The sequence below is a fragment of the Daphnia magna genome, linkage group LG1 (assembly GCF_020631705.1).
Source record: "Daphnia magna isolate NIES linkage group LG1, ASM2063170v1.1, whole genome shotgun sequence".
Lineage (NCBI taxonomy): Eukaryota > Metazoa > Arthropoda > Branchiopoda > Diplostraca > Daphniidae > Daphnia > Daphnia magna.
Window position 1 is genome coordinate 7642929 of NC_059182.1, and position 110767 is coordinate 7753695.

General features: G+C 40.4%; 13 protein-coding genes, 3 long non-coding RNA genes and 1 pseudogene across 25 annotated transcripts; 8 read left to right on the top strand and 9 right to left on the bottom strand.

The window, feature by feature from the left end:
- The first annotated feature begins 1939 nt into the window (after window positions 1–1939).
- LOC123469434 (serine/threonine-protein kinase prpf4B-like) lies at window positions 1940–2793 on the top strand. Its single transcript, XM_045168408.1, has one exon. The coding sequence runs from the start codon at window positions 1999–2001 to the stop codon at window positions 2791–2793; it is 795 nt and encodes a 264-aa protein (XP_045024343.1). The 5' UTR covers window positions 1940–1998.
- Window positions 2794–4321: 1528 nt separating this feature from the next.
- Window positions 4322–7806, top strand: LOC116922675 (retrovirus-related Pol polyprotein from transposon TNT 1-94). Its single transcript, XM_045174697.1, has 4 exons — window positions 4322–7124; window positions 7184–7257; window positions 7321–7401; window positions 7460–7806. Exon 1 carries the CDS (start codon window positions 4738–4740, stop codon window positions 5980–5982), a length of 1245 nt encoding a protein of 414 aa, XP_045030632.1. The 5' UTR covers window positions 4322–4737; the 3' UTR covers window positions 5983–7124; window positions 7184–7257; window positions 7321–7401; window positions 7460–7806.
- An 809-nt stretch (window positions 7807–8615) lies between these two features.
- Window positions 8616–11789, top strand: LOC116922682. The gene is made up of 3 exons (XM_045168409.1): window positions 8616–9601; window positions 9763–11682; window positions 11768–11789. Exons 1-3 carry the CDS (start codon window positions 8616–8618, stop codon window positions 11787–11789), a joined length of 2928 nt encoding a protein of 975 aa, XP_045024344.1.
- A 520-nt stretch (window positions 11790–12309) lies between these two features.
- Window positions 12310–12597, bottom strand: LOC116926527. The gene is made up of 2 exons (XR_004396138.2): window positions 12491–12597; window positions 12310–12417 (listed from the first exon to the last, which is right to left on the bottom strand). It is a non-coding gene; the product is annotated as an uncharacterized LOC116926527 (long non-coding RNA).
- A 2154-nt stretch (window positions 12598–14751) lies between these two features.
- Window positions 14752–15127, bottom strand: LOC123472634. The gene is made up of 2 exons (XR_006647103.1): window positions 15021–15127; window positions 14752–14958 (listed from the first exon to the last, which is right to left on the bottom strand). It is a non-coding gene; the product is annotated as an uncharacterized LOC123472634 (long non-coding RNA).
- A 78-nt stretch (window positions 15128–15205) lies between these two features.
- Window positions 15206–17514, bottom strand: LOC123469437. Its single transcript, XM_045168410.1, has 4 exons — window positions 17362–17514; window positions 16695–17186; window positions 15308–16630; window positions 15206–15227 (listed from the first exon to the last, which is right to left on the bottom strand). Exons 2-4 carry the CDS (start codon window positions 16868–16870, stop codon window positions 15206–15208), a joined length of 1521 nt encoding a protein of 506 aa, XP_045024345.1. The 5' UTR covers window positions 16871–17186; window positions 17362–17514.
- Window positions 17515–17615: 101 nt separating this feature from the next.
- Window positions 17616–19129, bottom strand: LOC123472629 (solute carrier family 22 member 4-like). The gene is made up of 6 exons (XM_045174499.1): window positions 18882–19129; window positions 18521–18761; window positions 18345–18448; window positions 18118–18272; window positions 17885–18053; window positions 17616–17814 (listed from the first exon to the last, which is right to left on the bottom strand). Exons 1-6 carry the CDS (start codon window positions 18986–18988, stop codon window positions 17631–17633), a joined length of 960 nt encoding a protein of 319 aa, XP_045030434.1. The 5' UTR covers window positions 18989–19129; the 3' UTR covers window positions 17616–17630.
- A 443-nt stretch (window positions 19130–19572) lies between these two features.
- On the bottom strand, window positions 19573–20087 carry LOC123472632. The gene is made up of 3 exons (XR_006647102.1): window positions 19923–20087; window positions 19716–19753; window positions 19573–19619 (listed from the first exon to the last, which is right to left on the bottom strand). It is a non-coding gene; the product is annotated as an uncharacterized LOC123472632 (long non-coding RNA).
- Window positions 20088–21352: 1265 nt separating this feature from the next.
- Window positions 21353–22850, top strand: LOC116922301. The gene is made up of 3 exons (XM_045174510.1): window positions 21353–22147; window positions 22211–22382; window positions 22560–22850. Exons 1-3 carry the CDS (start codon window positions 21665–21667, stop codon window positions 22790–22792), a joined length of 888 nt encoding a protein of 295 aa, XP_045030445.1. The 5' UTR covers window positions 21353–21664; the 3' UTR covers window positions 22793–22850.
- A 9568-nt stretch (window positions 22851–32418) lies between these two features.
- On the top strand, window positions 32419–33515 carry LOC116922695 (annotated as a pseudogene).
- Window positions 33516–36934: 3419 nt separating this feature from the next.
- LOC116922700 (band 4.1-like protein 5) lies at window positions 36935–41612 on the top strand. 2 transcript variants are annotated; one of them, XM_045180334.1, is made up of 14 exons: window positions 36944–37374; window positions 37433–37580; window positions 37639–37717; window positions 37778–37875; window positions 37937–38057; window positions 38129–38216; window positions 38321–38409; window positions 38474–38575; window positions 38686–38823; window positions 38890–39554; window positions 39638–39716; window positions 39790–39886; window positions 40200–40601; window positions 40745–41612. In XM_045180334.1, exons 1-14 carry the CDS (start codon window positions 37213–37215, stop codon window positions 40904–40906), a joined length of 2430 nt encoding a protein of 809 aa, XP_045036269.1. In that variant the 5' UTR covers window positions 36944–37212; the 3' UTR covers window positions 40907–41612. The 2 variants fall into 2 exon arrangements, with proteins under 2 accessions (XP_045036271.1, XP_045036269.1); XM_045180336.1 differs by lacking the exon at window positions 40200–40601 and having other exon boundaries at window positions 36935–37374.
- A 3603-nt stretch (window positions 41613–45215) lies between these two features.
- LOC116917502 (zinc finger C2HC domain-containing protein 1A) lies at window positions 45216–54911 on the top strand. Of its 4 annotated transcripts, none has more exons than XM_032923028.2 (7): window positions 52508–52727; window positions 53216–53386; window positions 53543–53989; window positions 54060–54129; window positions 54202–54270; window positions 54363–54393; window positions 54518–54911. In XM_032923028.2, exons 1-7 carry the CDS (start codon window positions 52650–52652, stop codon window positions 54597–54599), a joined length of 948 nt encoding a protein of 315 aa, XP_032778919.2. In that variant the 5' UTR covers window positions 52508–52649; the 3' UTR covers window positions 54600–54911. The 4 variants fall into 4 exon arrangements, with proteins under 4 accessions (XP_045036312.1, XP_045036318.1, XP_032778919.2 ...); XM_045180394.1 differs by lacking the exon at window positions 52508–52727 and adding an exon at window positions 53096–53141; XM_045180377.1 differs by lacking the exons at window positions 53543–53989; window positions 54060–54129; window positions 54202–54270; window positions 54363–54393; window positions 54518–54911 and adding exons at window positions 45216–45512; window positions 47223–47313; window positions 51447–51707; window positions 51834–52351 and having other exon boundaries at window positions 52420–52727; window positions 53216–53350.
- LOC116917917 (thymidylate kinase) lies at window positions 54832–56189 on the bottom strand. The gene is made up of 7 exons (XM_032923572.2): window positions 55963–56189; window positions 55840–55894; window positions 55745–55762; window positions 55584–55674; window positions 55437–55527; window positions 55176–55364; window positions 54832–55119 (listed from the first exon to the last, which is right to left on the bottom strand). Exons 1-7 carry the CDS (start codon window positions 56038–56040, stop codon window positions 55006–55008), a joined length of 636 nt encoding a protein of 211 aa, XP_032779463.2. The 5' UTR covers window positions 56041–56189; the 3' UTR covers window positions 54832–55005.
- A 329-nt stretch (window positions 56190–56518) lies between these two features.
- Window positions 56519–68399, bottom strand: LOC116917585 (inositol-trisphosphate 3-kinase C). 4 transcript variants are annotated; one of them, XM_045180351.1, is made up of 10 exons: window positions 68078–68399; window positions 67024–67279; window positions 65636–65971; window positions 63902–64742; window positions 58293–58395; window positions 58044–58190; window positions 57849–57976; window positions 57523–57774; window positions 57337–57408; window positions 56519–57253 (listed from the first exon to the last, which is right to left on the bottom strand). In XM_045180351.1, exons 3-10 carry the CDS (start codon window positions 65941–65943, stop codon window positions 57026–57028), a joined length of 2079 nt encoding a protein of 692 aa, XP_045036286.1. In that variant the 5' UTR covers window positions 65944–65971; window positions 67024–67279; window positions 68078–68399; the 3' UTR covers window positions 56519–57025. The 4 variants fall into 4 exon arrangements, with proteins under 4 accessions (XP_045036286.1, XP_045036278.1, XP_032779101.2 ...); XM_045180343.1 differs by having other exon boundaries at window positions 67024–67282; XM_032923210.2 differs by lacking the exon at window positions 67024–67279.
- A 477-nt stretch (window positions 68400–68876) lies between these two features.
- LOC116917760 (protein farnesyltransferase subunit beta) lies at window positions 68877–70985 on the bottom strand. The gene is made up of 10 exons (XM_032923383.2): window positions 70824–70985; window positions 70563–70706; window positions 70392–70504; window positions 70175–70300; window positions 69885–70111; window positions 69755–69828; window positions 69540–69672; window positions 69308–69425; window positions 69095–69209; window positions 68877–69027 (listed from the first exon to the last, which is right to left on the bottom strand). Exons 1-10 carry the CDS (start codon window positions 70935–70937, stop codon window positions 68941–68943), a joined length of 1251 nt encoding a protein of 416 aa, XP_032779274.1. The 5' UTR covers window positions 70938–70985; the 3' UTR covers window positions 68877–68940.
- A 1255-nt stretch (window positions 70986–72240) lies between these two features.
- LOC116917845 lies at window positions 72241–74012 on the top strand. The gene has a single exon (XM_032923475.2). It carries the CDS (start codon window positions 72514–72516, stop codon window positions 73549–73551), a length of 1038 nt encoding a protein of 345 aa, XP_032779366.2. The 5' UTR covers window positions 72241–72513; the 3' UTR covers window positions 73552–74012.
- A 1628-nt stretch (window positions 74013–75640) lies between these two features.
- LOC116917999 (muscle M-line assembly protein unc-89) lies at window positions 75641–100392 on the bottom strand. Of its 3 annotated transcripts, none has more exons than XM_045180417.1 (17): window positions 100070–100392; window positions 99962–100009; window positions 99471–99691; window positions 97963–98095; window positions 97604–97812; window positions 93606–93716; window positions 93177–93386; window positions 89776–89927; window positions 88079–88223; window positions 87170–87300; window positions 86716–86884; window positions 86410–86486; window positions 86086–86302; window positions 83372–83773; window positions 78646–78885; window positions 78261–78541; window positions 75641–76074 (listed from the first exon to the last, which is right to left on the bottom strand). In XM_045180417.1, exons 3-17 carry the CDS (start codon window positions 99586–99588, stop codon window positions 76018–76020), a joined length of 2652 nt encoding a protein of 883 aa, XP_045036352.1. In that variant the 5' UTR covers window positions 99589–99691; window positions 99962–100009; window positions 100070–100392; the 3' UTR covers window positions 75641–76017. The 3 variants fall into 3 exon arrangements, with proteins under 3 accessions (XP_045036352.1, XP_045036342.1, XP_045036346.1); XM_045180407.1 differs by having other exon boundaries at window positions 78261–78544; XM_045180411.1 differs by lacking the exon at window positions 99962–100009 and having other exon boundaries at window positions 78261–78544.
- Between the last annotated feature and the right edge of the window lie 10375 nt (window positions 100393–110767).

Genomic DNA, 110767 nt, shown 5'->3' on the forward strand with positions numbered 1-110767 from the left:
GGTTCTTGTTTTACGTTGAAATTCTGACGGAATGTAAATTTTAATACCCACAAGGTAAATGGACAACTTAGCTTTATTGACAAGACTCAATCTAGTACGGTCGAGTTTTCCAGAAATAAACGTCCGAGTAATTTTTTTTCTCTACTCCGAGACAGACCAGATGCATGTAATCAAGCTTTTATCATGTTTTTTACAAAATTCATTTTTAGCCTCTCAATATCAGATCTTTCTACTTTTAAGTTGTGGTGATCAGAAAGTAAACGAGAACGAAACGATTGGTCATCTCTTAATACTGCATTCAATCCGGGAAAAGTGACTCTACCACCCTGTTTCCCTACAACTGGGAATGAATAAACACCTTTTGTTACGCACTTGTGAAAGTCGTGATAGGCATTATGTCCCTTAACACTAGTGACGAATGCTCTAGCAGGAGAGTCACAAATCAGGGCATGGACGAATACAGGGATGACGTTATTTTTAAACATCAAACCTTCGCTTTCTAATACAATCATTTCAACAATGAAATCTTTAAGAAAATCGTTGATAGAATCTGGCTTCTTAAATCCGTGATAAATTCCAATAACGAACACCAAATCAGTGCCATAAACAGAACAAAGAATCCGCCAAAATTGGCTGCCGCTACTTTTGGTAAGAGGAATTCCATCAATGTTTATAACAAGCATAAATTTGTTTGGTATTTCCCTTTTTGGCAACTTTGACAAGAAAGACAATACATATTTTGCTATGCCAAAATGAAAATATTTACCGGGAAACACTGTTCTTAGATTAATCTTTGCCCGCATGGTGTTCATCAACGTTCTAGCAGTTAATGGCAGATAAGAAAGACCAGCATCTCGATTTAATAATTTCAGAAGAGTTGTCGGAAATTTCCGACCCTCTATTTTCTAAGTATTGTTTTCATATTTTTATTCGCAGTAATTCACCAAGGTCTTCCGCGTATCAGTGTTTTGCATCTTTTCAAAAAGATGAGATAAGATAAGATTGTTGGAGATTGCAAACTGATAATATATATATATGTGTGTGGCAACGCTGTCCTCTCCTCCTCCCCTTGGCAAATGCAAAAGGGGTCTCTCTCCCTGTTCGTCTGCTAGTCTGACGGCGTGTTGATTGCTCTCTGCATGTATTTCCCTGTGATCCGACTCTACGGTTAATTATCTGGTTTGAATAGACTTTGTTCCACTTGATTTTGTCTACTTAGAAGAGTAAGGTATAGTTTCCAACAGGTTATGGGCCCAGAAACGTAACTTAAAATTTACTTTGGCAAATATTTTTTCTATGTACAGAGGAGTGAGATGGCAGGGCAAGATGGCCGCCCCCACTACACAGGGATAAGATTTGATGGCACGAATTTTGATTCTTGGCAATTTGGAGTCAGACTGGTTCTACAAAGTGAGGAGCTCTGGACCATTGTTAAAGGGAATGAGATGAAACCTCAGCCGGTGAGTCATTTAAAAAAAAAAACTAAAATTATGAGTGTATGTGTCTTGAGCTGCAATTGTTGATAACTCTAGCCTTATGTCTGGACTAGTAAGTCGGAATAGAGTTTCGAAACCTTATATTCTATCTATAATCTGCAAATTTTTTCGACATGGATATTACTTAATACTCATGTGACTCAGCCTCACGAAACACAATTTAGTTCGCCATATTCACACTAGGTGGCACCACCTGAACACAACGATTTGACAGTTGACACTCTAGGTAGATGGCCTAACAGATGAAGACAATTAATGTTTGTTTCCGCATGTAGCTCATGTGAGGTATGATTTTAAAAAGGTTTTCCACGTGTAGGCCACGTGAGTAGAGATAGATTTCCATATGTTAGTCATATGAGAGAAGAAGAGTGTACCACACGAGAGTGTGAGATAATGTATCCCAACTCAAGAATATTTCTCAATATCCTTTCAGATCATAAATGAAGAACGAGTTACCAATACAGCAGCAATCAGCGCCTGGGACAAGAAGAATATATCTGCGATGTGGATTATTTACTCATCAATTCAGGAGGAAAAATCAAGAGCTCTAATGTCATGCGACCTGGCTCAAGAAATGTGGAGCCGAATGGAGACTGCGTACTCGGAAACTTCTGACGAGATTGCCCCGGTATTGTGGAGGAAGTTCTATGGATCCAAAATCCAACAAGGGCAAAGTGTCATGGAGTTCATGACGGAAATGGAGCAAATAGTGTCTCGCCTGAGGGCGATTAATGGGGTAGCCCTTGAAGACGGCCAGATCATTACGCAAATACTAATGTCTCTTCCACCTAGCCTGAAGCTGAATTTTGTAGTAGCGTGGGACAGTACCCCAGCACAGGAGAAGACCCTGAAAAACTTGACAACCCGTCTTGTTAAATTAGAGAAAAACGTCAAGCAGAGTGAAGAGGAAAACTCGTCTAATGCTCTGGTGAGCATGAGAGTATCTGAAAACAAAAACTCAGGAGAATCTGAAGAGAAGGCATTTCCGGTCCGGGACAACAAGTTGAAAAGAGGAAATGAAGATAAGCGAAAGTGCTGGGAATGTGGAGATGACTCTCACGTCAGAGCCAAGTGTAGAATCTTTAAGCGCCGCCTAGAAAGAGAAGAAGACGATCGAAATTACAAAAGAAGAAGGTACGAGCCATCAAACCGAGAAAACAACCGACATCACGACAGAAACTCTGAGAGCAGAGACAAGCGGCATGATAACAGAAACCGGAGAGACGAAAACAGGGGTCGAAGAGAACATAGTTACTCGGCAATGCAATCAAGAGATAACAACAACAACAAACAGTAAGAGAACAACAACAAAAAGAGAGGTGCCCTTTTATTGTTTTTATTTTATATAAAGATCAACAGGATGGTACGCAGACTCCGGCGCAACCCAACATATGACGGACGATAGAGGATTGCTTGGCAATTTCTTCCCAGTTGAACATGACAAGTGGACCGTCTCCGGGATTGGAGAGGCAAAACTCTTAGTAGCAGGACAAGGAGATGTAAATCTACATGCCACAGTTAACGGGAGAAATCTTAGCGGAACCATGAGAGGAGTGTTATACGTCCCAGGCCTGGGGATCAACCTTTACTCCATTGGAACAGCCACTGATGCTGGAATTGATGTGCTCTTTAGCAACAATACTGTTTCCTTCTCAAGAGATGGAACAGTCATTATGCAAGGGAGAAGGTCCGAAAAAGAGGGTCTCTACTATCTGGATATCCGTGCAGAGGAACACAACATCAGAACTGAGAGAGCCTTGGTGGTCACTCACGTGGAGCCTCTTTCCCTCTGGCATCAACGATTGGGACATCTCAACTATAAGAAGGTTCTCAAGATGGCTTCCCTTGGCAGTGTAAAAGGACTTGCGCTTTTCAATGATTTCTGTCCATCCAACCACTGTTACGGCTGTCTACAAGGGAAGATGTGTCGAACCCCATTCTCATCTACACGTACCAAAACAACCCAGATTGGCCAAGTGATACACTCGGACGTCTGTGGACCTATGGAAAGAGCTACACAAGATGGAGAACGCTACTATGTCATCTTCAAAGACGGGTACTCGGGATGGTGTGAAATTCAGCAGCTCAAACAAAGGTCTGAGGTACCCAAAGCCTTCAAGATCTTCTCATCAAAGATGGAAGCTGACACCAACAAGAAGATCAAGGTTCTACGCTCAGATGGTGGAGGGGAGTACTGCAGTAAGGACTTTCGAGATTGGCTGGCCAACTCTGGAATTATTCATCGGATAACACCACCCTACACCCCACAACACAATGGAGTGGCAGAAAGGTCCAACCGGACGATTGTCGAATCAGCTCGGAGCCAGATGTATAGCAAGAAGGTTCCGCTTGAACTCTGGGGCCTAGCAGTTCAGTGTGCAGTCTATGTCCAGAACAGAACAACGTCCTGTACTAACAGTAAAACCCCCTTTGAACATTGGTACAAGAAGAAACCAGACATTTCTCATCTTAAAGTCTTCGGGTGCCGTGTCTTTGTTCATGTGCCTGACGAGAAAAGAAGAAAACTGGACCCCAAAGCAACAGAGGGCATGATGATGGGATACTTGGACGAATCTAAAAGTTGCTACAAGATCTGGGACCCTATCACTAGAAAACTCTTGATCAGTAGAGATGTCATCTTTGAAGAGGAATCCATGATGAAGTTTGAAGGCTTAGATGGCACAAAGGAGGAAGATTATTATTCGATTTTTCCAATCATCGACAAAGAAGTGGTAATGTTCCTTTGTTAATAAGTCATGGATAGATATATATTTTTTTTTGTTTCCTCTCTCTCCATATATTATTACTATAGCCTGCTGGAATAAATGAGAATGTACCTGTGGATCAAGTAGAGCAGGGTGAAGTGGTAGCCCAAGATCAGGCCCAGAACGAACTCGATGCTCACTTACCAGATGAACCAATCGGCCATGAACAAGAGGACGATCAACTGGTCAACCAACCTAGACCTGATGGTGCTGATGAGGATATCGAAGAATTCTTTCATGAATGGGAAAATCCACCTCCTAATCCACCAGCTGCACAACTTCGTCGTTCACTGAGGACTCCGAAACCGACTGAAAAGTATCGCCTATTCAGAGGATACCCATCATCTCTACCTGAACTGCTTGACAAATCGGAGACTGATGTAGCTACCTGTTTATCAACGAAGATATTTGGAAAGCAGAATCTTACTTTTCAAGAAGCCCTGTCGTCAAAAGAAGGGGAGCTCTGGAGGATAGCTATGGACGATGAGTATGCATCTCTCATGAAAAATAATACTTGGAACCTTGTCCCACTACCCCCTGGCCGCACATCAATCAAATGCCGTTGGGTCTATGACATCAAGCCAGGCTACGAGGGAGTTCCGGAACGTTATAAGGCTCGACTTGTCGCTCTAGGATGCTCCCAAAAACCTGGACTCGATTTCAACCAAACGTATGCTCCAGTAGTAAAGCTGTCAACACTTCGACTTATTCTCGCTCTGATTGCTGTCCACGACTTGGAGGTTCTACAACTTGATGTTAAAACGGCCTTTTTACATGGACGAATCGATGAAGAAATCTACATGCGCCAGCCAGAAGGGTATGTGGCTCAAGGTCGTGAGAAATATGTGTGTCGTCTGGTCAAAAGCCTTTACGGGCTAAAGCAAGCACCTCGGGCGTGGAACATTGAACTCAATGATGCCATCGTTAGATACGGCCTTATTCGCTCCGACGAAGATCAGTGTGTCTATCATCTTGTCGAAGAAGGAAGTTGGATCCTAGCTATTTTTTTCGTTGATGATGGACTCATCTGCGGTACCAACGAGAAAACCCTAGAAAAATTTGTGGATCACCTTAAAACGAAGTTCGAGTTACGTACTCTCCCCGCAGGACGGTTTTTGGGAATCACAATTGACCGGAACAGGGAGAGAAGACATCTAAGCATATCACAGCCTGACGCTGTTGACACTATCCTGAAGAAATTCAAGATGGGAGACTGCAACAGTGTGTCTACTCCAGCTGAACCAGGCCTGAAGCTGTCCTTGAATATGTCCCCACAAACTGATAAAGAAGTAGAAGAGATGAAGCAAATCCCATATAAGGAAGCAGTCGGAGCACTTCTCTACCTCTCCACTACGACAAGACCAGACATCTCGTACGCAGTTGGGCAAGTAGCGAAATTCAACCACAATCCAGGAGTCCAACACTGGAAAGCGGTGAAGCGCATCTTCCGCTACCTGGCTGGAACTCGAGAGTATGGAATCCTTTTCTCACCTAATCCTTCTGGTAAAGAAGAGGAGATAGTGGGCTTTACTGACGCTGATCATGCCGGAGATCCGGACGACCGATCATCTACATCTGGATGTGTCTTCATCTGCCACGGAGGATCCTTTTCCTGGTTCAGTCGGAAACAAGGTTGTACATCCCTGTCAACAACTGAAGCTGAGTTTTGTAGCAGGCGGAGAAGCAGCGAAAGAAGCCACATGGATAAGAGCCTTCCTTAAAGAGATTGGTAAAAGAAATTTAGAAGCCATTCCTCTCTTCTGTGACAACCAAGGGGCCATTCGTGTAGCAAATAATCCGGAGCTACACAGACGGATGAAACATGTTGAACTCCGATTTCGTTTTGTACAGCAGGCACAAAAGACTGGAGTAATTGATGCTTGCTTTGTCGACTCTCGGAACCAGGTGGCGGATATCTTCACGAAGGCGTTACCTACCCCAAGTTATCAGTATCTCAGACAGAAGCTCGGTGTAATGGACTGTAGAAAGAATAAGGAATAATAATCTCAACAATGTTTGGAGTCTTGACCTTCTCTATATCACTCAATAGTTTGATTTAAAGTGTTTTTGTTGACAAGTGGTATATGTGTCCAATGCTCAGTATCCTCGTTGTTTATCCTAACCCTATATGAAAATTTGCTTCAAGAGGAGGTATGGGAGACTCAGTTTGAGAGGAGGTGTTGGAGATTGCAAACTGATAATATATATATATGTGTATGGCAACGCTGTCCTCTCCTCCTCCCCTTGGCAAATGCAAAAGGGGTCTCTCTCCCTGTTCGTCTGCTAGTCTGACGGCGTGTTGATTGCTCTCTGCATGTATTTCCCTGTGATCCGACTCTACGGTTAATTATCTGGTTTGAATAGACTTTGTTCCACTTGATTTTGTCTACTTATACTTAGAAGAGTAAGGTATAGTTTCCAACAAAGATAAGATAAGATAATTTTGATATCTTTTGATATCTTATATCTTTAAAATTTTTTGTAATATCTTTATCTTATCTTATCGGTTTTTTAAAAGATATTTTAAAAGATGATTTTGTCACGTGATTATTTTTTCGTGCATGATTCCCTCTGTTGTCTAATAGCGTTATTATAATGTTAGACTCAATCTGCAACGTCAGTGGATCTCCGAAACCTAATAATCATTAATCTGGCAACCCTGAGCCATTGTTCCGCTTTCTTTATTGCCTTCCCCCTCTTTAGCCCTCTCCCTCTCTCTGACGTTCTCGTCTGCGATATAGCGTGGCAGACCTGTCAGAGTCAAGAACGTCACACTTTCATGTTTCTACTTTCTTCTTCATTCTCAGAGTTAAATCCTTCAGATCGTTGAAAGTTATTGTCCCCTCTTCATACATTACCCCAGGTATATAATATTATAAGTTGTATTCTGTGTACCCGTGCTAAATACTGATTTGTGTCCAGTCGCCATCTCGGCTCCGGAATTTATCTGCCTTTCTCGGCCCCCCTTTGATATTTGTCTATCATTACTGATTCGGGTAATATTTGCTTGTATTTATTATACATAAATTTGGTCCTAATCTGTGCGTCCCTTCCCTCAGGTCTGATTGTCCTCTAGTGTTGTCCAGTTACTGTACGAGTCACACTCTCTTCACATTTTGTGTGTGTGTCTGCAACCCCAGGTATTACCCGTTGTACAACTTATTATGCAACACAAACTGATTCCCTCTATCTTTCTAGAAACCGCACATTTATCTCCCACACCTGGTTTCTCCAGATCCAGTTCAGTGGGTAGCAGTAAAGCTCTTGAGGAGCTGGAAATTTACCTGAACGAGCCAACCCTACCTATGGAAGATGTAAGACCTTTGGAATTTTGGCAGCTGAATAGCCACCGCTTTCCAGTTTTATCTCCAATAGCAAGAGACATATTTGGAATACCTGCATCATCCGGGAGTGTTGAACGAGTTTTTAGCACTGCTACTGATATTCTATCAGCCAAACGGAACCGCATTAAACCTTGTTTATTTCAGTCTCTTTTATTCATTAAAAAAAATTACAAGTGGGCAAAATAAATATGAGGAAAAGTATTTGTTTTGGTGTTTGGTACTGTTATTGACTTATTGTAATGGTGTATAACATATATTATATAAAAATTTAAGAAAGAAAACGAATGCGTAAGAATAAGAGTAATTTGCTAAGGGGAAGGACACTTTTTGCAATGTATCAGTATTTATTTTTAAAAATCGATTTTATCGCCGTTTTAATGATCGATTGATTAATCGATTTATCTTTTATCTTATCTTTATCTTTAGCGTTTTTCTGTATTATCTTATCTTATCTTATCTTTGGAATCAGCAAATTATCTTATCTTATCTAGATAATGAAAAAAAAAAGATGCAAAACACTGCCGCGTATCATCAATCTATTTTCTAAGTATTGTTTTCATATTTTTATTCGCAGTAATTCACCAAGGTCTTTCGCGTATCATCAAGGATGATGCGCCGGTTTTCCCCAATTTTCCCCAATTTCCCCCAAACGTTTCATCTCTTTTTTCATTTCTTTTTTCATGTTTGAAACAACTTGCTTCAGATTCTTTTTTATCGTCAATGACTACGGTCATATCTTGTCACTCTCTTAATACAAAGTGTGAATTGTATCAAAAGTTTCTCAATCACTTGTCGCACACTTGCGACAATATTACTCTTTCTTTTACACTAGTGTCGGAAACACTATTTTCGACATTTTTGGTGCCGTGACCAGGATAAAAGCAGATTCGGGTTCATAACTGCCACACAACGTGTGGCGACTCAACGCAGGCTGTTCAACACATCAGTCATTGCATCTTTAAATTCATCAAAAATCAACACAACGTAGGGTAGCTAACTGTTTTATTGAAATGGCCAACAGAGCACATCTTGTAGCGCTTCGTGGAGCCAGTAGAGGTCAAGCTACGACGCTCGTCCGACGACTCGAAGCTGTTTTTGGTAATGAAGAACTCGATGCACTCCATAAACTTCACGAGCTAGAAACTCAACATCAAGCGCTGTACGAACGATATCAAACAATCGAGGAATTGGATCAGCAAATATATGCTTTGACTCAAGCGGACGTATTGGAAGTCGACGCTGCGGCGGTGGACATTGTCAACACTGCATATCAAGACGCGATTAGTCTTTATCAACACCGGATCAACACCAAGAGGCGCGCAATCGAAGCAGCAGATCCAGATCGTCGTCGAAATGATGTAGCAGCACCAGGTCAGCAATTCATTGCGCCGGCAAGAGCCACGAGTAGACCGAAAATTACGCTTCCGCGTTTCAATGGAGAGATTCTCCAATGGCGACCGTTTTGGCAGGCTTTCCAAGCGGAGATCCATTCTGATGACACTCTGGCCAACATTAATAAATTTAATTACCTTGTGGGTCAATTGGAGACCAACGTACTCGGCACGGTTGCGGGTCTCAAACCGTCTAATGAAAATTATCCCGTGCTAGTAAATTTGCTTACAGAGCGCTTCGGCAATATTCCCAAGATTACGGCGGCTTACATGCGAGCTCTTTACACTCTTTCGAAACCGGAAGGACATCTCAAAAGCCTTCGTTTATTCTACGATTCTTTGGAATCATACGTTCGTGGTTTGGAAGCTTTGGGCAAAGCCCCCGACCCCTATGGCGATCTACTTGTTTGTATTCTCATGGACAAGCTTCCCATTGAAATACGGAAAAATGTGGCTCGTCAACACGATCAAGATGAATGGACATTGGAGCAGTTGCGAAAAGCTTTAAGGGGAGAAATCCGCGTGATGGAAGCAGGCCAGTCATCTTTTCTTCCTCATCAACAACAACCATCCAGCAGAAATCAACAGCAGTATCACGGCGGAAAGTAGACTGTTAATTTATTCAGTGGTAATACGAGACCAATCAAAAGATACCCGTGCGTTTTCTGCAGTGGAGATCATGCTGCGACTCAATGTGAACAAGTGACGTCAGTTGAAGAGAGGAAAAAGATTGTTGAAATAAAAAGATATGTTCCAATTGTTTTAGCCCTAAACATCAAAGCAAAGAATGTCAGTCGACTTTATCCTGTCGAAGTTGTGGAGCTCGTCATCATTCCAGTCTCCATTCCAGTCCTGCAAAGTCCAGCAATCCTTCAACGTTGCCGACGACAGCAAGCGGGAACCATTGTCAAACGACAGCTTTAAGTTCCAGTGTGTATGACATCTATCCATTTGTCTTCCTGAAAACGGCTATCATCAAAGCTCAATCACAACAGCATGAAGAGAAAGTCAATGCACTCTTTGACGAAGGAGCTCAACGCTCATGGATGACGAGAGACGCAGCCAAACGGTTAGGCCTTCGTGCAAAGAGTAGAGAATTGTTGATCTTATCGGGATTTGCCAATTTTCCCACTGCGCCAAAATATTACGATCTGGTTGAGCTCGTTGTAGTCACAATTGAAAATCAACCGATCGTCGTTCGAGCCATAGTCATCGATTTTCTGGTTAATCCATTGAAAGACGGATATCGAAAGAATCTCCAAGATCTCGCACATCTCAAAGATTTGCATCTCGCTCATCCCTTTACTGGACAAGAGACTTTCCATGTGGACATCCTGATAGGAGCTCATTTTTATTGGCAATTCATCGGAGATGAAGCCCCGATTCGTGGTCAAGGAGCAACAGCAATCAACTCAAAATTAGGCTATCTCGTATCAGGACCACTAGACAGTGTTCGTGTCTCAAAACCGAAACAGTCAATCAATCTCCACATTCAAGCAGTAGATTGCGACGACTTATCTTTCCTCTGGTCCCTTGAAAAATTGGGAATTTTTCCTCATCAAGAGAATGTTAAAGAAGCCGCGGAATATGCTGACAAATGCATCAAATTCGAAGATGGCCAATATACGGCCCGTTTCCCATGGAAATCAGAATATCAAGAGCTTCCTGCTAACTTTAATATGGTGCAGAACATGACTCGAGCCATTATTAAACGTTTAACGAAAGAACCAGAAATGTTAACCGTGTTTTCCCGTCTAATTGAAGAGCAACTCAAACGCAACTTTATTGAAAATGTTCCTGCATCAGAGCTCGCGAAAAATTGCCATTACATCCCTTATCATTATGTAAAAAGGGAATCAGCTACTACTCCGATCCGCATTGTTTACAATTGTTCTTGTAAAGGATGGAATGGGGTCAGTTTTAACGACTGTGTCGAAGCTGGTGCACCATTGCATAACGATCAAACTAAAATCTTAATCAACTTCCGAACTCATGCCATCGGCATCGTCGCCGACGTGGAAAAGGCATTTCATCATATTAATCTGCACAAGTCCGATCGAGATTTTCTTCGTTGGTTTTGGTTAGAAGATCCAACCAACCCTGAGTCTCCACTAGCAGTCTACAGGTTCAGAGTGGTGCCGTTTGGAGCTAAGTCATCACCTTTCATCCTCAATGCGGTGATGATGCATCATCTCAAGAAGTCGACCTCTGAAATCGCTGCTGATATGCTGCAAAGTGTAATCGTCGACAACATCATAACTGGATGTGAGAATACCAGTGCTGATTTTAATTATTTCACTGAAGCTAATCGCATCATGGATCAAGCTCATCTTCCCCTGCAAGCTTGGGGATTCAGTGATGGTGCTGTTGAAAAAAGTTTGGCGGAGGGAGGGTCAACGGACCCATCGCGTCTATCAAAAACTCTTGGTTTAATTTGGAATCGGGAGAAGGATACGTTAAACGTTCAACCGCCTCATCTCTCAGCAGCCGAAGTCGTGACAAAAAGAGACGTCCTTAAAGGAAATGGAGCCTTCTATGATCCCCTTGGTTTTTACGCACCATTTGGCACTTCATCGAAAATTCTTATTCAAGATATTTGCATAGCAGACCTCAAAATAGACGACGAGTTGTCTGCCGATCACCTGAAACGTTGGAAGGAGATCGTGGAAAAAAGGATGATGCGCCGGTTTTCCCCAATTTTCCCCAATTTCCCCCAAACGTTTCATCTCTTTTTTCATTTCTTTTTTCATGTTTGAAACAACTATCTTCAGATTCTTTTTTTATCGTCAATGACTACGGTCATCTCTTGTCACTCTCTTAATACAAAGTGTGAATTGTATCAAAAGTTTCTCAATCACTTGTCGCACACTTGCGCCAATTTTACTCTTTCTTTTACACTAGTGTCGGAAACACTATTTTCGACAAGAGTATCGATGTGAACAAAGGGGATGCCGCTTTCTTCGGACCAAGTTTGCAGTTTAGAGGTGACAATTTGCTCATTCGTTGGAATACTTTCTTCTTCCAAAACGTCCAAGTCGAAAGATTCTACGCAATCGCTATCCTCCGAAAGATAACCACCAGCATGAGACTCGTTGTCAGAATCGAAGAAGTCAAATTCTTCTTCGATATTCTCAGTAATGTACAAACTAGAATCATCCATGTCTACTTCTTCAAAAATTTGAAGGTCACTGAACTGTTTTGAGTGAGATTCTTCATCCTCGAGAGGCTGTTCTTGAATTGTAGACAACAGCAAGAACTGAAATGCCAGATTCACACGGTTTCTTTGTTGTCTTTCTTTGACAATTGCTTTTGGCTTTCGGCAAAATCTTGCCATTCTTTTTTCATTCATTTCTGTTATGATAAAACAGCTTCCTGATGTGTTGTTTGTAATGGCTATGGACAATACACTATCCTGTATATCCTGTAACATAGCAAATTGGGAGTAAGTTTTTGAAATAACTTGTCTTTATCACTATTATTAATATATCACTTACCAATAGTCAACTCCTTATAGTACACGTATCCAGGTGTGTAAAGTCTGTTTGTGTTGATTAGATTGGTCACGGACACAACACGTGTTGTGAAGAATGGCAATGGACACAACACTATCCTGTAACATAGGAAAGAGGGAATAAGTTTTAAAATACCTTGTCTTTATCACTATCAATATATCACTTACCAATAGTCAACTCCATATAGTACACGTATCAAGATGTGTAAAAATTAAATTGAATCCAATAAAATTTCCAATTGAAGTACGATTAGAATTTACGACCGACAGACGAATATTAGGGTTCCATTAGTCTGTGTAGTCTGGTTTGTGTAATTGCCCCTAAACACATTTCAATAATTATTTTGTTATGCAACTTCCATTTAAAATATTGATCTGACAAATAATAGGTATAACTTGAATAGAAATAAATTTTTTGAAATCTTATTATCATTCAGGAATGATAATAAGATATTCATACAAGTAACTATATTGTAGGACTACAATATAGTTACTTCTATGGAATTACCAAATTAGTCACAATGTAAAAAATTTTGTGGGTAATAAACAGAATTGGGTGCGCTGTAATCTTGAAAGCATTGGTTTCCGTAGATACAGGTCCAGGCGCGCTTCATTTTCGACTGTCTCTGTCTTCTCTATTCAGTTTTATCTAGAGTGTTTTTACATTTCACTTCTTGATTATTAAGTATTTTTACTTATTTTTCGTTTAAACAAATCTCCTTAACTTGGCTTTCAAAATGGCATCACACAATGTGTTTTTAACTAGAAGTACTGTTTTACTTAATGGATTTTAGAGAAACGAGCCACGTGTTTGCAACTAATTTCTTTATGAAGGACAAGGGAATGTTTTTATCGGGAATCTTCACACAAACACTGGTATATATGTCGCTGTGATACCTGATTTTTGGCTTGAAAAAGAAGGAATTCTGTGTGTATACCCCAGGTCAAGGAGGGAGTTCAGCGTTCAAGGAAGGAAGCAACGGGTTGAAGAGAAATGGTTCAATTACTCTTGCACCAAACGAGCTGAATTTGGTTTGTTTAAATTTATGTAACCATTTTAATGTTCAGTGATTTAATTTTGATTGTTTTATGTTAGAATCTTACAAGGATGCCAAGACATGGATTCCCCATGCTCAGAAACACAGCGACTTCAACAGTGAATCAGAACAGGAACCATTAGGAAAGGGGAAAAGACACAAACGTCAAAGAACTGGTTATTCACCTAGCCCTGACCTCATTGGAAGCAGTGAAGAGGAAGGCTTCTTTCAACAGGGTTCAAGTCACGTAAAAACTCCTATTGTACAGTATCCTCCACAAAAAAGAGGCACCCCCCCGGTAGCCCAAAATATAAAAATTCCTTATAAGCGCTAGATGGCATAGTTTTTAATTGCAAAATACAAACAAAAAAAAGCATGCAATTTTTTTTTTTTTTTTGACTGCAAAAGCAAGACGGTTGCCATGATTTCAGTATTTTTCCTGCGAGAAAAATTTGGGAAACGGAGAATTTGTGAAAAAATCATTTGGGGAAAGGCTAACCTCTGAATTGTTACCTTTCCCCCACCCCGACTTTTTTCTCAAGTTTTCCGTTTTCCATATTTTCTCGCAACATGAAAACTTATTCGTTCCACACGACTTTAAAAGACGGATAAAATTATAGCATTTAGAAAATAAATCTAAGAAAACATTAAAAAAAACCTTTTTTTAAAGAGGATTTATTTTATTTAAACAAACTGAAAAATGAAATATGTTTAATATTTCTTCTACCACCCGTTAGCTTCAAAGCATAATTGAAGTCTTTTTGTCATTTGCTAATTTTTTACGATAAGCGTCTTTTTCAGTAAGATTTTGCCAAGCGGTCTGTGCATGGGCAAAATCTTCTTCTTTGTGGTGTTCTCCGATCTCGTACTACTTTATTCTCGTACCATATATCTCGTACCGGTACGAGATCATCGGTACGAGATTGGAGCTTCTAAGCAGTCGGTACGAGATCATCGGCTCTTGACAGAAGATATTTTAAAAAATTTCTTCGTCGTAGAAGAGCCACTACTCTAACCAACCGCCCGGCATTTCTCCAAGCCGCTTAATGAAATTTGAGGGAAATTGGGCCGCCTTATATACGGTCGCAGGGGGTGAGCGCTGCGCCACCAAGCGGGGTTCATTCCCTTTGGGTACGAGATTGTCAGTACGAGATTGCCGGTACGAGATACTTAAGTAAGAACGATTTTGTTTTATTAGAAACAATAGTTCTGAAAAAAAAACTTGCTTTATTGTAGTTATATCTGTATTTTGGCAAGAAGCAACTGAATTTAAAAATCAAAATACACTATTGGAACATTTATACGACTTGACTGACGATTGTATAGATTCTCAATTCGTTTTCAAGAAAAGCAGTTGAACTCATCTAACAAGTAAAGACGAGATGCTTCCAGTGCTGCAGATGACGAAGAAAGCCTTCTAATAAAATAAATGATTATTTAAATGGATGTTTAGACTTTATCAAATTTGTAAATTACCTTAATCAGATTGGTCATATTCACAGGGCATGCGATAAGTCTTGGAGCAGTACTTCAGAAGGTCATCTACGGTATATTCCTTGGTGTGTTGATATTTCTCCCAAATATTTTTAATCCTCTCGTTGGTCCTCATATACACTTTGTTCTGACTCCTGAAGTCTTTACCCTGTAACAACAATCTTTTATTAATCAAATTCATCTGAGTTTCTTTATAGAGAAGTTCAATTAGATGATATAGGTTCAAATCGCCCTTCTTAGGAGCATGCATGTTTATCCGGTAATGCCACCCTTCGGCATCATTATTCGTCCACACTTCTTGAAAAAAGACGCTCCAAGTATCTGGAGACCAAACACGACTCGTAATCCACTGTTTCTCGACATAGTCAAAGAACGTTCTCAGATCTGTAATACGTAATGGTGGAAGATTATCGTCGGTTCTTTCTTCGTTTAATGCAATCAAATCATCAACTAATTGGACTGATCGATCCTTCAGTTTTTTTAAACAACCTTGAATTTCTTGATATGGAACGAATGGCAAAGCTAATGTTTCCCGCACTAACTCTTTGATTTTTGAATCTGTCCTGTAAGCTACTGAAAATCCAAGTCTTTTTAGATTACGATACACACTTTGCGTCCAATGAAAATTGCAACCAAAAATCTTCGTATCAGGGAAAACATCTTCAAATGCTCTTTTGGTCGCTGTTTCGAAATCCAAGACCACGTCTTCTAAGCAAGGTTCATACTCGGGATCAAAAAGAGATTTTAATTTTTCAAGGACCGCGACATAATCGCTTAGCTCGCGACCGGACATCAACACATAGAGCAATGGAATCTGTTTTGACTTTCCATTCTTCGTGACAAACCCGTGGATGGTGAACAACTGGCTAAATGGAAGTTTAGCCACATGAAAAGTCCCGTCAACATACCATCTACGCATATTTTGCAAATCCCTTAACTGCTCTTTACTGGCGAACAAAATGTGCCGTCTATCCCCTACAGTGATGTCACCAACAAAAAAATCCTTCGGCAGAGCATGGTGTTGCAATTCAAATTGGAGGGTGGTTGGATGTAGAGGCCTGTCCTTTTGTCTGATGTAATTGCCAGCCTTAGCTAAATTATCTGGTTGCGGTAGATCTAAATCTGGATGCTGCATAGCAGCTGGGACAAGTGCTTCTTCAGCAATAGTTTTAGCAGATTCAAATTTTTTGGAGAGTGCATTTTTTTTCACTTTTTTTACTAAGGGAACTTTCAAAATCAGAGAGGGATTGGGAAGGTGACTATGACCCTTTTCACCTTCCTTAAATTCTTCTCCCTTTTGCTTTACAAACGCTGCACAGGATTGCTCACCTTTTAAACCACGCCTCGTACATAGCCAAGTGACTACTCCACTTTTAGTGGGTTTCTCGCTTTTTCTCCCATATCGATTACCTATTCCATCCAACAACTGATCCTTTCCCCTTATCGAAGCCCCAAATTCAATATAAAAGTGTTTCACCCGGATTGCTGGTGTGATTGGCTCCTCGTAAATCAGGCTTTTCTCTCTGATGGGGACCGGAGTAACGTGACGAGGCGAATGAACAGTATCTCCATTCTCTGATTCAAAGGATGATCTAAGTGATAAGACAAAATATTATTAGTTACTTCGTTTGCAATAAACATTTTTAAATTGTATACCTGCTAGCTGTGGAATTATCTTCTGGTCTAACTGGGCTTGGCGGGTGAAGTGAAGTGTCTAATCTAAAAGAAAAATCAAAAGGATTAATTGCAGAGTCATTCAGAGACATATTGGCAACTGCCATGTCAAGTAATTCCTGTGGAATATCTGGAAAGTCCATATTTATTGACGGCATTGGAGGGACAACTTCTTCAAGGACGACTGAGTGGTTAGAGGAGCTATGAATAGTAAATGTTTCATTGACAATTATGTTTGTAGTTGAAGAAGTTGGATCGATAACTGAATCCGAGAAAGGAATAACTGCTGCATTTCGCCCTTCGGAGAACTTTGGTCGTAACGAGGGTTCGGTTTTCTGTTCCGTTTAGGTCGTGATTGCTGGAGCGGAATCGAATTAGCTTCAACGGCGGCTGAGGGAATACTCTCCAGTTCACAAGAAAAACATGTAAACAAATTGTCCCGCTTTGCGATCTTGTAGCAATCCTTGTCAATCGCTGAAGTAAATTTTAAAAAATCAGTAAAAATCATAGGAAGACATCAATTTCACAAACAAGTTTTCAGCAAACAAGAAATAATGACATAGAAAATAGTCTCTTGCAATCTCATACTTTTCAAATCTTTCAGTAATAAGTAGAATACAAAACAGTTAAGAGCAAAGACTGAACTTACATGTAAAACAGCGTCGGTGAACCGATTTCTCGCACTGATTGCACTTAATTTTCTGATCTCCCTTTTTAAACGCTATCTTACACACGAGACACTCCATTCTTGGCAAAAGATGAAACACAACTGTCGTAGTTCTCCATTTTGTCTTCTTATATAAGACGTCAAAGCAAAGCAAGCCAAGGTCATTCCAGACGCAACCCTTGGTCATTCCAGACGCAACCCTTGTAACAATCCCATGGCGCTTGTTTACTCGAAGAGAATTCTGAGAGGCTTCAACTATAATCTACCGACATGTCATGTACAGCCACCGGAAAGTCAACAGTAACTTTCTTAGAAATGACCAGTAAGTAAGCAGGAATGGTTTTCTTGTTTAATTTGGCTGCATTTTCATAGATTTCCTTGGCTTCAGGATATTTCTTCTTAACTGTTAGCCAGCGAGTCGATTCAGGCAAAATGCTAATCAAGAAAATCGTCAAACAACTGGAGCTATAAATAATTAGGGTAACAAAACGTGAATAAAACTTACAAATATGTAACTACCATTGTCCCCATCGGCACAAAAAGGCAGAGCTGCAATATTATCCAATCATGGATAAAATATGCCAGTAATCCACTAATAAGATTTCCAATGGATTGAAAGCAATAGATGAGACAAATAAATTTGATTCGCATTACTGGAGCCTGTGCTTCCAATCCTTCATAAACATAAATATTACATGAAAATGTTTTCTTAGACACTCAAATTCTTTATTGGCTTACCCCAAATAATGAGGGCTTGTAAAACAGCAACACCTCCCATACCAGTAAGAAATCGAAGTCCTGCAAACGCGTCAAAATTAGGAGCGAAACACGAACCTATGCCAAAGGCCGCCATCCACGTCCCCAGTACAACAACTGACGTGCGTCGTCCTATTCTAGAAATGATTCACAATTGAGGAATAAATGTCCAAACTACGCGATGTTCCTCCGTGGAACTGCGCACTTACAAATCCGGCAAAGGCCCGAGGAAAAAAGCACCCAGCAAAACTCCCAGCATTGTGATAGACGAACCAAAGGTAATCTTCCATGATTCATCGCACACGAGAAGGTACTGGGCAAAAAATATTTAAACTAAATTAACTTGTAGAATGTATGGATATTTAAATGGGCAACTGTATCTTACGTCAGTAACGATTGTTCTTGTAAAAACAGACTTGTCGAAAATCCAGTTGTGGCAAGTGGCGTTGACCGTGTAATTTTTATATGCACATTCCGGGGTGGTAGCATTCGGTATGGTATCAAAATCCTGGTAGTTACAGCGCCATGCACGAGGAGTTGCCATAAGACTGTTGAGGGCAGTTCCGTTTAGCCAATCGGCTTTGTACTCTGGATCAATTGGATCATCGCAACCATCAACAAAACACCTGTCCGCGCATAAAATGAGCACGCATTATTCCAAGGATAAAAAAGAACAGCAGAAATATGTGCTACAAGCCATTTCCCATTTCATTTGTTATTTACATTCTTTGAATTTAAAATGTTACCTGTAAGCAGGCACAACTCCAGCAAAGACGTTAATAAGGATACACGACGTTGGAAAGAGCAGGCCATATCCGATGCAAAAAAGATACATGATTTGAAACCATCCCATTTTGCCGAAATGACCGAGGATGATGTCCGCGTTAAAAGCATCGCCAGGGTCGCCATCGTCAAAAGTGTTAGCTGCTGATCCGTCTTGATTTGGTGGCTTCTCGTTTTCAATCGGCTTCGGAGCACAAATTCATGATTTGAATTTGTGATAATTCCGATGGTACGGATACAGCTTTTAATGTACCATCCTTTTTCGGTAAGCCTACGGTGGACCTAAAAATAAATACAAATGATTACACGTACAATCCCAACTACACCATAAATTATCCATTATTGTTACCTCTTGCTCTTCGGCGCGCAACTGTTGTTCACAAATAATGTGAGCGTAAGTGCGAGATCCAACGTCTGGGGTTTTACCGCCTGCACAGAATAGCAATATAAAAAAGAAAAATGGGTTTTAATTCAAAGTAAGGAAGATCTTGTAATCAAAATTTATAGAAAAATTGGCAGTCAAGACCCAAAACTCCCTGTGAGCGACGGAAAGTAGAAACAACTCTTAAACGGTTTCTTCGCCCACAAGAAGTTACAAATACATACGTGGTTATTATTATATTTTTACTTATGTTATTTATTATGATAACGGAAGGGGAATTTGAGCAGATCAGCTCCTGGCCCACAAGTGAATAATCCACCTATAATTAAGTAGCTTGTTCTAGGTTAATATTGGCTTCTAGTATGCTTAATAGTTTCTTGTAACAATTCCTCTTTGAGAGCCTTAGATTACTCACCTCCAAGAGCTTTTAACTTAACTGGTTGCTATGGCACTCTTTTAATTTTCCATTGGGTCACGATATGAGAATATAGATAAACAAAAAGAGTTTACTTCACAATCACAGATGTTCTTCATTTTAAAATAAGATTAAATTGAATAATGTGTTCCACTATTGCATTACAACACACAATTATACAAAATGAATAACAAATATTAAATTTACCTTCAGCAAATGAATCAACACGTTCTGGGGAAATAATCAACTTCCAACGCATTGCTCTGTATTCATCTTCTCTATCAGCAATAGTTGATATCCGATGTTCAGCAAATGGGTCAAAGTCTTCTCCTGCCACATCATTGAGAATCGCAGCTGGTGCTGTGAAAGTTTGCCTGCCTCCAATTGCAACTGCTCCATCATAATCTTCTCCTTCAACTTCATCAGTTGTGGCAATTAAAGTTACATATCCATCAAATCGACTTTGAACTTCATCGTAGATTTCTGAATAAAAAAAGCCTGAAACGTCAAATCCGATGTGATCTTTTTCATATATATCTACCTTGCTCCTTAGCTGGATTTCCTGAACTTGAGCTGCAATTTCTGTAAAGCATGCTGGAAACTTGGAAAGACATATCAATATCCGCAGTCGTCTGCTTTGTTTTTATTTTACCAAGTTGAAATTATTGCTGCCGTTTATTTCTTTTTTCAATTTTTCAATAATTTAATAATTCCGAAAAATGGAATGCTATGGAATGAAAACGTTAACAGAACATTTTTATCCGTAATTAGTAATCTATAAGATTCTTTCCAGAATTAGTTCTACCGTAAGTTTATTTATTCAAAGTCTAAATCCATCTATTGGCGAATTTCGTCTCCAATCTACAGGCGAATTTCATTCGTTTCCTCCGACCCAAAATGGAAAATGCCTCGCCCTAAATCACTTCGGGAAATTAAATTTTAACAAGAAAGTAAACAATAAGCAATATTAAATTTTACAAGAGGGGACGTAGAGCTAAACCTGATATATTTATTTATTAAATCGTTCTTACTTAAGTCTCTGGTACCGACAATCTCGTACAAGCAATCTCGTACCGACAATCTCGTACCCAAAGGGGACGAACCCCGCTTGGTGCCGCAGCGCTCACCCCCTGCGACCGTATATAAGGCAGCCCAGTTTCCCTCAGATTTCATTAAGCGGCTTGGAGCAATGCCAGGCGGTTGGTTAGAGTAGTAGCTCTTCTACGACGAAGAAATTTTTTAATATATCTTCTGTCAAGAGCCGATGATCTCGTACTGACCGCTTAGAAGCTCCAATCTCGTACCGATGATCTCGTACCGGTACGAGATAGATGGTACGAGATAAAAATGGTACGAGATAGGGGTAGACCTTCTTTGTTTCGGGAATCTTTCGCGTCCATCGAAATCACACAGCTTCAAATGGTTGCCATGGTTTCCAATAAGTTTTCATGTCGCGAGAAAATATGGAAAACGGAAAACTTTAGAAAAAAGTCGGGGTGGGGAAAGGTAACAATTCAGAGGTTAGCCTTTCCCCGACTTTTTCCTCAAATTCTCCGTTTTCCAAATTTTGCTCGCAGCAAAAATACTGAAATCATGGCAACCGTCTCGTTTTTGCAGTCAAAACAAATTTTAAAAAAAGTTGCATGCTTTTTTTGTTTGTATTTTGCAATTAAAAGCTATGCCATCTAGTGCTCATAAGGAATTTTTATATTTTGGGCTACCGGGGGGTGCCTCTTTTTTGTGGAGGATACTGTACCATCAACCTTACAAGACAGTTACTTACAGTCGAGTAAGTTCATTAACTCATAGATTCATGGCTAAAAAAAGTAAATCATATTTTGTTTTTAGTGCAAACCACTGAAAGCATTCAAGTTCTGAATGGGCCGTTCTCACTGCCACACTCCAATGCTTCCCTGTCTGTTGATTCTGATTTGTTTTGTTCTTCACCTATGGTTAATTCCTCGTCTAGGCCGATCGCTGCTGTTGATTCTGGTTTTGAAAATGTTCGTTCTTCACCAAATGGACGTTCTTCTGTTCTTTCGTCTACTGATTCTGGCTTTGGTAGTTACTACACTGCTCCACGAGAAATTGCAAAAACGCCATCTTTGCTTACCTCTTCTATTGGTGTTGGTGGTGCTTTCGTCCGTTACGAACCAGCAGCTGAAAAAAACACAATGGAATTTCATCGTTCAATTTTGAAACAATTGGCAAAACTATCTCAGAACTCAGCATTGCAGGCATCCATAATTGAAGCAAGAATGAATGATATTGATGCCAAACTCAAAGCCTTTGTTGATCAGCCACACGAACGTAGAGCGGAAGTTGACGCCGCCACGACATCGGTAGTCATGCCAACACTTTCTATACCTTCCATGGAGATGCTTTTGACTTTCGAAGACATGTTAATTAACGATGACATTCGTTTTGAACTGGTAATTTCTTTTTTAGTTCGGTTTACATTAAAATAATAATATATGTGTAATGTCGTATTTCAGAGTCGGATTGTGAAAGCTGGTGGTGGAATAACTTTGGCGGACGCCGTGAAACGAGCATGGCTGAAGAGCTTGAGTCTACAAGTACGTGCTTTGTGTTATTGGTGTGGAAAACCAAGAAAAGGTATCCAGAAACACAAACTCAAAGGCTCCCGTGTGACTGGTGCTGTATTTCGTAAGATTTTGTTTTTCTAACTCATTATTACTCATATGGTTAAATATTTCATACCGATTAAATCTATATGTCCACCATTGACTCGTGTTGCTGTTCTGTGCCTATGTCTACCTTCTTTCTATTGTTCAACAGAAATGTTTCAGTTGTACCTTACTTTTCATTTATCTTTGTATTCAGGTGGAATCAGAAGCATAACACAATTTAAAAACAGCACAGATGCAGAACTAGAGCACGAGACTAAAAAGGTGTTTAAACACGGACCAGAGAGAGCTAGGAATCACAGAGCTCACGGTGACGACGACGACGACGATGATGATCGCGGTAATATTCTAGAACGTCCTGTTGCTGGAAAAAGCACCCGTCCAAGTGATCCTCGTCCCCCAAGAGCTGGTGGTTCTACTTCAATTTAGTTTCTAAATCTTCACGTCATTTTTTATTTTGTGTGTACGTGTCGTAGAAAATAAAACAAAATTAAATCGATTCAATTTGTTTTTCGTGATTGATTAACGCCTTGAACGACGTAAGTTGGAAAAGAATGGTCGGTTTCCAGTACATCCATAGAATGGCTAAATGAGGTTTATTTTAATTTAATACGACGTTCCGGGTACGTCGCTAACGAACATTTCGCTGTTCTACGAACATCCCATTGATATATAATTTATAAAGGTAGGCATGGGTCTGGTACCAACCGGGTTGTCACGGCGTTGAATGGATGTCACTCTGACAGACTTTCGATGCTACAAAATAAAAATGAATTCCTTTAAGCATCTTACTTTGGATATCCAGTGGAAGTAACGAATGGATATCCTGAAGAGCGGCAAATTGTTTTTGCACGGATGTCCTTTGGACATAAAAAACGGACAACTTCAGGATATCCATGGACGGTATGGTGTTATAAGAGAAGTGCATCGAAAATGACGGGGAAGATGAATGCACGAAGCAGGGTCGCAAATTTCAGTGTCAGAATCTAATTCAGAATCTTCTTCTTTCTCGGCAAATTCTAAAGACGGGCAAGCTTCATTAGAATGGCGGTCCAAAATTTCTCCTATATCAATGTAAACTACGTCGTCGTCGTAATAAAAACAATCTTCTAGCTTTTCAGCTTCAGCTTCAGCTATATTAGAGGAGCCTCGTGGAGGACGGCCTTCTTTTTCGTTGGATGGAAACATATTGAAAGATTCAAAAAATTTGATCCATTGTCAGTTATAGTGCAGTTTACTTTTGTAGTAATTTTGAATTCTGCGTGCATATCAGCAATTTCCCTGGCCAGCATATCGTACGTGTGCGATACATAGACACGTCGAACAACAAGGCACGCACTACGACGAATAATATCGCTTGAATCTTTGCTACCTTCGCCATGCCAATGGGCCGTCATCCCAAGAAAGCTGTGGCGATGAGAGGACCAACAGTCAGCTGTAGTTGAAATATGTTCAATCTTTTCCAATTCAGCAATTATATTTTGTTTTTTCTTGTCGTATTTCTTGCTCAGAAGCCTTGCCATGGAATGCCGACTTTTTTATGACAAGCGGACCTATCAATCCCCCTACAAGCGCTTGAAACCCCTCCTTTTCTATTTCACAAAATGGCTACAGATCAACGATAATATGATTCCAGTGTTGAAAGCGGTACTTTGAAAAAGTTCCGCGGTGGCGGTACTGCGGTAATTTTTTTCAAAAAATGCGGTAGCGATAATGGCACCGGTAAAAATACCGCAGTAGTACCGCGGTACCGGTACAATTTGCGTTACATTTGAAAAAAAATATAAATTCCTGAATCATTTTATCATTACGTTTGCCTATACCCAGACCTGCCGCAATCGCGATTGAAAAATAATCGCGATTGAAATTTCGATTAAAATTTTAATCGGCGATTAAATCATTTAAAAATAATCGAAATCGGCGATTAAATTTTAAAAAACAATTTTCGATTTCGATTATTTTTGCGATTATTTAGCGAAATCTATGAACGGAAAGTGAATGTTTGTGAATAGATTTACAAATACCTCGTGACGGTTTAAGCTAAATTCTTTAAAGAGTTGATAGTATTTTTGAATTTGGAAATTGGCAGAAAAGTTCGAGATGGCTAGTGCAGAAACGTCTGAAAGTGAAAGCGGTAGTGATCAACTTTCGAATTCCCTACATTGTATAAGGTAAATACTTAATAAATTTTTGGTTTGAAATATGTTTGATTCTGTGTTGTGTAAACTGTCCTTTTTTATATGTCATAAAAGTGGTACACAATCTACTAGAAGGCTTGCGTTACCCCCGCAATTTTTCGAGTTTCTTGGGAATGTACCAGGAAAACATGCAGGATATTATAAGTGTACATTTCCAAATTGCTGCATGAAGAAAGATAAGAATGGAAAGGACAAGCCACTAATAGTATACAATGACACAAGATCAAATGCCAAGCGTCATTTCTGTGTAAGACTCTTTTATTATTTTGATGTAGTATGCTATGAGTCATAATGGTTTCTTCTAATTTTTAGGATCACGATCCCACAAAAGAACTCAGCCATGAACAGATCTGGAAGAACTCATGTTCGCAGATGAAACAACAACCATCTGTCAAAGAGGGCAGCAATGTTTCAACTGGTATTGCTATAAGATCTGTGATGATGACCCAAACAGATTTAGATGACATGGTTTTGGTACGATATGTCTATTTTGTAAGTTAGATAGATAGTATTACAGTAACGTTGAAATTTATTTTAGAACTGGCTTATTGTTGACGTGCTCCCTCTACACTCTGTTGAGAAACCTGGTTTCAGGCAACTAATGAATCGCGTGGCTCCGAATATCAAGCTACATGGTAGAACGTATTTTACAGATCTACTGGAAAAGAAATACAATCTCCGGCGGCAGGTTTTGTGTGAAGAATTGGCAAAGTGTACTGATGCAAGCACAACCGTCGATGCTTGGACGAGCCGACGAAAAAGCTATCTTGGAGAAACCGTCCACTGGTTTGACAAAGACAGCCGACAAATAACTCTACCAGTTAATCGTCGATGTGCATGTCATTTGCTTAATCTTGTCTCCAAAGCGGATGTTGACAAAATCACAGACATCTTATTTACCGAGCTTAGATCAAACGTCGAAGACAAGCTACAAATGCTATGGAATAAGCAGTCTTCTAGTTCCAACCACTCCGACACCATCCACCGACATCTTGGCCAATTGTTTCTTTTAAAAAACGAAACGCGTTGGAATAGTTTGTATTTTGCAATAGCTTGTGTTGTTAGATTAATGCGAAAAAAGGGCAAATCTTTAAGAAAATTACTGGACGAGTTTAAAATTCCGTTTTTCACACCAAGTGAAGAGCAGTACATGAAAGAGTATACGAAGATAATGAAATCCGTCGTCGAGGCTTTGGAAATTTTGCAAGGAGATAAAAATGTTGGATTAGGGTACTTACTACCGACCATCACAGTTCTGAAATCCAATCTTTCTCTTTTTCAAGACGATTCCAGCATTTTTCATTGCCAACCTCTTATCTCTGGGATACTTGATGCTATTGATGGTAGGTAAATTCTAACTTGATAAAATATTGTTTTTCTATATACTGTAGTCTAATTCAATTGTCTCTACCCCCACCGATCCGACAGATTTCATCACATGTTTCACGATAAAGAATTATGGCTGGCTGCCATTTCAAACCCGATGTTCAAAACGTCTTGGCTAGAAGATGACGCAGATGTAAGAAAAGCTCTTTCGTTGATCCGATGTGAATTTCAGCGCCATAAGGATTACGTTAACGGTGATTCGGACATGTAAGTATTCGTTTCGGTATTTTACGGTTTTCCTGAGAGTACCCAAGATGTAATAATTTTTAATAAATAAATAGTACATAATAATTTTTGTATATAGATCGAATGGCAGCAGCGACGAAACTTCATCTTCAAAGTCAGAACATAGTCCTGCCAAACGTTCAAAACCTCCCAAAAACTTTTTTGCGAAATTCGTCAAGAGAAACCCAAAGAACAAAGTCGATGAGGTTGATATGTTCTGGAAAGATTGCTTAAGCATTGAGGAGCTGGCCAACTACCCAACAATACTCAAAATTTACAAGTAAAATTTGTATAGTTGAAATCTTTTATTTTATCAAATTCATTCTAATTTAATTATTGAAATAAACATTTTTGCAGACGTTTTAATGCGGCGCTGCCATCATCTGCTTCCGTTGAAAGACTTTTTAGCCAAGGAGGCCTCATATTTACTCCAAAACGATCTAGCTTAACTGATCCACATTTCGAAATGCTAATGTTTTTAAAAGTAAATAATCCCGCTTTTGCTGTTTGGTAATGCTTCGACTAATAATAGCAATGGGCCCTTGGGTAGCCGGTGGAATAGGACCGAAACAAAATAGGACTGGAGATGCCAGTTGCTATTATGTATTCATTCAATTTCAGAATATAATAATTAAAACCAAAATAAATGTTATATTACAGAAATCATTCGAGTACTAAAAAAATAACATGAAATTTTTTAATTTGCCGCCGCCAATGCGACGTTGCCACTATTCATAAAGGAATTTGACAGGGGGAAAACCGTTACACACCTGCGTCTGGTCGGTATTGGGAACCCGATTTTTTCGTCTGGTCTGAGTGGTTTAGGTATAACTTTTCACGCTCTTTTTTTAGTGAAAATCTTATCCCTCTTGAAATTTTGCCCAACTTGGGCATTTTCCGCCGACTTCGGGAGTCGGTACCGCCCAGGGGAACCCTCTGCGGCACGGTAGACTTGCATTTCTGCCGATAAAATACCTTAACTTAAATATTTTTGGCGGTCTGCCTTTTGTTAAAAAAATTACCCCTAACCGTCGCAGGCTCTCGGTCTAACAGGAGAAATAGGACTGAAAATTTCCAGTCCTATTTCTCCAGTCCTATTCCGTTTCGGTCCTATTTCACCGCCAATCGGCCCTTGATGACTTGCCGACATCAATTTAAATGTCGTTGATAAATACATTCATGAAATGTAATACAAATGGTTTTCTTAATGAACTATGCATTTGCGATTTGCCCTATAAATTTATTCTTTTTTGTGTGAGAAATAACTTTATTGGTTCATTTTATAGTATAATGTAATTTTCTTTACTTCATAATAATTTAAGAACATGGGTGTCGATTTATTGTGCCGCATTTGGAGCAGGTTTACTAGTAAAAGTTGTTTTTTTTTTGCTAGGTGGCGTCCAAAAATGATCGGAAAACAATCGGAGGAAAATTAATCGAAAATCAAATTTTTTCACAGAAAAATTAATCACCGATAATTTTTTTTTAACGATTATCGAGAACTTTCGATAATCGCCCGAAAAATAATCGAACGGCAAGTCTGCCTATACCCATCACTACAATTTGCTATTCACTTTAAGAAACAACATATTCTCAAAGTTGGCATCCGACAACCTATTTCTAGTTGGTCGGAAGATACTTCCGCCAACACTAAACAGACGTTCTACAGATGCCGAAGAAGGCAATGCTGCATTAAACTTCAAAAACATTTCCTTGATTGTTGGATATTTCAGGAGGGATGATGTTTTTGCAGATTGATCAGCTAAAAAGATATCAAGTTCAGACGTTGATGGGATGGAAGATGGCCGATAAAATGACTAAAAAAATTATTTTTTTTGTTTGGACTGGCGTCGCTGTCTTCGCTCACTACTCTACGACAAGAACTAAAAGAATGCAAAATTTATAAATTTATAAAACAAGACTTGAAAGATGAAAAAGAATTTTGGAACCTTGTGGTGGAGTCAGTGGAAAACGTCTCAAACGATAAATTCAGCTTTTCCAGCGTGGCAGTTCTCTCACCTTTCTTAATACAGCTTAGTTTAAATTTTGGATGCACCATTGCAGCTAAACACAGATCTTCTTCGTTGAAGCAATGTGCAAATCGAACATTCAAAGCGGAGATAATGGATGAAATGAACGCTTTGCAATTTACAATTCCAGTCTTTCTTCTAAGAGACTCCATCTTGTTCATCAAAATAGTCAGAGTTGGCAGTAAATATCCAATTAAGACTTTCTTGTCCGCCTGTAAAACGTCCAAGGCCTCGGTCAGCGGCCGCATAATTTTGACGTATTCACGAATATAGTCTTCTTCTGCAGGCCGAAAGTATGGCACATTGAAATGGGTGAACACATCCTTTAAGTCACTTTTCCTAGTGTTGATGAAAATTCGGAATCTATCGACAGCATCGAAGAAAGAGTTCCAACGAGTCTCGTTGTGAATCACAAATAGTCCGTTCAGTTTTTTTACTATTTCATCAGAAGCCTTTGTACTTCGACCTTGCTTGTTCCAGATTTGTTTTATTTTTGATTCAGTTGATTCCTTGAGATTTTTAAGTGAAGCATCAATCTGTTTATAGACATCTTTAGTTGCAATCAGATTGAGGGTGTGTGATGCACTTCTTCTTTGAGGTGGCAGGGAATATATCACATCAAAAACTCTTTTATCCAGTATAGTTGTAATCTTCAAAAAATTTTCTATTGCCTGATCTTCCATATCTCGGATTTCTTGTTCTGCTTCAGATTCTTATTGATGTTGATCTTCCTCAAACTCGCTGTCAGAGATCTCACTTTTCTGCGTTTCTCCATCTATTGGATCTTCAAGCTGTGATGAAAGAATATTTGAAGAAGTTGCGTGGCAAAAAGGCGTGGCAAAAAGGCGAAACGCCTTTACAACGTTGCTGCCACTGTCAGTTACAGTGGCAGTGATCTTGGCAGTAATATCAAATTCTTCGTGAATAGCTTCAACCAGTTTAGCTAGGACTTCATAATTACATTGACCAATAACACGACGAATTGCAAGACAAGCAGATACTCTTTCTAAGTCGTTGTTTATCCAATGCATAGTTACTCCGAGAAAGGATTTTCTTTTTGTCGACCAGCAATCTGCTGTTGTGCAGATGTAACGAACTTGCGAGAGCTGCAACAGAAATTCTCTCTTTTTGGCAATATATGCCTTTGAAATTAGATTACGATAGAACGCTCGACTTCGGACACGCAGCTTCGGACAAAGTCGGTTAATAAACTTGCAAAAAAAATTTCTTCGCGTATGATAAACAGGCAAAACAGCATCGCAAATGTTGTCCTATAAGAAATTTACAACATTAGTACCAAAGTATTTTTATATTATATGAAATGAGATACGTACTACTAGATAGGAATCAAGCAAAGCTTGTGTTAAGGCCCTTGGATATTCTTAGATGGCGATTTTTAAGGAAAAAGTACCCCTACCGCAAACCGAAAGTTTCTGCCGCGTTACTGCGGTGCGGTACTAAAAAAAAAGTAAGACCGCGGTAGAACCCGGCGGTAGTACCGCAGTACCGCAGTAATAATGCGGTATTTAAGTCACCGCGGTAGTTCCAACACTGTATGATTCTGAATAACCAAAAAAAAATCATATAAATGGATAAGTTTTTAAGCAAAAAGTGTGTCAACTAAATTAGTATCATTTCATTGACAACAGTGACAAATAGGCAGCTATATTAAACTGGAACTACTTACCAATATCGCTTCGTCAAGTTCTTCTTGAGTTCTGATTTGTTTAAATTTAAGGGAGCTTGAGTTAATGATGTGATCATCGAGTTTACTTTGTATCACTTTGTTCTTTTGTTCCTGCCAATAATGACAGCTTGGGACTCGGCATCTTTTTCTTTCCATGAAGCCATGAAATCAGAGAGATATGACGGATGTTTTTTCTGAAGTTATTAAAAGCAAAAAGGTTACTAAATATTATTACATCATTTTTAAAATGGATGCAAAGAATTAAATAAGAAACATACTGATTTATGCCTTTTGGCATTGAACACTGAGTTGTTGGTGATTGACAAATACTGGGTTTTCCATTTTTGCCATACTTGGTCTTATTCTTATGGCATAACAAACACTTGACCTTAAATCCCCTCCCACCCTTCTGGTCATGAATAAATTCAAAGAACAGGGCTGGAAGTTTAATGCTGTAAGTCAAGATGGACTGACTTGAAGAAGCACCTTTACCAGAGTTACCACAAAATTCTTCTTCATTTAACCTGAAAATGTTTTCAAAATTTATAATAACGTTATTAAAATTGAAATGCAAATCAATAATTTAAAAAGGAACTTACCCAGTTTCACAATCAGAATCGCCAGAATTTGAGTATGAGTCAATGTCAATCTCCTTTTCTAGTTCAACTCTTTCACGGGAACTACTTCCCCTACTTTTCGTTGGCTTAGGTGGCATCGTTCCACCATAGTTTCTGTTTAAAAGGCACTCAGTTTAACCTACATGATTTCTACGACACTTCCGAGGGGGCTTTTGGTGCAAGCTGTTACCTACGAGTGGAATGCGAAAAGGAAGTGGACGTAAAGTTCATATTTGCTAAGTCAAGAGATGCGCCAATAAAAGACCTTTCAATCCCGCGGTTGGAATTACAAGCAGCAGTGTTAGCAACACGAATTGCTTCGGCAATTAAAACAGAATTGAGATTGCCAATCAACTAGACTCAGTTTTGAACTGACTCGGAGGTAGTACTGAAGTGATTAAATTCCGAACATCGGCGCTACTCTCAATTCGTTCATCATAGAATTTATGAAATCACAGAAGCTTCGAAGAAGGAGGATTGGAAGTTTATACTGGGGCGTGATAATCCAGCTGACGATTGTAGCCGTGGACTATGCCCAGAGCAGTTCAATAACCAACATCGATGGCTCAACGGACCAACATTCCTGAAGTATCCAGAAGAGCTTTGGTCTAAACATGATTACCGGCGGAAACCGACATCAGACGACCTGGAGCTAATAAAAAAAAGGGTAAAATTTACAACTAAAGTCAGTCCCCAAGCGAACTGATCATCAGTTTAATCAACACAATATCAAGCTTGGAAGAACTCGTCACAGCCGTTATTGCCGTTAAAAGAAGCACCGACAAAGCGAGTATTGAGGTTCGAGAAAAAACTAACATCGTTGCAGAAAGAGACGAGTCGTTACAAACCGCCATACAGAAAATGCAAAAATCTGTTTTAAAGATGATATGAAAGCGCTGACAGCAAGTAAACCATTGAAAGGGGCATCAAGGCTGCTAAAACTAACACCTTATATGAACGATAATAACATCATACGAGTAGGTGGACGGTTGGAAAATGCATCAGAGCCATATGATACGCGGCATCCCATTGTGCTGGATCCCGATCACCATTTGACCTCTCTCATTATCACGGAAGCCCATATAAATCCGGTCCATGCAGGAGTAGAGTTAACTTTGGTGGAAGAGCGTGGGAAGTACCGGCCATTGAAAGGAAGACGAACGATAAAAAGAATAGTGAAGAAATGTGTAGAATGTAAGACACAACGAGCGCGACCAACACCACCGATCATGGCTCCATTACCGATATCCAGACTCGATCCGTTCCAGCCAGCCTTCACAAACGTTGAAGTGGATTTCTTTGGGCCCTATTCGGTCGTCATTGGTCGGAGAAGGGAAGAGAGGTGGGCATGCCTATAAACATGCCTAACGACGCGAGCACTGCATTTAGAAATGGTATACAAAATGGATACGGACTCATTTATAATGGCGTCCATTAGATTTTCGCGCTTCCGATGCATATCACCGGCTCACGTGTACAGCGATAACGGAATGGACATCACGGCGGGAGAAAAAGAACTTCGCGCCAGATTTGACAACTTAATCATATGCCAAACAATTTCACAAACTTGCGGGGTTGTCCCGAAAAAAGCTCTAAATAAACGATATCCCATACTACGGCTCCCAGTCAAATTATGGCCAGTAATATTATGGCCAAGATTCCAAAATATTTCACTCGATGTCATTACTGAAAATTAACAGGAAACGAACTGATGATAGTACGTCGTCTGCTAAGTTGTTGCCAGATGTGATAAAAAAAATGAAAAAATATTTTTTTAAATTCAACATCTCTAAAACTAAAGAAATGTAAGCGTAAGTATTTTTTTTAATAAACTTTAATTTTTAATAACGTAATACCGAAAAAAAAGTTTGTTTTTTATTAACTTGTTGTGGGTTTTGCGAAACATCAAAACATGTATACTTGCAAACTTTTGCTCGAAACTGAAAACGCAACCCATGCAAACTCGATCAGTAAGTGATAAATTGGCAAAAGTACAGCAAAAGTTTGTTCTCCAGATGAACTTACGCCTGTAAACATAGTCTTGCGCCTTAAAATTAATCCAAACTATAATTTGTGCTATTGCAAGAACAGCAAAACCCTCTTGTTTTCTACTTTTGCTTCGAGCAATCCGGCTCATGTTTTTCTCGAAAAATTGTTTCAGGAAGGTACCATTGAAGGTACTACTCAACCTAAAACTATCTACGACGCACATGAATTCTTTAAACCATTCTCGTTGGGTGTATTTCGTAATGTGTTCAACGAATTGAAAAGCTCAACTGGTCTGTTATGTAAGTATTTGGCTTGTAATTTTTTTAGTATTTGAATTACATTTATCTTAATTAATTCAGTGCGGAAGCGACAAGCTGAAGTGACTGCCTCAAATGAGTCTAGCAGCAGCAGTAGAGGTGTAACAAAAGTTGCCAAGTTAAACGAAGAAGAAGGTGCTACTGCTTTTGTCAATCTGGACTCGAGGTTTAATAATATTAATCAACCAATCGTCGTCTCTGTTTACAAAGACCATGTAACAGAGCAAGAAAAAGTCATCATCCTCTGCGTCCTCCCAAACGGCGCCGACGAAATTCGTTTTCGTTTAATTGGTTCCGGACCTGGGACAATGTTTGCGGTTATAGAATACGCTTGGCCCCCCCATAGCCTATGAAATGGAGGCGTTATTCGGAGAGGAAATAAAAAAAGCAGAGATGGCAATTTGTGATCCCAAAATTCTGGCTTTGAAAGATGATCTGAAGTTTATTCGACAGCACAAGGCTCAAGCTCCCAAAGGCTCCATCGATATCAACCTTCCCATCCCAGTCCAAACAGCAGCAAACACCATTAAGCATGAAGGAAAGACGAGGAAAGATGGCAGCCAGGCCATTCTTGTTGAATTAACTGCCTACCAATCCAGCTACACAGTAAGACCAGAAGACGAAAAAATTGTGTTCAAAACATCAGATGTTTGATTCCCTTCTTGAGTCTCTCATATTTGCAGTCTACATGTTCATTTGAACATATATGATAATAAACAACATTGACAGGTATCTCTTGTGTTAGTAATAAGTTTTACCGCAGCTCCCCGGCCATGAGAACAATTCTGAATGAACGTGCCGTATCAGACAAGGTCCTAGTGACAGTGTTCGCTGAAGTTCCAGCGTTGTTAAATGGCAGACCTCTCACACATGTGAGTACAGATCCTCACGACGCTAACCCGTTAACGCCGAACCACGTCTTGGCCCAACCTCACCAGCATTGTCCACCTGACAACGAAAATTCATTTGAGGAAAACGCACGGAAACGGTGGAGGCAAGCTCAGTTTATCGTTCAGCAGTACTGGAAACGCTGAAAGAGTATATCCCAACTTTAATGGAACGAAGAAAATGGTTCCGTGAAAATTGAAATGCTAGAGTGGGCGATCGTGTGCTAATTGTAATTGTTGACGAAAACACAAAGTGAGGAGAATGGCCAATTGGAACGATCACTAAAGTGTATCCAAATAGCGCCGGAAATGTCCGGCAAGCTAGCATTAAAACATCTATGACCGAATATAAAAGACCCGTTACCAAACTCTGCTTAATTTCAGAATCTCCAAAGGACTGATCGCAGCTGCTGGGCCTCCCGGGGCTGTTAAGTACTAGACTTCAGGCTGCAACAGGAATATGTGGCAACAACGTGAAAGCGAGGCAGAGGAAGAAAAATCAGCAAACGACAAGAGACAAGGACGATAGCAGAATCTGGATGTTCGTGACTTTTCTACGCGTGCTAATTTTTACGGCTGTTTGCTTGATCCTGTTATCTAGTGAACGTAATATACTCGTGAAGATCACTATAAACATCGCGCAGTTAATTGTCATCCTGCGGTGTGTAACACTTCGCCTTTTGATGATGATGATGCTGAAAATTTTTGCAACATTGACATTTATGGTAACTATATTTTCAAGAAATCTTTTTGATGGTGTCTAATATTGCCAAAATAAATCATTTTTTCATGATTACGTGTAGAAGAATATCCTACTCCTACTCCTTCAGCGGATAGTCTGGCCCCAATTGTCTCAGCAGCATTGCCATCTTTCCCTGTTCTTCCATCTACTGGAGTCACGGAATCCCTTATGAGACCGAGCCCTTCAGTTCCGCGACGAAAATCTCCTTTACAAGAATTTTATTTTAATGGGAAGAATGGGTAAAAATTCGATGAAAAAGTCTTGAGAAAGCCGAGAGGACCTGATGCAAATGAGGTCACTTTGGCTTTTTTTTTACAAACAGCTAGGGCTACGAAGACGCAAAAGGACTTAAATAAAAGAGCTACGTTAGTTCTACCTGTAGCCTAATTTTCAGATTTTTTTTCTTTTTATTCACCGATTTTAGAGTAGGTTAAAAAACGAAATTATGGAAATCCCCTTTTTGCGGCAATACGGCATCGGAGTTGCCGAATTCTTAGAACTGGGAGAAAAACTTAATTTTAATTATTTTATCCCTGAGAGATTTTACTTTGGTAAAGATGGAAGGCTATGCCGTGGTTTATGGGCCCCAAACTGTTTTTTGTTTCCCTGGGGGTTCCAGCCGTTCTGTGATTGGCTGAAATTGAGGGGAATTATCGCGTGTAAACTGGGGAACTTTTCGTTTTCGTTTATTTTTTATTCGATTCGCCGTATTAAACTACGTGGCTGGGCAAATTTTCAATTCTATTGGTGTTTTTCTTCATTTTATATATTTATTATTCGGTCGAAATTCAAATTTGTATGGTTCCCGCCGGTTTGTGATTGGCTGCAAATTGGGCAGAATTATCGCGGGTAAACTGGGGAACTTTTCGTTTTCATTTATTTTTTATTTGATTAGCCGTATTAAACTACGTGTCTGGGCAAATTTTCAAGTCTGTTGGTGTTTTTGTTCATTTTAAACTTTTATTTTGTGTTTGTTTACAAATGTCGTAGGCGGCGATCGTTTGTCCGGCCCACGCAGCCCCACATAATCTCGAAGGCCGACACCCAGTGGCGTTTTTTTAGATAGAGTAAATAGTTATGCTTAATGTTGATCAGCTTATAACTGTAATTAATTGTGATTTTATAAGACATATTACAAGCCATATGTATATGAATCAGTGTATCGTATTCGAAAAAAAAACGAGTATTTTTTAAAATACAAATACTATATTTTAAAATACTCGTCCTTCAAAATACATTTTTTCTCCCAAAACCTCAAATACCAAATAAAATAAAATACAAATACAAATACAAATACAAAATACTTTTTTCCTTTATGGAGCAGTTGGACATCCTACGTTGCACATTCTCCGCAAATGCGAAAATCAAATTTGTGTCCAATCTGTGGTACGCTGTCTACAGCGTCTTATGGGAAAACCAACCATTTCACTTTTAAAATATTGTTTTCTTCTCTATAACTATGTTTTACCTCCCTATATTTTAACCGTTGTTTACCGCGGCTTGGGCTCTAGAAGTCTAGATCCAATTAATGTAGCACAAACAACGTTTGTTGCACACAGACTACTTAAAACCACTACTTCAATGTCCATTGACTTTTTGACAACACCCTTGGACATTATCACGCGTTTTTTTTTCCTTCAAGTACAAAACAAGCGGTTGCGGGTGAAAAGGGAGAGTGGTTATCTCTTCGCATAGATGAGTCGCCCGCTCCTTGGACAACGCTGCAACCGTGGTGAAGAAGCTATCGGGAGAAGTCCACTAAGCAAGATATCAAGATATGCAGTCTGGAAGGGGAATAATTCACGTGACGGTATAAAACGACGAATCTGCGTTAGATGAGTCTCCATCGGGTGAACTCCCAGAGCTGGGCTCCGTTAGAGGAGTTCCCTGAGTTCCCTGGAGGTCTTCAGACGCTTCTCCAAGTCTAGGTAAATTGTTATTCCTTTTTTGGTTTTAGTTAATACATTGTTTAGTTTAAGTCATCTTTTGTTGTATTATTTCGTGTTTGTGCAAATACAACATTCGTGTGACACTATTCCAAAGTTTTGACACCGGCCTTGGTTACTATTACTGATAGTTCTTCAAGTGAATGAAGTGCTATTGCAATTACAGCACGGCATTCCCATAACATCTATAAAAAAATCGTTTAAAAAAGAAATAGAACAATGATAATTGCTGAATCGATTGACAGCGTAATCTGTGGGAAAAGTCTATCTTTGCTTTCCAGTGTGTTTTCATGTCAAATATTTGATTGAAATATTTGCTATAATAGCTTCCGGTTTTTTAGAAAGCAGGGTATAGGATTGTTAAGATTGCTGGTACATAAAGTGCTTCTACGTACGAGAAGAGAGAAGTCTCATCCCAAATCAACCATACTTGAGGCATTTTATTGTAAGAAAACGGAGAAGTGGGGAACCGACATCTCTTGTATAAATCGCTAAAATGCAGACGATGGAAAGTATACATCTTACGAGGTGTTACTAATAGTCAATTACTAGTGTTTGAGTCTCCTAGCGTTGTTTAAAAGTTTAAAGAACTTGAAATGCGATGCATTCTTTGTTTACAAGCTGAGTGTGTCCAATATTTATGGGACGACATGAAATAGGGCGTATTCCGTCAACCTTTTCGGTTTGTACATTGCGCCGCCTAGTTTCAAGAGGGTTCAACTTCTGGAACTGTTTTCTCGAAAGGGCTACAGGCGTGATTATACCTACTTCTGTTCTTTGACAGATTTTGTTTTTTATTCGTCGAATGAGTTAAATGTGTTAGAAATGCTGAGGTTTTTAAGTCGCAGAAAAAGCAAGTCGGATAAAGGATTGAGTAATTCAATCAAAAATCCATCACAGGCAACTCAACCAGTGAAACCAAATAAAAATATAATCGTTTGCAAAATCATTGTTCTTGACGGCTCTGACCTAACAATCGAGCTTCATGTAAGAGTTTGCATAATTATACTTTCTTCTACCATTATTGACTTTTGAATTTCCAAAGAAAAAAGCATATGGATCAGAATTGTATGAACAAGTATTTTATTCCCTGGATCTGATCGAGAAGGATTACTTTGGGTTGCAGTATACTGATGTCAACCATGTACAACATTGGCTGGACCCTACTAAAGCAATTAAGAAACAAGTCAGAAGTAAGCTATATTTTTTAACCATATGTTGATAATCTGATAATATATATAATTCTTTCAGTTGGACCCCCTTATACATTACGTTTGAGAGTCAAATTTTACTCATCTGAGCCAAATAGTCTGAGAGAGGAATTAACACGGTAATGTTATCCCATTGTCTGTCTTTGTTAGAAGGTTTTCTAAACCATTTTTCATTACAGTTATCAGTTTTTTCTGCAACTGAAACATGATATTCAGTCAGGCCGCTTAGAGTGCCCATTTGACACTGCAGTCCAGCTTGCTGCTTGCTCTTTACAATGTATTATATCATACATATAGCATGTATTGCTAGAACTTACATGTTTCTTTTTTATGTTCAGCTGAACTTGGAGATTATGACCCAGTGGTTCATACACCAGCATTTGTAAGTGAATTCCGATTTGTCCCTGAACAGACAGAGGACATGGAAATTAAAATAATAGAGGAATACAAAAAAATGAGGTGCTTTTTAATTAAATAGTTTTCCCTGTTAATCATAGTTTTTTTTAATTGCTTGTTGGCATGAATTAAAGGGGACAAAATCCAGCCCAGGCTGAATTAAATTATCTGAACAAAGGAAAGTGGTTGGAAATGTATGGAGTTGATATGCATACAGTTCTGGTATGTAAATTATTATTATTTATTTCTTAGTTTTTTTTATTCTTAACTTCAGTAAGTTTAATGTTTCCTAACATTTCTAAGAATTTTCGTAATGATTTATATAGGGCAAAGATAGCTGTGAATATTCATTAGGGCTTACACCGACTGGAATACTGGTGTTCGAAAATCATCAAAAAATAGGATTGTTTTTCTGGTTGGAAATTTTTTTCCATTTGTGTTTATTGCATTCTAAATGAAATAATTAAATTATGTTTCAGGCCAAAAATCACAAAACTGGATTTTAAAAAGAAAAAACTGTCGGTAATTGTTGTTGAAGATGATGACGAGGGTCGAGAACAGGAACACACATTTGTGTTTAGGTAAGTGGTTTTTTTGGTCTTTTAGGAAGTATAGTTTCATAGTGAAAACTACATAACATTAATTTTATTGTTGTATTGTATTGATTATTTTGTATAAAATGGTTTTTTAGGCTTCATAATGAGAAGGCTGCCAAGCATTTGTGGAAATGCGCTGTTGAACATCATGCGTTCTTTCGTCTTAAAGGACCAGTCAAAGCTCATAACACACGGCAAAATTTTTTTCGTATGGGTTCTCGCTTTCGTTACAGGTTTAAATGCATAAAAAAAATTCCATTTCATCTACAATTCTTTATCCTTACTTTTTCATTTTAAAGCGGGCGCACGGAATATCAAACTACCCAGACTAATCGAGCGCGAAGAAGTGTTCAGTTCGAAAGGCGTCCAAGTCAACGTTACGCCCGTCGCCAGTCACATGTGGTTCGTGAAAGGCAGCAGCGAGATCGACCTGTTGAAGAAGTTCCAGCTAAGAGCCTTCCTTCATCCGCAACAGGAACCTCGCCTATGACTGCCACAGCGTGTCAATCTGAATCAGTCTACAAACCGTTGGCAGATGTTGATCAAGACTTGATCATACTTGATAGTAGTCACGAGGAAAGCACTTTGAGTGCTAGTGCTTCAAATGGCTTAATCGTTGGACTGAGTAAGAGCCCGCAACTCCATGCTCGTTCATTACTAAAATCTCCCGAAGCAGATCATAAGCCTCGTTTCAAAGACCAAAGTCTGGGTGATGATGGTGGATCTGCTTCCGCAGAAGATTTGGAAGAAAACAGATTAGACACTTTGATGAAAATTTTAGCTAAAGAGTCAACATCTGTACAATTAGAGGAAGCGAACGAGAAGGGGAAAATGGAAATGGCCTCACATTTCAAACTTAACACCCTTCTTATAAATATTCCTAATAACCAGACCCACAAATCGAGTAATCAAGGCTCAGCTAAACCACTTGCCCCAGAGCAACTCAAGTGTAATATTTTAAAAGGTAATTTTTATTTTTATGAGTAATGATTGCGGCTATTCAGTGTTAAACGTATATATGTATTCGCATTTTTTTTTTTATCATAGCACGTGCTGATGAAGAACGGAAGAAAGCTCCGACTACGGTGAACTTGGATTTGGGCAGCAATAGCAAGCACACGGACGGGTGCGTGATATAATTCATATTCTTAATGATCTAGATGTCTCAATTTTATGTACTCATGTCTTTCCCAATTTAGAGGTGCCATCGGTTCTGAGTTGAAGCAGTCCAACAGTGGTTCAGTTGGCGGAGTGAAAAATGATTTTTGCAATAATGTCGCAACTTATGTTTCTGTGGTAGGTGTATGTTTAGTAATTTTTAAAAATCGTTGATAAAATATGTCACGGTAATCAGATGTATCTCATGTGAATAGCTTTTAAAATACTAATTTGCACTAATCTTTTAGCCGACATAGGAAAACCTTCCTCGCGTCTAACCCAATTGAAATTTTCAATATTAGTTATACTTTATTTTTGTTTGTTTGTTTTTTTTTTTTTTTTTTTTCATTATTATTTTTTGTTTTTTTTTACATTAGTGCTTTTAGTATTTCCGTTTTCCATGTAATGCCGTATTAATTTGTGATTGTCTGCTTTTTTGTCCTAACTGAAGGGAGGAGACAAATTAACTCTGCCTCTTCATGAGAGTGATAGAACTTCAGATGACTCAGCTGCTGTGATTTTAAACGTTGCAACCCCATCACCAACTTCACCGCAAGTGAATAGCGATCCTAGCCCCATCGAATCTCCTGCAATTTCTGTCACTCTGACTCATTTTCAACAGTCCATTAAAGGGGATCTTGAAAAAAAAACTGTTCCAGAGTCAAATAATCCTTTCAGAAATTCCCCTGCAAGTTCACCTAGATTGAGAACTATGTCATCCAAAAACCCCTTTGTGGTAGATGCTGTTAGCAGCAATCCTTTTTTACTGCGGTTGGCAAGTCCTGACCTCAGTAATCGTGCAGCTTCAGCAGTTGCTTGCGAATCTCCATGTCCTGAGATAACTTCCCAAACGGTAAGCTAGTTAGCTGATGTTTTGCTCCTTTTTCTCATGGACACTGCACACTCATTGTCCACTAGCACCCTTTTGTTCTCATTTTCAATTAGTGACGTAATTATCTTTTATTTACCATTCATACATTTTCTTATATTTTTTAGATGACGGAGCCGTCTGTTGTTGAGGACACACAGGCTGTTGGAGTGCATTCTGATGTAGTCAGCAGCAGTCCAACGCAACTATCCCCATGGCACGTTCCAGAATCAACTATACCCAAGCCATCTTCCATTGTAATGAAGCGAACTGTGGTTACCGAACTTTAATGTTCATGGTTGCAGTTGCTTTATTTGCCCATTGTAAATATCCCTTTCTTTATTCTCCAGATGCTTCAATAATGCCCTTGTCCGGCACGTTTTAAAATCCAAATGACCTCTTATAAGTAATGAACGTTACCGTAACCGTAAGTCTTTTACTATAGTTAACGTGTGGCATATAAGAGAGCGCTACCGTCCTATAGTTTAAACAGCAATAATAATTACCCGTCGCCGTTAGTAAAAGTTAGGCACTTCGTTTGTTCGTAGACTACCCTACGTATGTGTCCTTGGTTGAAACGGTTTGCCATCCATACCTTGTGCACTGGTTCGCCCCTTTTTTTTTTTTTTTTTTTTTTATTCTCTAAACAGTGTCTATTCCTCGTTTACGTTCTGTATGTTAAAAAATATCTTAACCAATTCCGGTTCCGTCCCCATGCTCCTTGAGAGTTTCCTCCATTAACCGTTTGCAGGTTTTTACTTTATCCGTCCAACAGAGGCAATGCGGATCGCGGTTGCTTGCCTGATTCACTTACAGTTGTGTGTGAGACTTCGTATCATACCATATCTGTCAGACAAAAGTTTAATTGTTAAATCGTAGCCTCATTATTGGGTGCATAGTGGTCTGCCATTGCTTATTTTTTTTTATCGTGTTTCATGCCTAAAGCTGGTTCCATTAGCTATTTCTTCAATAATACACTGGAGTTTCTGTATCAAAGGGTGCGTATCTTCTGTGAATGATCAAGTCCGAGGGGTCCCCGACTTTATTTCTCGAGGTTCACCCCTTGAGAAAAAGGGTAGAAATTTAGGAAATTTAGGGAAATCTCGGAAATTTAAGGAAATTACGGAAATAAAAATAAGTGTCCTTAAAACGCCCAATAAAGTTTTTTGGATGATCATTTAGTTAATTTTAACAAATTCAGGTTTATTACAGGTGAATCGCTCGTGGACTGTTGGTAATTTCGTACATATTTTTACAAAACGCCATTATTTGGAAGCATTCTTTTGTTATGTAGCTATATGGCAAGTCTGTAGTCGCTAGATAACAAATATAGACCTTTTTAAGATTGCTCGGTGTAAGCACAGCGAAAAGTCGTGCGGCTAGTCGACTAGTGCGCACCATGGCGGGGGATAGCCGTAACTAGCTGCAGACTTGGCTTGATTCTTCGAATCACCTTGTTGTTCGGCTCTATGTTACTGTAGTCTGCTAGTGTATTAAAAGATAAAAATGTCCGTTTTCAAGTTTCAGTCGTCTCAATTCAATGTCAAAAACACAAAATAGTTGCAACTTCTTCCATGTAAGTTTTTTTCTACAAGTTGCATCCAAAGTCTTCTTCTTTTTTCAATGAGAACTTTGTCACCATCAGAAAACCTATCACATTTAGTGTACTCTGGTATTTTGTAGAACTTCCGTCCTTTTCCTAATTTAGATTGTTGAGTACAAAAACATATAAGACACTTGGCATTAACCATTTCCTAACTTTTCGAGAAATCAACGCAATAGGTTTGACATACAACACAGAGTGCCAGACTACAGTAACATAGAGCCGAACAACAAGGTGATTCGAAGAATCAAGCCAAGTCTGCAGCTAGTTACGGCTATCCCCCGCCATGGTGCGCACTAGTCGACTAGCCGCACGACTTTTCGCTGTGCTTACACCGAGCAATCTTAAAAAGGTCTATAGCAGACGACGTAAAGACTTGAAAATGGCATTATGAAAAATCTAGAATTGGACGTTTTCTGTCTTTTGAGGAAGAATTGACTAAATCTGACGTTTCATATGGTCAATATCCTTAAACAATTAAGATATAACAACTAGGGATCAACCACGAGCCAATCAGGGCACTTTTTTTTCCAATCGGGGTTCACATTTCGGAACATCGGGGCGGGGCTTTCGGGGCTCAACCGGGGTACGTAATCAACGATTCAACCCCGATTGCAACCTATCGATTCATGGTAAAACCTAATCGATCGAGTATTTCGTCCCGATTGCCCCGATTACAACACCGATTATACCTTATTCTGCCCGTCTACCCCAATTTTTTTACAATAAATGGCTCTTGACATTATAAATAAAATAAATGAAATCATTTTCCTTAATTTGATTTCATTTTCTCTTGGTTTATCCGGTGGGTAATAGTAGAAATCGCGGAAATTTAGGGAAAAATACGGGAATTGCGGAAATTTACGGTATTTTGGGAAAAACTAGAAATTACGGAAATTTACGGAAATCACGGAAATAGAAAAAAAAGCAAATCGGAAAATTTCTCGAGGTTCACCCTGGAAAAGAGTCGGCGACCCCTCGACAATAACTTGATGCGCATGGTCTGCTTTAAAGTTCCAGTTTATTCATAAATTCAACTAAAGACAAGACGCCAGTCTTCTTTTGACCACTTTGGACCGTTTTACCAAAAGGAAAAGGGAACGTGAACCAGCATTTTTAAGGCATGACACAATTTTAGATGCTATGCGTCGTTCAAAGCGATGCGAAGCGAAAATTACCGACATGCCCATCGGACGTCTTAATTATTCATCTAAGATGATCTGAATAGTAATGTTAGTACAGAGCTGTGTCAAAATGGAAGAAATAAATTACGGTATTTCATGCTTTTTACCAAAGTCACCAGAAAGCTAGTTGCAGTTAGGTATTGTTGATAAACAGCATCGAATTTACAGATAATGTCTGATCCATTCTCCAGTACCGTTGATTATGGTTAAGATTTGTGTTGGTTAAAATCCAACAATTTTCATTCAGAGCTGTCAACTTTTTTTTTCAAACTCTTCCTTGTTTAAAAACCTGACGACCCAAAGTGATAATTATTTTCTTTAAGGGGCTCCTTTTTTAAAACCGAAATATCGGGTGTTTTAACGGTAAGTCCCACAAACATAGCTTCATGCGCGTTTTGGTGTACGGGAACTGTTGACAAACTTCAACAGTTCCTGTAACTTGGTTGACACGTCCCTCGATGTCAATGATTTCTAATCAACGACGATCCTCGGCTAACTCCAGTGGTGATCAATAGGTATACAAGTCTGTCTATTATTCCATGCAAAAGCTATCTTAACTGGATTTCGGATAGCACGGCGTCTTGAAAATCTGGTTATATGTCAAACCACCGGTCTATCTTCATGTTTATTCCCGTTGCTCAATCCTGAGACCAAGCAGTACAAATTTTAGGAATTCTTTTTTGTTCAGAATCTCGAACGCGCAAAATACATAAGATTGATACAGAATGAGCACAAGGGATATTTAGTTCAAACAAATTCTTCATTTTTAGTTGGTTGTTGTGTGCACGACATCCTCTAGGATAGAAAAATTTATGAAAATCTGGTTATCTCGCTACCGTTAAAAGCGGTACCCTAGAAAAAATGTATCCGTGATCTCGTTGGCGGTTGTTTCTTGCATGTCGCCACAAATAGGAATATGATGCGTACATACAGCTTGCATGCTTTCTGTGATAAGAAAAAAAAAAGCCTTTCCACGGGATGGCAATAACATCATAAGTGTGACGTCATACCACCCGCCTTATATCATTCGGATTACTCCGTCAGTTTACTCCTTTGTTTAGCCCATACAACTTTCAACCAGCACTGTGTGCATCAGCTGTTAGTTCGATAATCCCAACTTCTTTCCGTTCCGCTTTTCGAGTCCTCCAATTTTTTTGTGTTTTCTATGGCCAAAAGCAACCCCAGATTGTTTATGGGCCGCATCCTTGCCAAACATCCCACCAAACAATGGCGCACCCTCGGGCAAATCAAATGAGCCAGCTCAAAGCGTGAATCATCAAGCCTGCTCGAGGCCGTTGCAGTCAGCCTTATCTACTCACAGACTTTCGTCATTGTCGATAATCTTAAAAAAAGGAAAAGAAAAACGATAAGAGAGATTTTGGAAGCATTTGCAAGTCGCTTTTGGTATAGGTAAATAAGAAGAGCGAATGTGTGATGTAGCGAAGCGAGCGAATGCGAAATGTATTGAAAGCCCTGAGATCATCATGTCACGGACGCCTTCCAAAGGTTGAAGACATTTGAGCCTCTTAATATCGATAGAAATTCACAGGAATTTGTTCGATAAGAACTAACGTAAGAAGTGTGAAAAAAAAAAGAAAAGGAGTTCCCCATATCCCGAAAACAAATGTGTTTTCACTTGCGTGGCCTCCACCCGACATGGTGAACGTGAAGAGGGGCGACGCAGGTGCGACGCTGGCAGAGTTGAGTTTCTCACCCTCTCTTTTGAAAGGGCACTGTTCCCCTGAGTTTCATGATGCGTGATACGACAAACAAAAAAAAGGAAAAAAAAAAAAAAAAAAAAGGAAAAAGCAGGAACCGAGCGCCCGAGGACTTCAGTTTCGTTCGGTTGGCTGATGGTTGCGGACGTTACACGCGTTCTTTCCCCCTTAATCAGACAACGCACAGTCATTTTCCATCAGTCTGACTTGCCTAAATCTTTGATTAGACCTATTCCCAATTCGATGCAGAAAATATTGTGAACATCTTTCCATCACCGTTCCGGATTACTTCAGAAATTGCACTTCAGTACGTTTGGAAAGCAGAAGAAAAAGTCTCAAAACACACCATAGTGGATCAAATAAACAGCAAAAAAAAAAAAAAAGACCAGAGGTAGGTGCTGGATTCATAGTACATATTTGCTACGTTACCTTTTTATGCAATTCCTTTTGGTAAACTATGAGAGATGAATGACGCCGGCATTATATTGACTTCTTTGCTAGTCAGTACAAGCAGACTTTGTGCCCGATATTATGACTGTTTGATATGCACTGACGACAATGTCCCCAGAAAGGGTCGCTTGTGATTCACTATGCCATTGTTGGAACTCTTTTGGATTAAGAAAATTGCGTTCTCTACTTCCGGACAGAGGTGCTTGCTGATAACCATCAAGCAGCCCAAGTCTATTACTCCCCTTTTTATGACATTATTGTACCATTATATAGCATTTTTTTTTTAACCCTCTTTAAGAAATGGTTCATGAAAATAATAACAGCGTTTCCTGGGAAACGAGTGGGTCGAAACTTTTTTGGCAAGTATCATAATTCGGGGAAATGGCCTATATTATTGTTAGTAAAAAAAAAAAAAGAAGTAGCTGATGTACAGGGCCTATCGCTAATGGACAATCAGTAACGATCTGTTTGACCTTCGTGACAAACTAGGATTAACTAAACAAAAAAGGGTCGACAAGAGCAGCCACAAAAACCCGTCGAAAGGACGAGGTATCTCTAACGACTATGTATTACATTATCAAGCGAAATTCTGGTTAGAGCTTTGTTATCAATAACGAGTCTGTCGATGTCTCCGACCGCAATTTTTATTTAAAATCCCACAACAAATGCCAAGACTAGAATAACCGAGTGACAGTTGTTTCATTGAGTTCATGCAAAGTCGATATCGAAAACCACTTGAACCGCATAGTTGCGGGTCTTGTCTGCAACGGCGCACCTTGATGCCCTTATAAGCCGGTTTGTCCTTATAACAGAATTCCTTCAACAATCGACGTAAAATTAAACTAAAAACATATTAAATAAATGGAAAAAAAAATAACAATAATAATAATAATACGCAATTTCTGTTAGGGATATCAAGATCTCAGATATGCATTTTACATTTCACGTTATATCGCAGTACAGTTTCAAGTTGCATTCTTTTTGCAAATTTACTGCTACGTAGCAGGGGGAGAAAGTGGGCAAGAGGAACCAAATCGATCTCCACCCAGTTGGAGGATTTTGGCAATCTATCCAAGGTAGCGTGATGCAGAGGAATGACTCATTGGCTTTCATAGTAGTCTCTCTAGCTCTTTCGCTTTTCTTTGTGGTGACACCCAGCAGACTTTCAACCATATATGGTATGCTTTTGGCTAGCTGGCATTTTAGCTGGCATTTCCAAAAACTGACGTGGAAATAGGCGCCACAACTTCTCTCACTTGAAAACCATGCAGTCAAGGGGCCACTTTGAACTCCCATCATCAAATGTATTAGTTAGACGAAGGAAGAAACCAGGACAACAATAGGTTGCTAGGCGTTCTTAGTTTGGCCATCAGTCCCACCACGTTAGCTATATATCGACTCCGCCTTTCTTCTTTGAATATCCTCGCCTTTCCTCGGTTTTCCATGATCTCATGAGTGTCGCTCGTTTGTCGAATCGAAAAGCTCCGTAGCTTACCAATTTCACGTTTATCGACTAGCAAAAAATTGTGTAATGCCAAATTCTACGTTTTACGGGAAAAAAACACTTAAACTACAATTTGTTTGCGGTTTTTCCCTGTTACCTAATTTCTGATTTTTTATTGACTTTTTTTATTTAACGTTTGGTCGCTAGATCGGGAATTCCACTAACTCGGACAATGGCGCTCGTTGACAATTTCCTCGGCAACCAGCAGCACGGCAGTTCCCGCCTGATGATGATTCAGGTAAGCAAGTTAGCGGAAGATTAGTTCTGTTATGATACCAACAGTGATCGTGATCCGATGAAGTCAGAACCAAAACAGAGATTGGCCACACATTTTTACTGGCCAACATCGCGTAATCGCAGTTTGTTCATTTGAGACTTGAGGTCTACTAAACAGCGCCATTCGTGTTTGTTGCCAACATTCAGTCGCCCTTGCAGAACAGTTGGTCGTATTGTGGACACGGTGAAGTATTAAGGAGCAAAAAAGATATTTCCAAACGAATCCTATAGAGAAAGTGAAGCTGAAAACGGCTTCTGATACCTGGGAAAGCGTGACAAACTGCGAGAGTTCATTGACTGATCCAAATTCAATTGTCCTAAAGCGTAGACAAACATAGTAAGATGGTCAGTTGGACGAACGGGTTGTGAATATCTGCCGCAAACTGTGACGCCGCAGCAAATAAATCTTTCGCGAGCTGCAATCTGGTGAAAAGGTTGAAATAAAAAGCTAGGATTAAAAGATATGTCAAACATATGTGAATCGGTGCGTGCAACTGAAATGAACACAAATTGACTGTTTAAGATGATATTGTATTCTAGCCGATACGCCCATTGGTTTTTACGCATTCTCGAAAGGAGGAAGCAAAACATGAAAAACAAAAGAGGAAGAAACTTTTAGACCCGTGGTTGGCTTGTGTCGAGGAGAAATTGTGTAAGCGGAACAAGCAGCGGGTTATTCTCATGCCACTTGTAGTCGAGCAGGAATTTTATTTGCTTTGCGCTGCTATCCCCCTCCGATACTATCTGTCTGAACAACAACAAAAAAGAAAACTGGTTTCAACCGACGATGGCTTTTCAAGTCGTCGGCCGCGTTTATTGCGCCCTTGCCGCACATGCAACTGATAGAGGACTAGACGAAGTCACGACCAACAAAAAAAAAAAGAAAAGAAAAAGAAAAACATGGCCGTCGAATGCCACAAGGCGCTCGCCAACATCCGTTCCGAGTTGGTGGTCATCGGTGTGCCGTTCACCACTGATCCACATCACCGCCTACTGCGGCGCGTTTTTTATTTTTTATTTTTTATTGTTACCACTCGTTTCTTCAGTAACAAATTCCTGTTTAAAAGACTCGTTTTTGTCTTTCTCACTCAGCCGGTCACAGGGTCTACTGCGGAATTTGGTAACTGATCAATGGGGAAGTTCAGAATTTCGAGTTCCCAAAACAGGCATACGACGATGTTTTTTTTTTGTTTTTTGTTTTTTTTTTTTCTTGTTTTTTCTTATTTTTTATTTTAGTCTATTTCTATAGTATTCACTGTCCAGCCACTATGGCGCTTTTGTGATACTGGAACACATTGCTAAACGGTGCCGTGATCACCGATGTGTGACCGCGACGTCGGTGTACATTCGTCGTCCATTAAAATGAATGCATGGCTGCTGCTTAGCCGTTTTCCCATGATAGTTGTGTAAAGAGGTATAGGAAACGAGTGAGATACTAGGATTCAAATGGCAGAGACGTGGAGGAAAGGACCTGGCATCTCTCCCACCGCAAAACAACATTTATCGTCTCCTTGAAAGTCTTCTACTAACGCCCTTGCCGTGCACCAAGTCCACCGCAAGTCCTTCGAATTGGACTCTGCGGCGAATTGTGCAAGAAAAAAAAAGACAATTATTTGAAATGTTTGAGGAAAAATGGCGATATTTGGTTAGGTGTCCTCCCTTTGGCGAGTTTCCTCATTTTTAACCATTATCAATAAGCCCTGCGGATGTCAGCTTGTCATACTTTATCGAACCATCTTGCAGGCAGAAACAATATTTATTCTAGTAATAAGCAGAAAGAAACGAAAGAAAAAAAGGGGAATGAATTTTATTTAGCAGCAGCGGGGGGAGGTGGTGCAATAATAGTTGAGTGTACATAATTATGCCCAAATTAGAAAAGAAGAATGGGGTGTACATTTTAAGTTGACCGGCGCAACATCGAGCAAACACCTGGCGCTGTGAAGCGCAATCAGAACGGAAACAAAAGAAAGCGCCGATGCAAAGAGACGACACTCCCTCTACTACAGACGTCATCGAACCGGAAATCGTCATAGTAACAAGGACGATAAAAACAGCCATCTGAATAGGATTGTGTGGGGGAAGTGATCAATTGATTGTGAAATTATGGCAAGTTAGTTTTTCCTACATGACTCCCCACTAGTTAAATTCGAAGAAGAAAAGGAAGCAAAGGACAAGAAAATCGTGGCTAGAAACTGAAAACAACACACTTCCGATCCGAGATATGTAGGTTAGGCAGACAGCCCTTATATGTAGTTGTCGGTACGCACATTCGAAGTATAAGTATTGATGCACGCTGCAAAACGTGGGGAGTGCCGATCGATTTCCATGGTTAGAATCTTACTTGGACCTTCCTAGTCACGAAGGGATTTACGTCGTGAAGCACCAGTCGACTCGTTTGCGTTTTGAACCGAATCCTATCCATGTAATCCTATCCACGTTTCAAATTGAGCTCCTACGCCTCGAGACCTACGTCCCCAACTGTTTGTGAATGTTCGCATGTTTGCATTTTCAACAATCAACACAAACGGCGTTGGTTTGAAATTGACTAAAAACGCAAATCAAGGGCTGTTCAGCTACAACATTATTTTATGATGAATAAAACTATGTCTGACCTACTAATAGAAAATTGTGAAGAAGCGGAGTTAGGCTCAACCATCGTGATATTTCGTTTACCTTAATGTAGATACAACGGTTATCGAATTCTATTCGTTTCGTAACATCAACCAGTGATGGAAGACAACGCATCGTTAAAGGTTCAGATTTATGGAAGGCGCATGTCTTCCTTTCCTTTGAAAAATGACAGCTAGTGGTGTCAGTTGTAAAATGTTGTTATTCAAGGAATGTAAGTCGAGCACATTCCCAACTAGTAGCTAGTATACGACTACGACTATATGAGTTGTTGCCAAGGTTGATGGTTTCGTATGGCCCTGGCTCTGATGAAATATTGTAGAACGACGTAAACTTCCTCGGGATTCTGCATCAATCACCGTCCTACCATATTAGTAAGTGAAGCATTTTTTTGGCAGTAACGTATCATCACCCAAACTATTTGCGTTAATGGTCTACGCCGGGACGAGTAAATTGCGTCGAGAACGTTGGTGCCTCAACCAGTTCCCAGTGGGAGTCAGCATTTTGTTAGCTGAGAACCGAGTTTACTATATGGCCTTCTGGCTGAACCGTAAAATGCCACTACCGGGAGAAAAACTCTCACGAATTGAGTGAGAAAGACAAACGAGAACTCGTCAGACACGTTTATCTCTTGGGCTAGCGTTTCATTCCGTTTGAAATCTGGTGGACTGTCCTGCCATTTATGTAGCACTGTACGTTAAGGTGTTCTTGCGTACATGCGTACAGGCTTCTACTCGATACGTCCATGACTTATTGCGTCATAACTCGATTAGAAAGCATGCGTGTGTTTTGGTCGCGATTTAAAACTCGTAACAGACTGCGATAATCTTAAAATTTTTACTAGTTCTCACAACTAACCGCAAAAACTGTCCAACATGTGTAATAGTAAATACAATTCTTAAAAAGGGGCTCCAGCGACCGTTACGAAGACAGCAATGCGCCACGTTCCTCTCAGATGGTTTTGGAATACCAATGGCTTTCTACTGAATTGCTGATCGTGCTATCAGCACACAATAGAGCGGTACTACAGGCTCTAAAAGTCGAATACCATATAGACGTCAGCAAAGATCGATCAACAAAGAACCCACCCTAACGGTGTGCGTGCAGAGAGACATGCAAGAAGCATGCAGGCGGATGCAAGAACTGTACCTCGGTCAGTCGCGTTCTTGACTTCGTGTGCGAGGGGCTTATAGTCTCTTTTTTTTTACGTAGCCTCAATTCTTTTTTTATTCGTTTTACTCGAAACGTGCATATTTAGTGCTTCATCTTTTGGTGAACTACAAGAATAGTATTCCAGGTGCATAAAGATCAAGTCTTGATTTATTTATTTTTTTCTGTGCAAAGTAAACGAAAAACGGGCACACCGGCTGTTATACGTAACCCATTTGATTCAAATCAACATAAATATAGCTGTGTGTTGTTGTCTTTTGTTTTGTTTTTGCGTATGTGTATGCATTCGCCTACTAGGCTCGATTCCAGCAACGGCAACAGGAGGAGAAAGAGCACAAGTTGTTCGCCATGTTGGAGGAGCAGCACGACCCGGGCAGTGGAGATGTAGGAGGTGGCCTCGGTTTGATACCGGCTACCCGAACGCATAGTAACGGGAGCAATAACAGCCAACACAATAGTGCTAGTAGCAATGCTTCTCTGTCGTCGTCCATTGGTTCTTCGCTCGCCTCCTCCCTAGGATCTACTGGAAGCGGAATGACAGTTCCTGGAGGTGGAAAGGTATAACAATTCACGCAATAGCGCTGTATACTATTCGTCACATAGACTTGTCCTTCGATTGGCGATCTGGCGTTCTCGAGAAGCCATCAGTACGGTAAATTGTTCTCATGATAAATGGATTTTTAGGTGAGACAGATGTTTGAAGAACGTCGCAGTCAAATAAACGGCAGGCCACCGGTTTATGCGAAAAATGTGGAAACCCGTAAAGCCATACCTGTAACCACAAGAGGCTGGGACAGATCCCATCCTCTGGATCCTTTGCCGTCTAACGCACACGAGAGGAATCTTAAGGTGCCCACCGGTAGCCAACAGCAACAACGCAGTCGAGCGCGCGGCGTCAGCCTGGAGCGCGGAGCACACGCTTTCGATGACGGTAAATCGGACGGCATTCGCCGCAGCAAGAGCCAGTACCAAGTGGATGACGCTCCAGGAGGGATTATTCGCAGTCCCAAACGGCCGCCACCGTCCGATGGCCAACACTTGCTGAACGTTTCTGGCACGCTGAAACCGAAGAGTATGACGTCGCTATTGGACGACAATCAGAACGCCATCAACAACCATCCAAGTAGCAAAACTATTCCGAGATTCGGTTACAATCAGTCGCCCGTACGTAACCCTTCTCTCCGTTACCAGCAGGCCTCTCGGTAAAAATTTATACATCTTGTGATGATTGAGTAAATCTCTTTGCTAAATCTCTCTTTGTTAAATACAGAGACGATACTCTGGGTGGCAGCGATCAAGATCGGACGGATGGCTCGCGTAATCGAAGTAAAAGCCAACAGAACGATGAATATAGGAGAGCTGACCGGATGGACGATTCTGCCCGACTAGCTGCCAGTCAGGCAGCTGCGGTCATGGCAGCTGCGGCCGAAACGACCCGCAGATTAGAGCGCGAGAAAGCCCAAATTCAGGCTGGAAGCCAAAAGACGCGAAGAAGAGCTGATGAATACAATCAGAAAACAACAAGAGCAACTTCAGTTACTAAAGCAGGCCGCTTCTTTGGCTGAACAGAAAGCTAAGGTATGTATATATATTATTTAACCCCATTCGATTTTGCCCCACGCACGAGTTTCTTTTATACAACATGAATCAATAACAATGGAGTGAGTGATTTAACAAAAAAAAAGAAAAAAAAAAACTTCATAGTAATAAAGTAACGCTATTCCAGCTCATTCTGCGTTCTTGAAAGTTCGGTGATGATTCAAAACAGTGGACAGACAGTCATTCATCATTCACTCCTAAACACAACTTTGGGGTTACCATGACTACCTCAGGGCGACGTTAACGGCACACGATTTCCACCCCCTAGTGTTTTTCTGTTGTCATAACAACATTCAACTTCGATTGATCCATCACACCGTTTGCATTGTGTATTCTTTTTGGGGAGGGAAAAGGAAAAGCATCTAGTCCAGTGCCGACAGCATGCGATCAAAAGTTTGTTCAAATAAAACTGCGTCTTTTCAGAAATCAAATCTCATCGCGTTCTTTTATTTCGTGAAAAAATCTAGGCAGCAACTGCAGTTCCGGCCGCAGCTTCAGTTTCACGGTCTTCGCGTCCGATGAAGAACTCTTATCGACCAGCAGATGAGAGCAGTGATGATTCAAAATCAAGCGTTTCGGACGACGCGGTCCTTTCACCGCCCAGTTCTAGAGGCTGGAACCCGGCTTCTAACCCCAGGGTACTTAATTATTTTATTTTTTTTCAGAATTTTGATGGGATGTTTGCTTGTGCCTTTGTTTATTTTGTTTTTGTTTCTGTTTCCCATTTATTTATTTTCACTCGATATTGATTTGAAAAATTTGATTTTTCATCCTGTCTATCGTTCAAATGACAGAAATCTTCCACAAGCGCTACACATGAGACGAGTGCTACACCTACACCCGTAAAACCGAAATTGGCACCCAAACCGGTGGTCGAATCATCTCCAACCAAGAACGCTACGATGCCACGCAAATCAATTTTTGCCACTGGTCCATCGGCTGGTGGTAAAGATGGCCTAATTGCATGTTCTCTATGTGGCCGGAATTTCGCCTCTGACAGGATAGAGAAACACGAAGGCATTTGTGCTAAAACCAAAGCTAAGAAGCGTAAAGTTTTTGACATAACCAAGATGAGAGTTAAAGGTACTGAGGCCGAAAGCTTTGTTCTGGCCCCACCTGGTCGTAATAATCAACAGAACAACAACAGCAGCAATAAGAAGCCAATCAGCATTGGCCAGCACATTTTGCAACAGCAGCAGCAGGCGGCAAAGGTGACTGCTGCTCCCAGTGCCAAGGAATCGGTAAGACAACGACACTTGGAATTTCTTATTAGCTAAGACATGCCCAAATAAAAGGCCCTTTTCTCCTTAGGAGGATAGCAAAAAAGCTGATTGGCGCAAGAAGCACGAATCTTTCATTGAAGCCATACGAGCTGCCAAAGGTTAGCCTTCGGGAAAATAAAACACGCTGTATTGTTTTGCACGTTTAATTAATGCATTTTATTTTATCACAGCCATGCAGAAACATCTTAAAGCAGGGGGAAAATTGTCGGATTTACCACCTCCACCGCCGTCTGATACGAGTACGAAAACTTTTTTATTTGTTATTTTATTGGTTAAATACTTAAATTCCAATAACTCCATTTCGCAATACTTTTTTTGTGGCAAATTCTAGGTGACTATATCACATGTCCGTACTGCCAGAGGTTAGAAAACAACATTTTTTAATAATTACTGTTGATATAAGTTGTTGGTTTTCGAATAACCGAAAAACCCCAATACTATTTCATTATTAAAAATTTATTTAACGTACATTTTTATTTATTTTAGACGTTTTTCGCCTGGAGCGGCGGATAGGCATATCCCAAAATGTTCTACCATTCTATCCAACAAAAAAAAGATCCACAAATAACAATCGTTACAATAAAAAGCGCATAAAGCACTCATATCGCAATACCACAACAATCGCCTAATGTGCATTCCGGCCATGAAAGGAGGTGCAGCAGTTGAATTCCAAACGTGGAGAAAAACCTGAATTGGCTGGAATATTAACCGGAAACATAAAAAAGTAAAATTTGCTACAATAACCGTGAGTAACAACGTAACTGTATGTGCATTATGATTCATCGTTGGGTTTGGATGGCTTTTCACGAAGAAACGTGTATTACAATTTCTATACCATTTCATGGAAGCGTCATCAATACATTGAAAGACAGTAAACAAGTTTCCTAACTGGTCACTTACATTTATTTTGTTGTAAATTTGGTGGTTTTGGAATAAAACAACCGTTTTCCTTTGCTTCAATGCTCAACTACATTTTAAAAGCTTAACTGTTTGATTTCGGTTAATAGTGATTTGCTGCCTAATGTTTCCTTAACTAGCTGGCAAATATCACGCGTGACTTCTTCGACCGATCTGCTAGCATCTACAACCTAAAGATGTATTCTTTTGTACAAGAATATTGCAGGAAATGTTTGATTAGTTTTACCTTCCACGTTTCATCCTTAAGTTTGAGGTAGTTTGATCTAACCAGTTTCTGCATTTCTAGATTTTCGTAGCGTTCCACTCCATACTCGCCTCTACTTTGCGCCACAGTGGGATCGATATCCAAAAATATTACCAAATCAGGTTTCAATAACCCATTGTCTGATTTCTTGCACCAGGTCAAGTCCATATTCTACAAAACAAGAAGTTAAATTAAATTTACCATGAAAATTATTTCTCCTTAGAAATTCCTTGGCATATATACCGGCTTTGCAGCAGAGAAAGCAATCCCTGAATATGAGTATCGGTCCACAATGATGTTTGTTCCTTTACACAGTATTTTTTTCATATCAGGCCTAGGTTTCAAATACATGTAGTGTTTGACACAAGTTTACAAGAAAGGACAACTTACATTAGTTCCCATCTATTGGCTGAAAAGAGCAGATGGATTGCGTGGTCTTCTAATTCTGCACTACACTCCAAATATTTATTGATAAGACTTCCTGTAAAGAAGTTAAAAGTAAAATCCTAAAATATGTGAATTTTGTGGTGATACAAAGTCAGAATGTTCACCAATGGTAGTTGACCGTTCTGAAAGAGAAATATTAGGTTGAACAAAAAATATAAATTAATAACTTCATCGAAAAAATCAAATAAACAAAATATACCTGGAAATCTCATAAAATGAGACTCTATATTGCTCTGTTGTAGCCAACTCATTACCTTTTAGGAATTTATGATTTGATATGTACTGTATACTTGAAAGTAAGACTTGTTTTGTGGTTTGGTACCTTTTGGCATTGAGTGGTTTTTCCCGACCGATCACATCCTTCTAATACAATGAGAGCTCCTCGTTTCATAATTTCCATTTTAACTTTAATACGATCTAGAGTTAAGTAATTAAAAAAGCCAACAAAAGATCAGCAAGAGATAATTAAAAGACGGTAAAATGAAGCTTCTATTTTCAGCTGTCACTTGATAGTCTACTGCTTGTCTGCTATGCAGTTCCCGCTCAAATTTCTACGGTTATATTGCAGACGAATTCTACACAAAATGATCGAATATCACGAAATTCGAGCGATGTTTACGAGTCAGATTCAATTTGTTTCCTCCGTATCAGTACATTAGGAGACATTCTTTTTGCTCAATCACTGATATAACAGATTACTTGAATTTTTTTGAATTCAACAGGAAATCTGCTGTTTTCTGATTAGACGAATTGGTAAATTTTTTCTGGTTGTTACAGAGCTGTTGACTGACAGGCTATAATTTTAAGCTAGCGAAGGCGCACAGAGACCGCAGCAGAGCTTACATTGTTAAGATAACGTAAACGCTTCAAATTTAGAATCCAAGTGATGCAATGTATATTTGGAATTTGATGGTGTGTCAGAAAATAATAATAAAAACACTAAAGTTAATCATTGACATAGTTTGAATGGGGAAGTCAGGGAACAGGACAAATGTAGAAAAACAAAGATCCTGAAAAATGGCACGTGCGCTGCCCCAATCCACACACAAAGGAGAAAAAAAACAAACAAACAGATGTACAGACAGTTACGTTACGAAAGAGGCACTTGGAAATCATCAGTTGACGTAAACCGCAGTTTCATCAGAGAGATTGCACTGGAAATTTAAATCATTTCTCGTCCGATCACGATATTTAGTATGACAAAAATATATAAATATATAGCAGTCATGATATCCTGTACTTCTAACCAGTTAAACTCGGAACGTTCTTTGGGAATGACAGCTCTTGCATCATCATAAGGCAACAAGGTTCAAATTGGACCCATTGTTTACATACTACTCGAAACATTTAAATAGATACACGTGCTACCATTGTTATCAATGTATTTAGGTTGGATTGGACTGGCTTTGGTCACGATTCACCAACAGTTGCTCCAGCAGCTGAGTCAGATTGGACATACCAACCAAGTAACCGTCTTCGTGATTGCCCACACACCATGGGCTGCGATGATCGATCTGCACTCCTGCCGGCAACCGATGAGTCTTGGCGAAATCAATCATCCAAATATTAGCTTTGTTGTGGTCGTGCACAAAAAGCAATGAGGTACCGATTAACTGTTAATGGGTCCAAAAATGAATTAGCATTTGACGAAATCAGAGCAAAAGGTGATGGCAAAGCAAAAGTCACTTGATTTTACCTCATGGGTGGCGAAAAAATCGGAGCGAGACAACGTTTCCTCCAACTGATTCAATCTTGCAATGTACTGAGTCTGATAACATTAAAAAAATACAAGTACTGTATGTTAGGGGCTGATTGTGCAATTAAAACTGTTAACAACGTCTTCAATTTGGTAATTCACTTTTGGCTACCAATTGGCACTTACCAACGCGTGAGGATGATGACGCACAAAGTCTCGTAAAACCTCAACAATTTGTTGGGGAGAACCAACAGTCTTGTAGTCCTTACTGGAACTTCCGTCTTGTTTGCGGATGCCTTCGATCCGAAAACCCAAACTGGCCGTCGACGATATCGTTTCTCGCCATATCATGTACCTCGGTTTCGTCACGCCACCCATGCGAAGTTCTTCGGCGGTCGGGGCGCTCGGGTCCACTTGTAGCATTTTCTCAAACATATCCTGCAAATGAAATGAAGACACATTGTGCTAATTCTGCAATGCCTTTAAACTGGATGTATACTAGATGCAGGTACTTTTCGCAATTTAGGTTTCAGTTTGGCTTTCGCCAATTCGTCTTCGAGATAAGTGCGCACTCCCAGCTTACAGTCCATAACAGCAGGATTTCGAAAATCCCCGAGCAGATCCTCGAGAACTAGAAATTCTTTTTGTAAGCAAATACAAAACCAGTTAACGAGTTGGCGTGACAAAGAAGCATAAAAAATGATTACTTTCGCCATCGTCGGACGTCACGTTGCCCTTGTATGAGGGTATGAATGGCCGAAGAGGATCTTTCATCAACAATTGAAAGCAGCTTTCCTCTTTGGGGCATAGTTTCTTCAGGATTGTGCCGCGTTCACCTCCTAGTTTGAAATTGCCTAGAAAAAGCGAAAGAATGAAAATGAGAATGTTTCTTCCTTTTTCAGAAAATGAGATGCCGAACGCATTCAACAAGAATGAATAAAACAATTATGTCTAACCCTGATGGCCGGCCAATTGAACCCAAGGGTAGCGCTGACGCCGGAAGGTCTGGACGAATGGGGACCACTGGACGGCGCTGCGCACTTTGCGCCACGCTGAAACCTAGTAAAACCAATTTGAGAATTCGGCATATTATTGTCGGTCTTTCTATGTCTGTCTCTCTCTCTCTTTTTTAGTTATCTTCTTTCTCTGCAATCATTAACAACGAAAAACAACTTTATGGCCAAACGAGAACGAAAAACAACGTCCATAATGGCAAATTGACATGAAATAGATACAACTCATCTCGGTTTCTTTGGCGGGCGTGATTAAGCACTCCGGGTGGGGGCAAGGCCGAGAAACACCAACTATCTAAACCTTTGCACTTCATTTAAATTGTATTTTTGTCGTCTACACTAATCAACCGCGGCCTCAATTGGTGGCGTGAAAGAGACCTAGGGATATATTGCGGTAATGGCATATCCTTTCAGTTTGAGCGGAGATCCTGGATAAAGTCAGCGTATACGCCAGAACAAATGAGTAAGCGAGCCAATGGCAAAAAGGGAGAGATAGAGAGAAATACAACCACGGACAACGGTATTACGCTATAACATCCAAATCAGACGCCAGAAGAAAATCAAAATAATGAAGAAAATAAATTGAAAAAAAAGAAAAAAAGAAAAAAGAAAAAGAAAAAAGAAAAAAAGAAAAAAAGGAGGAGTAAAAAAGGAAGACAGACCAAGGCAACAACTTTCACTGGAAGCATTTCTCTATGTTTCATTTGACCCAGACATTTCTCTTTCCTTGCGCACACTTTTCATCCTCCTTCTTTTCACGCTTCTATTCGTTCTTTTGCTGTCTCTACATGCATAAATGCATTTCCCCCACTTAATGTGTGAGGTGCTGCTTTGTTTTTGTCTTACCCAGATGCCCATCGACTCTCTATCGTTCAATCTCCTTCTGGGTTGGCAGCAGAATTACATTAAATCGACAAGTCAATGTCAACATTTTGGAAACGAGGCCTCAAGAAATCGGGTTTTCTTCTTTCTTAATAAAACATCGTGGAGGTTCTGTGTTATCTGCATCCAAAATAACCCTCCTCCACCTTTTTTAGAAGCTCTAACCGTAGATGCGGGTCGGGTAATGGGGGAAGAGCGCTAGATTTTTAATTGGCGCCGATCGGTTGAATATCGACAGTCGTTAATGTGAAAAACCAAAACAAAAAAACCAAACAAAGGGAGAATGAAAAGTCGGAATGCGGGTTTGTGTATCATCAACCACCTGGAGACTTGTTTTAGGCCTGATCTTGCTACTTTTCGAGGTCGTATAGCGTAGCTGCACCAAAATATTTTTCACCAACGACCGCACCTGGTGATCGGCAGCCGACATGTCTATAGTGTAACAGACATATTCGGCTAAGAATAAAAACCGCATTACGTCTTGTGTTCAATCATTTGGTCCGGTTGGTAAGCTCTTATGCTTCTTTCGTGGCCTCGGGATAGACGACTCAGCCCTTTTTTTTTTTTTCAGAATAAGAGGTGTTCGATGTTGCAGAAGGTGGCGGCCGCTGCAGAAAATTGGACACGACTTCTTTTCAGAGAAACAAAAAAATAAGAAAAAGAAAAAAAAAATATTTTTTCTTCTTTGTCCTATAGATTCTGCATACTTTTTCGCTTTTTCTCGCTCAACATCGTCCTTATTCACGCACGTTCAATAATACGATCTATGGCTCCTTGTACGACGCTTTTACGACACACTACGCGCTGCGCGTGTGGGCTCGTCACTTACTTTCACAACTGGAGGTCGAACTTGATGGACTTGGCCGTCTGTTTCGGCCTCCCAGTCCGACCACGACGAGTCATCTCCAGAACTGGACGAAGAGTCGCCGCACGAATTTTGACGCCCTCGGACATCCATCGGTACCGACAAGCTCTGACTGTAGCCGTCGTAGCCTAGCGAAACAGCCGCCATTCGATGATCCGATTACACAATGATTTCCGCACTGGCAATCCCCGTCAAATTCTAGACGACCCCCCTTTCCAACAACAACAACAACAACAAAAAAATGCAGCCAGGAAATTCGGTACTCGTAAACGAAACGGTTCAGGCGGGCACAAAGACGCGTCACTGAATAAAGTAGCTGGTCACAATTGCAGAAGATAACGTCACATCTCGGTCGAGTTCCTTTGAAAAGGTAATAGGACTAGACGCACCGACCACCTGTTTAAATAGGCAAACAGTTCTGCGTACACCGCCTCTGACATGCGCGCCTATTTCGAGCGAGTAATATTGAATGTAGACGTCGGTGGCAGGGGGGCAGTAAAAATAAATAAATAAAAGAAAGATGTGCGAAGACTGGCAGCTGTCACAGAAAGAAACACCGCATCCACAGCTACAACAACAACAACAACAACACAAAAAAACACGCTGAGGGTTTCGGGAGAAGCCGAGCAGCCCTCCAACAGATAAACAAAATGAAGCGCAATTTGTTGTTTTATTTTTATTTTTTTCCCGCCCAACTGCGTGGTTTGACCAGAACTTGTTGCAGCACAGACCTCAGACGGCATGCGTGCGTCAAGAGGCTACTTTAGACGCCAACTGCGGTCGGATGGGAAAGTTGTCGTCACTTTATCGGCTCAGCTGTTTAGTTTTTTTTTTCTTTTTTTTCTTCTTCGCTTTTCTCCTCATGATTATTTTCTCTCTCTTTTTCTCCTCTTTTCATCCTCTCTTCTTCTTTTATGGTTGTTCCTCTTTTCCTCTTTCATTTATGTTTTATCTACGCCCGACGGACGCAGGAACCACTGCACGAGCTCTTTCTTTCCAATTTGTAGCTTTGCCTGTTGCGCTAAACATGACAGCGAATCTTTTAGGCCAGAACAAAACCAAAAAGGAAAGACTATGATTTGTGTTTAAAAGAGCCCAAAAAAAAAAAAAAAAAAAAAAAACAAAACAAAAAGAGAGCGGCAACTAGTCTGAAGCTAATTGAAGGGCAACGTTCGCCTTCACGCAGCTGGTCCCATCCTCCTCGCCCTAGCTATTTGCATTCAGCATCTTTACCGCAACAGCGGATGGCTCGTGTTCACATGAACCGGCAATTTACGTACTATTTCAAATGCAGGCAGAATGGATCTACAATACCACCTAACTCTAAGATGAAAAGAAGGAAAAAAACAAACAAAAGTTTTATGGATCAATGCAACGCAGTGGGGAAATTGACCCGATCAAGCCGATCTCAACGCATTAAATGGCCCGCCCCTGGGCACCAAGTAGGACAATTGAACGGGGATTAGTTGACGTGCACTAAAAACGCCTTCTTCATCGTTCGTCGCTAGCATTCCATCTCGTATCCTGATTTCTGATGCGCATTTAATGGTGGTCTTCCGTTACAAAGAAGGATTTCCTCCAACTTTCTTTTTTTTTTTTCTCAATCGTCTCTTTCTCTCGTTTGTCAGATTTCGGTTCCTTCTATATTGTCACGAAACAATCTGACGACATGGAAATAGAGAGAAGAGTCAAAGAGGAAAGAGAAATAGTTTCATTTTCTCCTTTCCCATCATTTAAATGGCCTGACTAAATACGGATAGCCCTAAAATCTGGAAATAACCGGCTGGATGCGGGTTGTAATTGCAGGCAGGTTTTGGAGTATGCATACTTCTTGCCCTCTTTTTCTTTAACCTTTTGCGTTAACCTTCTTTTGAGCTCGCCTGTCGCAATTTGCTGTTTTCCTTTATCTTTTTTAAAAGGGCCCGATAAGAATGAACGATCAGAAACCCAAGTCGGCATTATTCCAAATTTCTCCGAACACACTTCTTACTTCGTGCCGTAATCTCTTGCTATCTTGATGCCTGAATTGGTGGTTTTCATATTCAGAGAAATATTACAGCGACCTATGTTATTTGAAAATAGACTTGCAAAAAAAAAAAAAAAAGAGCAATGAACAAATGCATTGGTGACATCATCAAAACGTTGGTATCCGGCCAAAAACCATTGCAAACAGAACCAGACACACATACTGTAACATAAACAAAAAATCCTTACTCGATCAATGAACCAGTTGTGTCAATAAGAAGAATCGTACACCAAAGCACTATCGTACAACTGTCTGTCGAAAAATTTCTTTCTTACAGCTAATGTTATCATATAAAGCTGTATGTCGAGTAGTGGGTGTTTTCGCGGTTTGTGCAAATGAATCGAGCCATGCATATTCACGTGCCAGCTTTCCTTTTCAGTGCGGTTTGTTTGATTGTACTTTTATTTAAATGTTGTTTTTTTGTATTCTCCTTCGTCTTCATGTCTTCCTTGTAAAACGGGGCGGCGATACATTCGAAATCGGCTCGATAAAAATAAGAAGAAAAAGAAAGGTAGAAAACAAAAAATCGACCTCATTCAAGAGCTTCGGTTGGCCAGGTAGCCCCACACGGAATGGCCTTGATTGGTCTGCAGAGAACAGACACCGATCCCGCCGTTTGACAAGGTCGATTAGCGCACACCTAAAAAGGAATCGAATGTACTTGTAGAGACGAAACGAGATCGACGGTCAGTTTTTTTGTTTAGTTTTTTTCTTTTTTTTTTCTTTTTCTTTTTTGCAATTTTCCTTTTTCTTGTCGTGTCTGTTGGTGAGAAGCGAGCACCCAAAACAACCACAGCGACACAAGTGGACGAGGACTCACGCCCCGTACGGTTAGCATTTAGCACTATAGAGCATTTGATCGTGCAGGCGAGCAACTATAGGCTACTCATGCTACTACAACTACAACTACAACTTCCATTACGGCTATGACGACTAAACCAAAACTTCACAAAAGAAAAAGCGGTTTCACTAATGGCTGTGGCACGTCGGTCGTTAAGTAAAGGCCCGGTTGAAACATGACCATCTATGGGAAACAGATACACCCCGCTCATTCGTCGCTTTTTTTTTTTTAGCATCAAACAAAAATTAAAAGAAAAATAAAGGTGCATTCTAGGTCACTCGCGTCTGTATCTAATCGGTGATGCATAATGGGTCGGCTGAGAGGTGGCAGAGAAATCAAGGCACAACTGTTTCACGATGCCTAAACGAGCTTCACAAATAGCTGAAGCCAATCTGCGACGGTACGGTCTAAACTAAGCACCTCAAGAGCGGCAAACGGCTTAGTCACACAGCACGTTGAATGTTCTTGGTAGAAAACAAAGAAAGGCCACTACCCACTTGCCAACACAAACGGTGTCCGGCACTAAGCCGAATCTTGGAGATCAAAAATCGTTATGCAAATATAACGATATCGGTCACATTCATTCTCTTCGTCATGCAAAATCAAAAATGTGAGGGCTGTCTCGTGGCCCCGCCGTTTATCCGCATTCATTGTCTAAACAACGAACACAACAGACCGTATACAAGACTTCCATGCCGTTAGCAGACTAAGTCAATATGGAGATCAACGGTATAAGTTTCAGCATCACGACATGCAAATTCGATTGCGGGATTTCAGAAATAAAAAACGCCGAAAAAAAACAAAACAAAAAAAAACACCGGGAAATAAGCTTATAGAAAATACAACGCAAATAAGAGGGAAAGCACGCAGAATGCAATAAATCATCTTATTCTATGGAGTATCGTTGATTACTAAATAAAAGTAGAGCCCGCACGTACCTTTGGAGATGAAGTGTAGTCCTCGCTCGACAAGCGGGCATCCTCTTTTTTGGGCGTTTCACTCGTTTCCTCGACCCCGTCCTGAGTTAAATCGTAGCCCAATCGAAACGACTGGTCAGGATCGGTCTGAAATGACGTAGCATGAGATTGGGCGGTGCACGGGCCCGGGCAACAGGGTTCCATATCTAATGTGGCCAATGAACTGCAACTGCTGCAATCGGAGAGTCGGCGAACAGAGAGCAAGCTAGACGCCATTGTCGGGTCCTCATCTAACAAACCTTGTCCTGGAAGGATCAACAAGCCATTCGATCCGGCTCTGTGCGACGTCGCCCAGCTCCACGACGCGGCATGAGTCTCCGCCTGGTCCATTTCGTGTGCCGTGTCGTGACCAGAGCTCGAGTGCGACGAGAGGGTCGGACTGGGCAATTCGCTGAGTCGATAATATCCGTTGGCCAAAATGACTGTATCGCCATTTTCATTAGGATCGTCCGAACAGTCACTAACTACCACCGAGGGCATCCGCATGGGGCCAGTCAGCCGTCGGTTAACTGGCGAGAAAGCATCACCCAGTTCAGTTGCACATTCGTTGTAACCGCTATCCCAGGAAAGGCTTGTGCACACTCTGCTTTGCTGCTCTTGTTGATGTGGCTGCTGCTGCTGCTGCTGGGCGGTTCCCGATGCCGCTGCACTACTGCCACTGCTAATATCTTCATCCGAAGCTGCTCCCATCTCCTCCTGCTGCGCCGATTGATAACCGTGCAGCCATCCGCTGGCCATGGCGACTAAAGTCCGCTTCATGCACAGGCAGCCCAGACTGAGGCTTCTGCAACGCCTCCTTCCGCTGGATAGACAATGTTTGCTCGTTTGGTTTCTTTGATTAGATTTTTTTTTTTTTCAACGCGATTTAACAGACACTCTTTTGTGGGAGGAGGAGAATTAATCATAACAAAAAAAAAAGGAATGTCACGTCTCAAAACTGGAAATTTGATCACCGCAACGAAATTCGTAAAAGCCAACAATGACGATGTTTACAGTTGTGCTACTACACATTCTTGTCACTTTCAGGTACAAGGTACAACCAACAGTTGCAACGGAATTTGGCTATTTTTGGCTACGACTTGTCGTCAAGATCTCCTCAGCTTCCCCAACCCATGTCCATCTCTTGGTGTTGGTGCCGGCCAAATATACGAAGAATGTACAATGTAGACATTCAAACAGCGCAGGCCAATGCCTGACGCAAGAGAGCGAAATTTCTCTATAAAATGAAAGCATGTTGCAACAAGGAGTGTAGATATACCGACGAGAATATCCGTTATCAAGCAACCATCACTCAACGTCTACTAAATCCAGCCGTTCTACACTCGTGTTCACTATGCATGCTATATCGCCAATGGGAGGCTGTTGTTTCTCCATAAAAAGCACAGGGACGCCATTTCGTCAACATTCGATTCTTTTTCTTTTTCCTTCCCCCCCCCACCCCTCTTTTTTTTTTTCTTTTTGTTCTATGGTTTTTTTTGTATTTTATTTTTTTTTTCTTGTTGGCTTTAGGAAGGTAGAGAGACAGGCAACTACTTTCAATAGTCATCAATCACTATCGTTCGTCCGACTCCCACACACATTCGTTCGTTAGAGCGTGAACATTTCCATAAGCCATCATCTGTTGGACTGATTATACTACTCTCTCTACTTTCGAATCGCAAATGCACGTGCAGACACAAGACACAAGACACACACCTTGGATCGTGACTGTCCGCTGGAACATGATCCGGATCGCTGCAAGTTTGATGGCGTTGCGGCCGCTGGTGGCTCATTAGTAGATCCGGAGTCGATAGACTTTTCTTGGAGATGCCGCGGTTGTTCCAAGAACGGCGTGTTGTCGGGCACTGCGGTAGCTCCAATGAATTATAAAAAGTAGACAGCTCCCTTGTGGAATGTTGGCGGCAACTGCAACTCGGTCGGTCAATTCTCATCGCGACGCGAGACCGAAAACCGTTTTTCAAACGATTCGGACAGTAACAGACGGATATTCCCTGATCGATCATTACATTTCAACTGTATTCCTCGGTCGCCCTAAATTGAACATAAATTTAATGAAAGACGTACAAAATAAACATGTTTCAGTACAGCTGATGTCTGATACGAATTTTTGTCAAACTCCTGCATCGACAACGCATAAATTAGTGAAAGGCTCTCTTTTCCACCATCAAAGGTGAAATTTGTCTGAGCGCAGGCCGGCAATAAAAAAATTTACTTGGCCAACAAGACAATTAGTTTTGGGATTTAAGCAAGCTAGGTGCACTTTACCTGGCCGATGGTAACTCGCTGGGAGAAAGGGAAACAAAATAAACAAGCAAGCAAGCAAGCAAACAAACAAACAAACAAAAAAAAAAAAGAGCAAGGGAAACCGGTGCAATTGAGACGGACCAAAAGTTAACTCGAATGAAGAAAACTGACATAAAATTCGAAAGACTTTCGCTCGTCGTACGCAGCTAGCGCTCTTGCTTTTTCACTGTGGATCAAAACAACATAACCGCTACGGGCAACGAAACGCAAGAAAAAGAGAAAGAGACAGAGATGACGTCAAACACTGCCTTTTTTTTCTCAACAAAGACCATGTATACGACGAATAAGGACAGGCGGTTAGTTTTCAAAATGCAAACCAGACTGAGCTTGGTTTTTGTATGATGAAAAATAACATACGTCCACGTTCCTGCGAAGCGATTCGGCCTTTGAAACATCCAACAAAGACTTCAATATCGACGAGCACAAAAAAACAGACCAGCCAAAAGGGCAACAGGATTTCCTGAACCACCCGGGCACCCATACGCCCATCAACGCTTTCAATTAGGACTGAAAGAACGTAATTCGTTATCTACATGGCACTAAGAAATGGTGTTTCCTTTTCAAACGCCAGCATTAGGTGTCTGACGTTGACGATGTAAATCGGTGTTACAATGTAAAAAGGCAGGGTAATACTAGAATCTCAGGTCAATTCTCTTCCGGTGGTGGGATAGCTGACACGTGTACATGATACAACAAAGCATTTTTCTATTTCTTTTCAAGCGCAAAACGACACGAAGAACTGTCAAAAACATTAACACAATAGCAATCACATCACCCACCATTTTTCGTGTGTCTCGTTCAACAAATTGCTAGCACACTAAGGTCAATGGGCCATGCAAACAAAGCCAGCGTATTTAACTTAACGAACGTTTGACGACACGAGCGCGATCAATCTTGGAAAAACTGTCGCAGCCGATTCCGTTACTGCGCCACAAGTGAGAACAAAAAGCAACACTAACGACTGTCCAGAGATATTGGTGGGGGCGTTAACACACGCATTCAATTCAGCGCCAATAGTGGGTCGCCAGTCACGAGCTGCTGCAAAGAAAGAAAAAGAACTAAGATTACGCTGCCAAACGTAACAACGGGGACTTCAACTGATGAATGGTTTTATCGTTGCCCTAGTGTCGAGTTTCAGTCTGTCGTTTCGTTGTTTCTAGCCTGAAGGTTTTTCACGAGGGAGTGTTTATTTTCTACAGCACTTTGCCACAAGAAAGCACCCGAGCCCCAAAGTCCCGTACCAGCTTTTACAAAAAGCGTAACGCTGAATTTGTTCTCCCTTTCTGTAAGGAGGTCGTAAACTCTGTCGGTACAGTTTCCAACTAACGCTATAAATAAGCTGGAAAGTGCCCCCAGAAAAAACATTCGTGTGATGGGATCCTGAAGAGATTCGTAAGATTGATTAATTAAACGTGATATAACGTATAACCTACTTACTACAGTACAATACTAGGCTAAAGGAAGGCAATCGATATCCAGCTTGCAAAAAGGTAGAACGCCAATGTATGGAAAGGGCGTTAAAAGACCAGATAAAAGGTAGTAGATGCTAGTTTCACTTTAATTTCTTTCAGCTATTCCACTGACAAGCAAGCAGACTTTAAAGGACAAATCAGAGGAAAAGACATGGGCTCCACAGTTTAAACCAACGTCGCTCAACAGGTCGTCGTTGCCACGAATTTTTATTGTCGTTGAGCTCTGTGTGAATCGCCAGAATGCGACATCGGGATGTAACAACGAAACCCATTTCTCACTAAATTACGATGGATCGTTATTTACGTCAGGGTACCTTCATTAGAAGACGAAAAAAGCAAATAGAATAAGTAAATGGCCTACCTCGGTAGAGGGTACGACTGTCTGGAAACGTAGATCGATTCCTATATTCGTGTATGTGATGTTGGCTTCTATTCTAACTGGGCCAGGGACTGACACTGAACTGAATGAATCAGTGTTTTTCCTTTCCATGCAAGTTTGACTGATCAGAGGTGATATAAAACTGGTGCAACTTGAAAAGAAAATCTGACGAACAACCACAGGCAACACATGGCCACTTGCACAACCAACATACATCCACAGGCAGTAGTGCGACTGTCAAGTTGACTGTGCGTCTGCTACTGCTTAGCCCCCAATTTCAATGTTTTGCCTCGATCGGCCCTTCATTCTTCACTGCTTTAACGTCATTACCGATGACGTCATCTTTTTTTCGCTCGAAACTATCTGATATCCACACCAAACGGGCTGCAACATACAATATTTATATCAGTGTAGATAATGTGATGATACATTATATAAAAAATGGACAGCAAAACCGTGCACTTAAATTTTCTATACAAGAGCTGCTGCTATGAGGCGCCTTTGCTGAAAAAATAAATGCAACAGGCGAGAGGAAGCTACGATTACGAGAAACAGTGAAAATTAGTTTTTACACTTTTTTCCGGAGCGGGCGAAAGAATGAAAGGAGAGATTGAGCACGTTTAAAACCATGCAGTTATCGGTCTACTTTATGCATCAAAATATTGTGTCATTTTACTGCTGAGCAGAACAAGTGTAGATAGCCGGTAAGCGATAATAGCCGACCAGCGGCTCTCCCCAATCGAAAGCTCCAAAAGTGCGAAAGTAAACAAGGTACAAGGGGAAGATAAGAGCTCGGTTTATTTGAAAGAAGGAGGTGGCAGGCAAGAAGTTACTATCGTAACTGGTCAGGTTCTTAAAGGCTTCGAGTTAAAATAGTTCAGCGCCCTCATCACAGCATTCACTCCCAAATTGTAGACCGGGTGAGTTAAAGCCTATACAAACGGAGATGATTCGCAAAATCTATTTTGATAGTTAACATTTCACGCCATAAAAAATTACCAATTCGTTGTTTGGGCTACCCACAACCGATGTCCTTCCAGAAACCACGCCGTTTACATGTTGTGCTATGGAGAGACCACTCAAACCATAACAAGTGTGATAGAAGTCACGAGGCCTACGAATTGCGTTAACATATTCTTAAATCCTCGTTCTCAAATCTATTAGCCAATACTTTCACACAGCATTAAGTGTGAAGACAGTTCCGACCGTTACCTTCCAGGCTTATCGAGAAGTCCGCCAAACGGGTGCTGGCAACAAACGAGCAAATACTCTTGAAGTGCCTCTTGATTAAAAAGCCATCGTTCTACATCTAATGCTTCACTGTATTGATCTGCAATAAAGAAAGGGGAAAAAAGTATGACGAAAACAGAACAAGTACATATTTATACTCAAACATATTAAAAATGTGTAGATGAAATTTATGAGAAAACGTATGTTAGCGTACCTGACTTTGCTAAATGGAAATGCAATAAAGGGAACAGGGCTCCCTGCCAGAACGAATAGCAGCCATCAACAAGTTTATTTGTTCTTCCTTGAAAGCCACCCTCGAATTTCATTTGACGGTTAGAAGCCCATCTCTGAAAATAAAATAAAATAAACCAAAGATTAGCTTTACTAACACTTATTACCTTCAACAAACATTTCTTCTATTTCATTTACCAAGAGACATCTTATGTTGCATTTGCTTTCTTGACCTAAAAGTGTAAGGGCAGCAAGGGCACAAAATGTGTAACCTATGTAGCCAGAAACGATGTGAAAAGACAGTTACGCAAATTTTTAGGTTTCTAACCTCCATGTGCTTCCTGATTTGGAGTTCCAGCAAAGCCGCCTTCATAAGTTTGGCATTTCAGAATCCATTCGCTGGTACCACTGAAAAGTTTTTGATCCGCGATACCTGTTAACTTGGCTACAACCACTGCACAGTATGTCCCTCTAACATCCACTTCACCTCCCACATGCAAAGCAAATGCACCATCTTCATTTCTGCAGCTCATCAGGAAATGATAAAGGTTTGGCCTATTTGGCAAAAAAGTGAACAGATGATGCCACAAAACACCCAAATGCATTTCACTATAGTACCTGTCAATTATTTTGTAAGCTACATCTGACTGAAGAATGACAAGAGCATTAACAGCTGCATACGTAGGGGCTAAGTGTGAATATTGAAAAGGCCCACCACCAAACCCTCCTGTAGGGCTCTGACATCTACCATAACAAAAATGTGTTCATTCCCAAGTATGAATCTTAATGAACAGAGAAGTAGCTCTTACTATCTTAATAATAACATCACACTTACAAATTTAAAAATGAGATCACAGCTTCTTTGGTTTCATCTGGTATGGAGGCTTCTAGTAGTTCTAAGGAGTGAAGATTCCAGTAACAGACCCATGTTCTGCTGGCATCTAGGCACTACAAAATCAGATATGCAACATAAACATTCAAACAGGCTAAATGATTATTGTTATACTTCATATGATGTTGAGAGTCTGCTCAGGCCATGTTTTACGAAATCAACAATCTGAAGACGGCTTAGCAGGGGTAAAGTAGAATCTAGTTCATGATTTTCTAAAAAGTTTTCCAATAAATGTTCAATGGTGGATTCAACTTTAACCTGGAAATATAAAACCGGAAACCGAGATACAAACATAATTAGAACATCAAATTACGTTATAGGTAATGAGGCAGACAATATTTCCACTTTACAATATTTTATGATGCTTTACGTCACCTGTTCATCACTTGTAACGGTGGGGATCCCTTCCACATCTAAGTGAATACGAGGGACAGACAATACTGAAAACTGATGATTTGTCTCTAATTCAGAGTAATCCCGCTCAGACATTTTCAATTTTTGTTTAATGTGATAGATGATTAGGAGTAAAAACAACAAAAACAGAGCCATCTAGTGGATGAAGAAGTATTTTTGGTTTGCAGATGTCCAACAGCAATCAGCAAAAAATTAATCGCGTTCGGAGATTAAGAATTTTTCCAAACAAATTTCAGATTTTTTTCTAAAATCTTAATATTCCTAAATGGTTTAGATCCAAATTGAACGAGGATCACGAAATCGATTTTGTTTTTACGTGGGACTTATAATTTTTGAGCAAATTATGATAATTAAAAAAGCGGTTGCGCTATAACCACTATAATTGCGCTTCATTGAAAAACTGCATGACTAATGGGAAAACTAATGCCAGGCGGAATCAGCGTTCAATTCATGAATTTAGCGCTCAAACGGCCTAGAATATATCAAGTTCGATAACTGTCCCAATCACTCGAGACAAATAGAGAGCTATACCTTTTCATTCCATTGTAATCTCGAGACGGGCTGTGAGAAATCAAGGTGAATACGTCGGTCATCGATCAACACATTGTTCGTTTAAAATAGTCATCTTCGCAAGATTTCGGATTGCCAATTCGATGAAAGCATATAGTGTAGAGAGTTCATGGTTTGTCGATCATGGATTATTTCACAACTACAATGATGCAAGAAAATAGGTTTTATATTCTTGAAGGAAATATCTAAGTTTTAAATATTAATTACTTGACTATTTGGCTAAACCGACTGAAAATAATCATGAGATCATCATTCGTCGTGACGCTTCGCTTACGAACGAAGAGCACATTCTCTGGAGGGGCTGCGTCAACAGAGGGCAAGTCACCGACCACGTCAAGGATAGGCTAGTTACTTGATCTTTAGTTTCTTTCTTAGCAATAAGTTCTTCGATTTCTTCGGCGGCTTTGACTTCCATGTCATTTACATCTTCGTCAGCAGCAATAATGCGTCCACTCTAAAGGACAAATAGATATACAGTCAAATCACCTTTAGTGGTTTCCAAAATGACAGACATTTTCAATTTTAACAAAATTATTTTATATCAAAGCAAACCAAAAAGATATTTTATATTTATCGGCTTTGGCGCTGCGTTGTTTATAACGTGCTATGCTCAACGAGTTTTAATGTTGCCAGATCTCAACGGCGGAAAAAACCAAAACCCCTGAACTGGTACGCCATCTTTTGACTTTGGTGATGACCAATTGGTCGTCTATGTGGGAAAATCTCGGAAAAAAGCTGGGTCGATCGAGTTTCGTTGGCATGGTATATACAAGAGGAAACACTTTTGATAGAATTCCTATCGGGAAATTCATTTAGCTTTTTTTCAATACAAGTATTGTATTGTATCTATGTATTGTATTGTAAGTATTGAACATAACGCAAAATATATTTGTCTTTCTGCTCGAGTGCAATTTTGTGTTGTTAATTTCTGATTTGATTCCTAAAATCAAAATTAATGCGCTGACCCGGCAGTTGCTACTCACCTGCCTTGGACAGCGTGCATACAAGGAACTACAATGACCGTCACAGACTTCATTGAATTGTCTCCTGACTTATCAAGCACAAAAAAACAAGTACGAGAATGTCTCTTTCGTCACTTATTTCTTTGTTCAGCTACTACTGGTGGCCACAACCTAGCACTGGAATCAAGAGGAAAAAACCAAGACTGTCGGCAAAACAACAAGACGGCAGCAACGGAATGATTAAAAATGCCTTTAATTATCCACAAAACAATAATATTCGGGATTTTAATATCATCAATATGTCATTGAATGATGAAATTTTGCCTACACCGGACATTTGCGGCAATCCCTTTCCTACCGGGATGGAATTGTATCCACCTACTCCACCACCTGACATATATACGACAGGAGATTTATTTCCAAATATTCCACAGCAAATATTTTTGTCACAACACGACAACTTTAATGGCCCAGCCCCGCCTCAATCATACCCTTCTGAATCTAACCCCTTTCTGTCATCGCAGTCACCAGATGGCCTTGTAAGTGCACATAGGACACACCATCAACTTCAGTTGCTGGAACGTCGACTTGCTAATTTAGAAATGGACAACACTCATCTTCGCCACCAGCTCAGCGAAACGACGACAGAAATACGAGAGCTACGTCAAGCATTCAAGATTTCTCAAGATAGATTGAAAAAACTGGTAGAAACACTGCAAGGGAAGGGCGCAGGGAACGACAACGAAGCTGGGACTGAACACTGTGAGGAAAATGACAACTATCTGATCAGCTTTACGCCGGAAGAGAAAATGGCTGATGAGAAAACTCCGAAAGCTGAGGTGCCCCAAGTTGGATTAATGGGAAATTACGATCTTCACCGACCTAGGCAAAGCTACCCAGTTACCTGCCAAGATGTGCTACCTGCACGCGAGAACACTACAGGATCGTTTCAATACCTAGAGCCGAACAAGGAACTGGAGGATGCGATACCCCCTACAATTTGGCCAGACTTGTCAACATTGGGTTCGGACAACTGGTTTGCAATGCCATTGCCCAACGCTGTTAACTTACCTTCTCCCCAGCCAGCCTACAATGCATATGGAAGTTATGGATGCCATAGCAACCACAGCACTGATAGAGAACGGATAAGCCCATAGAACAGATCAGCCGAATCCATAAAAGTGACGACAACGCAGCCGAGATGTAGACAACGAATAACGTTGAACAACACTGGGTGATTCTATTTTAATTGCAGATAATGTAATTTCAACTTTCTAAATTGCCTCTAGCAGAAGGCGGCCAAGAAACAACAAGCGGGCTTTCGACCGACTCGACCGGTAAGATAATCCCTAGCGATGCCATAGTATTCAGGACGGCAGGGAATACCGTATCTCTTAATCGTTTTGCGAATCTTCACCAGGAATGAGTTGGTCAAAGTATGCGAGTTGAATCTTGGTTGTCATCTGTGAGGATCGTTACCCGTACAGAGTTCCTACATTAAGGTAGTCGTTTGTCGCCCACTTTAAGGATTGCTGATCAGTTCTTCTCTCCACATCTTTTGTTTTTGGTGAGTTCATAATCGCTGTTCTGTCAGCCGAATACACAAGGTTTAAATCCGCTTATTGTACACCAAACTAATTATTTCACATTATTAATCGAAAAGAAATATTACTTTTTAACCAAAAAATCGGGTAAACCGATTTGAGCGAGGTGTTGGCCTCTCACAGAATCGTAGTAGGGAGTAGCTGTAGTACACCCTGTGTGTCCAGTTTCTGTTAAAATTCCCAAAACCTTTCGGAATCACGAAAGAACACCGCAATCCCACAAATTCACCAGAGTTTAGCAAAATCTCATAACACTTTTTGCCAGACCTAATGGGCTCCATCATCTTTTATGTACTGCTTATTTTCCTATCAAACACCGTTTGCAACGTCACCGTGAGGCCATCCTGCAATTTTGTGGCTATTAGATAGACATTACAGTATACACAAATGAACTTTACATTTTTGGACTGCGTGTCTAATGACGTGTCGATATGTACAAGCAATAATTTAAGTTACTACCATAATAAAAACGACTCTAATTTGCGGATCGCCAAAGCAAATTTATAAAGAAATAAACGTATACTTGAGTTTAACTTGACTTAAGTTGTACCCTATAAGGTGACAAATGGGCAAGATAAAAAGGGAAGGTCATGATTATATACTTATAACGAGAAGCTGAAGGATTGAGCTCCTTTTTCCGATGACTTAACACCTACGGTACAGGCCCCTTGAAGTTGATTGAATTTTACAACAAGTCAACCACCAAGTTCTAAACACCGTGGGCGAACGCTCACGAGTCATTCACTATTATACCCACCCACGGGCCCAGAAGGGAAGTATTTCACCAACATTTGTAAGAAGTTGATCACAATTAACTCACTTTCACTTATGGTTAGGCTACTATAAAACGCACACGATTAGATTAACAATTCGAACACATTTACCGAAGTTACCAAACCACAGACAGATGTATATGCTTTCTTGTCTTGGAAGGTATTCGAACGCGGATCGGACGGCCTACTTTAAAACTTCATCGATTTCGTTGACTTGCCTTCAGGTTCGTTTCATAACTTTGGTAATTCACGGTTTTACATATTCTTTGACACAACTGATAAAGGAATGAAATATCCGGCGCGTTCACGCTGCGCTTAGACATGCAAGACATTTTTAATAAGTTAAATCAAAATTTGATTTCGCCAACTCAGCAACAGCAGCAAGTGAGTCAAGTCTCAATTGTAATTGTATAGTTGCGTACAGCGCGTACAGTGCCCCGACTAGAAAGCGTTGCTGGGTGAACAGAAGAAGACAGAGACAAACAACGAACGAAGAAAACGCGTCAATGGGTGTTTATTACAGACACCCGGATCCTTGGAAGGACACGGAAGATTGTTGACTATTGAACTAGTGGAAACATGGTTATCGTGTTGACATCTGTGTGAACTAGTCGTCAGCTTCGTAACCTAGCGGACGTGCAGTATAGCCTCCAAGCCAAGATTCGACTCTGTTCGTCTCCATTCTCTTCTTCCTGGAAGCTACTCAATTATTGAGCAGGCAATCGTCTACACCACTAATAAAACAGTCTATATCGAATGGAGGGGCCGGTTGTAGTATTTGTCACCTCGACGTCAAACAGTGCCCGACACACGGCCCGACAGCCCATCATTTCATTTTTTTCGTCATACAATAGAGAGCAAACGACAAAGGCGATTCCAACGTTTATTAAACCTTCGACGAGGGATATGTAAAGCAAAGAATCTCGCAACAATAAGTGAGACAAACACGTAAAGAATGAGTTCGCAAACAAAATCTTACACATACAAGGAAGATGGATACTTTTTTTCCTTTTTTACCTTTTTTTTTTATGGTCTAATTCGTTATAATAGGGCTTATCAACATCGCCATCAGTTATATCAATTACTTTTTTGCCTTCCGTTCTGCAAATATTCATACACGACAAATATTTAAAAAATAAAATAAAAATAAATACAAAGAGCATGGGTACGAGAGGAACAGCACCGAATCAAGAAGTGAGAGACTTCTGCATGACTTAAGCATTCCACATTTTGGCGATTTTCCTTCTTACCGATAAACATACGCGTTGGTTGGCTGGTCAAGCACACCGTACGCGTGCCTTACCTGTAACGAAACCAATAATAAAGGAAAGCATTAAAAAAAACTTTGTCTTATGGACAACGACATGTTTTTGTTGTTGTTTATCGATTAGATTTTGCGATACTATGTGGACGAAGTCGCTCTGGTTTCCCATAAGGCGTAGTTGGTAAATGAAGCGCCATCCCAACGGCCATCCCTCTCGACCCCGCTCTTCCATTACGATTTTTTCTGCAGCAAATTGTATGTAGCTGGTCTATTGATTTAGCGCTGAAAGACGTGATCATATTCTAATTAGGACGTTGCAAGGCTTCTGCGGTTAGCTCCAGTGTATATACCATTTGATAGCTTACATGTACGTAATAAACACGGGATGGGCGACATCTTGAGACTTTTCTAGAATAACTTTTTGTAAATCGTGCCGTCCTGTTCGGGAACCAACGATGACATATTGCGCAATTTATAGACTCAGTATATAGGCGAAACAACGTATTACCGTCGACCAAAGATGAATGCCTTCAATGTTGTGTCGCCATTTGGCAAATATGGAACGGCGCTTGGCATTGTATGAACGCTACGCTTTAAAAGCCTACAAAGTATGTGTCAAGCGAACAACGCAAATTATGACAACAAGAAATCAGGCGGAGCCCCAGTTTTTTAAAGAACCATTTTTACGAAGCCATAATGAATTCATCTCATTCTAACCTAAAATTTTTCTTCGAAAGCAAGAACTTTGCTGATATAATCACACCCATATAGGCCAAAAACGAAAAACCTTTCCTTTCCCGTCACTCACATGATGATTAACACCCGTTCAACACAAATAAAAGCGCAGAGAGTCTGAGAAAAGGCAACTTTTGTTGCTAGATTCACAGGAATTTGTTTTACTTGTATATAAAGTATCGAAACGGAAAAGACAAAAGACTGCGCACTACAAACGCGCATTTATATGTCTACTTTTAATTTATCTATATCGCAGTGATCGGAATTTACGTCAGTTCATAAATACTGAATAACAGGAACTGATGAACCTGCTTCTATAGTATATGAATTTTGACGAAAGCCCAATCCCATTAGCTTCGAAGAGTGAGCTGAAGAAGTTTTAGCTTTCTGACGTGTTTGCATCGGTCATCTTTTGGAACTGAGTTAATGGTTAGGTTCTGGAGATATTTGTTAAGATTTTTCTTTTCAAACTTTACCAACTAGATTTCTTGTTTTTCTTCTTATATTAGCAATTTAAAAAAATATGGCTCTTGGTGTGAGTTTATGAAAACAGAAATCGAAAAAAAATGATCGAGAAATGAAGCAAGTAGCCTGAAATCAAATAAAGGTCTGAGCTTATTTTGTGTGTATGTGTGTCATTTAAGAAACGTTTAAGTGTTTATTGATTGGGCACAAGTGGAACTCAAACAATCGTCTCCACTTGCACAAGACTTTCTTTTTTTTTTTTACTTGTCGTGAGACTTTTTTGTTTTGTTTTCGAGACTAAAAGACTTTAAGAAGTTTTAACACAAGTTAAGTTATGCCATGTCTCAGTTAGACAATGGCAGATTTCCTACCCGTAAAACCGGTACGGGTTCGGTTGGTTTTCTCTGTTCTTCAATCTATAATCTTAACTTTCAGATCCAAATAAATGAAAGCTAAAGGCAGAACTTTGCTCGCAAATTTTGATACAATATATCCGTGAAGTTAAGGCGAAGATCGACAAGTTTTTCCGTTTCTTGTATCTAAGTAACTGCTGATGCAGTCCAAACAAACGGCTTTCTGCAGTAAATTGTTTTTCTCCGTCAAATCCAATTGACATCTCAAAATTTCGTTTAGATACGGTGTCTATACGAAAACTTTTAGGCGGGCCTACGGATAACAATAACAGCCATTTGATTCAACTTTGGCACGGTACATGGCTGGCGTTCCATATATTCTTGATTTTGCTCGATCATTTTGAAGCCAGCACTTTGTATTTTAATAAGGCAGATCACATTCGAAGAGCTTGCACGTGTGCTCTTTTTACTTGAAATACATAAATGTTTAAGCTCTCTTTCTCTATATTAGTCAATTTTAATCTAAACAAGTCCGCAGTGTATATAGGGCCCATACCGAATAATTTGCTCTGTTTTACACTTCATTTTTTTCTTACGCGGCCGTGTTACGGTGTCTAAAATTGTGTGACTTATTTACGACCAAAAGTACCGAGAATATTTTCATTTTCTCACCGTGAAATCTGGGGCGGGCTGATGTTGATGAGCCAGCGGGAAATTCCCCGGATTGTGTTGGGTACTATTCAAGTTACTGGAAGAGGCAAGGTTGGGATCTAAAACTCGATCTCGATTGCGATCGTTCATGGCCGACTGTTGAACGACGTACGTTAGCGTAGATTCTTCGTTCAGTCTACCGCTTCCTTTCAGGTTGTTTGAAGTGCTGGCCAAAATAACAAGCGACGAATGTACTGACTCATCGGGTGGGCTAGGCAGTTGGCATTCCGTGTCTATTTCGGCTGCTGAAAAAGAGATTTAAAAAACAAAACAAACAAATGATATCGACTTTCTCTGTCTTTGTATTTGGCCAAAGGATTTCGCCCTAGACTATCGGATGGCATACCTCTTTTGGATTTAATCACATCCGGCTTGCCGTTCGTCGTTTTGGCGTAGTTGGAATCTTCATTGGCTTCGTCTGCGTCGCACATCTGGACGGCAGACTGAGGAGCCTGATGCCGAAGATTCGTCTTGCGCCGGCCGTGGTAAACGGCCAGGATAGCAGCCAGTCCGATAATGGCAATTAGAAGAGCGCCTGGAGCGGCCAGCACGACCACCATTGTCACCGACGATTCTGGCTCATTAGCTGCATTCAGTGTCGGAGAGAGAGCCATTGTAAACGTTGAAGGGCAACGTACACAGCAACGGGGTCAGCATTCATACAACAACAAAAAAATAAAATAAAATAAAATAAAAATATAAAAAAGGCAATCCGTTGAGAGAAAAAAAAGGAAAGGATCCAAGCTAATATGAAATGTTTCAGCGTTCCGGCGTTCGCCTTTCTTTTCGATTTTGATGGCTAGGACGAAGAACAATGGTCGCATCCGTATCCATTCAAAACGATTGCTTTCTAGTTTCGACTATCTACACATTTCCGCCCTGCATGTAAGGCTTCTGCTGGCTATGCTAATTCTTGCGGTGTATTTGCCCAAGCCATTTGTGTTCGCCATCTTTTCCTTTTCTTTTCCTGGAACCGAGCGCTGCTGCTGCCGCTGTCAAAGAAATATAACTGACTGCACGTCAAAAGTATAACCAATAAGATCACAAAGGGAGACCCTTTATATTGATATGAAACTCTTGCAGAAATGAGATCGAATTCACCAAGGCATCCGGTATGAGTCAAGTCACGCAGACGCCCAGACCCAATATCAGCTCTATGGAAAGACAAAAAAAAAAGGCCATACACTACCACCGTATTGTTTTCCCTTTTTCGATTTCATTTTTTTTTTTCCCTTTTTTAGTTTTTTAGTTTTTTAGTTTTGTTGTGATTTGGTTTCGCTGCTTTTTCTCTTTTCTTATTAAACGATTTATTTATTTGTTCAGTTCTTTTTTTTTTACTTGGTTTTCGTGTTCATCTCTTTTTGTTTCGTTTCGCTTGTTATTTTATTAATGTTTTTTTTTCTTTCTTTCCTGGATCCCCTGCCTTCATTCATAACAACAAAACTAGAAACAAACCAAACGAATATTAGTTTCCGTCGAGTTTTTCTCTTGATATTAACATATGTACAGTGCAATTTCATTTTTGCCTGTCGCGTGAAAACAGAAAACACACGAGAGGACACGGGAAGTACACTCGGTTCTGATCCACCTTTTCAATTGCGAAAATAATGTCACCTCATAGATATAGATTAACGTTATGGCGAGATTTGTGTTGGTGACTTTGAAAAGAGATAAGTCAACGATGGGTATGGGCTTCAACATAATGATCGGGACGCACGCTACACAGAGATCCCAAGTCTATGCAAATCTTATTGCAGCCGACCACGACGTGGGGTTGCATAACAACGGCGAACGTTATTCTCCTGCGTTTTCGGCACCACTTGGCCGGGGAAAATAAAAAATAAATAAATAAAATAAAATAGACTTTCACACTTTCTATTCACTCGTAATTCATGCACTCTGGGTATTTCACAGAACCCCTGGGAGAGAGTTAAAAACTTCAAGGCAAAGGCAGCGGGTTGAAGTCGACACAACAAAGCTTTCCGTCCCATTAGCGCTATCATGTGGTACGGTCCAGTTCCCTATTCAGCCGACGACTGTTAAATGGCCAGAATATTTACGACGTTCCGTGTAAATATCAATATAACACTACAAGTCATGCGCTTAACGGCTGAACAGGCATTGAATGAACGTCTTACGCGTCCACCGCATGTTTATGCATCTCGTATAGCCCTTAATCTATTAAAAAGCCTCCAGGTACAAGTGTGCGCTTTCGATCCTATATAACGGGAACTCCTCCCCCTTCCCCCAACCCCTCAAAAAAAAAAATAAAGAAAAAGAAAAAGAAAAAGAAAAGAAAAAGAAAAAACTAAAACAAAAATTATGGCGGAGAAATTGACTAATTAAGCCATGTATTCTCAAACCACGCCCTTCTCGGGCCACCGCCATCGAATTATTGAAAACCAATGCCTTTTGTAAATTTTTAATAACATTTATCAATGGTTAAACTCCGGTGTTCCATCATTTTTGCATTTTTTTTGTGTGTTTCTTTTATTCAACCTTTTTTCTTTATTTATCTATGTCTCTTCTGTCTATCTTATTTTATTTTGTTTTTCTTTCCTACTTTATCATTATTTATTTATTTTATTTTTTTTTACATTTTTCCCTTTTTTTCGTTCGTTCCTTTTAACGCGCACGGTTCAGGAAACCAGCTGGGTCAGGCCTGGCCGTACGAAATTGTGTGGGAACTCCCCTGCTGGTCCTCAAGGGCCCTCCCATACAGAATTCTATGCTACGATACTATATGTGGGCGATATTAATGAGATGCGCCTTTTCATCTGGCGAGGTCTCGACGACGAATCACGAGGCAGACGTACCTCATTCCTACTCTCTTTTCTTCTACCTCCCTCTTTTTTTGGGGGGGATTTTATTTTATTTTATTTTATTTATTTTCACTTTCTTCTCCTCTTCCCTACCCAATTTCGCCTCTTATGAAACGCACATGATTACTATTCCAGTCGCTCCTCATACTTTTTACCCACTGTCCTTATATTTCATTTCCTTTCAATTCTTCTTCGTTGAATTTTTTTTATTTTTTCCTTTACACGACTCCGTTTAAAAAAAAAAAAAAAACGTTGACGCAATCTGTCGAGGCATTGAAGCGCTGCCTTGAGCCACCACGGCAAAGGGCAGCAGGATATAGTTGTATAGCTATACCATAAACTCACAACCAGGCAGCAGGGCCACTGATATCGAAGGAGAACAGTTTGAGAATGGTGTTGCACTCTTACTTTCTATAGGACGCCGATGTACGCACAAAGACGAGACCGAGAGTCGGTCGGATATTATTGAGGGTGCCTACCAAGATGTGGACATGTGGATGAAACTAAACTGATTTTTGCCTCGCGCGCTACGCTATCGAAAGAAACTGCAACTGCAATATGAGGGACTCGAAGAAAAGGCAATAGTCAAAAAGATGGCAAGAGATATAGAAACGGGTAAAGCGATCGAGGACCCCCCAAAAAAAAAAAAAAAAAAAAAGAGTTTGAATATTTGAAGCCATTACGCACAGGGCATGTTGCATTTTTCATTGTCTCCTATGGCGTAAGCTGAGAAGTGCTAGAGCCACAAGTCGCGAGAAATTTATTCAATGGCACTTCTTTCGACTTTTTATCTCTACATTCTACGGGTATAAATAGACTATCGACCGATTCGATCGCTGAATAATTTCACGATATACTGTGCGCATGAAAATGTTATATAGCCCTTCATTTCAGACATTTGCTCACCAGCACGAGTTTAGTGGCCTGTTATATGCCAATAGTTACTGTTTTCCTTCTTTATCCTTTTTTTGCCCCTGGTATTTAAAGGTGAGCGTCTGTTGCCGATGAACTTGAATTCGGTATTTAAAATACAAATATTTTTTTAAGGATCGCATTGTTTGTTAGGTGATCTGTGATCGCATTGAGGATGGTAAAGCTACAGCGTCAAGAACATTTCTCCTGCTGCTATTTCATCATAAGCGCTAAACTCTTGGCAATTCAAAAAGCATGGTTTGATAAATGAATCGTCAGAAAAGAAAAGCGACGTAAAAAAAGAAGAAAAAAATCAAAACCAAATATAAAAAAAAGAGAAAGACAAACAAGAAATCATACAATTTTAAACCTGAGAGATACACACACACAAGATAACAAAACAAAAACAAACAAAAAAAGAATGAAACAAAAGTAAAGATTTTTTTCATAAATGTCTACCTGACGACATTTCTACAGTTCCGGTTCGACGGCTTCCCGATAAAATAATAAAACAAAAAAGCCTTTAATACAGTAGGGGCGGAGCTGTAACTGGAAAGGGACACTGCGCCAATCGATCTTGCCCATATAAAATAATACCAGCATATAGGAATAGGATCAGGTGGACTGTTCAAGAATACACTATGTCTAGTAGCCCCGTGTAATTTTGCATTTTTTACAGCGCTGGTGTAGTAAACTCAACTAAAACCTGTTTTTCTTTTCCTCGTCTGGGTAGCCTGTCATCCACTCAGGGATTCAAAAAAAAAAAAAAAGAAAAGAATAGTGTGGTCACCTATTCATAGACGAAGTGTACACTCATCTAATATTCTACGTATCGAAAATGCAACGTAAATATTGGCCGTCTGCGTCTTTTTCCATAGCGCTTCTGTCCTACTTAAAAAACACCCAGTTGGGCGCCTTTTTATGTTTTGTTTTTTTTTTTCTACGAAAAAGAGAAACTGGGCGTATATGGTAACGTGCGTAGGGGGAAGGGGGGGTCAGGCTTTTGGCGAGCGATCGATAACGAGTGATGGAAAACAGCGAAGGCGGATGATGACGTCGTCAGATCGGTCATGCACTTGGCTCGCCAGCTCTTTAACCTTTGCTACTGTATAGACTGTTGCTGAATGGAAATCAAATAAAATGAAAAGAAACAAATAATAGCAAAGTAGCCTTCCTAGGGATGCCCATTCAAATGTCGTCATTCCTTTTCAACTGGCTGATCACGATCCTTTTTTTTTTTTTTTTTTGTTCTTTTTCCCTTATCTTGCATGTACGCTCGACTCTATTTTATTTTATTTGATTTGATTTAATTTGATTTTGTTTTTTTTCTTGACTAACCTGCGCGGGATCCGACTGCCCGTTCAACAGCTCCTTCCAATGTAACGGCTTCGCTTCGACCTTGTTTATTAATTGTCATAAGAATGGCAGCGACGCGCGTGCTAGGGTCGATGCCCGGTAAGCTGAAATGCGGTGCGACTTTGTTGCTCATGTTGCGCAGCAAGAGGCCAGTGTCGGCGTTGTACAGCTGCAGCCAATAGACGTTGGAAGAGCCGCTCACCAGGACGTCTTCGTCCTCGTCGTCGCCGTCTTCATCTTTGCTGTCGCTATCGCCACTGCCACTCTCACTGCTGTCCTCCGTCTCTTTTTCGGCACTGCCTTTGGAACTGTTTCGACATTTCACTTCCAGAACGCCCTTCGACAAACTCTGCAGCACGCATTGGGTCGGAGTCGGCGGCAGCCCTTCATTCAAAACATATTGAACAAATAAAATGAAGACATTTTGATGGATGGCGAAAATATTCAAACGAATGTTTTGACAGCAGTCGCATTTTCAAATCCGTGGCATTGGATTACTTTTCGGACAACGGAATTGCACTTAACTCAAAATCAAAACAAAATGGCTTGAAAGAATTATTCAAGTTAACTGTCCAATGCAATCAATAACAATTAGCTCCGCCAACTAGGCTTCGCTTCTTTGTAGACCCTACTCTCTTTTCGTATCCCCGTGAATGAAAGAAATACAAAAATGTAATCGACAAACATGCAACGGTTAATTTTATAAATCGAGGAAAGCATTCATTCAAAATTGCGTAAGAATTTGGTAGACGAATTCGGACTCGGTGGCCGCGCCCAGATTAATATACAGTCAAATACGTGTCCATATGGTAAATAGAAGCATATACAGCATAAACTATATAGTCGCAGTAGGAACAGTGAGGTCTTTCTCTGCATTAATATAAGAGATGAGAACGTATAAAGATGGACGGGAGGAAGGCGAACGAGCTTTTGAATAAAAGAGAGGACGTGAGCGTAGACACACAAAAAAATAAAATAAATAACAGGAGAAAAAAAAAAAAGGCGCGCGATATTGGATGTAGAATCGTCCACTCACTCACAAACTGTTCGATTTCAGGCTCAAAAGCATCATGTAGGGATTGTTGTTTTCTCTCTTTCTTTGCAATTCTTTTGTTTCCTCTGTTTTTCCCCTTTTTTTTCTAATGTAATTTTTTTTTTTTTCGTGTTTATTTTATTGTCATTTAGAACGCCAGGAGCGCTGTGGTCTTCACTCAGCATTTGGTTTTTAATTTCAACGTTCATAAAAACGTTTGAGCCGCAATAACACAAATGTCGAAACCGAATTTCTCATCGAATGGTCGACTTTTGTTATTTTTTTTTATTTCGGGAGTCCAAACGAAATGGCATAGTCGAGTTGGGCAGCAGCCGTAGTTCATTCCACGAGTGAAAATGGCCACACAAATCCTCTCTGTCACCTTTGCTCAGTAAGCTGCCTGTCTTGCAGCTTTCAGTGTGAAAGCATAAGAAGAAGAAAGACAGAAAAAAAAGGCCAACAAAAGGAGAGCAAAAAGTGGTTGCAATTCAACTTGCTACCGCCTACCGGTAGTTGGTCGTTCTATTTCTATGCGACAATACTCTGCCATAGCAAACACATTCACACGAAAGAACCGAACAAAAGAGGTTCAGCGTATAATACGTGAAAATAGCGACTGGGATAGGACTGGGAAGACAGACGAATGAACGACCGAAGGGAGACATCAGCCGAGACATGAGGGACAAAGAAAAAGAAAAAGAAACAGAAAAAGAAATAGAAAAAGAAATAAATAAATAAAACCTGTCCTTCCTGTTTCCTCGTCTTTCTTCCTCGCCTCCGTCCGTATACGTATGTATACGTATGTTTACTAACAATGGCGAAAAAGAAAACAGCCAGTGCCTCGGGAAAGAAGGCATAACTGCAGGAAGAAAGTTTCTCCGCTCCTGTTGTTGTACAGGTCGCGCAGGTAGAAAACCGAGTTTGTGTAAGAGCCTCACGATGCGGCGGCCATTATTCTGGGGAGTTTTGTTGGGACGACCGGGTGCAAAGCCAAGAACACGTGGGGCAATAGGGTAAGAGGACGGAAACAGAAAACTCTGTGCACATTATTCCGAGTGAGCCGAAGGAAAGCTGACACAAAAGGAACGAGAATAGAACAGATCTCTGCTGCATTAGGGATGACGGAGAAAGAGTTGCATCCCAGAGAATAGAATCGATAATAAAACAAATTCAAAAAGACAGGCCACTGAGACGTAAGAGTGGGGGGGGGGGACACCAAAAGAAGGAGGGAAACAAAAAGAGAAGAGTACCAGACGAAAAGAGCCAACAAAGGCTACACGAAAGTAAAATGCCAGACTGAGGTAGTAGGTTAAACACAGATGACGGGGCAATCGTATAGTACCACAGCCCAGTCATGCGTTGGTGCGACGGCGAGAAAAAATAAATAAAAGAAAATAAAATAAAAAATTGGTGCTGAGAATTTAACTGCCAATATGCAGTCAGAAGGAATAGACAAGCAATGCGAGAAATTCGTGATTGACGAATCAATTAAAATAACCAGGATCTCACATGAATAACGATGAAGATCAAAATAGCAGACAGTAGTATTGAACCCCCCCTGGCGACGTGCAGCTGTTATTAGGTCATGTATACATATACTGTACGCAACGCAACACGCAGCATGAACTATATCGAATCTATACATAGACGACGATAGCCATACCTTCTTTGACGATTTTGAATCTACACGGCTCCTTCTGTTTGCCAATGTCGTTCAACGCCCAGCACTGCAATTCGCCAAAGTCGGCGTCTCGTCGGGGCGTGTACACCAGGATGCTGGTCAATCCGAAATCGGAAGACATTTCTCGGGGCAGCAGTGTTGTCTCGCGACCGTTCGACAGCGTCCAGGGGAAACTGAGCGTCTCCGGATCAGCTTCTACCTGATATTTGATTGATTGATTTATTATTTGATCCATTCCTTAGAAAACCATATTGTTTTTTGGGTTTTATTTTATTTTATTTTTTTTTTGGGGGTTCTTTTTCGTACCTGGCAACGTAATTTGATGGACTGATCACGTGATACTACCACCGTCAGCGGTTTCGAACGCCGACACACCGGTGCATCTGTTGTGTCGTCAATTGTTTCCCACCCCACACAAACGAAATAAATAATTAACTAACAGCTTTACAACTTTAAGTTCTTCAATACTCCACGCGTCTTTTCTTTGTTTTTTGTTTTTTTTTTTGTTGTTTTGTTTTCCAATTTTTATAGGTAAAACAATTTTTCCTTGTGTCCTCGAAATGTGGAAAGTAATGTTAAAACGACAAAAAAAAAAAAAAGATAAGAACTTGCATTTGACGTGGAGATGAAGAGGTGCACTAGCCGATTCGCCCAGCCGGTTTGTGGCAATGCACGTGTAATTGCCAGCTGTTTGCCGCTCTATCTGGCGGATAACCAGCGTTTGATTGGCCAAGATGATGTCGCGGTTTTCTCTATTGCGGCTGTTGCCCAGAAGTTTTCCCTATTCGCAATGATGTCGTCGCAAAGAAGAAATACAAGAGTAACGATTTGTGTTGGACAATAACATCTCCACTATGTGATATACTATAGAATTTACGTGCGTATAGATATAATATACGTATACGTATATTATATATATTTTTTTACTACGGACACACTTGTGCCGAAGTCCTTTTACGCTGCGCGTCATAACGAAATGCGTCGAGCCACAAGAATTGTGAAGAACAAGAATAAAAAAACAAAAAAAACTAAAAGAAAGAAAGAAAGACACACACACACTGCTTACATTATGCATCCAGGTCAAACGTTGAATCGGCGGGTTGCTACGTGTTTGGCATTCGAGATAGACGTTGCTGCCTTCGCGAATTTCTTCGGCGGTGAATCGCCGGCCGAGGACCAAGTTGGCGAGCGGTGGATCTGCATTTTCGCATTCAGCGTGTGTACATAATTAGATGCATATAACCTACTGCACTGTATAGCTGTATAGCTGTATGCGTGCGGTTTATGTAATACGTGTACAATATGTCGGTCTACACGTTTTTCTAGATACTAGTTGACGTCCGCTGCGCGTTCATTTCAAATCCTCGTAATAATAGGCTCAGTGGTGGTCCATGCCCATTTCAACTTTCAATGAATAGCGAATCGCTTCAGCCCCGTCCCTTTCTATAGCTCGGCCCAGTGCATCTAATGTGGAACGAGACCTGAGTTTCGGCCGAGCAGCCCAACTTGGTAGGTATAGGAGATGATGTTTGACGCACAGCACTGGCGCCAACGTGCAGAGCCAAGTTCGCTGCTGTGAAGCATTCACCTCAGCATCGGCTGTGAAACAGACTATTGTTCGCTTTCAATGTACGCGCCGTAGAATGACGCAGAGAAGAATCTCCTACAAACACATCTACCGGCTTCTGCCACTATCTATTAATGGTTGGCCATTCGCTATACGTTCAGCAAAACGAATCCTGTGGCCGTAAAGAAAGAAGCCAAAAAAAAAAAAAACAGAACAAAACAAAACAAAACAAACGAGGACTCTCTCGCGCAACAGAGGAAAGTTCCCCTTCAGGCCGCGGTATAGGCTAATGAGAACCAACACTTCATGCCCTATGTCGTTGGAATAAAAACGAATGACGCGTCCCGCAGCGGAATGGCTCTTTCGTATTGTACGTCTTATTGTCTGTCGGCTGGTGGATATACTTACAGTAGACTGGCATCCGCCATTCGTCTTCAACGAAACCCCCGTCTAAAAGCGGAGTTTGCGCTCGACAGGTCACGATGCGTCCGTCGTCCTCGATGGCAGGGGTCAGGTTCAGCTTGGATACGGTGCCGTTCTCCACTTTCGACACCTAGACATTTCGGCAGTGAACGAGTAAATTGCGTTATACAAAGCGAAAATCAACAATAGGAATACATCGACTTCAATATCACAGGCAATCGCTTGATCTGTCACCATATCTATGCTGCGGTGCAGTATACAACCGGCCAGATAGGCGGTGGCATTCAGGGCATTTTAGCAGTTTTATCTTAGCAGCCAAGCGCTTACGACGTGAACACATTGACAATAGAAAAACGCGCAGGGGAATGTGTCTAAGCCGCTCGACTTCGAGTCTATAATCTCCATCGAGTCCAGCCTCCCCAGTTGGCATCGATTGTGACGTCACAATGGAAAACCATTACCATTGCGGACAATGTAAAAAAAAAAAAAAAGAAAACATTATGCGTATTGATGAAAACAGAGTCGCAACGGATGCGGGGTTGGGGGAAAAAGGTGGACGAGTCGGTCGGAATCTCCTTTCAAACGAAATTGATTATCATCGGGAAGCAACAGTGGAACGGGACACAATCCCGAATTGCGCAATCTACGGGAATTCTAGACATGTCCGTATCCTTTTCTCTCGTTGCTCCGCTTTAGATCTGCTTCAAGCTGAGTGTTTGCGCACAGTCGCTGCGTGTCGTTGCATTCGCAATCTCGCACACACCCGCCGTCCAGTACATCGGAGACGTCATCCTATTTTAGTTCTGTATTTTATTTTTTATTTTTTTTCAAATTCTCATCTTTGATATCGTCCATCCTTGAAGCGGTGTGTGAGCATGCGACACGATCATGTTCCCTTTTTGTGATTGCCTGCCTGCCTCTCTCTCTCTCTCTGTCTTCTCAACTACTTTTTTTAATATATGTATATTTATACTTGTATATACGAAGGGAATTTTTTCGAACACCAAACTCCATCCGGTGCCGACGAAGGAGTGATTTGAAATGTTGGCCCATCGTAACTCATTCGCGCACTCACTCACATCACCTGGCTGTGACACATTAATTGAAAATTCTTCCGTTAGAACCCCGTTTATTTCTAGGCAGCACCAGAAGAGAGGGGGTGGAGGAGTGGGGGTGGGTGGATTGTGAAATTTTTGATCATCTTCTCGGCCCTCCTCCTTACGGCCTGTTAAATACGTAAGGGGCTGCATAACGCTGTAGGGATTGACGGCGGATGTTATTCTTTCCTGTTTTGTTTTGTTTTGTTTTTTTTCTTTCTCCTCCATTCCAACAGAACACGAGAAGTTTGTGAGCCTTTCCTCAACATCATGCCCTCGATATGAATGCCTATTTCTCTTGAGCGCTCTCTCTCTTCACGACCCACGACTCAAACTTTATGGAGCGAACCAACTACGTCGGTGTTCTTCAACCGTCTTCAACTTGTATTCAATTTCGTACCAAGCTGAACAGACGTATCATTGCTCACTGCCTCAAACTTTTCAAATTTATTTATTTGATTTTTATATTTTTTATATATTTTTTTTTTCCACTCTTCTTCCCGGCATGGTTTTGACAGGATGCATATAGCAATTGGCCATGTTTTAGAAGGGCCATATAACAAGCGCGTGGATAGAGGAACTTACCAAAATTTCGGCGCTCGTCAGCTGGATGTTGTTCATCCACCAGGTGACTACAGGCTGCGGGTTGGCGCCCGTCGCTTTGCACAGCAGTTGCTGAGTTTTGGCTGCTTCCAAGTAGAGGCCGGCTGGAATAATTTCCACTTTTTTAGGTTTCACTAAATGAAAGATAAAAAAATCATGTCAATGAATACAAAACTCTATTTCTAATTTGAAGCAGCCCTATCAATTTGCTCTTTCGGAAAAGTATAGCTAGCGGAGATGATGTTATTAGGTCATTTATAGCGCAGAAAGGCGTCAAAGTAAAAAATTGCATGTGTGGAGACATCTTAGTCAATTCAATCAAGCCGAGTCGAGTGGTCTAGTGCGTAGGAAGGGGGGGAGGGAAAAAATGTGCGTTTCGTAGATATTTAACCTATAGACTATACCAGGATTCTACTAACCAACAGGTTTATACAGATCTAATCGAGTTTTTCATAGCTTCGCCTGATGGCGATGACAGGCCATTCCGGATGAAATAAGAATCTCCTGTTGTAGACTCTATATTCTTCCCTCCTCTATTTTCCTTTTTTTTTTCTTTTCTTTGCTTTCTTTCTTTTCTTTTTTTTTTTTGACTGTCTTTCCTCTCGAGTTGGTCCTCGGCGTTCCGTATACAACTTCAAGTTGCCCCCCAGTTTCAATAAAAGAAGTGCGAGCGACGGCAAACGGCACGGTTCGAGTAGTAGCGACTAACGAATAGCCTCTTTTTTAATATGATATGTGAAATAAGGCACAGCTCTCGTTGAAAGGTTAATGACGGGAAAGCGGCACTGTTGAAAAAATGACGGAGGTTCTCCAGACTGGCCACTCGTGAGTATAAACAGCCCTCGACGCTTTGGCCTCCCTCCGCCCCTCTTTTCTCTTTGGCCTCTCTTCTTACGCCATACACCAAGTGCCACAGCCTCACAGCCTATGCATCTAAAGCGTAGGAATCGTCATGCTATGGCTGGAAATGAAAAATAGGCTACACAAGCCGACCCCGAATGGGTTGCTATTCGGCGCACATCTCATCTGCGCTGGTAAGTCGATGTTCTCCACGAAATGGAGCTATACCCACAAGGCACTACAGGCTACAGCTGCACTGTCAATCTTGATAGCCTTTCATTCGGAGAGCACGAGTCTTGACTACACTCATCCCCATCGTTCTAATAGATTTCCAAACACAACACAAATGTATGCATATATCCATGAGCCATAGATGCCGGTTCCCGGGAGGCGGTTTTCAGAGATTCCGGCAAAGAACCAACTGGCATAGAGCGCATGTATCACTGCAGGCATTATAAAAGAAGAAGAAGGAGGAAAATAGAAATAAAAAAATAAATAAATAAAGGAATAACAGAAAAAAAATTCTAAATGGATAATTTCCCCAAGCGCATCTCTCAAGATTCGAATCCTTTTCGACTGTTGGGGTCCAACTTTTTTTTTTTGAGTTTTCATGATAATGAAAAAGTTAGTGGCCGCCATCCCAATGTTATTGAAAGATGAACGCTAGTTCCATTTGATGTGCGCCATCCGTTGCTGATCAAAGAAAGGTCGTTTCCTCTCATTGCAGCTGCTAGTTTTTCTTTTTCTTTTTTTTTTTTTCCTTTTTTCTATCAAACTTTGGCTTTGCCCAGCAATAGCATTCACGTGTGATTCTTTCATGTTTCTCCTGCTGGAAGTGAGATTCGTCCAACGAGGTGGAAGGCGTCAAGTGGCTCCAATGGATTAACGTGGATTTCTTCCCCGTCTTTTAGAACGAATGAATGTAGACACTCATGCCACCGAAACGAATAGGCGCTTGACTTATCCCAAGTCCACACGCACAATAATGACACCAGTTCCACGACGCGCTTCAATTCTCGCAGATAGGCGATCTAGAACGACGAACAAAGGCGGTTTTCGGTCGACGGCGAGAGTAGTATGGTGCCCGCCGTTCTCGCATCTAACGCCTGTGTGTGCTTCACACTTGACGAAGTGAATCACGAATTCTTTTGTTTTTGATGATGATGAAAAATGACTGCTGCCACTACGTGCTACCATGTTGACTGCAATTGTACAGACCCTAGTCCTTGCGGTTGCAACGCAGACGGCGCATTCTCTTATTTAATGGCACGCGCCTCTTATTGGTGGGTGATAGTTGGTATGGCTGACGGCAGGCGACGAAAAGAGGCAGCCGCTATTAGGCGATGTCCTGAAAGCCAAAGAACCTTTTTTTTTTTGTTTGTTTTTGTTTTCGCTTTTATTTTCAAGCTTGTAAAGCAGCCGGTGATGACGGGCTAACGTCGTCGTTTGTTGATCTTATGGCGACACCAGCGGCCGAGTGGCCGGATCAGACGATCGTTAGCAAACTCAGCTCGGTTCGGCAAGATGTACAACCAACTGGGAAGACGCTATAGCTGCCGTCGAGGGGTTGTCCAATCGATGTTCAAGTTTACCGAAATGTTGGAATTTTAGCACATTTTTTTGTTTGTTTTGGTTTTGGTTCCTTACCGGGGTTCAGTTTTACCTGTATCTGTTGCAGGGAATTTCAGCGCAAGTTTCCCAACGCGTGCGAGGAATATTTGGGGTTGCCCTCGCTTGGGCTCTCGGTTGTACATTGCGTTTCCTTTTTAAATCGCTTCTCGTCAGATCGTGTATGACATGAACTATATAGCGGTCACGTTGGTTCTGATAAGTTCTCCGGATTACGACATTTTGAAGCGAGGGCAAAGGCTGACGCTTGGTATGGGCACTCACCAGGCCATCATCTGCAGGTCTAACGATGTTACGCAATACCCTTACTCATAAAAGTAATATCAAATTGCGACTCTAAAAAAAAAAAATTTACTCTGACATGAACATGACGTGAACGCCCATGGCCCTCACATGATAAGGAGGCTATATATCCGTGTATGACCTAATTTATATGTAGGCCTACTGCAGTGAAACCGACAAAGCCAAATTTCATCGTTAGATATTGCAGCGCGATAGCTTAATTCTTGTTCGCTGAGGGAACACTGTTTACTTTGCCGAAACTGCAGCCAGAACAAACTCGTCTTTGTTTAAAAACAAGTGCACTTGTTTTGTAGTTGAATTTCCAAATAGACTTTTCAGTCCACGCGATTGTTCCAAGCCACTTCAGTGTAATCTAAGATTGGACTATTGTGCAAATAGCGCAAACAAAAAAAATCTGATCGACGAACAAATTATATAATAGCCGTGTACGTAGACCTGTTACGTAAACGGTAGCCCGTCAATGGCCTAGATGTCCGTTATGCAAGTGGCGTTTGAAGTCGATGAAATTCATCGGCAACACCAGTAGGTCACGGACTCTCGCTCGAGTCGAAGAATATACAATGAGAAGTAGCCTACACTTAACAGATAGCCGACGTTTTCAGCTCACTTACTTCGTAGATTAAGTGTGATGTTGCGTAAGACCGGTGGCGCCGGTGGTGTGACGTCAAGGTCCAGTTGGCACGCGTAGGTAGCGTGGTGATCATCTCTCGATAGGCTACGTAACTGTAGGTGATAGAAGTAATCGTGATGCATTCTGTGTTCCACTCGGGACTCGACCAGCTTGCCGTTCCGGTACCAGCCAACCTTAAGGTTCGGCCCTCCTGTGTGTGTTGCAAAATAATCACATCAATACTTGACTTAATTCATTGCATAAATGTAACGCTCAATGGGAGAGGGTAACAATTCACGGTGAAAACGTGTGAAACTCCGCCATCATAACGTCGGGGAAAACACCAAATGTTAAGTAGTGCTGAGGCTGGGAATAGGGAAAGGTGTGTAATCGACGTCTTAATAAATTGTTAAGGGAGGGGGAAACGTACCACCGGTAACCTCGCAGATGAGAGCCAAATCGGTTCCTTCGTCGTACATGGCAGACACAGTTCCGTATTGGCGAGCACTGTTGGCGTAGATCACCGGAACTCTGGGTAATTCTAGGATAGTGGGGGTGAAAATCCCGAATTACAATTAGCATTCAAGCAGGATTAATTAGTCTTCCTCGTCGGTCTCTTGGGTTTCCGGGGGGCTCCTTCAGTTGAGCTCCTTCAGTTTCCACTTAATACGGTCATGCTAGTGGCTCTCCAAACCGATCGATATACAGCTCTAAACATAGATCTTGCAAAGACTATGCCCGTTGGGCCTATACGGCCAACAAAAAAACTAAACTAAAAAAAAAAGATGGAAGGAAACCAGCAGAAAAAAAAAACAAAACAAAAAACACACACACTGACAGTGTACAGCAGCCCGTGTGTAGACCGCAGCCGCCGTGTCTAGTCCCGGTCGTTGATCATCATCACCGTTGTTTTGCCTTTAAGGATCCGCCTCACGTAAAGCCGGAGAGATAATAAAGCTTGGTATTCAGCATCGATCGCTCTGCTGTCGAGCTTTCCTGCGTTAGTCTGATCTATTCTTTCTGATTTTTCTCTTCCATCCCATCACGCCTAGTTGCTATACGACCGCCCTTTTCAGCTCTGAATCTCTGATTCCTTCCTTGTCAAGGGCGCAAGTGAGATTGCTCTCGTTTCCCTTAGTTTTCTCTCGCTTTATTTCTACGTTTCTTTCCCTTTTTCTTTGTTTTTTTCTTTTCTTCTACAACATTTTATAACATTACAGCGAAACGAGAAACAGAAGAGGGTTTTGGAAGCGCAATTGGTTGGAGGCAACACGTGAGCACCACGCAAAACAACGTGCTTGTTCGGCTACAGTCGAAAACCCTGCGTCTGAACATACATGAAATCCGATTGATTAACAATATGTCTGTTTGCTTTCTCGTGTTTGCTCCTGGTTTACCTCGATTCTACAATTTGGCTTGCTGGTTATTAAACAGCCACCGCCTTTGAAGTCTCGTCCCCCCCCCTTTTTTTCGTCTTTTTTTTTTTTTATTATATAGCACACTGCTCTCCTGTCAGTTCGGCTCAACGAATTTCACCATGAATTTCGTCGAATTTCGTTCCAATAATATTCAAAAGGGAATATGCCTGGCAAAATACGGAGCGCTTCATGTATACCGTCAACAGCAACAGAAGTTGCAACGGAAAAAAAAAGTTGTTAACGTATAGCAAGGACTACACATTTAGTTTTTTTTTTTATGATATCCATTTCTTTTCTGATTGCCATATGGTTTTTATTTATTGACGTATGCATTCATTCCACCGTGATTTTGTTTTTCTTCTCGATTAAGGCGTGGCTTTCTTAAACTTTTAAATGATCGAGAAGCTCCACGGGCGCTCCCTTTTGAAATCGTGTTCGATGGATTTATTGTAATTCTTTAAGCTATGCTTCGATATTAATTCGAAATTGTTTTTTTCTTTTTTTGCGACATGTGATATTGTAAATACGTCATCGCGCAGCACTTGCTGGGTGTACAGGGATTCGTATAGCAGCCACGGACGGAACCGTGCAGCGGCACTGAACACCTACTTAAGCATGCACGCCCCCACCACGAGGACTTTGATAAAGCAGAACAGAGGCCTTCATCGAAAATGAAAAGAGTAGAGGGAAAGAAAAAATATAGTCAAGCAGTGAAAAGGAAAACAGAAGGACCGACAGAGCGGGGAGAGATGAATAAGGCACAGTGAAAAGTCGTACGCTGGGGACACGCAGTTTTTACAGGGGAAAATGTTGCGTTTATACTATTGGCTCGCCTTCTATAGACTCCTGCTTGCCAGTTTTTTCGGTTCGAAACGGTCGCATATTTATGACAGCCGCTAGGAAAGTTTAGATTATTAATCAACCATATACCGCACGGGGGTTATAACGCAAGGCACAATCGTGTGATGTAAATGTTTGAATCAATATATGCATGACAAAAGAGTGGATTCTCGCCAGTTGCGTATGCGTTACCTGAACTATATCTACTGCATGAAACTGTCACTATCTATCGTTTGCTGTCTTAATCTGTTCGTGTCACATTCAGTCTGGTATATCAAGTGCGGCGGATATAGAAGCAGTAAACATAATTGCTCAAGTTGACGTCAAAATCGTATATCAATCGCATCCCGTTGCAACTTGACCAGCGTTAGTGAATCTGGATAGCCTAAAACATAATTCTAATGCATTTGCCCATCAATAACTATCGAGTTCTTATAATAATAAAAAAGGAGGGAAAGACCCATCACGATAGTGAATCCGGCTGTATAATAGACCTACCACTTGTCCTATTAACTATAGGACTATAGGACCTACTCAAAGAAAAAAGAAGAGGGGAACACATCTCTTTGTTTCATTATGGTTGTCGGAAAACAACTTGGTCGGTTGTCCATTATTCTTTTTTACTTCATTTTTTTTTTCGCATTTGATGAAAGGTGATATGTATATCTCCGCTAAAGCTTTCAAACGGAAGCAACTTCATCTTTTTGCGAATGAGTTCAGGCTATTGACATTGAGGAAAATGTTTGCACAAGCTTGTGTTACAGCGGTCATGGCATGTAGTACGGCGGCGCCCACACCAATTAAACTGTATTCCATCAAACAGTTTTCCGACAGACAAAAGCCAATGGCGGCTAGCTCCATGGCGTTACACATAATAATACAACACAGCGTATAGAACATCCCAAACATCTTTTTAGTTCTTTTGTGTGTGTGTGTGTGTGTGTGTGGATTATAAAATAACACTACAGCTAGCGGGATGAAAGAAAATAAGAAAATAGATTTCTCATTTTCTCAAACTAATTTATTTTCCTATTTTTGTGGCAAAGATAAGCCTGATAAGCATATAGAGATAAAACACCTCATAGGCTATCGCTGCGCGCCTAGAACGCAGGTGCAGACCAAACGAATTCATAAGATTTTGTAATAGTATACAGCACTTTCTCGCAGTTGATTCAAATTGTTTGTTTTTTGATCAGTCTGTAAAAATGTGCATAGTAGCGAGATGAAAAACAAATGTATTCCTTAAATATTATTTATGTGTAGAGCATATGCTTTGTCTAGCTTTCTATCCTTAATTGAGTGACGTGTTTTGCTTTTTTGTGTTTCTCTTCAATTCTTCGCAAAAAGTTGAAAAAACAAAACAAACGACGTCCGTACTCAACGTACGAAGCGCAAAAAAAAAAAAAAAAGAAAATGCGAATAAATTAGCAATTTTCTCGCTGTAATTTTTTTGTTTCCACACTTGTTTTGATCTCGTCTTTTTTGCGTCACCCCTTCTTCTCCCCTCGTAGCACAAAGATCTTTAGAAACGTTGAATAAAGCATATTCATTCGTTAATCATTCCGGAGGAGAACAGAAGACATAGACGGAGCCTCCTGGGAAGCGGCACCAAAAAACGGAATTGGGTTCAAGAAGAGGAATGATGGCGCTTATCAGGAAAGATAGCTGAAGATGAGACAACGATATAAATGAATAACAAGTCCTCATTTGGTAATTAGATCTGGTTCATACAGTGGTGCCTTTATAGCCTGAAATATTTATGCGTTGAGAAATGATATCGCCCACGAAGGCACTTGAAACTTCCACTTCCATAATTCGGGCGGGCGAAACAAAATATAAAAAACAAAAAAAAACAAAAAACAAAAAACAGATCCACGAAAACGGATGGCACGGGTTAGGGCGGCTAGGCATTCGTATAGGCGAATAACAAGTATTCGGTTGACTGAAGCGAGTTCTGTTCTGGAAAGTCAATACGGCGCATAATAGACTACATCTTTGTGGCTTCCTAGATGACATGGAGCTAGTTTATGGACCATTCTGAAGTCGGGTACTTGGCTTGAGGACCGTGAATATGCTAGCGATTGTAGTGCTCAACGAACAGCGTATTGATCGCAATCATTTGTGTAGGTAGCGACAAGTAAAATGGGCAATTGGAAATATTGAAACTTACGGACAACGTTGAGTTGGTATCGAACGTGACGAGTTGGAGTGTGACGGAAATCGACGCGACACCTGTAGATCCCGTCATCATCTTCGCTTACGTTTGATAACATGAAGGCGGCACTTGAAGCAGCCGACGTATCAAACTGAGCTCTTGAAGCCAATCGTTCATTCTTCCAATGCTTGGCTTGCTCTAGTGGCCGAGCACGTAAATCCACACTACGCAGCCAATTCAAAACAGTCGTTAAAATTGGCCAATGAAAAACACGCAATTATAGAGTCATACTACGATTCAAAGCGCACAGTATCGGCCTATACTGTACATATCAGCACACACATTTTAATCTGATTTATTGAAATACTTGTTACCTATAAATTGGCTGCTTTTCTGATTCGATGTACCACAAAACAAGGTATGCGCTGTCGTCTGGCCGGCTGGACTGCAGATCGCATTCTAATTTCGTCGTGTATCCAGCAAGGGTGTTGACTGTGATGACAGGGACTTGACAAAGTAAGAGAATTTTTTTCTTTTAATCGCTTTGAAACATTCAGTATCATAGCCAGTTGCGCTTGTGCATGTAAAGGAACACAACGTAACAGTCAAATACCAATGGCAGCATATTTAGGTTTCAATAAAACGTTCAGCAACCTGATACAACGGAGTGGATCTTGAAAGAAATGTCTACACGTACTGTACTTATTCCTGACTGTAATAGATAGCTGGCAGGTTTGTTTCTCACGTTTCAGCATTTTTAATTCTTTTTCGCTGGGCAACAGTGGCTGTTTTGCTTTGTCGCCTTTTTTTATAATGATGTATGTACCGTGTGCGCTTTTCAGAGTCATCCTGTTACACGGAAAGGTGTGGGGATTTGACAGGATGAAGGTGTCACGGACACTGATTCATATCCGTAACAGAATACGTACAAAGATCTATGAAAGTGGTCCGCCCTAAGCCGAGGCAAACTAGTATAGTCCACCTACAACGTTATGATATCGCACGAGTCAGGACGTCAACTATCTTCGTCACAAAAAGAAAAATCGTTCTTTGTTTCAGGACAGCATTTAATAGTAAACCCTTCCAGACATGTGTATAGTTTTATTTTTAGAGCACAAAGAGAAATAATCTCATTGCGCGAACTTGGGCCGAAATAAACACCCACTTTTCGCGTAAAAATAACGGCTTCCCGAGGACCTTTTTCTTCTGATCCAGCTTTGCATCATTCGACGACATTATTTATTGTTAGGCTACTCAGTATTAGATGCTCGCATGACGCAACGTTTTGTACAAACGTTTATCGCGCATTAATCAGCGTGTACTTGTAATGAATCGTTTTCTTCGCTTCCTCCGTGTAACTCTATATGCCTTTGCGCAATCAAAAATGAGTAGAGGCGGAAAGACGATAAGTTTGCCAAACTGGCTTGTTAAAAAACTATTTTTTCGACACCAAGATTACGGTCCCCAACTTATAAATAAAAGAGCCTCAGATTAGATTTAATGCCTTGCAAAGAACTTGTGTCTGTCAAGTAAAATTCTTTGATTTTAGCTATTGCAAGGCCATAACTGTTCATCTATTATAATCTGTTGACGTGAGGAAATCGGAAAAGTCAAAGGAGAACAAATTTGCATACATGCGGAAAACACGCAAGATTTCTCAGCCTTTCGCCTCATTATTAATGGATGAACGTTCTAAAGCAGATTCGCTCCCCCTTCGGATCTAACTGGTAGACATTTTGCGAACTAGCGAGGCGACAGAAACCTGGGGAACTCCCGAGGCAGCAGACCTTCTAAGAAGAGTTTCGCACGAGCGAAACGACAACTCAATTCGTTTCATACAGTTACGTTTATAGAGTTAGACCAAAGAGAAAATTGGACTTACTAGGAGTGTCAATGTCGATCGCATTTGTAGATTGAGCCACATTCAATGACAATGTACAACAAAATAGGAACAGAAAGGAGCGACCGGCTGCTCGTCTTCTATGTCGTGACGTGATCATGATGGCTGGATTTTCTGGAAAGTCAACTCCCGTTCATATCATCGTTCATTTCGCCATGCCGAGAAAGAGAGAAGGATCGGACGAGAAACTTCCGAGAAACGTTCTGCAAAAAGGATCAAGACATTTTTCGGATCGCTCTCTTTGTCACTATCCAATATACATCGGAAACGGGAAGATGATTGCGCAAAAAAACGAAATAAAATCAAAATAGACTAATATAGTGCCGAAAAGAAAAAAATCGAAAAAGAAAATAAGCGAAAAAAAAAACAAAAAAATTAAGAATGGTCAACGGGGAATGTACTAAACGGGATGGAGGAAATACGTATAGTTGCAATGTAAACGGAAACGGGAAAATTACAAAAAAATTTGCAACCTCCACAAAACAGTGTCGTTTTGAATTAGCCAACGGAAAGAAGTACTCCTAAAATATATCCGATTAGATCTAAGCGTTGACAGAATGGATTGACTATCTTTGGCAAACCTTTGGCTCTTTGCACAGAGTAATCCCGTTCGAGGGAATCCTTCTCAGTCAGTGAATGGTTTGTGCTTGCGCCCTTCCCAAAGACGCGATGAACAGCTTATAGACGGAAGAGCAAGTGTCAGTAATAGCTGAAAGAGCAAAAAACTGTCTAGCACACAGCCAATAGTTGGTACACACAGATGAGTGAACGGGAGGGAAGACGTGGGGACAAATATTCAGATCGCGCTGTAGGATTCACGATGGTGTAAAGCACTACATGTGAAGACGCACGGAGGCCCGGAGGAGGCAGTGTTACCTGGTTGCCGTCAGGTCGACGTCTGAGTTCCAACCCTCTGCAGCGTAGGAAGTTTTCAAGCGTTGGTGTGTTGAGCTGTTGCGGCCGCGCACTGAGTTGCGCTATTCGAAAACTTGACGCCTGAAAGCCCACACACTCCTCAGGAATTAGCACAACTTCTTGTAGCTGATTTTTCTTTTTTTTTTTTTCTTTTTCTTTTTTCTCTTTCCTTTGCCAGAGAAGAATGATCAAGCCTCGCGTGAACGATATTGACGATGTGTTCTTTGGCGCGTAATCTTCTTACGGAAATTAAGATGGTGTACGCGGTACACGATGTTGATGAATATGTGGATTTACGAAGAGTGCTTTTTCAATTGTCACTGTTAAATATGGAAATATGCGTAGCCGAGAGCGTTCAGTTACGGACATAATTTGTTTAGAAGGAAGTCACAATACGTGCTGCGATATATAAATCGCCCAATGTACGGGAGAGAGAGTTGTCCATTATTCGCGTAAAACATAAGGTGATTACAGAATCATTTTGTTTCCGTTTTGGGCCACCACGAAACGGCTATCTAAACGTTCGATAAAAATAGTTGCTATCCATTTTAATAGGCATAATTTGTTGTCAATGATTCAGTTAATTGCCGTGCAGTGCCTCACTGTTCAGAATTATAATACGTGATGTAGAAGTTGTTCAATGATGTAGATGTATTCTCGCATAATGCCAGTACTTATATCAAGATTACTGACTACACAGATAAGTCCAGAGAATAATGATTTAATTATAAATAATTTCCAAGGCGACTGTAAAGCGTATGTGGACGTGATCCTATTCTACTACTTGCTCTCAGCTTGTGCTTTAGCTTAATTATTCAAAATGAATACATGACCTCTGACATAAAAGTAAAATCATTTATGACTTGATGGGACATTTGATGTCTATAGCCGAGGAAAACCAAAATTGACGGAGAAAAAGGCTTTTCGTCATACATCCCCGTTTCGTTGGGTAAAAATGCGGTTTTCGCTTTTACAAGAAAATGCAATAAAAAAAATGGAGTTTGAAAAAAGGAAAAAAAAGAAAGATGATTCTGGGAAATAAAACGTTTTTTATTTTTTTATTTGCACTTTCTGCGCCTTCACTATCATATTGCTTGACCGCTACAAGGAGCCCAAGCAAAGCAGAGCAATCTGGAGCAAGCACCGTATAAATCACAAATTCCCACATAGCGCGCGGCTGCGTTTTCCTTTGAAAAACGCATCGACTTAGTTGCTATTCTAGGCCATATTCCTCAAGATGAAAGCTGTATCCTATAGTTGTTTTGGAAAATATTGGTGTACTCGGCAGCTGCACTTGTTCGACTTACAAAACTATTTATTGTCGATGACCAAGCACTGGTGATTTCAAAGTCCTTTCCACATATGAACGTATACAAAAATGAAAAAAAAAATTAAAAAAATAAATAAAAATAAATAAATATAAAATAAAATATGTAGATATTTAGCTACTTTTATTTCTCTACTTGCAACAGACCAGGATCGATTTTGATACAAACTTGACATCCAGGGACAAAAAGAAAATCTCTAACGTTTGCAGAGAGGCCGCAACGTTTATATTCCAAGTTACATTTTTACATGTATTTTATTTTTCTTCCCTTTCATCTATTTATTTATTTTTTTTATGTTGGTGGCTGACTTGTTTATTCTGCAGCTTGTTGACAGGCACCGGGCGAGCTGGCTTCTATAAAAGAGAAAAAGTCATATCTCCACTCGACACACACAGCACGTACTATTCAACACTATATGGCAGTGAATAGTCGCGTCTTTCCGACCTTTTAGCTATCATTTTTCCTGCATTGACCGCGTACAAGACAATTTTTTGTTATCCAACGATGTAGCCACCAAGTTTTCATCAGTCAAGATTTTGCTCCCCCCACCAGTCAGTTTCAATTTCAACCCCAAAAGACGTGCGCGGGGCTATTCACATGTGTGGGTTATACGAAAGAAATTGCTTTATAGCGGACAGAGCTCAGGTTACATACCGTAGTTGCAGTCAAGCGACAATGCGTTTTATTTGCGCATTCCTTCTTTACGACGTTGGCGGGCGGGGGGCCTCCAAACATAGGATTGCCTTCCAAGTGAGACCTTTGAGATGAATTACAAGTTCAGAACGGGCCGACCAGTAGAAATAAAACATTCGCCTTTTATAAATAAATATTTTCATAGAATCTTTAATGAGATTGGTTATGCAACTGTCTACATTGTACAGTATATATGATAAGGAAGAAGTAATCCCAAATTGCGGAATGATCAAAAAATTTAGTAATCATATTTGGTATGGTATGATGACGACAACTGCCTTCATTAACTGTACTATAATGATTCAGTTGGCTAATATGCATTAAGTTCGTTAGGCCGCTCGTTGCCATAGATAATTCAATCGAATTACTTGTGTAGAACATGAGATAGCAACGATACCATTGGTGGCGACATCTTTATGAAGAAACTGCCATCAAATTTGGCATCAGTGTCATCCGCGTTATCAACTGCATTCCGCCAAATGACCGAATTCTTTCTTTTTGGCTTTATTTTGTTTTACTATGTTTTTTTTTTTTTTTTTGTTGTTGTTGCTTTTTATCCATTTCTCTATTTTTATTGTTTTGCAATTGCGATCGTTTGTTACTGTACATACCTAGTCGAAAAAATGTTCGTTGTAGAAAATAACCCCTCGTGGACTTCACTCATTGTATTGGTTTCCCATATGATCACTGCGAACTGAGTGAACCATGCAATCAGAAGCGCGTAAGAGCACCGGATAGTAATCGACATACCGGCACCGCTTTTGCCCTACTGATGGTAGGAACGCACGGTCCGATCCCGACATTATAAGCTAAAGACGAGGAATTACAAAAGGACTAGTATATATTTAATAGTCTGCATCAACTGTCAAAGGCATTGAATGTGTACGTATTGTCGATATGTAGACCAGCACGTTTAAGCCAGAAAAGAAGGGGATTACAGAACTGAGAATAGAATCTTAAAGCGGAAGAATGTGCAGCAACGCGCCTAGTTGCGAACGCCAACAGACGCATATCCTTTCCCACTCTATGGTTCTTGAAGCATCAGATTGCAATTTTGCGATTCATCAAATCATTTCTCGGTTTTGGGCGTCGACGTACTAGTTTAACGCCGACATTTTGCCTGCTAATGCCAAGCCCTTTTTCCCTTGTCGAGGAAAAATGCTTCTTCCGTTTGTCAAGTCATTCGTAGGTAAACAGATTCCGCGATACTGTGAAAAGTCTTGGAATTGCGCTGCAGGCCAGGCCATGTAAACACACAACTGTTGGATATTGCAATGTGACTTACCCCGCAGGGCAACCCAGCTCAAAATGCTCTACAGAAATAATGGAAACGTTGCATCCGACAACATATCGATCCACGTCCGGTGTTGAATAGGTACAGGACCGACACATGTGTTTCATTTTTTGTTTATTTTTTTTGTCTTTTTGTCGGGCCTCTACGCATGTTATATTGGCATTAAAACGTTGAAGCAGTTGGCAACTGGCACGGGCATTTCCTATGCGAGTTGTCTGTGATGCCGCTAACTTTTTTCAACCATGCAAAGCGGAAATGGAGAGATGCGTCGATTGCCTAGTCAACTGTTAAGAAAGAAAAAAAAAAAAAAAAAGAAGATGCAATGTGATAAACGCAAACACACATGAATGCAGCAGGCACGCGCCGCTGACGATCGGGTGATAAATATGCTGCCACCTACTATATGGTGACGAGACACAGAATACGTGTTGACTCTCCCTATTGATTGATGAGCTCCAAATGATAGAATATTACATCAATTCGATGAACATATATGTCTAACACGGGCCTTTATCTGCATACGAGCAGTATACGATCTACTGAGCTGTCAGCTTTGTATCGCCAAAGGTTTAATCAATTCCTTTTTTCCCTCTCTTATTTCTCTCTCTCTCTCTCTCTCTCTCTAAAAAATTTGTTCCCCTCTGCAAATCATCTTCGGTGCGTTCGTGCAAATGAAAGAATCCAGCCGTGACTGCGTAGTTGATTAAAATGGAAACGTCTATATGCCAAATTTTCTTTATATGATGTATGTACTATATGCAGGCTATGCTATGAAGAAAGAAAAAGAAAATTTTTTACTACTAGACTACATGTAGTAGCATTAGACGAAGGCTATAACCTTGGCCTGAGAACGTAACCGGGTTGCTAGTGTACGGTTCGAGAACGAAGATCAAAGACGCTGGTCGTCATTCGAACAAAAGCACAAATGAAAATATAAAAAAAAACTCAATAAAAAAAAAAAGAAAAAGAAAACAAACAAAAACATTCGGGCCCGATATTTATTGGTGCTCATTGCCATGGCATGCCAGTCCTTATCGGCACAATGAAGGAGTAAAGAAAAAAGGGATGTAGACCAGAGAAGATTTCTTTTGCCACGCGCAACCAAGTTTCAGAGGTTTAATCTCGCGCCGTGCCCACCTGCTTTCAACCTTTCCACGTTCTCTTCAACGTTGTTTATCATCAATATACTACACACCTGCTGTATAGCTGTAACCTATACACGGCCGCCCTCTCGATGGTGTGTTTGGACCCGAGAACCAACCAATAGTGTTTACTTGTTTGTTTTTTTTTCTTCCAGGGCCGTATACTTGTTAAGCTTCTCGTCGGTGAGAAGACGAGCGTCTGGTTGCGTGCACCTTCTTCTTCCATATGTGTTCCTTTTTTTTTTTTTTTCTTTTTCTTCTCCTTTTTTTCTTCTCTTGTTTCCTTTCTTGCTTTTCTCTTCGTCCTCTATTCTCGCAACTAAAAAGTATTATTAACAGAGTGAGCGCGTAACAGCTGACGCTCCGCGAACTGGAGCACACACGTAGGTCTACAGCTACACACAGTCTATAACCACCGACCAACCGTATAACGTTTGCAATTCCGTGTATTGTCGCAACCATCTCGAATAGTCTTGACAACCGCTATATTGTTGTTGACCGTCTCTACACTACTGTCGCATATGTCGCTACGCTGATGAAACTGCGTGATCAAAAGGATACAGGTCCCGTAGCTACTCCGACTGCCGGAAGGAAAAACACTTTTGAATCGTCTGTAAAAACTTTTAAGCCTTTTATGCACCATCCTCTTTGTTTCTATAGCTCTTCGCTATCTTCTCTATATAGGTACTGCTTACTGCACTTGTTTGTTTACCAGTGGTTGGTGATTAGGCCTTTTCTCAAAATTTCGAGCAAAACTTTAACAAACGCGACAATAAAAAAACCCCCAACTAAAACAGATGTACGTGCACTACAGGCTTACGCTTTAGCCAAGACGTGCATGGCGGAAGATGTGCCCATTTTCATAAAAAGGGTTTCAACTCGACTCATACAGGTTCAAAAATGTTGTGTTTTATCGCAAAAAGTACTCAAGTAAAAACTGTAACAAAGTGGACACGATTACGGAAGGGTGTAGGCTATACAATACACACATGCAGGAGACGATTTAAAAATCCAGTTTCTCTGCGGCATTAAAAAGGGCACAACGCTGGACTTCAACTTTTCATCGGTGAACAATAGTAATTGCTTGAAATGTGTGAAGGGCGTAGCAGAAAATGCAATGGTTTTTGTGAATTTTGTGCGCATTCAGCGAAGCAAAAAAACCTCTCGTCCGACTCAGTTTTGATCGAAAGAAGGTAACGTCTTCCATATTTCTAAAAATACAACAGCAACTAGACTGTCTCTTTTCATCAAATCTAGTTATTTGATGGTATAACGCGGCTGAGCGAGCTCACCAGGGTACATTTCTCGTGGATTATCTGCAGCAATACGTTTGTACCTTGCTCTCTTTTTAAGTGTGCCGTTGAAAAAAAAAAAAATATACATAAATTTTTTCGATTTGAATAATAGCCTTATTATAACAACAAAAAAGAACTTTGTAGTGTCCGGATACATTTTGTGTATCACATTTTATAGTACGTGCCATATTTCAGTGTAAAGATTGTAATGAGAAAAAGGTTCAAGTTGGTCGATAATACAAGGAGCTGCAAAATGATGCTACTTTCCTAATTTGATTTTGTTGTTGTTTTGTTTTGAAGAAGAGTGGAAGGGTAGCGCTCAAAAAACAGTGAAAGAAACCCTCTAACTATTTCTTTATTCAAGCTTCAAGCGTTAACCATTCGCTTTGTAAGTCTGATGAACAGCCCATTAATCTTTGCTCGACAAAACAAAAAATCATCAACTGCAATCCTTTGCGATGTAGGTTCACAAAAAAAATTTTCCTTGAAAAAATTGAAATAGACGAGTTCAAATTTAAATTTGGCTTGCACAGCTATTGCAGCAGTTCACAATGAATTTACTCAACTTATACCATTGTTATCTGAAATTCACTGCGTAGGCATCTTTGCGTGACATATCCTGTGGTAGGTCTTCAGTCGACAACGATCGAATAGACACGAACAAAGTGCAACGCATTAGTTGTACGCTCGCGAGGTCAAGACAATATATAACTAACAGCATTTGCAAAGCCAAACATGCGTATTGGATGTGGGAATCGACAGGAATATAGAATTACTGCAGATATGCGAACTAAACGCACCCTTTGTCACGTAATTATGTTAAATTATATGAAACTTGGAAAGAAACATCACTATGGCGATTTATAAATTTTTTTATGAAAAGAATTTTTTGGTTTACTGGAACTTCCTGTTTGTTTTAAAGCAATCCCTATCATTTTACTGTTGATAAATATCTTTACGTATACACGCAAAAGTTATCCGGTTTATTTCCAGAGAAAGGACGCCATAAGTAATCTAGCTGCTAGTAATACATATTTGAAACTGCCGCCCGCAAACCGCCTTGTTAAAAATAAAATTTCTCAGTACCGACTTGATATAAAAAGTAATTCCATTTTCTCAATTGGTTATAACGAGAACCGTTGGTTCCGTGCCTCACTTGTCGACATGTGTGAGAACCGGAAAGTCCCGTGTAAAGTAAACTGTGATGAAGCCAAAAAATATTTATCCCTTTTACGAACATTTAAATAATGCACTGCGGTAACTAGCCTATTTTTTTTTCAACTAACTTTTTAATGATCTTGACTAATTGTAAATGTTCAGCCGTACAATAAGTTCGACACAGCGCGTGAATCAATCTAAGAAACTGCTCGATCAGTAGGCACTGATTGTGACTGTATTCAATTGAAAGCTTCACAGGGCTCTCTGTCGAGGAATTGGTGAAGGCTGAAATATAGTACATGTTGCATTTCCCGTAATCGCCAAACAATCACTATGCGACCAACATGAACGAAAAAGATTTGCAGTAAGAGCCCGTGCCAAAACAGCTATCATTTATAAATGTGAACAGGTAAAAGCAATTAGCGAAAAAATGATTAAATCAATCAATCAAATAAATGAACGCTTGCACGTAGTTCCTTGAATTTTCGTAACCTCGTTCACTGTACGAGGACGAATTGACACAAAGTTTTTAGTGCTGGCATCAGTGAATTCGCGTTTTATTTTTCAAAGCAAACGAAAATATTCGACTTCTATTTTCTATACAATCGCTTTTTTAGAAATAATTGTAGAAAAGCAAAGCACTTTTTCCCTTGTGGTATCGTGTGAACGAACAGCCTAAACAAGGCGGTTATACTTGGAATCCTTATTCGAACAAGCACACAGGAATGAACGGTAGTGCTTGAGAAGAAATCCTTAAAGCGCATGGGCGATTACTGCTAATCATAAATTATTGTTGACTTTAAGTAACGTGTTTGGCTGATTTTGGCTTAAGCTGTTCAAAAGCACAGGGAATAGAGGACTCCACATTGTTTTATCAATCTGTTGTTGTGGTGGTTATATGCCCGATTTCAAAGCCATTATTGCGTTATTAATCATTTTGGGTGAAGCAGAATCAACTAGGTCTCTACTACAATCACTTCAAATTGAATTGACAGTTGAAAGAGGATTTTAGGTTCAAGCGCTTCCTAGAATGGGTTCTAAATGCGATAGCGGTTGCGTATTTGGGCTAGACGCAATTGATTTTTATTAGCATGTTTTTCACTGTCTAAAAATTTAGAGAATCAAAATAAAGCAATGCCCTAACATCATTGCGTCAGACATTTTAGTTACACGTGCATAACGGTTCTAAAAGGATAAAAGAATTGCAAAATATCCCATTCTAATCTTGAATTATAGCCTACTTTTTGGGTACGGCAACCATTTTGATTCTTCAAAACCTTCGTTCATAAAAAACCAGTAACGAAGTCGCTCTAGTTTCTGATTTCAGCATTTTTTTTTTCTTTTGCTTGCTTGCGTTAAGCCTTTTTTTCTACTTTTATGAAAACGGGCACCAACCAGAGCCATGAATTAGGCTAATACATACCGGGATAAATACTATGCACGGATGCATGCATGCTTGGCCATCATATGACTAGACCATATCCTATGAACGAGGACTATGGTGCAAGCAATTCTTGAGGTTTTGATACTTAGATCTTCAAATCTCGTCGTTTATTATTGCCCTTCCCAATGGAAGCAGCCCAGATTTCTAGCGTAGAACGAATAGCATAAGGTATAAGTACAAACATATGTAGCCTAGTGTGCATTACTTTCTATACGCTTTCCTATTCTCTCTTATTCTCCGCTGAAATACTATACTCTTGGCCGTTGCGATTGCAGTTAATAAAAGCGATTTATTGCTCAGCGTTGGCTGAATTATTGATTACTTCCAACAAATAAGAAAAGGTCCCACGTGAGATCGTAACAGTCACGTAGCCGTGGGTGATTGATGTAACAGCAATTGTTCATTCTCGCGCGTTTCCACATTGTAGCCGAGTTCATTTTTACGATACGACATGCATCAGCCTTCATACGTTCTGATACACAACAAGACTGTTGGATTGGTGTTGGTGTACAAAGACGAATTGATGCTCTTCTGTAGGATACGTCTCAACACGGTGTGCTGGACTTGTCACCGTCGCTCGATTTGTCAGCAAATCGTACGGCGGCATGGGGTTTCTCTAAATAGAGACGTTAGTCCCGAAGGTCATCCTAGATGCATATAAGCTAAGTTTTTCTTATTGCACACATGTCGACAATATTCTCAAAATCAAGCAGATGAAGGAACGATTTAAGCAATGTTTCCAGTTATTCCCAATGCGGAGAGTAGATGCAAGCGGATGCAAGAAATCAGTAAAAGATCGTTTGGCCTTCGCGTGGAAGTGCCTATGTCTATTAATTATTACTTTCAACGGATTTGTAAACGTTTGTAAATGATAACAAGTTATGACAGCAGAATAACTTTGTCTGAAGGTTAGCTTATCTTCTGTTATCGGGACACTATTTGTTTGCCTTGTTTCCTTCCCAACAAGTGCCTTTCTGACTTTGATACAATGACTCATGTGTTTGGAGACTTTGCGAGACCACTCATACACAATGGAATAGCGAATAGCTATTACCTGATTGCGTGTCTAGTAGCTAATAAGTTGATACACTCGACAGGCTCCATATGTTCTATGATATGTTTGCTTTATTAAGTACACAAGTGTATGAGGGACGAAAGCGAATGAGGCAATCTACTTACCTCAGAATTGATCTTCGGTCGATTTAAAAAAAAAAAAAAAAAGGTTTGGCACTTCAAAAGAGCGCAAGATGTAGGGCGTGAGGTGAAGCGGTTAGAAATTGTGATTCCCCCCAAATAAAAATAAAAATGAAAGAACACGGAGAAGGTTGAAAGGAGTTCAGATACGGCATGTATAGTGCAAAAGAAAAAAAAAAGAAGGAAAAAACTTTTTTGCATTTGTGAAATTGCATAATAAGGTATAGCTGGTACCTATAGCAGTCGCTCTGGTATTGGAATTACCCAGAGTCGCAGACAGGCCCATTTCCAATAAAAAACCTGTTTATTTGTTAATATCACTTCGATTTGAAAAGATCCAATTACTTTTATTTTGCAATTTTGTGTAAACAGAAAATACAGCAATATTCGGTTTTAAGGTTCGTTAATTTTATTTCTTCCTGTCCGTTTCCATTTATATTTATACATCGTTCACAAATACTAGAGGTTCTTGGCATCACCAGAGTGAAATGTCATCTGGCCTTAAGGTAATTAATAAGCACACTCCAGTAGTCGCAAACTTTTATGTTAAGCGTGCATCGAAAAGCTAATGATCCTATGGCATTGCGACTTATAAATGCCGCTGCACAATTTATAAAAAAAAAACTAACTGGAAGAACCTTAACCTTTGCCGCTAAGACAAGTGTCACCGTTCTGATTGAAGCTTCTTATTCGGCAGCTTTCAACCCCCGGTTTCGTATAGAAGAGGAACATTATTAAGTCTATCCCGATGTGTAATAATTTTCTGCTTTTGAGTAACGTTTGTTTCAGTTGTCTATTTTTTGTTTCCACCGGTAT

Excerpts from the sequence above, each read along its gene's own strand:
- LOC116922675 (XM_045174697.1), top strand. The coding sequence starts at position 4,738 with ATGGACGATGAGTATGCATCTCTCATGAAAAATAATACTTGGAACCTT.
- LOC123472629 (XM_045174499.1), bottom strand. The coding sequence starts at position 18,988 with ATGGGATGGTTTCAAATCATGTATCTTTTTTGCATCGGATATGGCCTG. Across the intron at positions 18,762-18,881 it reads GGAGTTGTGCCTGCTTACAG|GTGTTTTGTTGATGGTTGCG; the intron begins GTAACATTTTAA and ends ATGCGCGGACAG. Across the intron at positions 18,054-18,117 it reads ACAAGCCCTCATTATTTGGG|GATTGGAAGCACAGGCTCCA; the intron begins GTAAGCCAATAA and ends ATGTTTATGAAG.
- LOC116922700 (XM_045180334.1), top strand. The coding sequence starts at position 37,213 with ATGCTGAGGTTTTTAAGTCGCAGAAAAAGCAAGTCGGATAAAGGATTG. Across the intron at positions 38,576-38,685 it reads GAACACACATTTGTGTTTAG|GCTTCATAATGAGAAGGCTG; the intron begins GTAAGTGGTTTT and ends ATGGTTTTTTAG. Across the intron at positions 38,824-38,889 it reads GGTTCTCGCTTTCGTTACAG|CGGGCGCACGGAATATCAAA; the intron begins GTTTAAATGCAT and ends TTCATTTTAAAG.
- LOC116922682 (XM_045168409.1), top strand. The coding sequence starts at position 8,616 with ATGGCCAACAGAGCACATCTTGTAGCGCTTCGTGGAGCCAGTAGAGGT. Across the intron at positions 9,602-9,762 it reads CAGCAGTATCACGGCGGAAA|CCCTAAACATCAAAGCAAAG; the intron begins GTAGACTGTTAA and ends CAATTGTTTTAG. Across the intron at positions 11,683-11,767 it reads GAAAAAAGGATGATGCGCCG|ATTCTTTTTTTATCGTCAAT; the intron begins GTTTTCCCCAAT and ends AACTATCTTCAG.
- LOC116922301 (XM_045174510.1), top strand. The coding sequence starts at position 21,665 with ATGGTTAATTCCTCGTCTAGGCCGATCGCTGCTGTTGATTCTGGTTTT. Across the intron at positions 22,148-22,210 it reads ATGACATTCGTTTTGAACTG|AGTCGGATTGTGAAAGCTGG; the intron begins GTAATTTCTTTT and ends GTCGTATTTCAG. Across the intron at positions 22,383-22,559 it reads TGTGACTGGTGCTGTATTTC|GTGGAATCAGAAGCATAACA; the intron begins GTAAGATTTTGT and ends CTTTGTATTCAG.
- LOC116917845 (XM_032923475.2), top strand. The coding sequence starts at position 72,514 with ATGTCTCTTTCGTCACTTATTTCTTTGTTCAGCTACTACTGGTGGCCA.
- LOC123469437 (XM_045168410.1), bottom strand. The coding sequence starts at position 16,870 with ATGCCGTCAATAAATATGGACTTTCCAGATATTCCACAGGAATTACTT. Across the intron at positions 16,631-16,694 it reads GATAATTCCACAGCTAGCAG|ATCATCCTTTGAATCAGAGA; the intron begins GTATACAATTTA and ends CTTATCACTTAG. Across the intron at positions 15,228-15,307 it reads ACGAATAATGATGCCGAAGG|AAACTCAGATGAATTTGATT; the intron begins GTGGCATTACCG and ends TTCTCTATAAAG.
- LOC123469434 (XM_045168408.1), top strand. The coding sequence starts at position 1,999 with ATGTGGATTATTTACTCATCAATTCAGGAGGAAAAATCAAGAGCTCTA.
- LOC116917585 (XM_032923210.2), bottom strand. The coding sequence starts at position 65,943 with ATGATCGATCAGGGAATATCCGTCTGTTACTGTCCGAATCGTTTGAAA. Across the intron at positions 64,743-65,635 it reads GCGGACAGTCACGATCCAAG|CGGAAGGAGGCGTTGCAGAA; the intron begins GTGTGTGTCTTG and ends TTGTCTATCCAG. Across the intron at positions 57,977-58,043 it reads GACGTCCGACGATGGCGAAA|AATTTCTAGTTCTCGAGGAT; the intron begins GTAATCATTTTT and ends GCTTACAAAAAG.
- LOC116917502 (XM_045180377.1), top strand. The coding sequence starts at position 47,248 with ATGGCGCTCGTTGACAATTTCCTCGGCAACCAGCAGCACGGCAGTTCC. Across the intron at positions 47,314-51,446 it reads CCCGCCTGATGATGATTCAG|GCTCGATTCCAGCAACGGCA; the intron begins GTAAGCAAGTTA and ends TTCGCCTACTAG. Across the intron at positions 52,352-52,419 it reads CGTTACCAGCAGGCCTCTCG|AGACGATACTCTGGGTGGCA; the intron begins GTAAAAATTTAT and ends TGTTAAATACAG.
- LOC116917760 (XM_032923383.2), bottom strand. The coding sequence starts at position 70,937 with ATGTCTGAGCGGGATTACTCTGAATTAGAGACAAATCATCAGTTTTCA. Across the intron at positions 70,112-70,174 it reads GCTTACAAAATAATTGACAG|GCCAAACCTTTATCATTTCC; the intron begins GTACTATAGTGA and ends TTTGCCAAATAG. Across the intron at positions 69,210-69,307 it reads CTTCTCGATAAGCCTGGAAG|GCCTCGTGACTTCTATCACA; the intron begins GTAACGGTCGGA and ends CGCAATTCGTAG.
- LOC116917917 (XM_032923572.2), bottom strand. The coding sequence starts at position 56,040 with ATGGAAATTATGAAACGAGGAGCTCTCATTGTATTAGAAGGATGTGAT. Across the intron at positions 55,895-55,962 it reads AAACCACTCAATGCCAAAAG|GTAATGAGTTGGCTACAACA; the intron begins GTACCAAACCAC and ends AATTCCTAAAAG. Across the intron at positions 55,528-55,583 it reads GCCAATAGATGGGAACTAAT|GCCTGATATGAAAAAAATAC; the intron begins GTAAGTTGTCCT and ends TTTGAAACCTAG.
- LOC116917999 (XM_045180411.1), bottom strand. The coding sequence starts at position 99,588 with ATGATCACGTCACGACATAGAAGACGAGCAGCCGGTCGCTCCTTTCTG. Across the intron at positions 97,813-97,962 it reads GAAAAGCAGCCAATTTATAG|TGTGGATTTACGTGCTCGGC; the intron begins GTAACAAGTATT and ends TTGGCTGCGTAG. Across the intron at positions 86,487-86,715 it reads TCTTCATCTCCACGTCAAAT|ATGCACCGGTGTGTCGGCGT; the intron begins GCAAGTTCTTAT and ends ACGACACAACAG.